Source organism: Neodiprion virginianus, chromosome 5, assembly GCF_021901495.1.
Source record: "Neodiprion virginianus isolate iyNeoVirg1 chromosome 5, iyNeoVirg1.1, whole genome shotgun sequence".
NCBI classification, from domain to species: domain Eukaryota; kingdom Metazoa; phylum Arthropoda; class Insecta; order Hymenoptera; family Diprionidae; genus Neodiprion; species Neodiprion virginianus.
Window position 1 is genome coordinate 19,039,540 of NC_060881.1, and position 121,896 is coordinate 19,161,435.

The window sequence follows — 121,896 nt, forward strand, 5'->3', positions numbered from 1 at the left end:
AAAAACTCAAAGAGACAGAAAACTTCGTGCAAGTGATTCGACTTTAGTGTAGTTACGCTGAGTTAATACCGAATGAAATGTACGTTGAAAAACAACTGTAATAATCAGATGTGACCAGATAAGCGTACTGTATTATCATATACGTGTATATTTTCTACCACCAGATGGCATCCTTCGATATTCTGGATCAGAATGAGCAGCCCACAAGTCATATTCGAGGAAAAAAAAGAATAAATCATACGTCTGTCCCATTTCTTGATATTTTTGCAGAGCATTTTTGTTAGAGTGTCGCGAGCTTTTCCTAAACTGCAAACTGTAAGGCTAGGTATGTACAAGGGAACAAGTCGAGGCATAAAACAGTGTTATGAGAATGCCGAGCGGTGGCTGCGCAGGGTGTTTGTGCCGCAGGCGTAAGCTGAGGCGTGGGGGAGGCCGGCCGTGAGGTTATCGTTATTTTACTGCATATTGAGGCTGTAACTCGCGTTACGATGCCCTTTTAGTGTGTATACAGAATATACGCACAGAGTTCGCGAGCTCAACGCGCGATAGCTGCGAAGGGAGCCGTAACGAGCCGAAGCGCCATAGAAAAAGAGAGAAGTAAGAAGGGGGATCAGGAAGAAGAAGAAGAGGAGCCGCGCCGCGCGCCCCTCGCGGCCCCTTCGCGAACTAGACACCGGAGATATTTTAACCCGGGAACTGCCGAGCGTCCACAACCGTGCAGTTTAATTACCCACCGGTAATACCGGTAATACTCAACTTTAGCCGTAGCATCTCCCGCCCGAACGAAGCTACCTGCCTTGCTGATTTTCAACCTTCTCAGTTATATAACCTACAAAGATATTACCGTGTACCTCCGCGTATCGTACTTATGTGCGAAAGAGTTGAATACTCGGAAGCAGCGAGAATGTTTAGACATTAGTTTGCGTGGCACGTACTGCATTCTTACTGTCTTATCATTATTTTTGTGGAAAAGATTGTCTAGAGGTAGGAAAATTTACTCCTGCTTCGATATTGTTATTTATATATTCACACAAACTCAGGTACTTCCATGATTTATTTATTTTATGATCATGCGGTGATAAAATGTTTGAAAATTAGTTTTCCAATTTTGGTGAATCGGAAACAATACAAACAATATTTCTACCTTTTCTTCGCAACCTTTATACTCAATGAACAAGTATCACTTATTTCATTTATTCAATTATCGGCAATTATTAATAAATATGTGAATATTGAAAAGTTACTATTTTTTCAGAAAAATTATTCAAAGCGACTATATACTATCGGCTGTGAAATATCACACACGACAAGTCTTTATAGCGTAAAAATGGCGAGTATTGGTGAAAAAACTATAACGTTTACGATTTTTTTAAATTCAAAATTACAAGCTTTTGTCGTAAACTATATTTCGGAATCTAATTTTAAGTAATACTAAAGCCGTTACAGTTTCTATAGGAAACCTCTCAGTGTACTTGGTTATGATAAAAGTTTGCAGCCAAAATACACTTAATCCTTGATTTTTGACATTTCATTAAATTCCGATCAAAGAATTATCATGATCACACGGTCTAAGAACATGGAAGGAAATATGATTCGTGCAAGTGAATTCCAGAAAAAATTTTATCCGTTTCCTAATGCTCTTTACGTGCGCTCACTCATACCCATTATATAAATTGCGCACAAGTAGTCAGTTATTTCATTTCATGTATGACGCATTATACATTTTGCTACGATGTACTTACTACGTGCAAGTAAAAGAATATCTCAATATCTACATTTTTTCAACTACACGAAAGGAGCAAATTTGTTCCGACTATCAACTGTATGAAAAAAATCTAATTATTTCAAAACGCAGACTGAAATCGACGGATTAAAATCCAAAATTCGGAGCAAAGTTTGGATATTTGCAATTCGTGAGAGCCAAGTTATTTTTTCGAATTTTGATCATTTAGTTCTCGTTAGAAAAAAATAAAATAAATATGGTTGTTACTTTGAGGTGAGGCATGAAAATGTTTCATCAAAGCAAGATTCTTTTTTAAAGAAAATGAAAAAAATTCCGCACAACGTAGCATATTATTTTCACATTTTCTTGAGGTACGGATAGACAAAAGTTTGAAGTCATTTTAAGGTTATCGTTAGTTTTTTTCAGGTCTTTCTAGTTTAGTTTGGTAGAGTTTTTCCGATTTGAATTGCGAGATCTATCGATACAAACAACATTGAAAGGCGGAGCCATAGAGTGAGAATTCATTCACTGTCAGTTTCACCGGTTGTTTGAAATACTGGCGTTTTCATCGTTTATACATTAGTAGAATTCCATGGGCCGTGCGATTATCGTCGCGGCATATTCTGCGGTCCAATAAGAGAGCCGAGAGCCAAGGAACTTCACGCAGTTTTTCTTAATACGTACATGCACACAACTCGCCGTGAGAGGAAATAAATCGATGAATAAGAGTTTGAATGAATGAATAAATAAATGAATGGAATGGGAACGAACTCGTGAACTGGCGAGCATTAGCTGTACGCTTTCGTCTTGAAATGGTCGAGGTTGTGCAGCAGTAAACGTTCTCCGCTTTCATTCATCCGGAACCCCCTCATTTATTTCTCTTATTTCATAAGCGACCGCTAAACTGAGGGTAAAAGAACCCCAGAAGTACCGGAAGTTGCGTAAAATTATATTCGCACGCAATTTCATAGATCGGAAAACAAAAGAAAAATTTGCGGTAGCGAATCGGATTTAAAATGAAACGTTCGAAAGCATCAGATATTGCAAACATACATGTTCTAGCCAACGTGAAAAACAGATCACTTTTAAGTGTATCGAACTTTAGTCTCTTACTCATGGTAGTTCATCGATCATTACGTGGAAATGAAAAAAATTATATTAATTTTTAAAGGATTAAGATAACCTTGAACGTCCGCAAAAAATATTGCACATCTTTTTTTCTGTTATTTTCCTTGATAAATCAGTTGCCCGCACGCATGTAGCAAATAAGAGAAAGAAAGAGGAAGAAAGAGATGGACAGAGGTCGTAATGAAATCGATTCTATATATTAAGTACCACACATCCAATTTCAGGATTTAACATCGTTGAATTTTCAGTATCGATAAAACGTTGAGCAAAAACAGTTTTTAACAACATATATGTACATATATATATTTCTTTATTCTAGGGATACTGAAATTCTTCGGGTCGGGTCGGGTCGGGTAAAATGGATTACTTTCGGGTCGGGTATGCGAAAATTTTGGATTATCCAAAACTTTCGAGTTCCTCGAAAAACTCGAGTTCGCCAAAAATTGCAGAGTTTTTGAAATTTTGGTCACGGCTGTCTTCGCTTCTCCAAAAATGCCGGGATTTCTGAAGAGGACAGAGATTTTCGAAAATTTCCGGACCTACGTTATTTCCGAAATCTCGAACCATCTGAAGGACAACCTTCCTAATCTTCTAGAATTATGAGTTGTGGAGATTCTATTCTCAATAAAATAAAATCAGACTAGAGACTGACCGAAAAATATACTCTCAAATTCTTTTGCATCTGCTTCATTAGCAAATCATCGTGAAATAATTTTATTATTGACAAGTAGGGCTCCGCGGGTACTGAAATTCTCTGGGTCGGGTCGGGTGAAATGGATTACTTGCGGGTCAGGAACCCGAAAATTTCGGGTAAGTACTCGAAAATTTCGGGATTGCCAAAAACCCAACCCTAATATTTTCAATTGCCGTTATTACTTCCTCGAAATTTATATGATTCACTCGCATTACGACGCAATTGCTACGTTATAGTCAACTACTTATTTTGTTTGTTCATCGTCTGTTTCGATCAATTGAGAAATTTCTTTTTACAATTATAGTGGAAAATCGATTCATTCTTCAGGTTCATCGGTGAAATTGAATACGTTAACTATTACTGCGGTGCAGATCTGGCCGGGGACCAGAACAAGGGCAAACGGAGGAATTTCCGGTAGTAGCTTATAGGTATAGGTAGAAGCTCCGGATTTACATTCGCACACGTATAAGAATACGTTAGGCATGAAATAGCCGTAGCGAATGTCAGAGGACGGTGGTTTACTTTGGAGTCTTGCCAAATTTCATGTCGAAATACACTTATTTCACGGTAAGAATCGACCGCGTTCCATTCCGTTGTCGCATTTCCGAATTTTTTTTTTTTTTTTCTCTTCGTGTAATTAAATTCGATTGTAAATTCGGAGTGACTAAATAAGAATGATAATTATAGTTCGCATCGTCTGTAAAATAACCGAATGAGGATGGTCAGAATGATTTTCACTATCTTTTCTTCATTGTTCAGAGATTAGTTACAGCTGCAGATTATTTTCCATATCTTATCTAATTGAGAATTATTTTCATACCCTGAATATCTTTGATATTTTTGATAATACTGCTCAAGTTGTTGAAAGTTTCGAATATTGCCCCGACAGAAATGTGGAATAGTTGGTTTTACTATGAGTATCAACTATTTTTGCATCAGTGCTGCTGGCGAACAACTAATTTCTGTTCCTATAACAGACTAAATAAAACATTGATTTCGTATGGTTCATTCAAGTGTAATGATCAACCATATAAAAAAAATGATCATCGTCATATTTATCGAATAAATGCCATATTTCGTATGCGCTTGCGTATAAGGAGATAAAGAAATGAAAAACGAACAAATATTTATCCCATGCATCATCACTCCGAATTTTTTCCTTTACCTCTGTAAAAAAATTTGCTATGCGAATATTCCTGGGATTCATTACTAAAATATTAATGCTGAGTAATAGTCTCAAGAATATGTATAATTTGTTATCGGAATACCAGTACGAGTAAATTGTTGTTTGGTGAGTAGTTGATGACCATCGGGATGCAAATAGTAAAGTATTACGTCGTCGCCTATATGAACTCATCATCGGCAGAAAACCAATGCAAAACATTTTTATTGCTTAGTTTTATTGACATTTCCTTCTTCAAATTGATTAAAATTTATACTACTGTGTCTATATGCTCAACGGAAGCAGCCACTCTAAATCCGTCTGACCCAAAGCAAATACCCCACGACTGGGTCTTGGCTTGTTCTGAAAGGGTGCTGGAATTGTCTTGCCAGATAAAGTCGCAGAAAGATTGTAGCTATATTATTACATGTAGAATTCAATAGTGACTTTCCACGTGCAGTAATTAAGTTGATAATACCTCTCCTAGGATTGATTGTAATAATGATAAAATTTACTGGTGCTCCGATAGTGCGAATGAATAGAGCTTAGTCTTACTATCGTAGCCCAATATTTGGGTCTTGCGCTGTTCTGATATAATAGAAATGTGAACTAGCAAGGCATAGTTCATACGACTATTCGTATAAATTAGTCTGACTATTCGTGTAGTTGATTTTACAATTTTTACGCACGGGGAGGTTGACTATTTGCTATGGTAAATATTGCGTATTCTGCATATAAGCAGTGGAAATTACTATAAAATAGTTGATTCAACAACGTTGAATAGTTGTCACCAAATCGCACTGACATCTTCAGTTAAAATACAAGTATTGCGCGATAGATATTTTTCTCAACGTATAATTACAGTGCATGTCAATAGTGTTCTTTACAACTATCAAAGTCACTAAACTTGCCTGTTGTAATGTAAGCACTACTATTGAAGTTTAATAATGAATTCGTTGTTTTTCTCATTTCACCGATTCTTCAACAAGTTAGATAAGGTTAGTCTAGATTCCGATAGTTTACTATTAGTTCTCATAGAATACCAACGAATTCTGTTAAGGCAAATCCTTACTATCTTTTGGTGGATTATTTTAAGCTGATAGGTTGTACCACTACAAAAACAAAAAACTAAAGACAGGATAAAGTGACATTTGGGAACAATTGGAAAGTATTGTAAAACTAATCAAACTTCTATCGTTCCAATGAGTTCCAAATACAATGTTTCCGCCTTTTAATTACTCTTTTTCTGCAAGGGTCGTACAAGCATTTTGGGACCTGGCTATGATTTACGTACAAATACCAATCCGTTATCATACATACGTCGTATGATATCCATACATGCATACATATAATGCGTATAACACATGACAGATATGTCGCCCTCACCGCTGTCCGACATCCCTGCAGGCTTTCATCTGCTCACTTGTACAAGTCCCAGGCAGTAACAATTTTTCACCATCATGCATCCACCTCCGTTCAATTCTGCGTATAACCAACGTAAATGTTTCCTGGAAAAGTGATATATATATATATATATATATATATATATATTGGAACATAGACGTGACCTGTTACACGGATGAACACGCATACATGAGCAGGATCTATAGATACACACTGATACAAACGGTGGATCGGAGACAGAGAAGCTTATATATACGTCATGTACGTCCTGCGCAGAGATACCAGGAACCCTGAGGCTGCCTGGAAGCTAAACTTTACCTCTGAATACCCTTTTCCTCCCTGCTCATCTCCCCGCGTCCTTTATCCCTCTGTGCACCGCTCTTTGCCAACTCTTCCCTTCCCTCCGGTAAACCCCCCCCCCTCCCCTCCCTCCAGGCACCCCGCGCGTTTCTCTCATCTAATTGCGAGAGGCTGGCTACGTTATGTGTGCAGGAGTGGAGTGGAGTCAGAGGAGTGATCAATACGGAACCCCCTTCTTCCTTTCCCCCTCCCTACCTCTCACAACATTTCCCCTCGAGAAATGAATGTATATATGTGGTCACATATAGTAGTTATGTTACGTACATCTGTAGATTCTGAAGCTTAAGGTGTAACTAATTCGTTTATCCATTCTTTTTATGTACATCGCGAATGACGATGGGTTTATTCGATTAGGCATCGACCGTATTGAGATGGTGAATATTTTCTTATACTTATTCATTGATCACTCATCGTTTTCAGTAGCTTGCCAACTGATGTTTATTGACGGTTACGATCATTGTGATTCACGTTTAACGTTTAACTGTAGGTATGATGAGAAGATATTTAATTAGTGGAACAAGTTTTTCTATCACTAGTCGGTAATTGTTCTGTTCCTTACTCATAACAGTGGATAGGCGAATCTAGTTACACCGGATGTATTTTTCATGGTGATCGGTGATGAATTTAAGCTTTAAGATTTCAATTGACATCGCTGTACGTTTAGTAACTATGCATAATTAGTAAGGTAGAATCGACAAGTTTCAACTAAATAGGATTTATCGAAGAATAGGACTAGAAAATTCATATTTGAGGGTATTATTTACCTTGCGGATTTGTAATCATTCAATACTGCGCTCTTAGTAATTATCAACTATACAAAAAAAAAAAAAAAAATAGGGTTGAAGGGAGAAAACGATTTTAAAATCATTTCAGCATCGTTTTTGCCGATTTAATCGTATTTCTGTCAACTAAACATTATACAATCTCGGAAAATGATGCACAAATATTGATCGCACTCAGTTAATACTCATTTTATGTGAAATTCGTAACTATAGTAATTAATATGTGCATATTAGTAGTAGCTATTTATATAGCAAATAGTATTGTTGCCTCTAAATTACAGTTAAATAGTATCAGTATATAGATTTTTTTAACTATGGTTGATTTCGATTATTATTTTAGAAAAATCCCCATAGGTGAAACTTTATGTTCGGGGATTACTTACGTATTTTTACGTATTCATTATAATTGCTAGAAAAAAATTCATAATTCAATAATGTTTATCAATATGATCTTGAAGTTAATATTCCGTGACGATATGACAGATTTGTGTAAGATGTCTGTTTAATTTATTCGTTTATTAGTATTTTGGAGACGGAAAAATTTTCAAATCTTGAATTGACGCATGCAAAAAAAAATTCTACCAAATAACCAAGCCTGCTGAAAAAATCAAAATTATTTTTTGAAAAATTAACATCGAAGATACGACAATTCTCGTGTTTCTCAAAACTTACACGTAATTACGCTGGACAGTTTTGTGTTTATCATTTCCTTAGGAACTCTGTAATACATTTCTGACTAATTCCTAGTTTCGTTAGCAGTCGTTAAGCGTCGTATTCTTCTCGGAAATGAAAATACGTCGTTCTGGGATATGGGTCGAGTCAGACAACTAGCCGTCAGTGATTCTGAGCTCTCTAGGCTGATAATGAGATCAGCTTTATACCTGGTTCTATATTCATCGAAGATTGTTCATAATACATCGAAACGATTTCAAGCAATGGACAAAAGTCGTATTCACGAACGCAAACTTTCACCGTATTGTAAAGAGGCCTCCAAGAAGTCAACTAGAAATTTATCGACCCGAAATCAATTCCTAGAAATTCCAGCGATATTTTCTCTGAAGAGATATCGGTGCAATTATCAGAAAACAATAGAACCACCATAAGTATGCACTCGAGAATATACCATTTCTTGTTAAAAATCCACTTTCCTAAACTTACTAACTAACTAATTTATCGGCAAGTCAATTAAATAGACTGGAGACAATTTCGTTATATTTGTCTCAAATTCGTATGTTACTTTGGAAATCTGTATTTCCAATAATAAAATTAAAAGATTTTGAGAAACAATATTTTTGAAGAAAAACGTTTTTTTGAAATATTAACTGCCAAATAAGGACGACATCTCCAGACGAAATAAAGAAAAGTTCTGAACTTTTGTAGTGACATTATAGAAATGAATTGATTGAATAACACCGTTCTAATTTACTACTTATTATTCGTCGCGAAAATTTTGTTCGTTGTTTTCAAATTTAATTTCCGAAACATACTATTTGTCAGTATTCTGCGAACTGGATAGCTAAATCTTTACTCGCGGGGAAAAATATTTCAATCTGCATCACGGACAGTGCATAAAATCATGACTGACAATGAGAAAAGACATCACTTTTTGCAGTATGGGAATTAATTCACGTCGTGAAAATTATAATATAAATATATTTATGCGTCTATTGACAGGCCCGATATTATTCTTAGACGTCTATTCCACCGTGCAACAAAATTGTATGTGAGTGAGTGCGTGTATGATATACGCGTACAAACCTAACGGAACGGAACAGGTTTTGTGGAACATTCATAGGCATGCGTTAATCTAATGGGCAACAATTGAACGACAGTAAGTAGGTAGGTGTATGCTTATGGGGATGAGAGGATATAAATCAATCACAATATTTCGACTTGTCCAATCAATTCGTCTATACCTACCTGCGGCATACCCTACGTATATATGTATATTATACATGTATAAATTTCAATCCATCTACAGGGTGTCTCGTTTTAAACAAGCTGGTAAAATATATCGAAAACTGTAAAAAAACGTGGAGAACGAAGAAATGATTTTTCCTACAAGTTAAATGGTTTTAATACCAGGAAAATATAACGCTTTTGATTTTACCGTTTGTAGTGCTATTTTTGGGGTATTCGAAATGTCGGTATCGTTTAATAGGTTCACCAATTTTTCAATTTCCACAGTGTATAAATAACGTCAAGAGGAATCGAACGATTCCAAGTTTGCCGATTTCGGACAAACGATTCGCGAGATATTTCGCTCTGAAGTTCGGGATTAGCGCTAGGCTCGCTTCGCTTGCTCAAGTAGCGCGGTTAATCGCGCACGAAGCGTGCTTTCAAATCGAATATCCTCCGAACGGACGGACCAAAATCGACGATCTTGGTGTCGTTGAATTCGTCTCGAGGCTGGCTACAAGAAGAATATAGAGATGTCAAATTTCCGCTATTGTAACTTGTAGAAAAAAAAAAAAAAATATCGAAATCAAACAAGGTCATTCCTCCCCTTCCATAACCATAAAATTTATCCTACAAATCTCTTCGCCGCCGTAATATTCCGGTATGATTTTTCAAAGGTTGTCCATTTTGTACCGAACCTCTGCGCAGACTCGCGCCATGACACATACCGAATATTATACGTGCGTATAAACATCTGTAGGGTAATACGCATACCTGTATATATGGCGACATTCCTAGCCGTCATATGTCACTGATGAAGCCTGCGAGTCCGCATACATAATGTATTGCCTGTTCAAAGTTCTCTGTCAACGCACGTTGCACGTGGCATCCGGATACTTGCTGCTAATGCCAGGCACCTTAGTTTCGTCGGACGTTGATCGCCGCTTTTGCACTACATAGCAACAAATCATAATCGATATTTATAGTTCGATCGGTGACCCGCGATATTATTTGAATGCGATTCTTGCTCGACAGGCTTTTTCGCTCACCACTTTGTTCCGGTGTCTCAAAATTTTCGCTCTGCATCCACCTCGAAACGTGATCCATAAGAATGATATTCCGAAAAAAAAACAAATTGAGATGACAAACCAAAGTGAAGAGAATCAAAAATAAGTCTCCATGATGTTGAGTCAATATTAATTACAGGTATACACTCCGTTGTTGCAGGTTATGTTAAGAATGTACATATAATGTGTATAAATGACTCCTCAGTGTCTACCTTGTGACTACTACACGATGAATGTGTAGTTAATATTCTGAAACGGTGATTGCATAATTGAGGGAAATTAAATCGTCGTCAGTGAAATACTTGGAAATAATTTACGTAACGGTCGTAGGTAAGAATATTTTTCTTTAACATAATTATAGTATAATAATTAGTATAATAATTATTGACCACAGGGTTGCAACGGATATACGGTGTACGGTAATCCTCGTTTCTCGACGCGTTAAAAGTGCATTTTCTAAGCCTAGAACGGCACAGTCTCGCTTTCAGTATTTGCTTTTCAACTTCTCCGTGGATGTATTGTACACGTGTTTGCGTCCAGGCTTTGACAACACATTACGAAACCAATTCAATCCACCTGACTTAGTCCTTGGCTCTTCCTATTTGCATTATGTATGCACGTATGTATGTGTATATACAGTAGAATATTACTCACGATTCAGAAAAACACCGAGCGCTATGCATACCTAACTATAGTCTACACATACATATATGTAGATTCTCTTTCGTGGAACAATGTTCCACTATACGCTTAACAGAACTCGAGAACAACAAACACGAAGGAAAATAATCACAGTGACGTCGAGTGGAAAAATCACGTACGTCTCAAATTCTTAATTATTTATTTGAAAACATTTGAGAGGGAAAAAATTTGCGACAAAAGTGTAGAACTGCGAAAAAAAAATGAATAATTTTGCAAATTCTTAGAGTTCTTTGCCACAAATTTCTTTGCTTTTATAAGGTATTTTAAATCATTTCAATACTTCCGCAATACGGCTGTGGCGAAGCAAAATGGCGTCGAACAAAGAAATCAGCTGATTTCTTTACGTAAGTTACACAAATATCAAAGCGCATGTAACCCTTCTAGCTTGTTATGCTTTCATTTTATAGCACAAAGTTCAACTTAAGTGAGAAGTGGTTGAAAAAAATTACTCTTGACACAAAGAATATCTAGTTATGAATAATTTTTTACAGAAATAGTTATTAAGAAAAAATCACTCAACGGTACCAAAAATCAACTGAACTCTGACTTACTTTAATCACACAAATAATTTAATCATTTTTCTAGTTTCGCATCATCAGATTTGTTCAGTATTCGAATAAATAAAGAAACGTAAGAATAGAACATCGGGGCAACAGGAATATGGAAAATTGAGAAACTGGGTGCTTAAAGTAAACCGGACGAGCCGAGGAGGCAAAAAATGTTGGTATTTCGAACAGGCCAATTTAATCAACGGTGCTAATTTTGTTTCGGCATGGTCGTGTGTGTATATCTCTATTTGTATGGGTCATTTAGTTTAGTTCAGTCTGCCAGTGATCCTCATGCTCTTCGACTTTGTTGAAGCTTTTTTTTTTTTTATTTGACCTTACTATCAAATTTTGATTTTAAAGAATTTTGTCAGATCTTCGTTACGAAGATCTCGTAATATAAATTGTGGTTTTTCCGAAAGTAGTGAGTGGAAATTGTACAATGTATTCCGTTTCCCGAAAATTCAACTTTTTATTCTTAAATAAAAATTATTTGTTCTCTCGTCAGTTGAAGAATTTTTGAAAATTCGCAATACCTTTATCAAGAAAAATAAATATTTGTCAATTTTCAAGCAGAAACTCCGACTTGCAGATTCGGTAGCGGATCACTGTCTAATTGACTATGAAATTCAATTCAAACAAAAGCACTGTTTAAAAAAAAAAAAAATTTCTTCGTTCTCTAATAAGGTTCTCTAATAAGGATTAAAAGTGGATAAAGATTTTCTTCTATCGGCATTGAAGTATAAGAGTTTATTTAAAAAATGGCAGGATGTAAGGATCAGGATGTGGCTGTAAAACGAACTCAGTACCGCAAACTCAATTGAACAGATACATGAATTCTCGCTAAACTAATACACCATATTTGCACGTCTAGCCGCGAATTATTTTTAATTCCATAGTTCCGGGTATACCGCGTGATCATTCGCTGCAGTCACCCGTTCTTTACTACTGACGGAAATCGCGATGATGAAATCATTTGTGACATCAGTCACTTGAGTCATTCTGGGTTCCCTGGTTCCAGGTTAAGTCTTTTACTCTTCGTAATTCGTTCATTCACTCATTCCTTCGGTCAATCAGCCAGTCACATAATCACTATTTTCAACTTCGTTATCGCCATTATTTGGTTTCACCCTCGTTTCTTGCTTTTTGAGGATAAGAGAAGCGATGCAATTCGAATCTATGAGACCTAGAATTTGTAGTTATCAAGTTAAGACGCAATCCTAGGCTGTAAATTCTTTCCGAAATCAGGAAACTGTCTCCCGAATATTTTTCCTTTCATTCAACTGTTTCACGTTCTTTAAATAGCCAGGTCCTCATAATTGCTATCACACCTAATGATTATTTCCACGTTTCATATAATGCATCAATTTGACGTTCGGTATAGTTTCGATTTTCTGTAGGAGCTCGAAATTCCTCTGACAATTTGGAAAGAGTTTACAAGAAATCCAAATTTCTGAATCTACTAATAACATTCGATGTTACACGTGTGTTTTTTTTTTGCATTCGCTCAGTGAAATTCTGTTCCGCGTATTTCTATATTGAGATTAGTAACACCAATTTTAATGCTCAGCGATCGGATATCTGTCAGTTAATTAAACAAATCTAGGTTGCCAGATTCGTGTATATTTATAGCAATATGCCAATACTTCGTGCTGTCTATAAAATAGAAGTGACTGCGATTTCAAGTATCTATGAATAAGCTATCGTGGTTTGGAATCATCAATACAATCTCTATATCCTTAAAAGTGAATCTGAACCGTTGAAAATTCACTCGAAAACAAAGGGAAAGAGAGTACAAAACGTTTGCTGGTATAGATTCGTTTTCATCTCGCGGTTGCGAAACACGGTTGCAAATTCATGGGACCATTCCGAAAAAGGGTGAACCCAATTTTTCGCGCTTTTTTCTATCTTCACAAGCCGTCTGGAAATTCATTTGACTAACTTTTCGCCATCATCGCTTAATACCGCGATGTAGTTCATCAAAATCATTTGATGATGCTAAAAACCCGTAATTGTTCGAAAGGATCGAAAGGAAAGAGGCTGCAGTGCAAATCTTTGTCCGTGGTCATGTGGAGCATTACAGCAGGTTCCTTCAGAGTCAGGCCTTTTAAGTCCTGGAACACAAAACGGCGAAACAGCATGTCGCCATGCGTGCAGGCATACACACGGTGTCTATTTCCAACTCCATTTTTTAACAAACGAAAGAAATATTCCGCAAGCTAAGACAGTTGGAAAGGCATCTAGATGGTCTTCGAAAAGAACGAAACGCGAGGGCCAGGTGTATTTAATCATAAATAACGTCACTTTTGGTTAATTGAATTCATGAGGATAGTTTTGAAACAGATTTCCCCCACTTTCGTGGGTTTTTAAAAATCGTAATTGGTAGACCAAATCTAACTGAACATTTTGTAACCATCATCTACAATGGTAGCGAAGCTTATTGAGATCATCACTGTATCGTTTGAAAAATATACATGATGTTTTAATTACTAACAATACCCAGAACGATCTCGAAAACGAAGTATTCTAAAATTATAGAACGCTCTCTACATGAAAAATGTGGTGGTCCTACATTCAAATGTAGGATCATCACAGAATAATTCAGCCGGTGTTTTTCACAATTTAAACCTTAGTTTGTAAATATGATGAAGCAGGAACTATGGAAACATAATTTGAACATTGACAACAATCATACTTTTATGGGCAGGATTGAAGAGCTCGTTGATTGTTTGCTGCGGGGTCAAATTAACATTTGGGTATATGTTTACCGGGTATCAGATGTGAAATATGGGATTTGAATCAATTCTTTCACTCATTTAAAAAGCTACTTCATTTTACTCACGAGAATCTTAACTTATAGATTTTATGCACCTGAAAGAATTTCATTCGCAAGCTAGGTTAAGTTGCGGGAAAGTCAGAGTGGTTTTACTGAAACGGAACACCCTGTAAGCAGAAACACACCCACACAGGAATGGAACGGGAATGGCGGACTGGAAGTGGACATCGCGTCGCATCCTCGGTCGACAGGTTACACGGCGTTGGAATATCAATCAATCTGCCATCAATCCAGCGATCCAGTGTCGCCCGGCGTATAAACGGCGTTGCAGCTCAATGCTCGTCTCGTCGTCCGTTCTGAGGATCGAAACTATAACGAGCCGATCTTGAATGGAAGCTAAAGTCCAACGTATTTCACGTTTTGCTCGTGCGTTTTGTTTTAACTTTTTTTCATCCATCATCTGCCGAGTAGTCGGGTATCCTACAAAATACCGGGAATCAAAAGAACGAAACAAATTCTTTACCACGGGCAAATTACGTCCAGATAGAGAGCTTCTTGGATTTTTAGGAACTTGTGCTTTTACAACATATTACTCACGGCATCATCTCATCGTTTCTGATCAGAAACTTTCAGAAGCGAATTTCGTTGTTATGTAATATTGAATATTCAAAAATGAGAATGTGTTTACTACAGATGAAAATATTTGGCGTGAAATAAGGTGCGACGATGTTACAGCCTTTGGTATATAAATTGATAAAAAAGATCGTTGCCGCGAATTTCGAGAGGCGCACTTAACCTTCAGCGCAAAATAAACATGGTGACCGTTCACACACGCTTGGATTATAATTTTGGCTCTAGAATCGTTACCGTCTCTCGTTAGCGAAGAAGTATCATTTCGGGCGAATCTGTATAACAACAAAAACAACTGAAGTATGATTTCACCTTCGGAGTCCTAAAGACTGAGAATTCCGTCCGTCAAATGCACCCGTTGCAAATAGCTAGGTGTTTACAACATATGGGTGGTAAAAAACATCGAATCGCCTGAGGCACGCTTTTGAAGGAATATTAAATCGTCCGAAGAGACGTTAAATCATTCATCCCCCCTTTGAGGACAAACCGGCACGACCGTTTAAATCAAGAGTTAGGAAAATAGAAGAAAACCAGGCAAGAAATATCAAACAGTGTTGTTTGAGCCAATGACGGTGACCACGAATGAAACAACATGCCCACTATCGAACGGAAATAATTATGAGCCATTTCAAACATAATCAATCTTTTCTGACCAAGTGAAATTTCTGATATTTTGGCTATAAGTAAAGCCTGCATCGTTGACCTGAAGAAGTTGCGGATAAAGCGATTCTGCATGCAATCGTGGAACACAAATATCCAAAAAATGTATTCTCGTTACCGGATTACCACTTGTAGGAATATACCATACTTTATGACTTTATTCTCCCATAGCAAAAACAAAACTTTTGGGCATCCCTTTTTCATTTGCACCATCCGCAACATTTTAACGTCAGCGATGCGAGAGCGCTAACAATAGTTAAAATAAGGGTTTTACTTTCCCTCAAAAATTGGAATCAATATCGAATTTTTTATAAAATGATCGTGCTGTTGTCAGAAGATACACTCTACTCAACTAGGGTTGAAGAAATATCGTACAGATTTTCAATCTATTTATATATTCGCGAGACGGGTGTTAAGGTTATGTTTTCCAAACTACTCGATTGTGAACTCATGTGACAATTTATCGATCTTAGCTGACCAACGTATACTTCCTAACATCCGAGCGATTATATCACCAAAGCATTCCAACGGAACCGACATCTTACGAAAAAATGGGCTCGAATCTCGTGGAAACTTTTGAATCGTCCACGTGACTCCGCACTAAAAACACCTTAGTCACTCCCAACATAACCTATACTCGAATCGCGATTCTCGAGTATCTACTGTATTCCGCATGTTTCACGGCGCATAGTGCAGTGGCGGGAAAAGCGAACGACGGTAGTGGGGGGAGGAGAGGGAAGAGGAAATCGCTGCGATCCTTAACTGGTCCGGTGCAGCAGCTTGCGACTCATTGTTCAGATAAGGCCGGGCGACGGCATCGAGTCCTGCAGGCAGCACAGCTCGGCAGCGGCTCTCTCCTAACGAGTAAAAAGCATGAATGGGACGCCAGAGCGGCGCCGCGCATTTATCCGCGTCCTTGTCTCGCGCTGTCATTATTCTCGGCCCCCGGCCCCCTGGAGGCGGCGTCCTTGTCGCCGCGGTTCTCGCGTCTCGCCGCTCGGAACTCCGGGCGAAATCGACGCCGCGGCGTCGCCGATCCTCCACCCCGCTGCAGGGACTTCGTGCCGTCACAAACCTGTTGAGCCGAGAGCCCAGCTCGCCGCACCGGTTTTGGACGAAAACTCTCATATTCTCATACCGAGACAGCTCGGGGAATGTCTGACGCGCCATCGCCGTCCAAGAGCATATTCCGACTCGTTGACTCGCGGAACGGACTTGCGTCTAACTATCGTTTAGGGTGTACTGAGCACTGGGTAACGTGATCGATTTGTAAGAGTATTCAAATACGGGAATCCATGCCATTTTTACGGTAAAGAGTCGGTTCGATTTGAATGTTGCTACGATGTAATCGTGAAGATATTAGAAAGGGCTCTACTTGGTTAGGACCGATAAATTGTCATACGTATTAATAATCGAATAATTTGTAGAATACAACTTCGAAGCTCGTCTCGTAGCGAAATAAATTGATTTAATATTTCCCGGATATCTATCCAGCCATGGCTGAGGATAGTACGATTACTTCATAAAAAAATTCTGAATTGGTATGATGGTTTGAGAAAAAATTGTACCCGATCTCGTAATACTCTTAAATCGGCCGTATGACCTCTTCTCGAAACAGATTCAACTGTTCCGTCTTCCAGAGGTTCTTATTCTCTTTTACCGGAAAATCTATGCTCAACGGGGGTTCCTCTAATATGCAAAAATTCATTTTCACTTGTACGGTCATATTTAAGTTGGTTTCAGTTGTTTCTTAATTAGGTGTTGGTATTTTGATGTTGATCCAAGTGAATTTTAATTTTTGCCTGATAGTTTTCAGTTACTCATAATGTCGATTCATCTGATCAACTGCATGTACTCCAATTGCAAACTTTCGGTGCTTCTCATTAAATTTTTGGATTCGAACCTATGTTCACTCAACGTTTATGGAAGAAAGTGAAAGTGAAAAATTTCAACAAACTAACATATCATTCAGTATCTGCAGACTGCAGAATTGAAAGCAATCGACAGGGATTCACTGTAAAAACACTTTAAATGGGTTGAAATTTTCTCAAGAACCTCTCAAAATCTTTGCAATATCCAAAAACCACACTAAAATTAAATAGAATATAAAGAACCCCAAGACAGTCTATTCTGAACTTTCTGAAATTATTCGATTTCCTTCATAAAAAAACGTAAAATATTGAAAATTGTTATATGACATATCATTGAAGCGAAGAAAAAAACTCCTGGAAAATCATCAAAGTATATTGCGAAGACTCCTGAAGTCAATAAAATCGCATCCAATATACATATATAATGGGGTAACATAGAAAGCAAACGGTAAAAAGTGTCTTTTACACCAAAACAGAAAATTCCTCTAAATTATTGCGAAAATATCTGTACTCCTTTAAACTCTTAGGTCATATCGTGAACCTCAGTTTGTTTGAAATTCGTGATCGTTGAGGTTGAATGTTTCAAGTTTTCGGCGGGAAAGGTCAGAGAAAGGACAATCAATATTTTGGGAAATGACGTTTAGGCTGGGCCTAGCCAGCTATCTTCAGGCTGTTTATTAACAAAACATAAAAAACAAAATAAAATAGAAGGTTTGGCAACTACTTGGGTTGATAGTGCCAGTACAATATTAATTCAAACTGTTGTAAGGTTATATTTCAAGTTAACCAACGTCTCGTGTGTAATTGACATTTGATGCGAAGAAATACTTTTATACATATAAAAATTCTAACGAATCGACTATAGTGCTACAACTGTGTTATAATAAAAAAAAACATTTTGAATCAGAACATCGATATTATCAGCAGAAATGTCCTATCGACATAATCGTAGCCATGGAGAGGGAGGGAAGAAAATGTAAAAAACCGTCGCAACGATAAATTCATTCTATTAATACGTTATTTTGGAAAATTGCTTTTAACGATATCGATTCGGAGAGAAATCACTTCTAATTTCTACCTAATTCATTCAAACTTTCTCAATCAAAGAAATACCTGCAATTCAAATTAATGACAAAGTTTTTCGAGGTTATATGAGTACTCCGCTCACACAGTAATAACGTTAGAATTTAGATTCGTAATCAATAATTTTGGTTAAAGGTGGATCGGTCCTGAACAGACGATGACGTCAATAAGGTTCTGGCTAAAAGCAGGAAAGAGAGCAGATGGAGGAGACCGAGGAGTCAGAAACAGGATACCGTAAATGGCGCCATGACGATTCGACATCGATAAAAGGTAAAAACACGCTCAGCAGATGATCACGGCTTAATAACGCGATTTGATCTCCTTTTTCGCTCAATAATCTTCACTTGAGTAGGTGTTTACGCAACGAAGTAGTATTACTGGAATTTGGAATACTTAAACTCGAAATACGCCATCTTGTCGCAGTAAATATACAAGATGAACTGGCTCGTATTTAATTATAAAAGTAGATTTCTACGCCATATTTTACCCTACATTAGCTTAATTTTATAAAATGAAAATCCAACTGCTTTGCCGGATATTTTGTATGGCTCGATATTCGTTGAATTGACGGAAAAGGATCAGCTGATTACCCATCTCGACGCCATATTGCCCTAATCACGGCCACATTAAGGATCCTAAGTGGATCGTTACACGGCAAGCAGGCTTCAATCTGAAAATAAATGCGGACAGAAATACAAATTTCAAGTAAAACCATATTGTCATTAAGTGAATATTGAAAATTTCGCTATTTCAATTAATGTTGCAAAAAAAAAACAAGGACCAGAATGTGCAGAACAGAACCTTCTAGTACCTAAATTCGAGAGAGAAAGAAACCTGCGGTGCTGTTTTCGAGCAGCTGCTCGATTGACTTACGATTAGTTAAGCTTCAGGTTCAGGTATAGTACACCAAATTACGTTCCACAATATATGGCTACACGGTGAAGAGCAGCATAGAATCCGGTCCGTAATTAAAAATCATTGGCTCAGGAAGTCGGCCTCGACTTCTAAAGAAATCCAGCGTCCCTTACCTGCAGCATATGTCCGAAAAAGTGTATTCTGTTTCATTTTTGCACCCAGACTTTAAACGGTCCATCAGTTTTTTCTCTTTGGGTTTTTTTTTTTATGTTTGTAGTTTGTGAAATTAAACGCAGCTATCGCAGCATTGTGTTCTTACTATTCTACTTTATTTATTTTACGATTAGAGGAAATTTTTGTTTCATTTTTATACCACCGGAAACGTTTATCTTACCGGAAAATTAAAATTACACGCCATACAGCAAAATGTAACACCGAATAGTTTCATTAACATCTATCTGTAAAAAACCAAAAGCTATTCCGTACTTGAACTAGGTGTAAGTAGTAATAATTTCTTTGCGGTGATATGCTCATCTTTTCTAATGCCTATTAACATAATAACAATATGGTTTCGATTACTGATTGTAAACCGGTTATAGCCAACCTTTTTCCGATTACCCGTACACAGCTATAAGTTCAATTTACATAACTCCATATCATGTTTGAAGTATACATTGCATATAGATACTTGTAATTAAATTTATTCGTTCTAATTCCGTGTGCTGTACAGTATATACGAATACAGATAGTACCGGGGAAAAGAAATCATAAGAGAGATACGATAAATTAGCAGCTTGGTCTATAACAATGTGTATAATACGTTTCCACAGATAAAATTTGTATTCTGCCTTTTCAAAAAAGTTTTCAAACCAGTGAAATTTCCTGGATTAGTATATGGTGCAAAAAGTGAGGACAAGAGGAGAAAAAGTGCGAAATGTAGTCTCTCGCAGAAAAATATTAAACGAAAAAAAAAAATACGTAACATTATGGTAAACATAATAATCGAAATGAGATAAAATACGAGATTTACCAAACGAAACGAAACAAATATTGTTCAGATCCCTAATATGGGTGTGTATAGGACAATATAGCGGCAAAAGTGGGTATCAGCTGATCGTTTTAGATTAATTTCGTAAATATCCACGCACGGAACAGATCATGCAAGGTATCAGACTCTCATTTTGTAACATCAAGGCAGCTGAAAGTGAAATAGGCGGTAAAAAATCACTGTTAAAATGAAATACGAGGCAGTTAGGGTTACGAATTTGTTGCCACCAGATGGGGTTTTCTGAATTTGAGGATTCCAACACATTCAACCGAATGAAAATCAGAAATCGGAAAAACCTACACGAAGCACACACGCCACCTAACAAAAACTATAAATCTAACTTTACGATGTCAATAAATTCGTGAAGATGGTAGAGAAATGGGTATCGATGATGTATGGAAAGAAAAGGTAGCGCTGAGGATACCAGACAAGCAGCCGAGTTCCTCGAGTCGGAAGATACAAAACAAAGAACAGCGGAAGTCGAGGGGTACTTCGACATTGCATTATCAAAACGGCGCGAAGCAGGAGTAATGCGAGACCTGCATCCGTCTTAGCTTTCCTTCTTCCCGATCGTCCGCATCATTTCTAGGTAAAAGCGTCTGACGATGAGATGCGGTACATCGAATCTTGCCTGTGCAGGTGTGTTATATCTGTAAGTTACGTGAATCTCGCGTAAGCGTTTTTAAGTAGGTTCATCACCCGTGAAATACGTTTGCTTTTGTAATTCAGTCGGTTCAAAAGCACGTATTCAATACATGCATACCATAAGATGAATTTCAAAACAAGTTCTGGACATTATTAGACGAAAAAACAAATTCAAACAACGATGCGATGAAAAAAAAAAGCAGAAATCCCAAGTAGGTATATGTAACGAGTACCGCAAGATCACGGCGAAGAATTTTGAAAAAAAAAAAAATTGGTAACACTTACGTTGAAGTTATACAACTTGCAAAATGCCACGTGTATTGTTATTGCGGATAAGCTTCTTCGACCAAAATTCACGATAATCTAACATCAACTTGTTCCGATGTAAGAGCGTTCAGGTTTCTTTTTTTTTCGTGAATTTCGATATTGTCTCCAGGTAAGGCGTGCCACATCACCCATGAAAACTAGAGAATAAAATAAAAAAAAAAAAGAAAAAAGAAAATAGGCATAAAACACTAGCTGTACAGCTTGCGGCGGCAGACGGAACCCCGCCGCTGACGCCAATGCTGGTGGGTGACGCACGCGGTACAGCCGAGAGAGCGAGAGAGACGAAGGAACGGCGGGCGGAGGGATAGATCCCCGTTTGATTGCGAGACGGAGACGGAGAGTGCGCACAGAATCGTTTCGTCGTGTGTCTCCGACGCACACCGAGGCAGCCACCCAAACCCGATACGATCCGCACCGTTGCGCGTTTGTGTGCGTGAAACGCGTCACCGTCGGGTCCCCGGCCTCCGTAGCCCGTAGATACGGTCCCTCGGTCCTCCCGGCTGCCGCGCATCCGCTTCTAGGAAATCCCTCGGCAGCTTCACCCCCCACTCCTGACGCTCTGCTCAGCGACCCGAGGACGCCGGGAATCCGTCGAGCGGTTGTGAAGGAGGGGGGGAGGGATCCTCCGACGGTCGTGGAAACAGAAATAAACAGAGAGAGGCGGTCGGTTTGAGCGAGACGGATGCACCGGAGAATTTCCCAATCTTCCGTACTCGTGCTTCCTACTAGTTGCATGATATTTGCTGATATATATTTCATATCGATATGTATCACGCTCTTTAATATCGATACGTATCGCGTTCTTTAATATCGATATTATCAATACATTGCTGCTTAAATATCGAAATAAAAAATATCGATAAATATGTTACATGGAAAAAGAACTGTAAATCAATTTTACTTTGAGTTATTTATTTAGATTTACTTTAATGTTAAAATTAGGCGCAGTTTATTCGCGCGCCATACTGTCTTCTTTCTTCGCTTCTTGATGCATTATACCCTGTAAGTTTTTAGTTTCTTTTGTCGACGCCTATAAATATTCACTATTCAGCATATGGATGGGCCATGTCGATTTAATGTTGCAAAGATCGATCTGAAGGGTATAAAAAAACCGATCTTTACTGTCAATTATGCGCGAGTCCATTTTAACAAGGTTAGGCAATTTTCGGTTCTGCGGTTCCGATTATGTTTATCTACCCATATTATCGACAATCAGTTTTGATGCTGATGCTGAAATTTTTGCGAATTATAATACAGTATTGTAAAGATATCGTTTTTGACACATATTGATTGTGGTACTTGTGTACAATTACAAAGAATCCGTATTTCAATATAAAATTATTAAAATATAACCAAAACAGATTCTATTTATAATAAATTTCCAAGGCCTGGCAAATAATCTAATATTTTGGACAAAATTCTGTCATATTTGCTACAAAAAAAACATTGATGTACAACATAATTGTTTTATAACGAAAACTTCTTCATTCATTCTATTTATCCCGAAGAAAGAAAATAAAACATGGTACAGGATTCATTTATTTATATTTACATAAAATTTTGAAATTCATTAATAATTTTGAATTCCAACGATTTCTCAAATCAATTCTTTTCGAAAAATCGAACATCCCTGTAATGATTATTGTGCAGAAGAACGGCATGCGGCTTGTTGCTTCTCTGCTCTGCAATGTGCGTGGGATTGACGCCGCTTCGTCGGCCATTGGTAATAACCACACATTGCGTAGATGGGTAGGTATTTGTACTATTATATTCGAACGTGTGTGTACCGAGAAGATGAAGACGCTACGCAATGGTCCTTGAATTATTGTCTCGAACCTAGGCCTTTAGTTTGCGATGCTTGTATATCTGTAACGATACTCGGGATCAAAAGGTTATTTTACCTTTGTGTGCGGGTATTTACGTACTGTATGCACACGATGTTCTAGCTGCTTTTTTATTTTACTATATTTCGCCGTGTGCAGCACGCATTGCGACTCAAAGCTATCCAAATACGTTCCGCGACGAAATAAACGTTTGCTGCAATTTGGTGTACCTTCATCTCTTATGTTGCACCTGATCCATGTGAAGTTCCAAGTCCCAAATTTTTTTGTACAGCGAAATTGGCGCTCTTTCCGATGGTAATCAGGGAATTGAAATCACAAATTCCCATTATTCAGCAATGGTAATAAAAAGACGCCAAAAAGACGGTTCCAAATGAGAGACTAAAGAATTTTTCGGGGAGAAAAAAATTCAGATCAAGACAAAATCAACTTTTGCAAACATCGAAGTAAAAATTCCTTTGCTATTTATATCTATCGGTTATATAAAACATTCGGACTTTCTCGATTTTACTTATTATACACATAACACTGCAGTTCATCGAAAAATATCTTTATTTCTGTGGGAATTTAAGCTGCATTGCGTGCCTGTTTTTTTCTCTGTTTCTTTATAGAGAAATTTCTTACGAAATTTTTAGGCTTTTCCGAATGGAGGTAAATTTCAACCATCCAGATGTCGAAATTTAAGCATAACGATTGTTTGCAGAAGAAAATGATAATTCAAATAACAATCACTGCGAAGAAAAAATTTTTTGTGAATTAAATTGATCGTCACCCCGAGCAGCCATCTTTAAAAAATTTCAAATCACCGAGTCCTGAAATTTCCACTTGTCATGTTATGCGAAACAGATCGTCGGTACCTTATAATGCAGTAATCATATAACACAATACCTACGTTGGAAGTAACATAATACATTGCAAGATACATGTGTACATGACGTGCGGGCATGGGGCATGTTTGTGCGTATTTAATACGCTTGCTGCAGAGTTGAGATTAGTGAGTATATTGCACGTTATCTCTATCTGTGGCGCCGCGACGCCTACGAATCCGAGATAAACGGGATCGGCGTTGGCAAGATTGATAAAACGGTGAACGGTCGAATTATTATATATAGCAACGATTCATCGCACGTATCGCACATTTATTTTTTGGCAGTGCGAAGTTCACAGATGAAAAAGCTGTTTCGACTGGATTATCAATGAGGCTTGCTCGAAGCTTCTTCGGAACGCCGTAAAAATGATTTTCACAATTTTGAATGTCTAGATAATCATTTTTTACTTTGTATCTCATCGGAAATGAGATGATTATTTTAGTTACTTTACCAAGAATCTTAGATAGCCTGGTTTTATCGTCCACGTGAAGATGAAATGATAAGGTAAGGACTCTTTACTATAGCATACTTTATTGTTGAGCAGAGAATCTTTCATCTTATCTTTATAATCGACACATAACACTGAATAAAGTAAACATAAAAGTCGCAGTTGATTCGTTCAGACGAGGGTAATGAAGTATACAAACTTAACTGCGGCATTATGACCAATGTAAAGTCAAATGTGGGGCTGTTCTATCTGAGATAATCGTGCCTAAATGATACAGATAACACAGGGTGACATCATACAGATAACAGATGATGATTGATGTTGAGTGTTCGTAATATTGAAGGAAAAATTGCTGTGAGTCGTTTTTCCAGGGTGGACAACAGCGAAGTTATTTCAGTTTTACCGCTTTCAACCTGAAAACAAAATCTTTTTTTTCTGCGCGACTCACGGAGAAGCCTGCGTCGAGAGGAATCCATGGCAACGAACCCAGCTCGTCCGTACTAATCTTGAATCAATCGATCGAGCGAGACATACGGTGGAATCGGAATTAAAATATTCCCTTGTAAATCAAGGTAAAGAATGTTCAAGTCGTTTCCTCCGTAATTTTCAACGCGATACCCAACAATTTTCTTGATTTTCTTCTGTGCAGCATGGCGAGATCCAAACGGTACTATTATAAGTGCGCGACTTCCATGCGTGAACTATAATCATAATAATCCCCGCGTAGCGGTGGTGCGAAATTAAGTATGTATAACGCAATTAACGAGGGCCGAGGTCAGCGTGATAACTTTTCTTTGTGTGATACATTTTGACTCCATAGCGTCATGAATCCACGAACCTATCTGTAGTCGCTTTCACATGTATATGACTAACAAACCACGAGATTTGTTCGCTTATCGAAATAATATTTGCACGTATATCTAAGAAGAAACAGTTAATTACTTTCTTTATTCTCTTTTACGCTGCTATCGAAACTTAACGTCCCATCTTTGCAACGAGCAATAATTGGTAACTACTCTATAGTAAAACTATCGAAACGTGAACAAGATCGTTCAATGTTTCGCAACAGTTCGATGACAAAAAGATGAAGCCCGTCATGTGACCTACCGAGTAAAATGAAAACAAAAGAAAATCCATCGGTTGAAATACATAGTAAAGTCAGTTTCGTGGTGATCAAAGAGACCCATGTGGCATCCGGAGAGCTGGGTTCGCAAAGCAATAGGCGACGATGATGAGGAGGCGGAGTGTAGTTTCGAATAGCGATTCTCACGAGTAATAATATCGGAGCCCAACAGGTACCCCGCACCATGATATACCGGCTGCGAGGGAAAGGGAGGGAGGTATATTCGTAGCCTACTGCGTGCGTGGCGTGCTGCAGACGCGACGGCGCGCCTCAGCGGCGTTCGGTAAATCTCGAGCTTGGCTGTGTGGATGCGGGAGGCATGTAGCCACACGCCCGTGAATAGAATCGAGGCATGCCTGCACGCACACGCTCACGCGCACGGCGCGCCGTTGGCCGTTGGCGCGGTGCACGCGTGGCGACTGACTGGTGCCAAAGCGGCCGAGAAGCCGCACGGAGATCTCGCTCGCGGGACAGACTGGGACGGGAAAAGGCCTCGGTATGGCACTCGGCTGTTGATCGCCGGCCAGCACGAGGAGACCCGAGGAGCCTCAGGCGGCAGCAGGACTTCGGGCAAGGCTAGTGGGAGTTCCTGGGTAGCCGAGAGCGGTGTTGTTCGCCCGACCCGACGGGACATTCCACGAAACCCCCCACCGCACGCGACGAGCCCCCCTTGTCGCTCCATGCCACCGTACTCCACGCTCTTCGACAAACTTGTCGGGAACCCCGCGCAGCACGCTGGAGCTGCACTCCCAGCGCACGCGCGCTCTGCCTGTGTTGCGTACACACATCCGTCGATTCGGCTCTCTGTGTTCGGGCATCGCTGCGCTAGGTTAGGTTGTACGCAGGCCTCGCACGCTCGCTCACTTGCCCGCTTACTACAGGGAGTTTGACCGTCTCGCAGGGACGAACTAAACTTCACAACGCACTACGGGTTTTTGTTCCAATATATTTTCATTCTTTTTTTTTTTATTTTTTACTTTCCATGTTTTGTAGAATTCTTCTTCAGTCTTCTTGCTTCTTCGTTGTTACGCAATTAAGATGGCGAGTGATAACAATCCCTTTGCACACTATATATTTCATCTGTTTTCCCTGATCAGTATACGTATCGTTCGACGTCGTTAGCGTTGATTATACCTATGCGTGTATCTGTGTTTTGATATGCTTGATGTTACCGATGTTGGGTAAAAAACAAAATGTTAATTGAAATTTTCGTTATTGCCGTAAACTGGTAAGGTGTACAATCGAGTGTATAATAACAATGAAACATGTTCAACAGCAGTTTATTTCAACAATAAAATTGAAGAAACTTTGGGTAAAACTGAAGTTGAATGGTAAATCTCTAGGTCAGAGGGATATATAAATACTCGTATTTAATTGGAGAACCTTCCACATACTGGACTGTAAAAACGAAAAAGTAGAAAAAGAAAGAAATTTCAACGAACATTCCTCGGTTGGATTACCGCTTTGTTCCAATTTTAAATATGCACTAACACTCAATACCGACTCACGTTTAATTCCTCCAACCCACGTGACCTTGAGGCTTAAAATTGTGAACTAGAAATTCAAACGGAAGTCTAAAATTGGTGCGAGGACCACGTTTCCGATCTTTGGAATACAGTTTTTTTTTTGGTCAAGTAAACCGATAGTGCCTATATTATAGCTTACACCTACATTTAGTTCTATTATACACGTTGATGAGAGTTTGTCGCAAGCTTTCCCACAACAAAGAAGAAAGAAGATGCAAAATAAGAATAAGTAGGCATAAATATTTGTCGAATATTCTCACCGTAAGTTACCTGACTGTTGTCTTCCGTTGCAAAATTCCTACTGCGAATGAATAAAACATAAATACGATAAAGACGTCACTAATATTGTGAAAAGGTTGTTCTTTTCACCTCTTCAAGTTTCGTTCAAAGAGAAAAAAGATCGGGAAGAAGAAATTAAGACAACGGGTCCGATTTGTTATTTTATTTTTCTTTGTCTTTTACTTACACATATCATGAATATAGAAAACAAATAATAAAAATCGGATATTACCTACACAGGTATTACATCCTAATCCCAGCCAGCGGCAAGAGAATCTCTCGATCACAAGACGGGCCGAAGTGCGAAAGGTGCCCGGGCGCATTTGCGCCCGTACATATTACGCCCCTGCGGAGTCAACGCGGTGGTTACGAGGCGGCATCGGAGCCGCAGGGCAAGCTGGTAGTGTTCGGTACGGCGAGTCAGTGAGTCGAGCCTACACAGCGGCCGGAGTTCTCTGTTATCTCGGCCCCCGCCCGCGCGCTTCGGCATCCACCAACGGGCGTAGCTCGATACACGGAATCGCCTCGTGGTTCTCGGAACGAAACAGACTGTCGCCAGCCAACCCAGACGGCGCATACTCGAGTCAGAGATCACCAGCGGCCGTGTCGTAGTAGCCTCGCAGACCCCGCTAAGCCGCCGGAGCTGGAGGGGTGGAGGAACCGAGGAGAGTCTAAGCGCCAAGAGAACGTCGTCGTCGTCGCCGCTGCGTCAGGATACCCGCGGAGGGACGGGGGCTGCGAGGTCGAATCCGTAGCCAGCGAGCCGATGATCAGTTGCGTAATACCTACAGTCAGTAGGGGAAGAATAATAATACACAAGGCGAGGAGCAGGAGAGGGAGAACCGCGTGGCGACGTCGAGCGAGCACGAGAGGATCGACTGCGTGTTATGAACCTGTGACAAACCCATAATAGGGAGACGATTTAACTGCGACGACCTGACACGTTACGCGCCGAGTATTTCCTCCATGTATGACGTACGGAAAAGGAGACCGTGGCACACGGTGCAGCGCCTTTAACCCGGTCCCCCCTCTGCCGCTTTCCACGTTCCCATCAGCCGCCGTCTGCAGGCGTCTCGTTTACTCCGTCGCCCCACCACCAACCACGCACACTACGTAGAGACTACACAATCGGCAACAGCAGCGGCCCGTAGGAACTCCTGGAGGCGTCGTAGTTTCTAATTCCCGTTTCGCCAGTGAAATACATCTATACCTTGTGAAATTCATGTTTGATTACACCGAGGCTTTACCGCGCGTGCAAAAATCGCCGACGAACGTCTGTGCATCTCGTTAATTCTATCGTCGAGGGTGAACGCGATTCATCTTTTTCAGATCAACACAATCAGGAGAGGGTGCGACAGAGAGAGGGTGAGAGAGAGGCCTCAGGTTGAGGGAACGGCGGCCTTTCCCCCTCCCGTTGCTGGCTTAGTTCGTATCCTCCCGCCCCCCTTCTAACCCGAGGCACCGACCGGCGTACGAACGTAAACAGTGCGTGAATCGGGGAACCGTGATGTGCTGCCTGCCGTCCGGGTGACGTCAGAGTCGGGAGTTCCGAACTTCCCGAAAGTACAAACAGAGAGAGAAGAGAGACCCTCCGACTGCCCCGCCACCGCACCGCACCGCGCCGCACCGCCCGCACCTCGCTTCTGAGCGACCAGTAACCAGTGACACGTATGATCGTGACGGAGAGTAACCGTAGGAACTTAACCTCTGCGCCACGGTCTTGCGACGGGCTGGCATTCGCTAATAACAAGTGAACTAAACACCCTTTTCTCTCGTTTTTTAAACACCATAACTCAATAATAATAACGATAATAAAACATCAAACAAGATGCTGTAACACAGGTAGAAACGAGATATAATTTTACGTTTGATTTTATCCGGTTTCTTCTTATTGTTAGTTTAATACTTTATTCAAACGAATTACACTGTTTTTGTTTGTTCTAAATTCGTATACAATTTCAACACTCGGCCAAATGGTTGTGTGTTTTAATCACAAGTGATGACAGATGTCTTTCGACGATGTTGTGTAAAAAGTTGTGTTGTTGTTCACATGTTCTCGTTGTCAACGTAGTTGAGTAATCAATTTTGATAACAAGAAATAAAAAAATTTTTAAAATGAAGTTTGTGAAAAATAATTTAATACGTTGCAAGTAAACAAAAAAAAAAAAGAAGAAAGATCACAATAATAATACTGTCAAACACGTACAGGCAAAAGTTGAACAGAACAGAATTTTCATGCGCGCGTGTGTGTTTTGTAATACGTGTGTGCCTATGTGTGCCTCGGTGGCGGCGTTTGAATAAGTGGTGTGCAATTAGGCGGGCGCAAATGACGTCAATCAGTCGGTAGGCATTACTCTATACCTATACCTATATAATATTACTATTACTATTCTCACTAACACTATCTATGTACACACACACACACACACACACATACGTACTTACGTCTATTACCTATCTAATATCCATCCATCTATCTATCCATCCGCGATTGGCAATATCGTACACAAGAAGACGAGGAAGAATTCACACCGTATTGCGTACACCAGTGTGCGTGTGGTTTGCTGATCTGGTGGGGGTGTAGAGGAAGAGAACTACAGTGCCACATGCGCAACAAAATTCGTGTGCATGCAGGCAGCTGGGGTTGTATCGCCTCGTTGTGCGGTGGGCAATGACTAATACGCACAGCGGTGTTTCACGACGCCACCATCGCCATCAGCAGCAGGAGCAGCATGGTAGCAGCATGCCTCTTATGCGTTGTTGCGTTGTCGTCCGTGGGGAGGAGATAATATCGTGATCCGTCGTTGTGTCGCACCTCTGGCGGTGTTGCTGCGGTCTCGACGTCACCACGAACAGCAGCATCAGCAGCAGGCAGCAGCAGCAGCAGGCATTACTTCGGACTCGTCCGGGATTTGCATAGCAAACAGATTGACGACGGACGACGTTGGCAAGTGGATAACAAGAGAAGTTGGTCGGTCGTTTAGTCCGCCGGTTACTCCTGCGAGTGACTCGTCGAAGGGGCGTGAGGGAGGGAGGGAGGGAGGGACACTCATCTGACCATGCTCTTCTGTCCTCAAATCGCAGCGCACCTACCTATTCTCTCCTCTACTCTGCGTGCCAACCGAGTCTGAAGAGTCAGTCCGGTGGCGACGAGAAAGAGGAAGAGAAGAAGAGAGGAGAGGAGAAGAGGCGGTCGAAGTGGTGGCGAGGGGAAGGAGGAGAAGGCGGAGAAGTGTGTGAGTGTTTTTGTGTGAGCGGCGGCGGGTCGGCTCCGTCAACTCCTCCAAGCCGAACAACGTCGTCGTTTCACAGTAGTCGAGTACGACGACGGCCGCGCGCGCGGTATGCTCGGCTCTTTCGAATTTAAGGAAATCCACTATAAAGGAACGTGACGTTCTTTTTGCTCCTTTGATATTTATCGGAAATAGAGACGTAGAAGAGGGGTGGGAAACAGGGAGGGAAGGAACAAGAACAACTCCGCGTCAAGTGCACCACCGTTTCTTGTCTCTCCTTCCTACTGATGATGTTAAAATTATTATGTATCTTCGACGAGATAGGTGAGGAGAATCTCGTCACCCCAAACCTTGATGTTGTGATTAATGATGTGGTGCACCGATCGTTATTATCATCCCTCAACTTTACCATGAAATAAGTTATTGTTATGTGAAGGAAAACAACGAGTTGTACAAGTAGTTTGATTGATATAATAACAAGTTTTTGTAAATTGATGTTGTATCTATAAATCTATAGTGAATAACGCGTGAATGCGAAAGTGTTTCAAACGTATAATTTATACAACAACAACAACAACAACAACAACAACAAGAATAATAATAATAATAATGATGATAACACCAGTGTTTAAACATTTGTCATATTATAGCGAATACATGTTTTTCTGTGATCGTAATATTAACAAGTTATAGTATTCATAAGTTTTCTACAACAGTTTTTAACGAAAGGTGAGAAGAATCGAAGTGGAAGAAAGCTAGAGAGTGTAACACAAGTTTAAAAAAAACAGAAAGGAGCGTGAAAAAAGAAAACATCGGAATATCGAGTTCAGTGACGACACGACTATAGCTTTTCTTCACGGACGTCCGTGAAAGGATAATATTAATACACGGTACAAGAAGAATAAGGAGAACACGTTGCAGGAGAAGATAGGAAAACGAAGGAAAAGAGAGAGTAACGAAAAGAAAAAAAAAAGCGTTGTGCACGCGCGCGTGTCTGTGTGTGTACGTGTGTGTGTGCAATGAATTATTGCGATTCGTATTCTTACGGAGGCTGCGAGATGAGCCAGGACCGAGCTATGCCGATGGAGTAACAAGTGAGCGGCGGCGAGGCGGCGTTGCCATGACGACAGGTGAACTAATACTCCCTTTTCACTCTGCCCCGTTGGCGGACGAAACGGCTCTCTTTATCTCCCTCTCTTTCTCTTTCCCGGAGTGTGTAAGCCGTTGTAGGTGCGTGTGTATGTGTGTGTGTAAGAAATGCGCGTGTGGGCTGCTGGCTTGGCTCATTGCTTGCCTCTTGCCTCCCACTCTACGTATTTTCTTCTCTCTCTCCCTCTCCCCCTCCTCTATCTTTCTATCTATCTCTCTTTCGACTACGTCGCTATCGGTAGTGATACACCGTTGTTTAGCACGCTTTAAACCGCGCGAGCCGGACGAAGCAGTGACTCCTCCGCCTTCTCGCTCCTCGAAGCCCGCACCTTTCCCGCCGCCTCCACCAACAGCGAGTAATATTCCGAGTACTCGACGCAAATTTCACACTAGTAGCTCCGTTAAATGCGCAAGCAGCGAGGAGAGGCTCCGTTGCTGAATCAGACGACGGAGTACCTCAAGCTCATTCCTCGCCATCCTGTCCCCTCCCCTTCGCTATAAATAAGTCATAAGTAAATTCCAAGCATTGATTGAGGCGTCGGACATGGTGGGAGTAGCGTCGTGTTTGCATGTCTCGTTCAGCCTTCTCAGCGACAGACCCACACGACGGATTTTATCGTTACTGTAATGTTTAAAATTCGAACGCTCCACCATTGGTCTGCAACAAAGTCTCGCGTCAACGTGATAACGATTCCATACGAAAATCTCGCTTACACCAATGATGGCAAACACGAGGCCATTGTCTTTTATTATGGAACCCTGGAAGTCTGACTCGTGTCCCTTTCTCTCTCTATCTTTCACACACTCTCTTCTCTCGGTCGGCTGACATCTGGTTGGCAAAGCCGGGTCTGCTTGTGACGGTTGGCTGGCTGGCGGTCCGAACGACCTCGTAGCATCGTCTATAGACGTTTTAGTGGGATCCAAAATTACTTTTACGGTCCCTCCACTTCTTCTACTACTTCTTCTCATCATCGAGGAGGGATTCCCGTTGTGATTTCATCACAGTGCTTTAACCCGATCATCTCTAATCGCTGATCATATATACCGCATGTTCACGTGTGTACATGTGTGCATTCATACATGCTTATGGAAAGAACGTATTACCGATGTTCAGAATGTGTAACCGCGCAGGGATATACATTATTACGTATGTATGAATACCAGAGCGACTCTGTACACTTGTTTGCCCAAATCTGCAGCAACAGAAATCATTGCTGGTTCGGGAAAAGGGAGGCAACAAAAAATCGTTGTCGCCACATGACTGATAAGTTGAGATATGTAATACGGATATTATACTATATATTATATACCAGTATAATTTTTGATCGGTTTACCGTAAGGCACCAATAATCGACGGCTCTTCTAATTAGTGTTTAAAAACAGTTCTTCGAAAAATGTCAATTTCTCATCAGGTATACTGCCTTGTTTATTCTTTTTTCATTTCAATCATTTTATCACGTCCGCCGACGATGATTAACAGCCAATGGTAATAACGCTGTGACGAGGTAATTCAATTAACGCTGCACATTATCAGTTACTTCTTGGAACGATATAGCAGGTTTCGAAAAATTGACCTTCTAGAAGATCAATAGGCCATTCACAAAATGTCTTTCAAAACAAATTTCCGGTTCAAAATATGACTGAAAGGCGTATTACCTGAAAGTAGTTTTTAGAAGAAAGGGTTTTAGAACACCCTGGGTATTATACGCATTTTTTTCAAAATCAGACTCGAAGACGTTTTCATGTACAGAACATTTCGTTCCTCGTAAAAAACAACTCCGAAACTTTTTATACACTGAATCTTACCTTTTCGATAATAAGGGTTAGACGTATTGACTATCAAAAGTACCCAATAAGCGAGTGACCTACGAAACATACATTGTTGTAGCTTTTTGTGTACACAAGGTATGCGTAAAAGACGAAATTGAGACGTTAAATCTGCAGACAAAAAATGAGTCTGCAATACGCATTACAAGTGAAATGGATCCTAAATCTACATTGGAGACGAAATGTGGATAAGTTACGTAATAAATACACAAATAAGCATCTAATGCGCCTAATGGCCTTCTTTCCGAATACGTCAATAGTATTGAAGTTGAGAGACGTCAGTTGTATCGATGAATTCACAAAATGGAACTGGACTTTAAAGTGCTTCTGCGAGAGACGTCACAGAATATTCCTCGGTCGCAAATTCAAACACAAAATGCATTACAACACGTAAGAGATCTAAGAAACGACGACTCGAATACAAATTCAATAAATATTCGAAAGTCTTCGAGTCCGCGGAGGCGGAATAATGGGTTCACGAATAATAACACAGGGTTTTCATTACACATCCTTAAAAAAATTGAATAAACCTTGAGGGTTTGATCAAACAAAAGGAATCCGAAATTATCGCTGGAGACACGTAACTCCTTGAATGCATCCGAAATGCGATATTAAGTCATTACGAAATTTGTCGTACAGACTAAATGCGTCTCATGGACATTCCGAATGCGATATGCATTCAGAAAACGTATAAAATGTGGTGAGCGTGTTGAGTATTTCTGAATTAACAAAGGTATTCGAAATACGTCCTATAAAGATCTTGAAAGCAAGATGAAGTACTGTCGAAATCTGGAATTCAAAAGACGTCTTCCAACCATCATGGAATGTATCCTATCAGCTAAAGAATCCAACAAACATCTTGCATAATGAAAAATGTATCCAAAAAACGTATTCATAAAATTTGACACGCGTCTGAAATAAAGTCTGAAACAGTATTGACAGCTTTACTTGTTCCGTGAGACGTTTGCCAAACGCTTCCTGTGGTTAATCAGACGGCTATTTCTAAATCAGATCGATCGATGACATTGAAATATGTTTTAGTTCTTGGCAAAAGAGCGAGGAGAGACTTCAACTCATCAATCACCCGAATTCCACCAAATTGCGACATGGTAGTACGTACAAATTTTTTAACTTTGCGTTCTTACAGAGGTACAAACTGTAGTTTCGTATAGAATACAAGTTTTTTTCGATGAGACTTGTCAATTTTACGACACAAGATATCCATCCAAAGTTCGAGATGCCGTAAACGATTAAAAGTTACGATTTGACGTTTTGTAGCTCACCGCATAAAATTATCCTGTCAATTGCAAACCGTTTTTCTGGATCGATGAACAGTGGGATTAAAGTTCCAACTTTGGCGAGACGGGGTCATACGCACGTGTTGGCATTAAACATTGGTGGAATGTCTCTTCACCTGTAACGACAATCCTGATAAATTTATACATTCGAATAATTTTTTGAACATGGTTCAACGGCACTGCGTTACAATAAAATTCTGAGAATACCTGATGACAACGCAAATTGGTGGTCACTTGCACTTGCTACCTGCGTCGACGTCACTTCCGCGAACATTTAAGCTGGGTTTTAAAAGAATTGTGTACTGTTGGATTTGCAACCTTGCTGAAAAATGCTCAAAGTATTTTTCCCTTCCTTTTGATTTTCTTATCCGCAATTCAGTACATCGACTAATTACATCCAGTCTTGGTACAACTTCGTAGTAAAGTATTTCGGTGAACTGCGCGTCGAACAGTGCTGTAGTATAACAATCGTATCTTTACAAATGGTGCGTGTTTGGTGCTTCAATACATTCAGGATAGAAAATCGCGTTCGTTGCGGCTAGAATGTACGAATAAATTAGCGATGCATGGCGTCAATGAACGGGCGATAAATGTACCGGAAAAAATACCCGTCTATGTGATTCTTGTCAAAGAAAATTGGTGAAGCGGAATCCAATAACTGAAAATAAAAGCAAAGGAGGACCTGGTCCAGGTTCGTTGAAAATTCAAGTAACACTTACGATTATTTAACGACTTCCACGAAGTAAAACTAACGCGCTATTATATCTGAACTGCGCACTATTAAATATTGGAATAGGAATACATTAATTTATATAGGATAATATTCCAGAGCTGTGTGTCACGTGAAACGAAAATCTAGTCTTATTTAGGGGTTGTTTCGATGGTTAAAAAGGGTGAAACAACTGCAACGGAAATTCAACAAGTGCTTCTGAACGTAACCTTGATACGAATATTTCTTCCCTTGTGAAGAAACTTTACCGCTATATTTTTAATCCGAACTGTTCTCAATCCCATTCAAAGCAGCAATATCCATCGGTTTGGACGAATTTCATTAGAACACATGCGTTTTAAGCTAATGGGTTTACATATAACGAGAGGTAGCTGACCGATCTTTTATTATCTGACCCGACAAGAAAACTACACAAAACAACGAATGCGCGATAAAGAATAGCAATGACAAGATAAAATCATTCGCATTGTCTTTTATTGTTCATAGCTTGATTTTTGTACAACCCACCGAATTTAGCGATCAGCAAAACTGTTAACAAGTGATTGCGTAGGAAGTATATACAGGTTCTGGTCACCTTAGTACCAGTTGTGGCCATTGTTTGATCTAATTGTAGCCATATTCCTAACGTATAATTTGAGGTTATGGCCATGATTGTAAATAACGTAAACGTATAAGTAAACATTGATTATCCAATAGTAAAGTATACCAAGTATTTAAAAGCTTCTCTACAAAGCTTGCCCAATGTCGAATTTCAGTTGTGACTTGATTAATAAAAGAGGTTGCAAATCAAATCGATGAACACAGAATTTTTTTATATCTGGCTACAATTGGTACAGTGACAACAAATGGCGCATCTACTGAATGTTGATCAGGGTTCGTCCAACTGCATCTGGTTCTCTCAGCCTCCTGCGGTCGGTGAGTTGCTTCGGCATGAAGTGAGTCTCAGAGTCGGGGACCGCCGCCGAGTGTTCGTGACTCATTCGTCATAGTCCGGGATTCTCTAACAGCGGATATAATACGTGTGTCTGTACACAATGTGCACAAACACCGAGTTGTGCTGCACATCTGTGCCGACTGTGCAACGCACTTACAACTTGCAATGCGATCCGTTGTTCTCCTCCTTCTCCTTCACCCCGTCATACGAGAACAGAGCATCCAGTCAATTCACTTCGCGATGTTTATTGTACTCGTATATCACATTCGTACGCTCTTTTCATGGTACAGCTGAATGGACACAGAAATCATCAAATAGGGTTGGACGTAGGTGTAACGTTAAAACTACCACACGTGAATAATTTACAAATTGCGATTTATTATGCATTGTAGGTCGGGTCAGAATGTGGAACGCGCTAATTGATCCCTCATTCCATTTCGTTTTTGCGTCGCTTCTCCGAATCCGAATAATGTTCAATTCTTTTCCTTGTTCTCCTTTTTTTTTCTCGCAGAATATTATGACATTTTGTAATCTGGATTTATCTAAAGTTCTTTTTCTTTTGTTATCAAATTAATACCTTTTGTGCAATTGTTAGCACGCTTAGCTTTTTGAGTCCAAATTTTTGATCAAATTCTTCTGATTATAACTCGATTAGGTGATTTTTCCCATAAATATCTTAAACTGATAATTCTTCACTGTCTTCTTCACTTCAACTAATTTTCCACTGTCGACAATTTTTCCATGTGTGTATAACTACTATGAGTTCCTGTTAGAAGAACAAATTGAAGTAAACGAGAAAAGGAGAAACTATATAATAAGATGAAAAATTGAACCAGAACGATATTGAACAATGACCATAAAAATGATAGAACGATTACGATGTAAAATGCTACATCGACATTGGAAAAAAAGAGTAACAAACATACTCAATGATGAAACAAACAGAATGACTACCATAATAACGAAGTCACCGCGTGCACTTTTTACGATAAAAATAAATTCTACGATAAACGAAGAGAAAATTGTACGGGAAAAATGAGCAAACAGTTCAAACACTACGATACACCGGTCAAGGCTCACACGTGCCATTACGATTAAATGATTACAATTATCATCGTTCGATGAAATCCCATACATTTTCATACAAATAACAAACATGCAAGAAGACAGCAGCGATAATTGATCAGTGTGACAGATGATGCGTTCTAATATAACGACCCTCGTAATTGCGTGCGTGATTCATATCATACGCACATAATCTGCATACACACAGTGAGCAGGATGAAAAAAGATAAATAGAAACATCAGACATCCTTATATCACGATTTCAGACCATTTGAAAAAACGAGGGTAAATGCATATCCGTTCGGTCTTTCTTTCGGGTTGATAATGGGCATGTGTGTCGAAGCTTTACGCAGTATGTAAGCTTATAACGATCCCCCCTTCCCCGTGAGCTTACCACCGCCAGAACGGCGCGGCAGATTCAACGAATGCACTGAGAAATGGAGACGCTATGTTATGGATTATGGATCTTTTATAGGGATATAACTTACGTATTTTCTGCAGTATTTACGTACTTTGATACATATTACGACGAATACAGATTCTTCCATTTCGGAGATTACAATTACAATATTATGGGATACTTGGGGAGTGTCTGAAAACTGGAAACATGAGGGTTAATATTATTGCAGAAATAGTCGTAACGGTAACTGGGCACAAAGGGTTTTCTGTTGATGAATTTATATTTTAAGAAGTAACGAATCGTTGTTACTAACTTCGAAATCAAAAATACAGGAAGGGACTGACAAATATCACGATTTGTATCCTTCAAAGAATCGTTCCTTTCTTCACAATTTTCGAGCTTCGTACTGGACTTTGTTATATCTCACGGACCTTGTATCGAGAACTGTTGAAATCAAGTATTTCAGATCCCAATCTGCCGGTATGTGCACGTAAAGACATTTCGAAAGCTTGGAAAAACTTCAAGTCAATTCATAACTTGAAGTGAAAAATTTAAATGATACTTCGTGATTTCATCAAATGAATTCAAATGACTTCACTGTAAGACCTTCAGTAAATGTAAATGATTTCGACGATCCGGCATGACGAGCAGAACAGGCTGCAAACCCGAGAGAGAAGAATGATAATGGTAATAGGGGTACAAGGATGATAAAAATATTGAATTCAATATAAAGATTCCCTGTGTGTCTAATAAAATGACTTGCGGAGGTGGTGGAGGACAAGGAGGGAGAGAACAGATGCCTTAATGGACGGCGTATGTGATGCCTGATGACGCACAATTATAAATATAATAGGATTATTACACCCGCATCAATAACGATGGCCGCCTTCGTAATCTTTGTAACTTTCGCTATTGCAATATTATATATATATATATAGACTGACGTTGTTGTAAGGTTCAGGAAAAGTGGGTGGATCGGAGGAGGGCGTCAGAAAGGAAAAAGAAATAATGAAGAAGAGAAAAAAGGTATAATGTCAGAAGAAGAAGAGGGAGTTGCTTTGTTATGCTCACACCGTATGATGACAGCAGGGAAATTTATTATCGTGTCTTCTATAGTATCCGTATACCTACACCTACACTTCGTGAAGTTGGCGCCGTTTCATTTTCCCTACCTTGGCGAGTGACGACTTTTTTTTTTTTTTGCTTGTCTGCAGAATGCAATACCTAATAGTTTCACGTACTACGGTCTTTTGGTTGCAAATTTAAAAACAACATGATTGAAAAAATTAAGCGTGAAATTCAGGGTTCTCCTTTTGAAAATTTGAGCATAGAAAAAAACAATGAATTGAAAAATGCTAAACTGAAACAGGCATTAGATTTGTTCTTAAGCTAATCGATGGTTTTTGTGAACCTGCATTTATCTCGTATCAAAAAAATAATGACAGTAAAATTACTATTTGCTCTAAACTGGAGTTTGATTTTTGAAAAACATGTTAAAAGAAACTTGCTGAGGTCATCGATCAAGTTGAGCATTATCATACTAATTTGACTCGTTTTCTGAAAATGATATCGAAAAGATATTGGTTGACTTTTTCTAAAACATACAAAACGTCAATTTCAAGACCTCCAAACAGCTTTAGGTACTTAAAATAATGGCTGCTGATCATGACCTTCTCAATCATCTACAAAATGAAAACAAAAACGTGCGTATCTGCTGTAGTTATACAATTTTTATTTTTCACAGTGACTATTTACAAAAGAAGACACCTGCAATGCTATATATCATATAACACGAGCGTAAATACCCAATGAGTATTATATAATAGTTAATATATATGGGTCGGTTGATATGCATATCTCTAGGTATAAACGTGCAGATAGTATGGGATGAAGTATTTGCGTGTTGTCAACTGAGTCTTTGCTGTTGAAGAGCACCGTATAATAATTTATGTTCACTGTTGCTCGCCTCCACCTCTACTTCCACCTCCACTTCCTCCTACTCATGCTAATGTAGTTAGTATATATTCTGTGTCGATAAGGCGACGGCGATACAACTGTAATGTCCCCTGCCCTTCCTCGTCAACTTCAACACGCGAACGAGTTTATACATACCTACTGAGTTGCTTACCGTGAATTACAAGAGTGCACAAGTTGTTTGCATAACACGTCATATTGTGCATGTTCGGTTTCAAGGAAATTACCCTCTCAGCATTCATGACGAAACACATGAAACGACTGAAATTCAAAAATATCTCTTTTAGCGTGGATTAGTAATAAATCCATTTCATTACCTATGATATTCGTTTGAACAATTCAATTCCTTGAAATTCTTCACCGATATTTTGTATACTCTGAGATCGGTAATAACAGCAACAGGAGAATAAATACTTCAAATTTGCTTGGATTTGAACTTTGTAAACTGTAATGGTACTTAAGAGTGGAATGTTGGAGTAACCGTGGTAGAAACGATTGGAAAACACAGGAAAAAGCTCGACTACTTGTATTGGAGAGCACGTAAATCGCTCGTCACCAAGCAGTGTAAACTTACAGAAGAATCTGAATTCTCGCGTCTCGGATCAAGAGATTATATCTAACAATGAGACTTTCTACGAATGTCGGAGACGCCGAGACCCTGATGTGGGTTTTCAACAGTGAGCCCCAACTATGACATAAATGTCAACTAGCCGTGAGACAAAAGATGATCAGATACGAATAGCGAAAAGTTGAGAAAAAGGGGGATAGTAACAACAATCAACATCGCCATACAGTGCGCGTGTTGATTCAGAATATAAATAATCGAATGGATCTTCCGTGTGTCGGGTGATTAAAAACAGAGAAAACTATTGCTGTTAGGCTTATATGTCTCTATTTTATCACAACGAAGAGTGCTGCAGAACACGAGACAGAGTAGAGAGGGAAAATGGATCGGATCAGGTATAATCCTGTCCGTTGTAAAAGAATTCAAGTTATTCAAAGTCGGAATAAATTAGTCTACCTCACTTTTCTCAATGGCTGGATCGTAAACAGCCCCGGTATATCTCTCTCATTTCTCACTTCGTGGCTGCCCGTGCCTCCTTCTCCTTTTTTTTCTTCTTCTTCTTCGTCATCTTCTTCCTCTTCTTCTTCTTCTTCTTCTTCTTCTCGCCGCCCCCCTCCGTTCTCCTCCTAGGCGTGCGCAGGTCGAGAAAACCGCGCGCCTCGCGATGAAAACTGCGACGAAGCGACGACGTTGGGCTGCTAGGCGCTAGGCTCGCTCATGTCCTGGGCCCCTGGCGACTGTCGCCAGTCGCGGCGCCGCCAAAACGCTACTACCCGCTATTTTTAGTACTAGCTATTTATAAGAATTGGCAAAATTGCCCAACGAGACCGCGCACGCTGGTGAATCCTGCCTGGCTGTCTCCCCGCCTCCACCTTGTGGCCGAAGGCCTTTCGGATTCAAAATCCCACGTCGTTACGCGTTGAATAACTTCTCCAAAGACGAGCAGCAGGTACCATATAATAGACAAATTACTTCGTTGTATACTCAACATTTTATGTATACGCACACAGATGCAACCGGTTATCGTGAAACATTCGTAAGCGAACAAAATTTCTAGCGTGAAATATGTCACACTTCATCTTTTAACGTTTTAACATTCTGTTTGACAGTCGGTAAAATGGGTCGCGTAATTATCCGTATTTTTCGCCCTAGATCGTTCAGCGCTGGAAAAATCTTCGGAAGTTTTAAACTGTGTAAATCACAATGCTCGTTTCAAATTCTAGTCAATCAACGCTTACTTTTAGTCAAGTGAGTAAGATTCTGTGGTTTTTCTTAAAAAACAAGTCGGTGAAAGAATCGTTGATTATCGGTAACGATTATCAAGCGTTATGATTTTTGAATACCTACTCATATTACCCAGAAAATCTTGAAACTGTTTCGGCACCGCTGAACGGACTTGAATGGGGGCCATCGGTAGCTTCGTTTTCGTGCTTACCGAGAGTAGTGTGCGTCGGTAGAGCAGATTTCTCTTCCGACAAAACTCATGCAATATTAACCTGTATATTAAGGTAATCGTGAAATTTTATTCGAAGGCTATCATTATTTTAGGAAGCGAATTTGTTATCGTTCGATATTTAAAAATAAACACCCACCGTTCACGTTTATAACTGTAATAAAATGCATGTTTACCAATCTCTGCAAAACGTATGTTATTCGATTTTATGCACGTATTTTATACCCTGTGATGACACACAGATTACCATTCACATGGATTACCACCTTTGGATTTTGTTTCTCGTAGTTGCAGTCAGAGTTACAATTTTCATCCACATCCATTAAGTGGATATCAGGAATATATAACAATGGATGTAACCAAAGCTCTATACAACGAATATGTACATTAATTTCCATTTTCCTTAAAACTATCATATAACTATTGTAATTTCTCAGAATACGATTGACATCCAGACATTAGTGTGCAGCCTACTTCCTGTGCGATAAATCACTTCTAGCATCATGAACCGTCAACTATTCTATCTTGCTTCCTCATAGTGAGCACAGAGGTTAAATAATCTCCGATGTGTCTTAATTCTCTAAACCGCATGCGTATCTATATTATATATGATCTGTCGCACATGCAAAATGAACACTACCGTAAGTATTCTTCGTAGATAGTAGCAGCTTATTACCTGATAACTTGAAACCATTCCAAAGTCACGATACTCTGTCCCCTTATCTAACATAGTAGTCCATACTACGTTACACCTAGAGGGTTCTGTTAGTTATTTCGAGGTCACCTCTGTCATGCATATACTCAACTCTTATTTGAATTACTTCTTTTCTAGCTGTATACTATGTTTTCATGACTGAAAACGAAACTAAATCAACATTGTGGGCTGACGAATTATTGTCATTTTACCCGACCGTAACCGTTAGAAGCTGTAAGACGTAGCAAAACTTCACTATCTCTTGTTGTATTCCTTTCCTGCAGTGAGCCTTCCTCTCCTCAATGGTACGCAATGATTTTCTTTTCTGTGTATGGATGATGAATACTTTTACGTAAGAAGATAAGAATGATCATAATGTCTGTGTCTGCTCGTTAACATTTGTCAGAAGTATACGGAATCGTGATTTATTGAAAAAGAATAGTATGTTCTAACAGTGATTCTAATGGAGCTGTTTCTTCCATGTTTTGTTGTTACAGAGACTCATACTGTGGCAATGACAGACTCGCAGTTGAATAACAACAACAACAATAATAATAACAACAACAACAACGATGGCGAACCTAAATACTTGCACAAGAAATTCAAGAAGATGGCGACGACAGAGGCGACGCCGGTGGAATCCAAGCGAGAAACAACCTCGGATAGCCGGATCCCTGGTAATCGTAGGGAGAAAGATGGTGGTGAGGATTCAGCGAAGGAACCAGCAGCGAAGACTGAGGCCGCCCCCGAGCCCGAGGGGGAAGCCAACGAAGGCAGGAAGAGTGGATACGTATGCCCGTACTGCAAATTGTCCTGTGCCAAACCCAGCGTACTACAGAAACACATTAGGGCTCATACTAATGAGAGACCCTATCCATGCGTTCCCTGCGGGTTCGCGTTCAAGACCAGATCGAACCTCTATAAACACTGCAGATCTCGAGCCCATGCTCTTAAAATGGAAGGAGGAGACTCTAGCAAGGTTAGTGTGGTCTAACTCAAATACATACTCATATATACTGTTATACCAGGTATCTTCGTTGAGAGTTATCGCTAAACCTTGATAAATCGAAATGACCTTAAAAGACTTCATCTGTCTTAAGGCGAATCAAAGTTACTTTCATTCCAAGTGTACAATTCCTAGTTAAAAAATTTTGGAATATGATCTTTCGCTTTTAATCAGGTACGTGCAATTTGTCAGAAGTTCTCTAAATAAGCTGACAGTTATGGGAAAAATGAAATTCCGGTAACGTTCTTACAATTAAGTTGAAGTCATTTCAAACTTCTCAACTCACTAGATGGTATATGCGGTCATTTTTCATCTGCGGCGATACGAAGTCATTAAAAACCGTGAAACCTTATAAAGATACAGAGTCGATTTAATAACGTGTCGGTGAATCCATGTCAAGTCTTGTCGATTAACTCCCCTGAAGTCAGTTGAAACTATTCAATATATTCGTTACGAATTCTATACAGTAACGTCAAGTGATGTGAAAGCCGTTCACAAAATTTCCTGTCCGTTGATGAAGATGATCCAACTAGCAAAAAACTTATGTTGGCTAGTTTCGATTATTGAATGAGTCAATGTTAAAATTGTATGATTTTTTTGCACAAGCAAACCTGCATTTCACGAGAATTGACCTTTTTAAAATCCGCGTGTGGAAAAGTTTTCAGGTTGTATGTTTCAGTAATTTTTAATGAGGTAGTCATTCACTTTATCGTTTAAACTTATGTGAAATTACTTATGGTCGTTCGATGTTACTTCAAATCACGCAAACGTTTAAATTGCGTCGCGTTAACTATTTTCAAACCCGGTGAATTCCTTCGAAGTTTCCAAGTGTTTGTGACTTAGTCATTCTCTGTCGCAGAGTTCAGAATTCTTTGAAATGGGGGAAAAAACATGCTGTCGTTTAGTGTTCAGTAAATTTAATTCCACAAACAGGAGAAATATTTCCCAACATACTATAGCTTCAACCACAACTATAATTGTCACTACGCTGTTGAGTAAAATAAGGTTTCGACTCTGTATTTCTATACCGACGATACCTTTTTGATCTATTGTATGAATATTTACGTCTCTTCATTACTGTATACAGAGACAGGGCAATCCAAAATATTGGTACTGATCGTTGTAAACTTTGTCTAAAGGAAAGTCGATATTGTCGGCATTACGATATGACCTTTGTACTTATATTGTAGGGCAATTTTGTTTTCTAGTGTTTTTTATGCACAGTGAAAGCGGATATTATACACAGAAACCATTACAGTTGGCCACACTATACAAAGACTCAATTTCGAAGTGTTAATTCAACTATATCGTTGTAGTATGTGTAGTAATTACACAATGCGCTATAATTGCGTGTATTATACCACGTTGACGGCGAAGTTTGATACGATTACACCCACTTCTCTCGTTGAACGGAAACTATTATAAGAAACCACAGGAAAGTCGTTGAAACACGTCCCACAGTTTCTGGAATTCAACGAGTAAACGGCGTCCAGTTGAAACTGTATGTTAAAATCCGAATGAAGCTGTTGTCTCTCTGCGCAAAATGCAAGCAAACATCCGGAAGCTAAATTCTTACTAGTGACGTGTGACTTGCGAATTTCCTTTTTCTGTAATGAGATAGGCATCGCTTGAATCTGTGACGCTGGTTTGCTAAACACTTATCCTTAACGGTCACCCATCAACTACATGCGCTCGATTGGAGTGTATACCGATACTGGTATCAATCGCGCCTCAGCAAACGCTGGCAGAGTGTGCCATCAGCAATAGTCTCGATCTCCCGAATCCGCTGTACCATGATTAAGGCTATCCGTAGGTACGACTACTGATGTCAGATTACAGCCATAGCCGTATCACGATAGTTAAAAATGGCCCTAAGGCTCGAAAAAGGAGAAAAACAGTCTGTATGATGGTTCAATTTGGCCACACTCATTGCTAGTAAATTTCCTAGATTTTTAAAAGTAACTGATCCCAACAGTAAGCATCTATTATGCTTTCCATTTTAACGAAAATTATGTTCTGTGTACATTAATACGTAAATCTCCAGCTTCCAATCTCTCCCGCGAAAAGATTTCTAATTGCGATTAGGTTTCAGGGAACAAAAATATCAGACAAGTAGTATCGACGTCTACTGATATCCAAATGATAGTGTAGTATCCATCGATATAAACACTAATTGAGCACAGGTGTTTGGCGAGTGTCAGTCAAGATATAAAATCCTATATTGAGCCTGCAAAGCCAGAGCGTCACTGATACCCACAACCATTCTGGGAATATACTTTATCTTTGCTATTACAAAATGGATTATACCAACAGAATTACTAATATAACAACTCGTACCAACATTGACTCATTCTCGCTAATGGGGTAGCGATAATACACCTACAGATTAGAACCTGAAGAATGAATTATACGAGAAATTCCGTTTTCGATATAAACTTCGCAACATTCAGCGAACACGTATGTATTCTCTGATTTCCAGTCTATCACCGTTTAAAACTAGAGTAATGAATTTTCAAATAGAGTATTTCGGCAAAAGAACTATAGTAGGGTAGACGATTTTGATCTAAATATCAAATTCTTTTGATCAAACAATCTTTTCACAGGTTTCAGAAGATTCTGACATAAGCTTGTCGGATAGCGCGAGTAACGGAACAGGAACACCACCTCCGCCACCGTCGTCGACGCCAAGTTCAGTGTTGAGCGTGAAGACAGTGAAAACGGGTAAAATTTACAAGCCAAAATTTCACACGGCCTTAAACAGTGTGAGCCACGATGTAGAAGCGTCATCGGTTTCGTCGAACTCCTCGACGAATTCGTCGACGAACTCGAAGCCGAACGCTGAACAGCTGCAGGAGCACATAGACAAAATAATAACAGCCAATCAGGCAATCGTGGAGGCGGTAGACCCACTACTTCACAAGCTGATGCAAAGGCAGCAGAGTTTGGTGGAACCAAAGTACACTGAGCAACCGTTAAATCTCTCATCGGCGGAAGAAAACTTGACGAGGAAGCGGTGCTACAGCGAAAGTTTCGCCCACGAGAAGGATGGTAAGCAGCCGCAGAATCATCACCACCAGCAGCAGCAGCAGCAGCAAGAAGCATCGATAATAAAGGAGCTTCTCTTGAAGTCTAAGGCGCATCAGAACTGCGATGGTGTGGATGGTGAAAACTTTGTCTGCCCGTCGTGTAAAATTTCTTATACTAGCGCCGACAACCTTGACGCCCACAGGCGGTACTACTGCAAAGGATCGCCTAGCCCGAGGCGACCCGAATTTCAGCTTGACCTCGACAGAAAAGACCCGGAGTTCGAGATGAAACCCGACTACTACAACACCCTCCAGCCACTCCCGTCGCCGGGTCCACTTCTTGGTAACACGAGATTAGTCGACCCCTACGTACCGCCAACGAAACAGAGATCTGAATCCGCGCCAACGACACTGAGGTCGCTGGAGGAACTGTCCAAGTATCCGAGACCAAACTCGCTCCAGATGTTCGGTGGCGAAGTGAGGATACTCAACGACACCGGAGAGACGAAAACGATGAGGATAGAACCCCGTCAAACGAATTCACCTGGTGAACAGCACTCGGTTAACGGCAAGTGCGCAACTTCGGAGACTTCCTCGATAGTGGTTAGGTCTGGACTTCACTCCGGCGGAACCATGGTTCACAAACCGCCCGGCACTCCAGCCAGCACAACGAACGGTTCCATATCCCTGCCAAATACACCGAAGATATTGGCACCTATCATACCCAACATATCAACTCCTAACATAGCGCCGACGATATCCTGTTATAGTTACTTAGAGCAGAACCTCAACCCCCTAACGAACATCACGGCCTACAATCCGCTAACCTTGCCGCAGGCTGGTATAGCTAGCATTTTGCACGGCGGTAAGATCATACCTTACGTACCTGGCATGCCTGGTCCTCACACTTTGTCCGGAACACCTTCGGTCGACATATCCGCCAACGTACCCAGTGCTGAGGCCGAGTACAAGGTGATTCCCGGTATCCCCGGACTCCACGTCGTTACTCAACCCCTGGATCTCGCCAGTCCCGTCAAAATTCATACACCCAACATTCCGGGTATACCTGGACCGCATTCCAACATGCAAATGCCGTCACCCGCTCAGCCGTTGGACCTCGCCAGTCCAGCCAAGGAGCTTAAACTCTGCTTCAAGGCTCCGAGTAGTGATAATTTGCGGTCCGGTTTGATGAGCCCAAAAGTTCCTAATCTCAAGATTGAATCTACCCCGGATAAATTCAGGTCCAGAGTGCCCAGCGGCGATACGCATAGATCGGAGCATGATCGTTACAACTTGAAATCTGGGATCAAGTACAGTAAGAGTAGTACTGAGAGCCCGAGGGAGAGGAAGGAATTTTCGTTTGAAAAAAGTCCGTGCAAGACGGAAAAGACTTTCACATATCCAAACGACGCTGATAGTATGCAGAAGCTTAGATACTCGCCGAAAAATCTTACCGAAAGTAGAAAGAGGCCAAGTAGCTGGGCCAGTGCGGAATTTGAACAGGGCCGATCGTCCTCCGCCGAGTCTGTGAGACAGAGTCCCGTGGTTTTCAAATACGAAACGGTGCCCCATGAAAACGGCCGTACGAAATTAGCGGCGTTACAGTTGCCGGGAAATGTTCAACAGGATGTTAAGACAAGGACGTTGCAAATGGAAAATTGTGGAGCGATGAACGGAATAAAGTCAAAACACGAGTTTCAAAATGCTCCGGTTATAACTGTTAATCTAGATTCTTCCAATACAGAAGTGCCAAGTAAACCTTCACATGGTGATTTATTAGCTATTAGTCGTGAAAGTAAACCAGCGGACAGTCTGCACTCACCAAGTATCAGCAACGAAGAGGCAACCGGAGTTGAAGAGAGTAACACCAACAATAAATTTCTGAGGCCGACTTCGCTGCCTCTTAAGCCTGGTACCTTTACCCCAAAACGACACCACGGTATAACGCCAACGGCGAACACGTTGCCTCTGATAAGCCCGGAAACACCGAGGCCGAGGAAATCGTACGGTCAACTGTATTTGAACGGACATGCGTACACCTACCTCGGGCTGAAATGTTCGACTCGGGTATTTTACTGCACATTAAACAGGCCTCAGCCGATGTACGTTACTCAACAACACAGCCTGTCTATGTACTCGAACTGGAAAATATGCAAGGAGGCACCACTCGACCTCGACTTGGCCCATTACGACTCGAGACGCCGGCCCATGAGCTACACCACGGCCTCGAAGAAACACGACGATATTTTAACGCATTCCTCGCAAAGACCTACAACCCCTGCAAGCTCGGACAACAACTCCGAAAATGATACTCAGGAAAAAGCTAAACGGGTCAAGATATTCGACGGCGGTTTCGAGAGCAACGAAGATTACATATACGTCAGAGGAAGAGGTGAGCACAGTAGGCATATTCTTTCATTCATAGGCGGTAGTCTTTCGTTATCAGTCTAACGATTTGATGAAATTTTATGAAAAAACATTTCATTTCCTAATCGGGATGCTGTGTGCTTCTTATCTGTAAGTAGACATATAATGCGTCCTAATGGTAATTTTTATTTATTTTCTTTTTATTTTCCATTGTCCTGTAAATTGATTATTCATTTTACTCCGTCAAAGTAAACAAAGATATAGCCAATTTTCGGAGCTAGTTTAAAATTGTCGAAAAATGTTATTAACGTATCATTGACGAAGGTTTTAGCGATCGTTAGGTCCGAGCGCCGATTATGCAAACGTTCCGTGTTTCTGTTCTAAATTCTCTAACTCCTATAATTTTGTCTTAAATATGATTCAAGGCCGAGGAAGGTACGTCTGTGAAGAATGTGGCATCAGATGCAAGAAACCATCGATGCTGAAGAAACATATCAGAACGCATACCGATGTCAGACCATATACCTGCAAGCACTGCACTTTTAGGTAAATGAAACATGTCATCATATGGTAGTTGATCGTCATAGTTGATTGTTGACCATAGTTTAAAGTGAGTTGTAGACTTATGAAAAAAAATTGTGCAAATTCATGAAATTCTGGGTTCAAGAAGTTCACTCGAGTAGTCAACCCCTTGTATGCCACACGGTGCAAAAGTTCATCGAAGTCCTTACCAAAATCTAACAATAAATTGGACTGTTCGGTTTTTCAGTTTTAAAACAAAGGGAAACCTGACGAAGCACATGAAGTCAAAAGCGCACTACAAAAAATGCGTTGAACTCGGTGTAGTTCCAGTTCCGACGTTGGTGTGCGATGAGAACATCGACAAGGAGGCGGTTGCCAGATTGGCGGCGGGCGGAGGAAACGGTGAAGAATCCTCGGAAGAGGAGGACGAGACTGACGGCGAGGAGAGCGAGGAATCCGGAAGCGAAGAACACGACGCTGTTCAGGGATTGCTGAGCTTGTCTCAACCCAGCACGCACCGACTGCCGGGGCTGCTTCCGTCAGGCAGGCCAACGACATATCCGTACACCCTGACCTTTTCCCAGAGTACAATTTGCACGGCGGTCGTAACAACGACGAACAGTTCAGCGCCGCTGAGCAGCCAAGCCGCGGCTGTGATACAGAGTGATTTGTCCCACCGTTATTACTTCCCTTCGAGTCGTGCGGTACTCGAGAAATCAAGGACCAGTGTGATAATACAGTCTTCCAAAAAGTCCGGGAACGATACGGCGGAGGTAAATGATGATTCGTCGGTTCACGCTACCGATTCACAGATCAATTTTCACCAGCCCATGGACCTCACGACCAAACAAACACTCGGCCCGATAAGTTCTCCAATTCCCCAACGAGTCAAGCCTACCGATATCCTGACCCCGGTCTCCGAGCAGCTTTTGATGCAGACGATTGTCCAGACCATGGAAAGACTTCCGGTGCAGGGTAAGGAGTGGAAATCCGAGGCCAAAGGACACATGCTGCAGGCGTATCTTACCGAAAGACACGTGATGGACAGTAAAATGAAACTGCAGTATCGAGTGTGCTGCTCAAAGCTCGAGAACAACTGCACAGAGAAGGATAATATACAATACTTGAAGCAGCAGGACACAATCAGATCGAAGAATTTAGATCTAAACGGGGTGTCCACCGTGACTTACACGAACCCCAGCAAGATGCAGCATACCATACTAGAGTCGAGAATTAAAAGTATTTACAAGCAGACGCAGCAAGACTGTATGAAAATTCCTTACAATGAAGATGTCTACCAAAACAACGCTTACCTTGAGACGCGGTCTTTTGACGCGGTCGATTCATCCTATAAGGACACGGAGAACGCGGGTCGGATGGTGGGCGAAACTGACGGTTTTGACCACCGAGTCGGAAGAGGCGGAAGCCCCATTCCGACCATTTACAAAGGCAGCTTGCCGGGGCGAAGTACACCAACTTTGGACCGTCAGTCACCTCGAAATTTGAACGTGGAGATGACGAACCGAAACGCGTCATCTATCCACGGACAGGTGAAGAGCGAGATAGACAGGAGCTCGATGTTCAACGCAATGAAAATGATGAGCGAGGTGGAGAGGCCGAGGGACAGCTTCACTCCTAGCCAGGATCCAAAGCCCCTGAGTCGAGAAACCAGGGTTCAATGCAACCAGAGTCCAAGATCTCATCATCAGGAATTACGGCCGCCGAGTCGAGAGATTCGCGTCACTTCTTCGCCTAGTCAAGAGTTTAAGCTGCCGAATCAAGAGCTTAGGCTACCTAGTCAAGAGTACAAGCCGGCTAATCACGAACCAAGGAGTTCGAACAGCCAAGAAATATCCGTGTCGTCTAATACGAATTCGGAAGTCAGCCAACCAAGCAGAGAAATAAGGCTGTCTCAGGCACAAGACCAACAGTCCAGGCCAAATTTCGAGGTGAAATCTTCATCGGGGCACGATATTTCCAGGGCTAATTCGCAGGAGGTGCAAAACAAGTCGCAAATAGCTGTTGATCCGAGGAATTCTGAGCGTGCGGAGATTAAGCAGAACGTCGACATGACCAAGCAGAACATGGCCGAAGGCATTAAGCACTCCGTGGCCCGAAAAATGGTCGTTGGTGGGCCCGGATTTAGATCTCCGTCACCACCAGGTGGAAGTGGGAAACCTCACGCTGAATTTTTGCAGCCGTCAAGTGGACCTGCCCCAAATTACGTGAGGTGAGTTCGTCATTTGATTGAGCAGCATAGTTTTTTATTGTCTTAGTTTCATTTCTTCCGTTACTGCTCAGACCATGTCGGTGCTTGCTCGCAACCAATTTTAGAACTGAGTCTATGAAATTAGTTACAGCGTGACTGAAGATGGTAGAAGCGTGTGTGGAATCTGCAACAAAGTGTTCAGCAAACCGAGTCAGCTCAGGCTACATATCAATATTCACTATTTTGAGCGGCCCTTCAGGTGCGAGAGTTGCGCTGTATCGTTCAGGACCAAAGGCCACCTCACAAAGCACGAGCGCTCGGTTGCTCATCACAACAAAGTGAGTACCATCTCTGTTTTCATTCACAGTGGAGGATACTTCAAGAGGAGTCACAAGTTGATTAAGATCCTGTTGTCAAATTAGTTGTAAAAAAAATTTAATCTGTAATTTTATGCACTCAGGTAAGCATGACGTCCACTTTTGGCGCTGCTACAACGAGCAATCCTCGACCGTTCAAGTGTACGGACTGCAAGATTGCTTTCAGGATACATGGACACCTCGCTAAGCATTTGCGAAGTAAAATGCACATCATGAAGTTAGAGTGCCTGGGAAAATTGCCGTTCGGTACTTACGCGGAAATGGAAAGATCCGGCATTAATCTAAACGACATCGATACTAGTGACTGTGATAATAGTTTAACTAGTCTACAGGTAAATGATATGAGATTATACGATATTGAGATATTAAACAATCGTCAAGAACGGTAAAGACTCCGTCATTGGTTCGTAGAATTTACTGTCCACTCGAAGTTATGGAAAATTGCTCGAAGTCATTTGAACTTACTTGACGTCATACACGGTCTTTTGAAAACTGGCTTTCAAGTCTCATGAATTTTCTTTTCATCGCGAAAAGTCGTTTGATCTTACTGGAGATCATGTACAGGCTTCCAATTTTCTTTAACATCATGTGATGCCATTTGAACTTAATTGAAGTTGTCTACATTCACTTAGTCTATTGAAGATTACGAAGCTTGTTACTCTTCTAAATTTTATTTCCATTACATGAAGATATTTAAAGTCATTTGCAGTTATGAGCAAGTTAAGATTTGAAGTCCTGCTAATCTTTTTAAGTTCATAGTGTTTTGAAATAATTCGAATCCTTTGAAGTCATCTCTGGTAATTTGAAGTCACGTGATCCTACTTGAATCGATGTGAATAAATCTTTTTCGTTTTTTTATAAATATGCACTAAATTTCGGCGCTTTCAATTGATTTCAGAGCTTAGCGCAGAAACTCTATGAAAAGGATCCGAGTAAGATGGGTCAGTGGGATGCCGATTTGATTCCAAACCAAGGCGCAAGTGGGGGAGACACTTCATCCGACGAGGGCGAGCCGATCCCAATGCATTCAATGCACCAGTATCCGTCTCCAATAGGAATGTCGGAGAGCGAAGTATCGCGGGGATATCACATGCCGATACTAGTTAGTGAGGAGTTGAAGCCTGTGGGTGAAATTCGTCACGCAAATCCACAGTTCAATCAGCAGCGGCAAACTGACTTCGGAATCATCGAGAGGCAGCATCGACCATCACGAATTCCAGCTCCAGCTCCCAGCGACGACTCAAGGACTGAAGAATCTGGGCAAATGTATAAGTGCAACATTTGCTCGGTGTCAATACGCTCCGTCGCTGAATTGCAGATTCACTGCTTTAGCGAGCACAATATCGAGCCTGAATCATCTGCAAGTGGCGATCGGAATGGCAGCGAGGGCAGGGATGTCAGTGATAATCGTAACAAAAGAGGATTAACCGAAGATGGACCGATCGGTGCTATCAGGGACGATCATAAGAGACAGAAGGTTGTTGATGATACTTAGTGCCAAAATTATTATCCAATCGTGCTACTACACGTGTAAGTTATTATTGTTTTTATTCCTAATGAAGAAAAAATATCTTACAAGTTTCAAGGAACAGTTATTGAATGATGAGAGAGAAAGAGATAATATGAGAAAAAAGAATTCTATTACAGAATCTAATTAATTACTGTTGTTCTCAAACGCGTGATTTCTGCACTCAAATAAAATACGAAAGACTTCAAATACACATGCCACACATCATCGAATTTGTCGTACTTATCAAAATGGTGAAGAAATGATCGTTAAAAAGGCAAGAAGTCTTTCTATAAATCTTCTTACAATGGAAAACCTACTGTGTTCTAAAATTCACACAAAATTTCCTCGTGTTCGTAAATCTACACATAATTTCGCCGTGTTCTTGAATACGAGTTTATTGTTAGAGTATCACGAATGGAGAAACCATGAAGAGAAATCGCGAGAAAAACGTAGAGTACGTTTCTAGAAAAGCTATAAAAAAGTTTTTCTTCTTTTTTCGCAATATTTTGCAAACGACGGACTTTTTTTGGTTTGTACAAGTGAGGAATCGAAAAGAAAAAAAGGTAGCGAAGAATACAGTATTTTTATGATATCCTTGGAGGTATACACACTTTTCGTGTGAATATAGAAAGTGTTCTTCCTCTTCGAGCACAACTTGTAAGAATGTAAGTGTGTTTACATTTTGGAATCTTACGCTTCTGATGCGAAGCTCGTAAGACAGTCAATGACCGTCAAATATTGAAATGCGGATATGCATCATCAATATTAATATTAATCACGAGGCATTTTTCATTGTTGAAACGTATTATTTTTGAAAAACTGGTAAATTCGAAAAATTAACGACGGAGCCAGGAATCGAACCTGGTATCTAGCGATGCTTTACCGGAGCCTTACTCCACTAGACCACCTAGCCGCCCTCTATTTACCAGTTTTTCAAAATTATACGTTTCATACACACTTTTCGTCCTCGGGGTTGTATTGGAACACAAAGAGAGAGAAAAAAATCAAGTAATTAGACCCAATAACTGTACAAACAAAATTTGTATGTCAGAGAAAATTTCACCGAATTTATGAAAGGATGAGTAAATTCACGACGGACAAAATAACTTGGAAAAAAAGTAAACTTAGTCAAAACTTGTGCGTGTATTCGCGAAACGTACAAAATATACGTGTAGATACATATATCCATGCATACTATCATCACATGTAAGAAAATTCGTGAATGATTTTAATCCTATATCTTTTTAAATGTTTTTGGAAAAAAGAAGAAAACGGAAAAAACAAAAACAATACATACACACATGTAACATATTTTGAGTCTATATTCTTTTAGTATAAATACAACATAATGTCGAGTAAGAAGAACATATACATATAAATATATATTGCAAGTATACATATAGGTTTGCTATACATGCGATAGAAGTAAATCAAGTTGTTACCCAGTAACGAAAATATAATATTTATATTACGTAATAAATACAACAACACAAGAAACTGTATAAATTGATAGTTTTTAAGGTGCAATGGACTGGAATGTGATCCTGTATTTAAAGTGCAAATGTTGTGTGCAACCTTAGAGTATTCTACTACTACTACTACTATTATTATTGTTGTTGTTATTATTATTATTATTATTATTATTGAATGATTCACTAATCGATGATTATTATTGCCTCCACGTTATACATACCTATATTAATGGCTGTACAGAATTTATTTTTACAATATTATAAATATTATGTATGAAAGATTTGAGGTAAGTTATAGTAACAGTTATATATATCTGCAGACACGTCATATAAAAATATCAATCATTGTGTTAAAAATAATATTGTTAATGTACGAAGAAAGAGCTAGAAATTTGTTTGTAAGTATATATATATTTACGTACGTACGTACAATGCATTCAAATACAGAATCACTTATTATAGTGTTATGTGCTGGTAGATTTATAACAAAACGATAAAAAAGAAACACCAGATTAAAACAACCAATCGCTTATGAATGTTGGGCTCAGTTATTCAATATCTATTCATTGTATTATACATATATTGTCTGGATTAAACAGGGCGTTGTGAAAAAAAGAAACTGCAAATGAAAAAACGAAAGAACAGTATGATAGCTTGGAAAAAACAGACTTCAATATCGCAGGAAACCAAGTATTGTAAACTTTATTTTCATTTTTGCAACTTATTCTGATAACTTTTGGCATTGATCAATGATGGGAGAAAAAACATTTCCAGTGGCGTGGCTTGTAGAGATCGCAGAGAGCAAAATGAACTTTTGGAACTCAAAATAATAATAATAACAATAGCAACATCTGCGAATTTCTCTCTGCGGGAAAAAGTGTGATAAAAAATTAAATAAATAAATGAATAACTGATCGCCAATCATATTCATGAATAATTTATAAATACAACAATAGTGTTATGTAAAAGAAGTTTCATAAACGACATATTGCAGGGCGTTTTTCACCGTAAAGAACTACCGACTTTCCGAGAAAGAATTGTTCTCAAAATCGCAAGTCAGCCACTACTTACTAATATTTCTTAAATACAGCATAATCATACAATTTATATACAAATACATTTACCTATAAACAGATGTAATAACATGATATAATCGGTAATCGTCGACACAACTTGTACCTAATACAGAGACGTGCAGTGATTATTCAAAGAAGATTTGTTATAAAAATTAAGACAGATTATTATTACGATAATACTATATCGGATAGATTATATCGAACTGTCGAAGCACAAGTCTATTCATCACACATACATTTTAATATCATTATTAATACTATCATCAAGCGTACAACGAGATGGAACGAATGCCTGACTTGCAGTTACTAGACGACATTTTATCATATTATTTTATTTTTGAATTCATTTTTTTCTCATTCCCTACGCTGCCAAACTAACAATCAAGTCCGCAGTCTTCAGAAGTGAACCAGGAAATATCCTACATGAGTTGAATTTTTGCTGATTGCACTTGGAAAAATATTTAACACACGGCAGCTGGTAGTTTGATTTTTTCAACAAATTAATCTAACAATATTCGCAAAATAAGGCTCACTCTTAGAGTTGAAGTAACTTATTATAATACGAGCTTCCATAACTTTTATGCCGTTATTGCATTCGTACAAATATTGTTAAGCCCATTATTGATTCTTCTATTGATTCTTCCAGTGCAGAAACGGATTGGATTCTATCTTAATCTGTCCGTTGATTGGCGCATCTGTTGTAATGCTTTCCAATTTTCTCAAAGAGATACAATGAAATTTGACATGATAGAATCATTGAAAAACAAATGTATCGATTCACAATCATGAACTTACTTTCACAATCAAACTAAAACTCAGTTTGAGATGTTTATTGGTACAGTTTGATACAATATCTGCTAATTTTTTTTTTCATTTCGATTTAGTATTCATCTTAAGTACACGCTTTTTTCAATTTACACGCAACCCACATACTTAGTGATTCTATAGCGACTTCTAGACAATTTTTCACGCACTTTATCATCGTCGTCATTACCGCACTGAATACACAAGGAAAGATAAGATAGTTTAATAGTAATAGTAGTTGGGTAGGCCTTTTTTTCTTTATTTTTATGGAACTATATATTATTTTAAATTTTATACATCGCGCGCACGCGGGAGAAACGGGGCTTGCGAATTGTTGGCGTGATAAATAAATATTATATATGATATATATCAATAGTATTTTATATGTTAATACCGTAGACAGGTTGTATAATTGAATATTGATAACGATTACTACTTTAATTATTATATCGAAGTATAAAATTTTATGTATACTTTATTCAAAGTGAACGAATGGACTAAACAATTTATGCCATATTACAGGTTAATCTGTCCTGTGTACCTATGTATAAAACACATAGTAGTGATATATTTGAAGCTAACGAATGATCGATCCCGTTATTGTATAATATACAGTTTAGATATTTCGAAGATACTAATATTATATATCGCCTGAAGAAATAGGGAAAGAAAGAAAATCATCGAATCATTTTAAGGGATTTTATTATCTAGATACACATATATATTTGCATTCATTAAGAATGTAGAGGAGAAAGCGAAAAAGGAATCTAAATAATAATTTTGGAAACTATTTGTAATTATAATAATGATTATAATAATAATTATAATTCGACAACAACAATGTTTACACCAAAATAAGTCTACATCATACCATTGGAACCAAATGATGGCTTTTGCCTGTTGATATCAGATCGAGGGACCGGAGTGTAGGATTTTATAAACATTATACATACATACATAGGTATTAGCTATATGTATAAAATAATACGTAGTTAAAATAGGTAGAATCCAACTTTTATCAATTATTAAAATTATACATGTATTCGCATAGGCTCCCGATTGTTCACAAGCTCCGTTGCTCTTCCACCTTTACCTTCTTCTCTGTACCTAACCTCTTCCGTAATTCAGCGTAAATTAAACTAAAAATCTGTTAACGAACTCTTATATACTTTATTGATGCAAAAGAGGAAAAAAAAGATGAAAAAAAAAGTGTAATTTATTTATTGTAAATGAAGAAAGTATATTGCCTAAAAAAATGAAAATAATGAAATTAAAAGAAATAAAAAGAAAAAAAGACAAACGAGTTTTAAATTCATTTACAACCAAAGTAAAAAACGTATTCAATTCTGTTGCTTAGAAGTAAGGAAATTTGATGTATTAAATAAGCTAAAATATATTTCTTTGACATATATGTCATTTATTTCACATACAAGAAAAAATGGTCAAATATTAATTCATCGCAGTGTAATTACATGTAATAAATTGAGGCACGATGATCATCTTCATAGAATTCCATTATTGTTAAGAATTTGTACAGGGTTTTGTGGCTGGTCACAACACATCTATCGAGCATCGAAGACGACGACTGTTGATTATTATTGTGTTAAGGAATGTAAAGGAGATGTGTTTTCCAAATTTTTGTAGTGAGTTTACTTTTGATTTTATAAAGTCAGTGGTGAAATCATCAGCTGGCAAGATATCGAACAATGATGTTGTAGTATGGGCATTTATTAATCGTAACAATAATTTGAAAACATGTGAAAAGTCCCTGAACTCGTCAGTGAAAAGATAGCGTTGAATTTCAGCGGAAAGCAACCTAGTGTTATAGGTTGTTGCGTTAAAACATTGACGTGGATGAAGTTTAAAACCAAGAAAGTCAAAAAACTCTGCTGCTATCAGTGCTGGTCTTAAATTTCAATCGAAGTGATGCCAAATTGGACTCATAGTAAACTATTTATTTTTGATCTGACAGAAGAAGGCCAAAGTTCAATAAGTTGATTAAACAATTGGTGAGGCAGACAACAATAGAAAAGGATACGTCGCTTGGTGCGTTTCTTGTACATTATCCTGTACCCACATTCTCGGCAACGTATCGGATCTCTAGGACGGATCTCGTTGTCGTGGTGACATTCTGAAAACGCGATGTAAAGCAATAATGAAAAGAAGAATAAGCCAGAGAAGATACAACAGAGCAAACTGATAAATAACCAAACAGACAAGATGCTTGATCGTTGTGTGATGTTTAATCATGTGTCAAGTAAGTTTAAGGTTGCGATTGTATTGATTACTTGTGAAGTTGAAACAAGATGCTACAATAACTTTTGTTCTTAAAAAAAAAACTCTTATTCAGACCCACGTGTAGCCGTATCGGTAAACAAAGCTATGCATAACATAACCTCGATGATCCAAGTTTGAGGCAAAGTATCGCTCACCTCCGCAGATGTAAACCATAGCTTGCTTAGGCGCAGATTCCGCTTTACTGCTGGTGTCCATGTCACGAGGTAATCAAGATAATTAAGCCAATATTTATGCGTTTCTTACGGATCTTTCTGCTCGTCTCCGAAAATCGTTGTCTTTAGAACGCTTAAAAGTGTTAAAGTAACCTTACTTAACCTAATGTAATGTCGATATTATACCTGGTTAGTTCCCCGACAATCCACGATGCACAAGAAGCGCTAAAATCGGCGCGCACAATTGCATTGCATGGTGTAAGACAGCGGCGAAGACACATCCGACACTTACCGATCGAGTGGTTGTTGCAATAAACATGTTTTTGGGTAATAATACCCACATTAGCATGGAAGTATGAATTAATTGAATGAGGGTAGTTGAGAACTGTTTTCATGCAATATCCTCGATATTTTTATAGATCCGGTAATTTGCCTATCCTAGATATCAATCTAACCGACAGCAGGTTAGAGTAAGCTTTTCAAGCACTTATCCTCAAAGTTTGGCGATGCAGTTTGATTAATTGGTCAAGTCGCATCCTTCGCAAAGGTTTTCCGGTGATTTGGTATTCTCGACATCATGTTGAAGATATAATTCAGCTTGACAATTGAAATACTTAGTATCGATCAGTAACAAAAAATCCGAAATATGTATAGATGATACTCCATTTTTGTATCATTTTCCGTCAGGTATAACGAACCTTAATGAATTCGTAATGAAAATCTCTGGAGAACGATTGACCGCGAAGACAGACATGTCGAATTTGCAGGGTTGGCAACCGTGCGATACGTTCCCGCCTTTCCCGCCTAGTATACCGCGGCTTTCGCTGGCGGGCGTCCCTGCCGTCCCGCCTCCTTGTCAGGATCTCGCGCGGTTTAGAGAAAGAGAAAGAGTAGTGATCGAATCGCGGAGCAGCGAGGAAGTGTGCCATCATCACAGCGTGCGTGTTGGCGGGACACGGTGTTGTTCTCAGCCTGCGATAGCGATAATATAAGCGTAGGCGTGTAAACGAGAGGAGAAGAAGAAGACGCGTTACACCAGAAAAGGAAAAAGAATCCAATAACAGAAAACAAATCTCGCCGCCAATGGGATTCGGTTCGGCTGAACCGGCGGGAGAGCAGCTGCACCGCCAGACGGCGTCCTCGCACCCGATTGGCTGAGATCCGGCGGCCGGCCCTCGGTAGGGCAACGGATAAACAGTTTTGAAAGGACTCAACTAGTCGAGTATCTCCACAGTCTCCGAGCAGGACCGGCTGCCCACGGAGCAGCAGCCAGTAACAGCAGCAGCACGCAGCGTGTCGAGCGGTCGGCGTGCGCGTTACGTTTAGTTCCCGGTGTTTTGTTGTGTCGCGCGGTCCTGTGACTGTTATCGTTTCTATCTATTCTTCAAAGAATTGGTTAAGTCGGTACGTTCGCGCAGTGAAAATAGAGGATATTATTCGCGCTCCTTTGGTCATTTACTCGTGATCGTGCATCCGATCAAGTGGTTTTTGTGTGTCTCATGTTGTGTGGTGATGCAGGTTTTCGTTACATCCGATGAACGTGAATGAATAAGGTGCGTGTCAAAAGTTTCTCGCTCAAATACATATCCATTCAAGTCAAAATATTGTAAAACCCACGTGTGTTTGTTGTTACGATTTATCTCCGCGTACCGTGACTCTTGTGTTTGTGTCTTTTCTTCGTGTAGTTTCATTGCCGTGACCGATCAGTGCCGTTTATTTACTCGATTGTGTCTCGTGGAGAGAATAAGACTATTGGATACAGAAGCTGCGGCTGGCAGATCGTCGATTGAAGAGGGGCGACCCGGCGTGTTTGTTTACCGTACGTTATCCTTGTCCTTGAGGTTACCAAACAACCTCGGCTCTCATTCGGCCCGATGCATCGCCGGGAAGAAGAGAACGGGAAGTGCACTCCGCTCGGGTCGTCGAATCGGAGGGTAATGAAAGTGGCCGAAAACTAACCTCGGACTCGCTGTCGTCACCGAAGACGCGGTGTTTCAAAAACAAGAAAATTCTTCTACGTCTCTCGATTACGGAGCCCTTAAATCCCGATTGACGGAATTTGAAGATCAGGTCCGAGATCTCGTTCAGGAAGAAGTACGGGAAGAATCCTATTTTTCTGAGCAGTTCGCAAGCTCATGTGCTTGAGAATCGAAATAAAATCTGATAGATAACGCCCTAAACCCTGTCTCTCTGATTCCGTCCCATGACAGATTCAAGTACGCGTCGAAAACTGAAGCCTATACCTTTACCTTCGAAACCGAAATAGACACCAGAAGAATAACTAATACTCGAGATTTCGCTGTTTCTCTTTCCCGCGCGAATCCAAGAACCCCCAACAAATACTCTATCTCTATTCCCTTTCCCGCGCAAGTTCGAAAAACGAAAGACAAACCAAGATGGAGAAAACTGACTCTAAGCCGAGTTCGGATCTCGGCGATACGCCGCATCTGTCCTCGCGCAAGAAGCAGCATCGTTCCTCGATGCTATCGTCAAGTCGAACGAGCATGCGATCGTCCTACGACAACGCGGACAGCGGGTACATAACCCTGAGCTCTCCTCAATCGGCGAGCTTCGGCACGCCGGCGATGACCTCGGCGACCAGGACGACCGGCGGAAATCAGCTGCGATCGAACCCTCGCCGTCGGTACTTGCAGACCCGGAGCTCGGATCCGTGGCCGTCGGATCGCTCGTCGCGTTTCCGGTCCAAGCTAAACTCAACGGAATTGAGTCTGGAGAGCGGTTCGTCGTCGGTACAAAAAGCGCGGGAAATTCAAATTCAAAATAGTCGAACGGCGGCGGGCGGCTTAAGCCTGACCTCTGAGCTCGAGGACCTTCTGCGGCGGCAGCATCGCGGCAAAAACGGAAAAGACGAAAGACTCCTGACCTCCGTTCCGACAACCCCAGCCTCCACGCTGCAGCTTCTCTCCCCACCCCCCTCGCCTGCTGTCCCTTCGCTGTCGTTCATGGCCTCGGAGCCTGCGGACGATGAGGTGGATGTCGAGATGAGCCTAGTCACTGTGCCCCAAAGCACGCCGCACCACAAACCGACGACGGGGGAGGCTGTTGGTTCGCCGACGACGAGCAGGGAGACCCTTACGTTCACATCGTCGGTCGAGAACCACAAGAAAATGAGCAGGCTCATGATCACCGACCCATCGCTCGCCGAGATCAGGCCCAAGAGGCTAGACTTCAGCCAGAGACCAAAGTTCGTCGGGCCAAGGAGGTCTAGAGCAATTCCGTGCTATACCGGCAGGAGCAGTGTAGATTTTATGAGCGTCTTGGGTGAGGAAAGTGACCACTGGAGGGTCGTCTCGAAGATACTCGCCTTTCTTGACGCCAAGGATCTGTGCGCTGTTAGCATGGTTTCCAAGAGCTGGCGTAGGATATGTGAGCGAGATTCTAGAGCCAGAATGCGCAGGTATCACTACGTCATTCTGAGGCAGAATATCAAAGAAAATCTCAAACTCATTCAGGCCAAGGCTAAGGCCGAGAGCGACGTTCTTGCCAGTCCAAAGAGCCGCTACGCGAGAAAAGGACTTCTCGTCGAGGTCCAGAATCTTCTTCAGGTTCCTAACAGTCATCAGACTCCGTCCAGCCCTCCTGTTTCACCGAGCAAAGTCAAGTTTCACTCGTTCCTAAAAGTGAGTTTTTTACTATACCTATTATTTTTTGTATACTTGTGTCATTGATTGTACTTCGGTAAAATCAGCACAGCTGATTAACTGCTGTTCAAACTTTTTCCTCTCTCAAAATCATTTAGCATACCCGATAACACTTGAATTTGAATCACATAGTGGTTTCAAATTATATTTGCTTTACTTGTTTTGTTTTCATAGGTGCTTGTATAAACAAAACTTGATTGTTTTTGAAAAATGAGGAACTCACTAGTTCTATTACACTTATGCTTCAAAAGTGCAATATCAACAACTGATCAAGTCAGAATGAGATCAGAAGTTTTGAATTAATATCATTGCATTCTATGCAACGATAATATTAAAGCTTGTTTCGACATGGATTGGCCATCAGCTATATTACCAATCAATTTTATATCTGTTTGAAGTGTATTCTTTGTTAACAATTTTTTTCTATAAATTCCTAAGAAACTGAAGTTAGTAACGTTAACATAGCAAAACACATATGGGAAAAATCACTGTTTAGCATTTTTATAGTGGCTGAAGTAGTCAAGTTTTCCAAATATGTATACACTTTTCCTTATTATAATTTACTGCATCTCAAACATTCCTGAATTTGCTGAACAACAGTTTTATCCAAAACGTGAATCATTACAATATCGTTACCAACTTCAGCTTCATCGACTACTCCTCTTCACAACGTTCTAGCGAAGCAAAGCGTGAAGGATTTTTTAAATATTTCTCATTGGTATTCTCATTAGCACTTTTTAAATTCTGAGTTAATACCTTTTATGAATTAATAATATACAAGTTATTTCTTCAGCCAATTGTCTACTTCGTGTCAAAAATTGTATAAGAATACAAGAAGCAATTCACACTGTGCCTGCAGTATTGCAGTCTCCTTGAAAATTGTGAACGGAAACTGTTTATTAAGGAATTAGAAGAAGTAAATGAAATCTGAAATTCTGCTATTGCGATAGTCGATTATAATTGATTTTACTACTTTCTTCTTTCAACCGTTTTATTTCATTCGCGTTGACTAAAATGGAGCGAATCTTATCATTCCTATAGTAAGTGAAATTTGATTAGAAGATCGTAGGTTTCAAATAGAAATGAGAGAGTAAACACGACCGCGATTGGTGGTTGAAGAAAAAAAATAACAACAAACAAATATAGTAGTGTAAGCGCAAATTTCATCGCCTGAAACGTGTTTTAAAAGTAATACATATATCGAATGCTTTTAATATACCGTAAAACTATAAAAAGGCAATTCTTTTCTGTTTCCCGTTTTCTCTTCCTCATACAGTTATTATAGTAGCGTGCTTGAATATCTGTAGATATACACACAATAATCTTCCGTTGATTTACATGTATTTCGATTTATCTGATTTTACCGCGAGACGTGTCTTTTTTTTTTTCTCTATTTCCCAAAATTTGTTTTGCATTTTTTCTATTCCTTCGCTTTTTGTTTTCGCGTTTTTATTCCCAAGTTTCGCGAATCGCGTGCGCGCGAGTATTAGATTTCACATAATTGGATAATGATTAGCTGTTCGGCTGGCTCGTGAACGAAAGCGGAAAGTATATTACAGCAGCCATACCTTACGCAGATGCTAATCGTCGTAGCAGAGAGCTAGTGTACAGGTATTGTACCTGCACAAGTTTTTGTTGTTAAATCGAGCATCCCAATCCAGAAGAATAAGGAAAAAGAGGAAACAAAGACGAAGAAAAAGAACGAAATCAGAATACGCATAAAAATTCCTTCCGAGGCTACCTCCACTCTTTCTTATTCGTCTTCTCTTTCTTCTTCGTCCCGGTATCCGTATTAGTGTAGAATTAAGAAAGCCGTGTATGCATCAGGGAGCAAGTCAAGTTAAAAACCACCAATTCACTAAACTAGTTAGATACATGTGTGCCTATTAGGGTGCGTATCTTGATGATGAAGAACGACGAATAGATCGAGCAGACCAGATACTATCATCGGGTCTTGTATTTAAATTGTAACACGATACTCACTGTATTTTTCAACTAAACGTATGTAGATATATTCACGTCGTGGGTGTATTTATTATATATACTTTAATCTATCATAATCGAAAGACTACGTATTTAATTAAATCAAAATCCAGCTACTAATAAATATTGTGAAATTGGGTACTGCCAAGTTTTCTGCATCATGGTAAGCAGAAATAATACCTATATATTCATTTAATGGGCACACACACATACAGTTTTGCAAATTGTATACAATTATGTACCCTGTAGAGTAATTATTAAATTAGGGTTTAGCAGAAAAAGTAACCGAAAACAGATGTTCGTTGTTGTTTCTTTCTATTTGTCCAACTTTTTTTTTTTGTTATCTTGTTTCATTCTGATCGAGTGTTGATTTACCCCCCCCCCCCCCCCCCCCCCCCGATTCAAGTTTTCTTGCTTTCCAAATTCTGAATATAACCTTTTCTTGAAGCTCATTAATTGTAGACGTAGAGTCAAATCAGAATCACACTATACCAAATTTTCATCAGTTTTGTGCGATCGGGAAAATTACGAATATTATTCACTCGCTTTGTTGCTCTTGGAATATATTTTTTTTATCCTCGTTTTCTGCTGTACCGATGATCCCCGGGGATTTCATATCCAATCAAATAACGTTACACTCATCAATTCTCCAGCCCGTTATTGTTATGCTTATTATTAATATACACGTCGACGTATAGAGGTCAGATTTCCGCTAAGCCTTCATTTTATGATATATTTTATATATATATATATATATATATTGCCAGCTTTTATGGAATACGGGGAAAATACCAATTTACCTGCCATTCTGATTTCGGGCTATATTATGAGGCGGCATGATCTCTCTCTCTCTCTCTCTCTCTCTCTCTCTCTCTCTCTCTCTCTCTCTCTCTCTCTCTCTCTCGCGACTCCTGCTGCTGCGAACACTCGATACCTAAGCGATTCCTAGGAACGCGCAAAATTTAATTGCCTTGTCAGAAACACGACCATCACGAGCGCTTCAGAAATTGGGCAATGAACAGAAAAAAAGAGAAATTTGCCGCCGCTGATTCAAAAATTACGGGTTGTCTTCTTCTTACCTGTACCCATGTAACCTACAACTTATATGTTGTACTATTTTTACAGACGAATTATCGCGATCCACTCGGTAAGGTTTTTTCAATCGTGTAAAAACGTTTTTTCAAAATCTCGTGAAAAAACCATTTTTTGAATTGTCTGCTCATGATCGAGATTGAATTTTTCGCAACGTGGACACTTTCTGTGTATTATTAAGTTTGAAGTATTTTTCTTATAAAACTTTTATCCGATATATTACTGCTTCGAACATAAATCAACGAACCACCACAGCAATTCGAAACTGAAATATGTGCAGGTCAAGTCGTTTGGATTCAAAATAATGCTGTTTTTGTGTTTATCAACTGTCGCATTTTTTTTCCCCCGTTCTTTTTTTCTCGTAATATTTTCAGAAATTCAACCGTTGCGCACAACAATCATATTTACGTTTATTTGACAAGTAAAAAGTTATAAAAGTTTTTCAAATATTCCTGATATTTATTTTCATAATAATTAAATAGAATAGGACTTTTTAAGAATTATTTAAAACTGTCGGAAGTATACGTGTGTATAACAGTTCGATAATTTATTACAACCGATCGTTGGAACGACAATCTCAACGCCTCACTCACGAGTACGTCTAATCGTCTCGTCACATTAAATACAGCGACGACTGCAAAAGAGGAAAGAAAACAAGAAACGAGATAATGTCGGTTAGCATCGTTGCGGGAAGATCGTTTTACTTGTGGCTAAGCTGGGGGCTGCCGGACGCGAAGTAATTAACCACCTGACGTCACCCGCTGTCTCATCGCCTCGTTGATCATCTCGACACCGCTGCTGCGCGACGCGGTGGGCGTCGATCGTTTCGTTCAAGAAAGATGAACCGCGACGCGACTTCTCGATGGGTGGGGGTAAAAAAAAAAAAAAAAAATAGACGGGTCACTCGATATCGAATTTTCAATTTTATCAGAATTTTTAACCGTATTACATTACAAGCAAGTCTAAATATATGTAGAAGTATAGAAAATAAAAATATGGAATCGTTGGTCAGTAATATTGCAGACGATATTTTTATTGAAATTCACACAGTTCGTAATACTGAATTTTTACTTCTTCTTCATTTTATGGATAACGCGAACGAAAAATTTCGGAATGTTTTGGTAAAAATCGCAATGTTTGTGTTTCCATAATTGACTGTGCAAATATAGACAGACATTTTTTTCTTCGTTCCATTATGCTTGAAAAAAAACTTTTAATAAAGGGACGAACTATGCGTAATAAAACAATTTTTTTTTTTTCAATTTTTCTGACTGCGGTGATGATGTTGAAATGACAATATTATAAACAGCTGTGTAGTAACCGTTTTTATAGCCTTTTTTTCTCGTCTTTTTGTTTCCAAGTCAGTTTCGTGTGTTTTCTCTTTTACTTTAGTTGTTCATACAATTCGCGCCACTTATACTCATTATACTCGGTTCAAAGAGAGAATCGTCACCGGAAGTTGCGAAAATTGTGGTATACATATTGAATCGTCTGATCGACATCTGCAGGCATTTAATTACACGGGAAGTTGACTACACGATGTGTGTTTATGGCTGTATAATAAAGAAGTATGAAAGTTTAACGTGCCAAATCCAAAAACGTCTGTGATGGTAATTTCCGGGTTTTGTTTTGGTTCGAGTATGAATGTAGAAATTTTCAAAACTTCCTTTTCAATCGGGTGATTGTTCAGTAACGGGGCATGAAAAAAAAAATTCATTACACACACGTAACAAGAAGAATTTCAAACTAAATCTTGGACGATAATATAAAATTATCATATCGATATTGAGTCATAGCATAAAAAAGAAAATTTTTCACCGCAGTCTTCGTTGTTAGTTTATTCTTTATTTGTATCCTGAAACGTTTTGGTCGATTTTGAAAAATATTTTTTTCAATACAGTATGAATTGAAAAAATGAAAATACATCAGAAATGAAAAAACGTCGATGAAGAAATCGCTCCGCAATTTGATCCCCTTGAAATTATACGTGCCGAATCGCGTTCTAAGCGTCGGTAACTGTGTCGGTCAGATAAGTAATTAAGTGGAACCGCGTATGGGTTACATTGTACGGCATGTGACACTACACGTGGGATACAACCGCACACTGTTCAGAGGTTTCGTTTTCAAGCCTCCCACATCGGTTTACAGCGTATCAAGAATAATTCGCTCGCGGAGTTCTCTTGCCGCAGATTCCGACTCTTGGGGCATTTACCCACGTTACTTTATCGTCTTTGCGATAATTGTTACGCGGAAACAGGAGATTCGAGCGACAAACCTCTCGTGTAGGTACTTGATAATGGAAAATTAAACATTGCGAGGAAAGTTTATGCGAAACATTAACACGGCCAGTGTTACATAGCAAAAATTGCGCAGGGAATTTTATTGGTTCGAAGAATGCTTCGAAATATTAAAGAATAATGTTATCCCCAATTCAAAAGTCTAAGAATTCTTTGCACTGTGAAGGAATGGTGAAAATTTGTCGCTGGTTGAAAGCAAGAAAGAAAACAAAATCTGTACAATATGTATATTCGAGTCTCGTAGATGAGCAGAATTTAACTGCTTGTAGAAAAATTCAGCTTGTATTACCAGGATTTTGTTGGCCTGCAGTGAAGAGAATGAAAGAAAAAATTGAAATCAGAAAAGTAAAGTATTCGTTTTCTTCCGCATTCTTGCATCTGCAACTTCGAAATATTAATTTATAATCCGTTGATTTGTTGATACGTGTATACTGACCAGTTACGTACGCATGCGTACGTTTATAAATGTAAAAAACGTAACAATGAAAGAAAAAATCCTACCCCGAAAATCGGCGTCAGAATGCGGTTGGGCAACTTTTATGGATCCCAACGCAAGAACCTGCACGGAGGTTACAGACTATACTTACTCACAGCGCATCAAAGCAGCGCTGGACCTGACACTGATACCGCTGCTGATGCTGCACCACCACTCTTGAGCTACAGGTGCAGAGCGTTCATTGCTTCCTTCGTTTAGCGCGAGGTTGCATGCAGACACCAAATAACCCGACACATCAGCTGCATCGTCTGACGTACCTGCAACCTCTGAGAGCCTCTGAAGAAGCGCAATAATATTCCGGTCGTGGTAAAAGATCTGTCCAACAGTCGATAATTTTTCCCACGGCAAAGCTAACGAGTGAGAAGTGCGAGTAAACTTACAAGCACAATCGAAACGTGAATAATTACAGACTAACGATAAGATGAAGCCTTTCCGAGACGGTAGAGACTGGAAATTTTATTGCACCGTGAATGAGCTAAGCAATTGACAATTTGGACCAGAGAAAAGGACGAAGTATGAGCAATTTATCGTCACCCATGATGACATTTAGTGTGTGAAAAGTTAGAAGGGAATTGGCACACTGTCAGCAGAAAATGTGATCAAGTTTGCCAGTTTCGACTAATGTAGAACAATGTTTGTGATCGATTTGGAGAGTTGGGTTTGAATCAAGTGTTCGATTAACAAGCTATAGTCTGTAGAATTTTGCACTGAAGTTTTTCGCCGCTAATTGCGCAAAGTCTGTGATAGATCGTGAGTGAAGGTTTTAATGTACATACATTTGGTTTAGATGATGCATGGACTTATACGCATGTATGAGTATGACTTAGTACGAAGCGTTATTAGTTTACCGTGGAAGGATAAGAGGGAAGGTGAGAGATTAAAGAGAGTGGGGCAGACCACGAACTTGACACCTGGATACCCAACACCATTATATTCCCGTTTGACGCGCCAGTTTTGCTTGGTTCGAGGAACAATTTAGATAAGATAATAAGCGGTCGCTTGTGTACTTTTTCTTCCCTTTGCCACCTAGCATTGTACATACATACATACCTGATGGTTGGTTATAAATAAACCTGGCGAGCAATCAAATCCACTAACACCGCTGGTCTCAGCAATTACCCTAATTGAAGGCAGAGCACAGCGCTGCAAGTGCAGGTTCCATTATGTATTCGTTTCAAAACACGATAAGCGTCTGTGTCAATTAGTAATTAGCTATTATGTGCACAGGTGCGTGTGAAGTGTAGATGCCCGAAGAATTGAATTTGTGTGACATGTGACGTTGGATTGAAACAACATCTTAATTTAGTTAATCACTCGAATGTCACTATTGAAGTTGATATTGAGACATCCATGGATCATGATGCGGTATAATAAAGTTCCCGCTGATACTGAAGTTCGGTTATTTGAGAGCAAGAACTGTTTCGAACTGTTTCCAAACGAAATAACGTTGATGAGTTGAATTTGTTCCCAGTAATGCGGACAGCTCTAAACAACTTTGAATATAATCTGAGCTTAATAAGCTGCAAGATTAATCATTCGATAAGGACTTGCGTGCGATACGTTTGCATGGCACTGATCTAATGGTCTCTTAGTGTGCTGCAAGTGGAAGCAAGGTGAAGAAGAAGCCGTGAACAGGTCACAGAGATAAGAATCTATGATATGCTTGGAAACGAATGAATGAAAAGACTTCCAGAAAAAGGAACAAGGTGGAATCGGCGGGTCGACTCTGCCTCATACCTGCATAGCGATTGAAGAAGGAAGGAAGGAAGGAAGGACAGACAGGCGGCAGGTGTGCGATCATCATTTCTTCCCTGCCCCTTGAGGCGCGACCTCCTTAAGTGGCCTACAGGCCGAAGAGGCGAAGGTGGGGGAGGAGGAGGAGAAGGAGGATGAGGATGAAGAGAAGGCGAATGAGAAACGGTCCGCGACTTCCTCCTCGACAGTGACTAACCGTAATAAATGGGAAAGGGGATCTTCCGGTGCATGTTGTGTGTGTCTACGCCGTCAGCGGCGACGAGGAGGAAGTCATGACAACCAGTATGCATTCTTTTCCTCTTTCTTCTTCCTGGTCCGGCACCAGTTTTTACCGTGTTTAGTGCCGATCATATCAAAGGAGAAAAAAACGACAGAAACGGTCTAAATTTCACTCTCTCTCTCTCTCTCCCTCGGCACCCTTTTTTACTTTTTTCGAAAGACTAATGAGCAACGGTCACCGGCAGGTGCAGAGCTGCTTTCAGAGTTCCTGGTCACTTTCCGTCACCGCTGTTTGTTGCTCGTTGATGATCACGGAACCGTGGCTTTCACTTCAGCAACTGTCACAGGAAGTGGCGAAACCGACAGCCAACCCCTGTTACACTCATTTTTGTGCCCGGTAACGAACTGCCCGCCTGAACTCGGGGTAAAAATTTTCTACATTTTAATCGAAACGTTACGATTAAATGACTCTTTTTGACTGATGTGAATAACAGGCCTAAATTAACTGAATAATTTTTTGACATTTTTTTAATCTAGTACCATGCTCGTGTTAATGTATCTTTGAATCGAGAAACGATTTGGTTCCACTTCAGCCGAAAGTCAATGACCAAACACTTTTGTCGGATCCGACGAATGGTTGGATGCCTATGTTGAAAGAAGTTGGTTAATTCATGTAACCAGACTTTGGACGAGGTTGAAGTTAGTGGCGTTATTGTAACCGTGCACGTTTACAAGTATCGTTATTTTGCAATTTTGGAGTTATCTGGAATTGAGTTTACCGCAACAAAACAAAATTAACTTACATTCTGGAAATTCAACTGCTTCAAAGTTATTCTGAAATTTGATAATCGTGACCCCCCCAATGTTTTGTGAAGTTAACATTGCTATCTTCAAACTTGTGATTTTGGTTGATTGGAACAAAAACAATGCCACAGTGTATAAAGCATAAAAAATCGCGTCCATATTTTGTTAATCAAAATGCAGGATAAACAAATATCCGGTGATTCGTATTATTGTAATTTCCGTTGAACGTGCACAGCGTCTTAATTGATGAATCGTTTTACCTTTCTCTCTTCATTCTTTCTCCGTTCCTCCCGAATGGCTGACGTATTTTTTCGTGTCAGTCGTCCAACGGCTAGGGTAAGATATTTACATACGACGTTCCCGCATTTAGGATAGAGCAAGTACCTAGGCGGCGTCTGGAAGGAGGAAGAGGAAAAGGAGGATGAGGTAGAAGAGAGCATCATTGTGTGAATACTGAAGAAACGAGTTGAGCGAGAGAAGAGCGAGATCTCTGACAAAGCTTACAAGGATTAAAAAGAACGAGAGAATAAAGGAAAGCAAAGAAACCTCTGCACATCCTTTTTCCTAGAAAAAATTATACATCGTTCATTCGTCTGCCAGCGTTGTCTCTTTTTCTTTCTCCTCCTTATATGCGCGATATATACGAAAGACAGTCAAACCGATGTTAACAACGAATGTTTGACAACGTGTTTGAATTTTTAAAACTCTCTCTTTCTCCCTTCTTCTCATCAACTCTGCCTCTGTCCGTCTCTTTTCCTCGTTATCTCTGTTCCATCACGAACCGTCAGTGCACACACACTCTGTATTCAACGCGTTTGTTTCTATCCCCATTTACGATGTATACGCACAGTTATGCTTAGGTATATGTAAAAGATCTACGTTTACGTTCACATCATAATCGTTGAAAAATAATTGAGAATTTGGGTGAGAAAAAAAAACCATGACCAGCTTAAACTTTTAATTGTCATACTTATTTCTTCTAAATCCCAATCGAACATGTCCATAAATTTTTACTATCTTAAACAATGGACAAACATTTGATATTTTGGAAATTTTATTCAACGATGTACGATTGTTTCGTCATAAACTAAGCGAAATATTATTGGTACAAGTATTATGTATTATTATGATTCGTAAATTATTTACATCGGTATGATAAGAATAAAGGTTTGGCGTCTATAGAACATAATTTTTGGAATACGTTGTTTGTTTTAACGTTAAACCGTACATCGAGTTATTTGGAATATTACAGCTCGTAACGCTAGTGCAGCAAAGGCTGAGTGAAAAAACTAGATGAAGAACAAACTGTAAAGGAAGTTTGAGATAATTGAGAGTAGTTTAAAACTGTAATAAAAATGTAACAAATGAATGAAAGTTGGGTTAGATTTGGAGTAATTTCACGCCGGAATATAAAGCATCGATCTAAAAAAAAAGTTACGACGATTTCCCGGTTGATTTACGAGAGCATTGCTATCGATGTGCGCTCGGTGATAAGAAATCTGAAGGAAAAAAAAGTACTAAAATAAAATACGTTTGTGTAGAAATTTATCTTGATGCGCGCAGGACCGGCAGCGTCTATCTGTCTGTCTGGCTGTCTCTGTTCCTGACTGACGGTCAGTTGCTATGCCACCATCGTCAGTTATCCCTGATTTGTTCCCCGTGCATACGAGCTGCCGTTTGTACATAACCGCCACACAGAGCCACGTACGTACATATTTTCGACGGTAAAAATGTGCGTGTAGATTAGGGGCTGCTCCGCGCGGCTCAGCTGCTATCACAATCTACTTGCCACACCGGAAGTCATCCTTTTTTCCCCCCTATCTTCCTCCTTTGGTATATATGCGTTACTCGGTTATCAATCCATCCAGCGTCTCGACACTCCGTCGTCTTCGGCTTAGCGGCTTAGCGCCCTTTTTAATAGAGTGCTTCAGACTGCCAGATCGTCGGATCGATCATGAGATCGTGTCTATGCGCGAAGACTACGCGCAGCGACACCTAGCGGCTCGATCGTGCCAATTCCGATATACGTACAGAGTTGATTGAAAGGTTTCGATTTTTGCGATTAATTGGATGTAATTTACAATTAATTTTCTAATAAATTTCTAATAAATTTTTTGCCTTCTCAATTGTGCGACAATGGGATATATTTTTTTCCCGGTTTCCGTGTTTTTCATTCCGAAACTAGACAGAAAACTCATCTGAATTTCAATTTACGTTAAATAAGTCGGCTTTTGAACACCGATAACAATCAACCAAAGTAGATATTTTTGCATGTTAATAAATAGCGGCACCCATGCGTACTTTCGAACTTGAAAACCCGCACCAAATATCAAAGAATTTTATGATTTTAAGAGGGGCTGAGTATTGTTTGTATTTTTTAAATTACCCCGGCTCAGTCCTTTCTAAAATCATAAAATTCTTTCGAGTCTGCAGATCTTCTTCAAATGTTTTACCAACCCATCGTAAAATGAACTTTTGCTCATCCCCATCTTGAGTCCGTAATTTAGCGAAAATTTCTCAACTGAACCTAAGAGCCTGAAGCGGACAACGGGCAATTAGACCCCTCTTCAAAGAACTACGAAGCTGACCTAACCTAAAAAAATTGAACTTGTGAGGCGGGCAAAGTAACTCGGGTGCGTCCCAAAATTACTTTTCGCAATTGAGATTGATCGGCAATGAAACTAAAGATGAATGGCTAAACAATATGGCGCAGAAAACTGAAGTGTCGGTAAATGGTCATTTTAGATAAATCATACGGGTATGAAGATACAGAAAACTTTATGCAAATTACGAGTTTTCATTTTCGATGCGCAGATTTGATGTAGCGTGATAAATAAAAAAAGAGGTTTCTTGAAATTAAATACGGCGGTTCATTTCCTGCCGCCAGATGTCAGAGCGTCACATTATTTTCTTTCGTAATTTTGTGGGAATATAAGATATTTTCAAGCTTGTTAGCAATTTGGCATAGTAGAAAGGATCGCTAAAAATACCGTTGGCTAATTTCGGAATGCCGAAAATATGACTACAGAGTCAAACAGGCGCTTTGGGCGCCACCCGTTGAAAGTTAGGTTAGGTTGGTACGCAACGCGTAACGCTGACTGCGATGGGCGTCGTCTTGTTCGGTGGGTCGCCGTATATCAGACGGCAACTTTGAGACTTAGTTACAACGTGACGTTAATATGCCTACTAAAATTATCACTACTTAGTTGTGGCCCACGCATCGTCCGGCTATTCGGCGATCGCGGATATTCTTACGTATTATAATTCAGTTTCGTTGGGTACTAGTTAGGTATAATTCAAGGAAGGGAAATTGATACACACTGCAAAAGTAATAGTAATAAAACTGGCCATAGAAGCGGCTCGTACTATCGAGCTAGAAGCATTAACACCAATAATAGCGCATAATAACAGACAAACTTAACGTCGTTAAATGTCGAAGAAATTTTTATTTATTCAGGTTTTTTTTCCGCAACGTTTCTACGAATCTTGCGGCACGCAGGATTCCAGATTTCTAACACGGCCTCGAAAACAGGACGACGCTTACATTTCTCTACTTCTGTCCCAATAGGCCTACCGGTTAGCCATAAACTATGTATCTATATAACGCTTATGTAAAATATAAATTATTCCAACCATTCATCGTACTAACAATCTTCTTCCTGCGGAGTTTAAATTCGCATATATGTTAATCTAACTAAAAATCGAAGAAAATCGCGATTTAAAAATTTTTTAAATAGATATCGGCGATTGCGGATATAAAATGATTATAATTCATTGACATTGTCACTCAAATTCGATACATGTGTGTTTAAGAAATGGATGACAAGTTAGATGACAAAATCACAAACAATTAAAACAAACTAACATACAGAATAGTTATGCAATGCAATAACCGAAAAAAATTGAGAAGAACAAAAGAAACCGGAGTAGTTTACTGATCGTTAAGTGGTGCTGACGTTGAACAGTAAAATGTTGAATGTATACTTGTTCATAGAAGTTTCTCGAAATAATGCGAGTACAAAATTTTTAAAGAAAAGTGAAATCTGCAGATCAAATACCAGAACAATATGAAGATACGCAGGTTTTGTGTTGCTGTATTAACTGTATATTATCTCTGCTCGTTGCTGCCATAACCTCGAAATTCATCGACATTCGCGGTCGTAATTATACCCACTTTTACTGTCCGTACCATGTTACTGTTTGCTGATACCATGCAATAGGTAAAACGAATAGTAACATTCTGTTCGTGATTCCATATTCATTTCATAAATACGTTCGAAATCAGTTCAAGAGACGATTGAAACGAGACACCGGCTGCAGAGCCACCAAGCGGTTAAAACTTCGAGTAAACCTTGTCATTGAAAGAAGTTTTGAGAAAATGATTGAAAACGATGACAATGATGATGATGATAATTTTCGAAACGAGATAAAAAAAACATCCGAGACACGCAACTGATAATCGGAGGCCATGCGTTGCATCGCAAAAAGTACATAACAGCCGAATCGTACGTTCAATTCTGAACAAAAACTCATTAATACATTATAATATTTCGCAAAAATATGTCTGTGTTTTTTTTTGTTTCTCAGGATTGCAATGTAGAATACGGCCCTTACGCTCTTTTTGCATCGCGATACGTAGCCTCGGATAATAACTGAAATAGAAGACATATAACCCGGCTGATAAGGACTGACTATAACATCCCCCGAAGGGTACATGATAACTCATTACTAAAAAAGTGTGCGCACTTCGCGCACCGAGGTCCTAAAAAGGACCTGGAGGGCGATTCTTGGTGAACGACGCCGAGAAAATAAGGAACAAGCGGCAACCTGCGCCTGTAAAAGAAGGGGCCGTCAGCCCCCCCCCCCCCCCCCCCCCCCCCGGCAGGCAGGCTGCCAGGATACATGTGAATAACGCGTCGTGGCGTGCCGAGGGAACGAACTTACCTTCTTACCTCTCGGTGGTTTGTCCCTAACTCTGCTGCTCCGCAGGTTGGGCATCAGGCCCTCTTTCAGCCCCCCCCCCCCCCCCCCCCCCCCCCCCAACCTCCTCGCTGCCCCTCCATTTTTTTTTCTCCGTCTGCAACGGGCAGCGCGAGAGAGAGAGAGAGAGAGAGAGAATGAGGAGGGGGGGGGCTGAAACGCTTCGGGGATGAAAGAATGCCTATAGAACAGCTGCCTCCCCCCGTTTTTCCAGTCTTAGAGGTTTGCTTAAGAATCCCTTAGCCGAGATAGTAACCCGAGACTGGAACTCGGTCCTTCCCTTCTTCACATGCATCGCTTCATCGTCGTCGTCGTCATCATCATCATCCCGCATCTTTTACCCCGCGTTTATATACTCGCTCCTTACGTACGTGTGTATAATGTTATACATATGTATGCAGTGTGTGCGGAGGATAGAGAGAAAGAGAATGAATGAATGAAGTAAGTTTTATTATGCCCTGGAGAAAAAGCTCCGTGGGCAATGCGTACATGAAAAAAGATTAAATATAATGTAATGTAATAAAATATAATGTAATAAAACTTAACCTAAGAGCTTAAAACTAAGAAAACTAAGAAAACTAAGATAAAGCATACAGAGTACAGGGTCAAGACGCGGAGAAACCGCGAGCACATGTAAACACAAGAGGGAGAGAGAGAGAGAGATATCAGATTAACGGAGTATCGAAGAGAGGGAGACCAAAGGGAAAAAGGAAAGATAAAGGGGTGGAGGTGATGCCTACGTATACTAATGAAACGACTGGGAACCGAAGTTCAGCGGTCCAGCAACTTTTCTCTAATATTGAGCACGGAAAACACGCAACAGTAGAACCTCGATATCTTTTCGCCGACTGGGCTGTGCTGATTTTTTCTTTTTCGTTCATTTGTTTTGTTTTGTCTTTACCGTTATCGGAAAAGTGGTTTCAACAACAATTCGAGTTATTAGATGAAATCATTTTTTTTTTTATCAGTTTTTTTTTCAAATTTTACAAATGACTATAGTCTAATAGCAAAAACGATAATTAATTTAGTATTTTTACGTTAAAACTCATATTAATGTGACAATTTTCTCCTAGTACATTACGGAGTGACAATACCGACGGCTAAATTGCTTATTCATGTTTGACGGATTTTTGAAACTCCGTTTTACGCTGCTTGTGTATATGATTTGCTTCGTTTCGTGTTCGGATGAAGGTTCTACTGTATCTTTCGTGCAGCATAAAGCAGCAGATAAAGAAAGAGGAGTGCTATGCTGTGTAGGAATCGTTGCAGCTGCTGCTGCTTCCATGCTGCTGTTGCGTTCATCGACGACGATACACGGTGCGTGTGTTTTTTCATGAAAGTTTTTCGTCCATCGTTGTTTACTTTTTATTCGTAAACCTCGTGCAATATCAACCTGTCCCCCACGCTGAGCTGCGTATCATTTGTCGCGCTAATCCCGTCTCATTGCGCTCGCATAATTTCAAATTTGAAACAACGAAATTCGTAACTTGAAAAATATTTACTTGCGAATATTCTTGCTTTTCCTCGTGATAATATTGGGAAACAAGTCGGTGAGCAAATTGTCATGAAAATTTTTCAGATCTGATAAAAATCATCGCCTTGATTCATTGGATCATCGATTATAATAGGTTTTTAACAATATTATTTAATTGCCAGAAAAATTCAGGTTTGCAAAAATAAAAAAGAAAAAAGGAGCTTGTCTATATTATCAAATATACTTACACGTGAAGGGGTGAAAAAAGTTTTCATGACAAAAATTTTGATTCAAAGTTACGAGAAGTTTATCGTATCCTTATACATACAGGTATAAAAGTTTTTCTGTAAGGAAACTTGCTGAGCAGTGTTTTGTAACACATGTGTATGTTTATACAAGTTTTTTTTTTTCTTGTCACGCGACGATACATGATCCTATACAATTTTTAAGTTCGGTTGTATATTCGTTTTATTGAATCCCGATACAATTGTCAATAATCTTTGAACATCCCGGTAGCTGCAAAATAAACAATTTATGTATCCACATAATCTGATGTATTAGTAAATCTTGTTCAAAAGATTGCTAAATTGATGAATAATATAAAATGGGTCATTGTAACGAAGCTGAAGTTAGTAACGTTTCCGCAACGAAACATCGGGGAAAAATTCATTGTCGTTCAATTTTACAATAACTTTCAATGAGTTGGCTTCTCAAATTATGAACGTGTTTTGTTTATTGTGGTTTACTAAATATCAGACAATCCTGAAGGTGTAAAGTAACGATTTTTCCTAAACACGCACCGTTACCATAATATTACTAACTCCAGCCTCATTTATTGTTATCCAACCATACGGCGATTTGCTGCTGATATACAGTGAGGGACAAAAGTTTCGTATATATAGTGTACGAATAATCTTGTTCTTGCCTTCATATTAGCTACGCAACATAAGATAACCAATCCGATTCTATATGTTTCTTTACGTTATTGTCCAGGCATAAAATAAAACAGAAGACGTTTGAATGAATTAATTAATTAGAAAAATTATTCCTTATTTTACTTCAAATTTATCTACCGTACGAATATACTTTTTTGCCGCCTACTGTATGCGTTAATACATACATACGTGTGTATATATAGGTATATATATATATAATATACCTACTATGAAACCACGTGAAGATACACATCATTTAAATACAGCATGAGAAAAAAAAACGTGGGCGGAAAGACTGGTTTTTAAATTTCAATCATCAGCTCGCCAGTTCGTTCTCTGCAGTAAATTCCTTTTGATTTTTTTTTTTTTTTTTTGTTTGTTTTTCAGCACCCATCAGTCGAGAAAAATGGCGGCTTATAGGCAGGTCACAAATATCGATACAATACGCATTGTACACGATTTACACTATTGACGTTGCACATATTACGCCGCGCGATAGAATAGAATAAAAAAAAAATATATATATAAAGGAGAAAGGGCAAAAATATGAATAAATTATCGTAACTGAAGATTTGTAGAACAAAAAAGTAGCACCTTCGTCTCCTCGACGTTCGATCTCATAACAATTTGATACGTATTGAATACATTTACGTACTTATACACGTACGATGATGTGTACATAATCTTTTAAACGGTATGTATATAATCATCAATCAATTATATGCCACGTTATACACACGTTTGTACACGCAAATTCAGCGAGGAAGATTCGTCTTCACTTTTTTTTTTCTTTCTTTTTTCTTCTGCCGAATTGAAATGCAAGATTTTTTCATCTCTCTCTTTCTCTTTTCTACTTTTCGCCAAGCTTCAAGGCTACTCGTGTAAAGGCAATCATGACCTTCCTTATGAGCGGTGCTTGAACACGTAGTCATCGAGTATGTTTACCAACAGTCATTATCATTATTACACCCATCGTATATCTACTATATGTTTATATTACATAATACTCAGCACGTTTCTTCGCTTTTGTATGAATATTATGTGTACAAATTTGATTTGTCACTCGTACAATCCTAAAAGTGTTTTTATGCATGTGCAACAACAAGATGTAATTATTATTTTAAAACTCTGTAATGTAATATACATGAGATTTATCCACACTCAAAATTTAACCACTCGAAAAATTACGACATTTTTTACTTGGAATAATATGAAAAAAGTTTAATGATTTAACTTATGTTTCACCGGATCCTCATATTGTTAGTAAAATAAATTTTCAGAAGATTTTATTGCATTTAAATTCGATTTCGTTGACCTGATTTTCATAATCTTTGAAATGTTATACTCTTTCCGAGACCACGTGACGATTGCTAAAATCTCTTATTTTTTACATCGATGACACGTATATCTGCTTGTCGAAGTCGAGGAATTTCGAGTCAACGATATACGTGAGAATATATTATAGGTATACATGATGAACTGTATACAGTTTATGAAATGAATCAAAAATTGAAATAATGTATAAATTTTCGCTCCCGCCTTTGCGGCTGATCACTTGTGAGTATTAAGCGGATAATACGACTTGACGCATGAACATGTTTATTTCATGGCGAGGAATAAAAGAAGTTGTACATTAACTCTTACTAATCCAACACTTGGACCAACAGTTCTCACAGTTTTTCAAGTTGAAAATCGTTTTTGTCGGCATCCTCGTAAATTGAAGCTCAATCATCAGTATTGCATTATGTGTTTCACAAAATATCTTGTTATAGAGTTGCGAAACACGGATTGGCATTTTTTATTGGATCATTGACGAATCGATGTTTTCGAATGGCCTGTTTTTAGAAGGGTTGCATAATCGATACCCTTCGTATTAACGGGGTTTTCGAGTACGTAATCCATCGCTCGTAAATTTCAATGAATTCGAGACTACACCAATCAAAAGTATTGAGCATCGGATCAATTGGTATTTTCACCTAAACTGTCTTTCTAATAGCCGAAATAACCGGCACTTCATTAATGAACCTGCTTTTCGATTTGAGACCGTCTAAAATCATACTTTTTTTTTTTTTTACTCTCTCCAAAGAAAATGAAAACACTTATAGAAATTAGAGTTAGAGGGCTGTCTTATTTATAGTCAACTTGCTCTAAGAGTTTTCACTTTATTTAAAAAGAAACTCTTAAAAATAGGTATGTTGTTCAAGCTGTGCTACAAAATTCTCGACATTCCGTTAGAATTTTTCCCAACTTTTAAATTCACCGATGATATATAATATGTATTTCACTGAACAGGTTTATCAAAAAAAAAAAAAAAACTATCAATTTTATGCCAATTCTTTTTCATCGAGTGCCTTTTGGCGTTCAACACCACGGAAGTCTGTATTAAGCATCCCTTGAAAAATTTACGAACGCCATGAATGATAATATCAAAAAACTGACGAGCATCTATCGAATCGGCAGAATGAATTACGTAGCCAAGAATCACGATGTACCTACGAGATATAGGCATGCATGGCATACTTCAGCGGCCGTAGGTTGTTGGAGAGGATAGAGAGAGGAGAGAGAGAGATAGGAAGAAAGAGAGACGCGGAGAGAGAGAAAGAGGTGAACTAGTGAACAGCTGACACTGATAGACCAGCTGATTGCTGTTTTAACCGATGTTAGCCAAGGCCGCCGCGAACGCGGTTGGCGTTCGAATATTGAAACGAGTTTATATTTTTATCGTTTGCTGTTCCCTCGCCGAGATTGCTTGCCGCCTGTTGCATGCGCGGGAATTGAGAATTTGGGCGGGAAAATCGTTGAACCATCAATGTTCTTGGTACTTGTTTTTACAATCTTCGGAATCGTTTATTATATACACTGCAAAAATTTGTAGATGATTCTTCAGATGCTATTATTCAATTTTCGTAAAACCATTGTCTCTTTTTTAATCACACATGTTTGATCTCAAAACTGGTATTAAATCGTTTATACGCATTGTTTCTAACATTATCTTTGAACGAAAATGTTTTAAAATAATATTTTTACTACATTTTAAAATAATATTTTTACTACATTTTTCGAGTGAATGTTAAAATGTAGGTACAGAATAATGCTGTTGGGAAATGTGAAGAATTTTGAATTTTGATTCTGCGATCAATCCTCGATTGATCGAAATTCGAAAGTGCGTACATCGATTTCCTGCTTTATTTACACTTGGAAAACGACACTCTTGCGAGACTCGTTACCTGGTATTATGTACATAACATAAACCAGATAGCAATCTACGTATTTTGAAACCACCTCGTTCTAGGCATCCATCACCTGCTTTACCGTGAATAATTGAGCTCCGGCGACCTCACCTGCTCTCGGTAATCGGACAGCCCAGAACCAGAACCAGAACCAGAACCAGAACCAGAACCAGGTTTATACCGAGTAGGTTGCAGTGCTTAACCTAACCTAACCCTGACCTATAACTATAATCCGCGAAAACTGGTATTCTACCTTCTAATTTTCGACGACATTTATATTCTCCCAGTCAGGACGGCGGTTAACACAAAAGCTATAAAAACTAGGCTGTGGCGTTACAGATTATTTTTCGTTGTTTTTTGTTTTTTTTTCCCTGTAGCTGTTATTATTTTTAGGGCTAAGAGAGCTGGTAATTACCGAATAGTTTCGCCAACTTTTACAAACTCGAAAATGCTGCGAACGTACATTTTTCGGCTTCAAATCCTTGAATATTATAATAAAGGCTGTGTTACTATGAATAACATTAAAGTAAAAACAAAAATTTATAGAAGATTTACAGAAGAAGAAGGGAGAATAAAAATATATTATAAATATCAGTATAAATTTTTTGATATTGTCTTACAAATTATTGTGAATAAATTTAGACTAAATTTTCAACTTGCATGTAGAAATTCTACTTCTTATGTATTTTTACGCATTACTTGTGTACATGCTGAAAATTATCCGACTGTAACTGACGATGAAATATCTTAAAATACCTTCGATTCTTTTCCTAAATTAATATTTAGGTATTTTTAATACGAGTATTTTTTTTATTCGACTGAATACTACGTTTAAATTACTTTTTGCCTTTGTTTTCTTATATGAAACATAAAAAACTACAATTCGATGTCGTCATTATCATCATTGGTGTCGTAATTTAATTTAGTTTGAGATTGTCAGCACACTGCTTGTGATTCAGAAGATTCTGAGGAAGCCAAAATAATATAAAAATGTTGTACCGTAAGATCGTTGTTATTTTCCGTTATTACGACTCGACGAATATTATATTACACATGTAGACTCAACCGAGGCTCTCGCTTCAAATAAGTTTTAAGCACATAGTGTACTGAATACGTTGAAATTTTTACGCGTTACGCTTTTGCGTTCGGTAATTTTTGAATATTATTTCACAATAAAAATTCTCACGGTTTATTGAACGGACCAAGGAAATTGTGTTATTGATTTTTAGAATTCACATTTTAGAGCGTTAAAAAAAAGATACAGTTCGACATCCTTTTTTTTTTCTTCAATACAGAATTGAATCCATTTTACAAAATTTGTCCGACGTTTTTTTCACAAAGTCATTATTTCACATATTTTTGAAATCATACATAGAATATTTTCTTGTAGATGTTCTTCAAGCCGCGAACTTTAGCGCGAACGGATAAATAAATCATTTATGTATGAAATTCGTGTGTTCGACGGTTCGTCGTCACGTGGATAAGAGATGGTAAGGGAGTAGAGAGAGAAGTTGCGTTATTTTCGCACGCAATCATCCTCGGTTTATTTTATCGACCATCATCTCGTTTCCGGAAGCTTACCGGTTTCTTATACATACATATATGTATATAATGTTTGTCGGCTCGCATAGCAACGCTGTTAAATCGCCAGCTCAGACCCGCGCGACCACATGATGATGATCTGCATATGATGCCGAGACTTTCTACACGTCACTGTTCGTGTGTGTGCGAATATAAACCTGCGGCCTGCAAAAAGAGAGACAAAGAGAAAAAACGAGAAAAAAATAGGATGTCGAAACGCACGGACAACGACTTTCCAGAATAAGTAAAACAAAGCAGAGAAGAGTAAAAAAATTTCATACTTGTCGGATTATGATCTGTAATTAGTGAAATCAAAAAAGATTTATTGTTAATCTAGAATTTGTAATTTTGTTTACACTTCACTGAATACTGCTGCGGGAAAAGTATCGGGAAATAATTTAAGACAGAAAAACGCGAATTTGCTGGATCTGTGCGTGTTGTTTTTATTTCCTTTCTACATGTGGCATATGGATATAATTTTTTACAGAACATTTTTATTCCAATTCGACAATATTTGTAAATCGAAACGTATTTTGATAGTTTTTTTTTTCTTATTTCTCATGAGATTTGAAAAAAATCGAAATTGAAGTAATCGGAGAACTCGGTATGCCTCTTACATACGAAAACAAAAAACCTCTCACCCAGAAATGTCAATTTTTGTAAATAACTCGAGATTAGCATTATCGATTTTGATCAAAATTTGACCAGATCTAAAACAGGAAGATCCGCGTCATTTTGCGCCCTCAATCATAAAAATCCGTTGATTCTATCTAGAGACATTGTCGGACACAAAATTGACGGCATACTCAACAAACATAAGAGAAGAGAAGTTATCCGGTCAGGTGTCACTTGAATCTACTCATAAAAATAAAGAAGCAGAGAAACAAAAACGAAACCATTCCACGGTCGAACGACGATTCGTCATCCTAGTTACACAAACGCTCGCTTAGTATTAGAGATACTTACTTATAACTTACAATTAGTACGTTGGACCAACGGACTCTGTGTACAGTTGCATACATTCATTGCGATGTTTACTTTCGTTGACAGACCACTCTGGCCAACCACTCGTGACGGCGCGCGCATCGCACCGCGATTCCTACTCAGTGTACCGCTCTCTTCATCGCGTCGTTGGCCAAGAGAAGCGCCTCGCAAGCTTTCGCTGTGTTTACATCACGTGACGACGCGTGCAAAACAACCGCGCAGCGTTCGGCGTTAGATGACGCTGTTTGTTGTTCGCGTCTCAATTGTTTTATTTGAATTCTTCTGTTTCTTATTTTACACTACTCTCTTCAACTTCAAATTTATTCGCCAGTTTTTTTTCTCCTCTCTCTTTACTCACCGGTCACGAGTCTCCGGCGCGCGAAACGAAGCCGCCTGCAACGGCAATAAACTCCGTAACGATGTGAAATTGTGCTTACTTATGTAGGCGAAAAAAAAACGACTGGTTCCCGTTCTTTGCACCGCCGCGATAATACAATGCTTGCTATTTGTTTTTTTTTTTCAAATATTCAAACATTCAAATTTCGGACTCCTTTTTAGAAACACGTATCCACTAAGGAATGAAGAAACGAAAGTTTCAAATCGAGTTATGGTAGAGTGAAAAATCGGTATTTTTTTCGCGTAATCTTTTTCTACGCTGTTTTTCGTCTTGCGGAATATTTTCTGGTATTACATCTTGAAAGAAGAGAAATTACATTGCAATATTTCATCAAGGTCGATATTTCCGACAGCGGAAAAACTTTTTGATATCCAAAAATCGTTGAAAGAAAATACTTGATCTGGTTTTGAGCCTCATCTAAAATACACTCGAATTTCTTTCGGATCAAGTATTTTACCAAGTACACATATCTCTTTTGTTTTGAAATTACAGTAACCAGTCATACTCTGGCTAACATTCAAACATTGATAATGCGAGTATTATACATAACCGTCATCGACGCCCGCCGCGCTTCATTCATATTCCGCGATTGAACATGAGATTTTGGAATTCATAGAAGAACAAGACGTATTCAAATATATATTATCGCAATGTCCGTTGTTTTCAACGTATAATGATCTAACTGGAGAGAAATAGTTGAAAGTCTTATTGTGACCACTAGCAAGGAAGTTATATATTTTTTCACCCTCGACATTTTTTCTGCAGGGTCCAAATTTTCTAAAATAATAATATTCAAATATTATAGCAGCCATGTAAACAAATGAACGTTTCGAATAATATTTGGTCTTGAAACGTTCTCCGATTTGCCCGAAAACTTGTCAAATTTCTCAAGAATTGTTTTTCCACATCTCTGAAATTGATGAACGTATTAAAAAAAAAAAATTTCCGCAAATTTGCTATCACAGGCAAACACATAGGATAGGGTTAAAATGCTGTTGCATACATTTCATCCATGTATGACAATATTTTTATTGTAATACTTAACTTTATTGTAATACCAAACTGACGCAAATTGTACAGATCGAATTGCCAAAATATTATACATGTATCATATCTATCTATCATCAGCATCGCGAAAGGTTAACGAACGTCGCTGAATTTCCCCCTAAAAGCATTAAAATACATACATAACCCAACATATTATATTACGCATTATCCTGGGCACGGTGCAGTCGCACTATGCGACTCTATTCTCTCTGCTCAAATCGCCTCGAAGCCGTTGCGTTGGTCGCCGTTCGAAGCTATGATGAAAGGGTTGGGGGGTGTGGCGGGGTGTAGAGGGAAGAGGGAAGAGGCGGCGGGGGTATGTAAGAGACCGTAAAGAGGTACCCGAATGTGTGATGATGGCCAGCGGCAGCGTCTTTCTCTCCCCTACCTCTCTCGGTAATCCCGCGTCGCGGTTTTCGCCGTTAGCGAGGCTGGCGAGCTAGCGTCACTCCTGTGAGAAGGACGTGGAGGAGACTAGCGGGGGAGGGGACGACGCACGACGCGGTGCTCTGTTGCTATGCGCAGCACACCATCCGGCCTCTCAAGAGGTCGTTCGCGATCCTTGTTACACACGAGAAGACTGCGCCGTGCGTGTTGGGTTTATGCGCGTGTGCGCGTGCGCCATGTGATTATTATTCGCGAGCCGAAAGCGCATGGGCCGAACTTTTGATACACGAAAAACACAACGAGTTTCTTCTTCTTCGTCGTCGTTGCCGCTATAGAGGATCAACTTTTTCATTCTTCTTTCCTCCCTTCCTTCTCTCTTCCCTGATTTTTATGATTGTGCTACATCGTTCTCTCGACCTGGATAACACTGCGTGAGGATCCTCCTTTATCCCCCCTGGTCTTCTCTTCGATTGTCCACTCCCCCTCCCCCGTCCCTTCCACTTTTCCCGCTCGCAGTTTGTCTAGACGCAACCGTGATAAATTCCATTTACTTAGGGCGACGGGGCCCCAAGAGAAGCAGCGGCAACGGCAGCTTCACTAACGTCGACGACGACGACGACGACGGCACAGACCCACATGTACGCACACATGTACACATGCGCGTAAACCTTACACACTTTTTCCCGCCGTTCTCTGTCCGCTTAGCAACAAGAGGCGATTCTGTGTCTATTTTTTTTTTTATATCCAACCTCTATTATATCTTTGAAATTCACTCTTTATCTGTTTAAATGTATCATCAGTTTTTTTAAATCGATATTCTCTATCATTTGTTATTTTTTTGCTTCAGGTTCTCGTCCGAATGTATCTTATGCGATCTTCTTTCTGTTTACGTCGCGTTATTTTATTTTTCTTTTTCGTCTCATTCTGGTTTTAAAGAGTTCCTCCGAACTATACGCATCACCGTTATTTTTTATCGTTGTCGTAGTTATTTCAAGGTGTATGGTTTCTATTTTTCTGTATTATTTTTTTTTCCGCTCATATTCCGAATGAAAAAAAACAACAGTAAACGAAAAATCAAAAAACAAATCCGTTACTTGTCCATATTACATGAACGTTAAATTAGATTCCCGACTGATTTGTACAAATAAGAAGAAAAAAAGATGGAATCAAGAGAGACGGAAAAAAAGAAATGTTACCGATTAAAAATTCCTGACGAAAACCAAGGTAATGGAATATCGTCGTGTTGGCTCCATTTCAATAATATAAACACGTGCGCGCGAAAGGGCGCGCTCGCATGTATTTCCTTTTTTCAATTCGCTCCCCACCGCTGAATACGCCTAACCTTGCCGCCAATTTCGTACCTCTGTACTATAGTTATTATTCTACCAGTACGCTGAATATTTTACGTGTTTCATTTAGTCAGTAGTTTCTGTTTGTCTTTTGTTTAAATTTTTTTTTTTTTTTCATTCTCGTGTTCAATAGTAGAATATTGTCGGAAAAAGGAAATATTTCGAATCTCTGGTCTGCAACTGTAATTATCATAATGCTTTACATGTTTCAAGAATGTGGCTAATTAATATAAGTTCTTTTCCGCCGTCCCGAATACCTATCTGTAACGTGTTATCACAATCACGGTAAAGGGAGAAAACAGTGTCAGAAATAAAGGTTTGAACAAGAGGAATAAGAATCTTGTATTATAATGTTGTTCAAATCGTGGCAATTTACGATATTGACCGAAATTATTGAAATTTTTAGTTTTTTAATATTCGGAGTTGAAATTTCACCTGTTACGTTTTCCCACTTAACGGATTTCGAAATCGGAAATTAGAAAAACTGAGTGATTGGTAAGAATTCGAAATTTTGATTTATCCTAACTGACGTGATCCCAACGTCACTAATCGTACCGCAGATGTCTTTATTTTCGTAATTTTTGCTATGGTTTTCGCATTCTGTTTATATCCAAAACAAATTTCCCGCTATTGCAAGGATGAAAAGAAGACCCGTAATAAATCTAGTAGCACAAAATGCGAAAATGTGATTGTAATTTTTTTTTCTTCCCATCGTCGGGGCTCACTGCTCACTGAAATTCCGTGGCGAAGGCGACGCGCACGCTGAGCCGAGCGCGGGAAAAAGATGGCGGGAACCTCGGTGGCGTGGCTGCTGCATGGCCTCGGTTGCAGCGCTGCGCGCGCACATCTCTCTCTCAAACCAAACCGTTCAGCGGCTCACGCCCGCGCAGCACTCAATCGCTGTTCGAATTTCGAACGCAGCGACGCACCACGCGGCGCCTTCTAACAATAAGTATCATGCACACGAATCTGCGCGTTTCTTACGCTCCTAGCAACCGGCTAGTCTCAGCTTCTTGTTCAGTACGTCCGCGTCTTTTTTCCTCCCTCGCTAAGAGCCTCTCGCTAGTATTTTTGCAAGTCCGAGAAACACTGCATTTAGAAGTAATATACTTGCGAGTTTTTGTCTATTATAACGATTTAAATATATAATACGTACACTGAGAGAAAACAGACTTCATTGACCGCTAATCTTTGATTATACGAATTGATTCACTTTTATTCCCTTTGTATTAATTCTACAAAGCAAGGAACAACTTTTCAAAACACGTGAGATTTTTCCAAGTTTTTCTAGATTTCATCCAATTACTTCACATAATGAGATCTGTCTTTCAACATCATTTATTCTCCTACCATGGTATTATGAAATAATTTCAGGAAATCAGTATAAGACTCGCTTCAGTATTGATGTAATTATTTACTATACATAACTATGTTTATTTAACAAGCAGTTACTTTGAGTCCAGTTAAAGTTTTTTTTTTTTATAATGTAGTACTTGGTAAATTACCTTCTGAAATCTAAAGATTGTTACCAGGTTACATGCGATGTGATGATACACAAAAATATGTATATATAAATTGTCATATGTGCGTCATACAACTGTGTGAAATTTTTTTTTTTATGATCATTAACACACCGTCGTTATTATTATCATCATCATCCTTGGTGTTGTTTCTGTTATTGGTGCTATTTCTGTCTCTTGTTAGTTTTTTACGATTTTTTTTATTTCTATCATTCCTTTCGAAGCTCGCGAAATTAACGAGGACACGCCTCCTTTCGTATAGAATGATTGATAGTAATAATTATCCCGTTGCATGCCGGTTAATTATTATCCCCGGTGTATATAACAGTATAATGTATTATGTACATCGCATATCTATATAAAGATATATACCTAACGCACTGGTCGGCAGATAGAGAGAGCGGAAAAAAATATAACACAAAACAAACAAAAATGAAATGAAACAAATCCAATGTGTAGAATAAGTTATGATAGAAAAAGGGAGAGCCGGAGCAAAAGAAAAATATATACGTGGATAAAATTGAAAGAAAAGAACTAGACGGCGAGGCCGGAAAGAAAAAGAGTGCGAAATCGAGTGAGAAAAAAAGAGGAAACAAGCATATTGGTGAAGCTCCAAAAATTTCCATGCAACGATGCTGTGGGAACAAAAAATTTCACCCTACTGCTGCTACTGCACTGTGGTTGAAACAGAACACCTCTGTGATCTTGCTGTCTCCTTTCTCTTTCATCTTGGGTCGCGATATATACGTGCGAAAAATGTTCCCACGTCAGTTTTGGAAAAAGGACAAGACATTGGAATGTACGAAAATTTGGTTCCTCGAAATTTTGTATACTATATGCAAACGTTGGTCGCATACAAAACGTGCGCAAAAACCTTAGATTCGATTGTGGGAATTCCATTATTTATTTTTTTTGCATTAATACCTAGTGTAATAATCTATGACAGAAAAGTTGATTAAAATTTTTTACGAGGATAAAAGAATAAAAACGACTCATAACAATCATCGCCATCTAACGAGTTACGGTTGAAATACTTGGTGTTGAAAAAAATATGGGAATAAGTTTAATTAATGAATATCATATGAAAAGTAATGCCGTGTTTCTCGATATTTTCGTTAATCATTGCCTTTCTTGGGCACCGTTACAAGAAACTTTGTACGAATAACTGTGCGGTTTCAACGGAAATGTCATATTCCCGAAATTCGTGGTTCTTGCACATTTTTGGTTACCGCTTGGTTACCGCCGTTCCGCTGGAAGAGAATTAAGGACTGACAACTGTGACCGGGGGGATCGTCCTAATCTTGGAAAAGGTTGGGTTTGGCATACAGAGAATAAAGATAACCTTCATAAACCGACCGTCGTCTTCACTCGTTCATTATATGGTCACCACCGAAACCCCGTGGATAGGATTAAAATCCTCTCCTTTTTGTCGGAGACAATAATTCGTCGTGAAATCGTAGGACTGAGACCGGTAGGATGTACCTGTATAGTGCACTTTATATATTATAAAACCGTTGACGATCCACTTCGTTTGATCAGGTAAATTCTTGTACGTAAGTAACCACCGTTGAAACTCATGCTGCAGTTTCGGCTTTGGAATACGGAATTTGTTCTATGAAAAACAGTTTCAAATTCTAGAAAATATTTTCCGTACATTGCGCAGATTTACTCGTGGACAGTTAGTTAAAAATGTATGAGATTTGCTTCGATAACACAGAACGTTCAATGAAATGAAGTGTGGAAAAAAAATTACCTCTAAAATTACAAGAGCGGATATATTTGGTTTGATCTATGCACATTGAATTGATCGAATAGAATGAAGTTTAATCTTTCTATCAATTGAAATTTTTCAGTCTATGTATTTGCAATTGTGAGTTTAAAATGAAAACGTCAGAGTTACACCTAAGAATAGGTTAGAATTTGTAGTAAAACCGTGAAGTAATTTCCCTGCGACATGTTTTGGCAGTACGGAACGATTGCAGTAAAGCGTAAAAGAGGATGGACAGGCAGGTGTAGATAGGAATATTAAAGCGCATTAAAACTTTCGACGGAAGGTACGAAAAAGGAGATACCAGGGTAATACCTTATACTTGTCCGGAGGCCCCAGGTATAAAGTGGGAGGTAGATTTCCTCAATATCCTAGAAGCCTGTAACAATACAGTTTGAGCCTTGGGGTTTAGGGCCTGCAACAGGGAATCCTCACAAAGGGATAATAACGGAATTGTAAAGTAGAGTGAGAAAAAGGACTTGCCAGGTACCTGTTCGGTCTTATCGTAATTGCTTGACGGCGTTAGTTTAATTATTTATTAGATACCCTTGTCCTGAACCTGTGAACGGAAAGCCTTGGGCTCAGGGTGTTCGGGCAGTGCAGTGAAAGTACTGTCGGGGAAGGATGATTTATGATTTTGCAAATGGTGGAATGTAACCGAGACGATGAGTGCAATTTTCACGGATATTTGTATGGCAACTTCTTGAAACACCGGAAACACTGGAAAATCCAAAGTTATTCGTGAAAGTTTGATACGAGAGTCAGGAAATTTGATGATCACTTCACTGTCAGGATGATTACAAATCTTTAATATCAGGGGAAAGCAGGAAGTTCTCGGCTAATTTCCGAGGTGCTGGAGAATAAAGTTAAAATTCAGGCTATAGAATTCAATAAAAATTATTTTAAAATCTAGTTTTAACACTTCGACTAAGAAATGGTTCAACTGATCACTAAGTTCCTTGATAAAATTTAGTGAACCTCCACGTAGAGAATGAATTAAAGCTGCAGGAAAAAAGAGACACATCAGGTTTTTCGGTAAAATATACTTCGTAAAATGCGGCGTTTTCTCCAAATACAGTAAAAACTACTGTGCGCAGACTAAAACCTGTTACATTTGCAGTAAAAAAAAAACAGTTGACATGGGTATTTTTTACGAAAAACCTTTATGTGTCCCTTTCTTCCTGCGTTTTTGAGTAGAATCTATTTTTTTATTTTCTCGGTGTTGATGGAATGTCATCAGGAAGTTCGAACTTCGGTTCTATGAACTACGGTGTTACCGTTTTTCAATCAAAACAGTCTCCAGTGTTCTTTCATGTTTGAATTCAGTATAATTCAAAACGAATCGTTACATTTCGTGAAGTTGACGTGACTCGTAGTCTAGCTCTAGCAGCACTTGGCAGCATTCTTTCCTTCTAGTACAGGCAATAGGGGACCCGTTACTCTTCTCCATAATGCACTAAATTACAGGAGTTATTTTTTTCATAAATAGGTTCAGTATGACGTACTGAATGTAAATTCATAAAATCCTTACAAATTTTAAGGGCGAAGTGCCGTCATTTTGAGAAAAACCGTTTCGCACGGTTACGGAGATATAGGCCGAAACGGTTTTTCTCAAAATGGCGGCACTTTCGCCCTTAAAATTTGTAAGGATTTTATGAATTTACATTCAGTACGTCATACTGAACCTATTTATGAAAAAAAATAACTGCTGTAATTTAGCGCAGGAAAAAATTCCCTATTGCCTGTACTATTCATCCTGCGAAGAGTCGCTTCATCGTGTTGGGCTTGAGTACACATGGAGCAGACATTCCTAGATTTACCCTGAGCGTCTCTCCGTCAGAGGATCTGCTCTCGAAGGGTCCCTGGGTTATCTCTAAATATCGTAAATCTATGCCAGGGCCTGTGAACTTGTCGTATAATTAAGTCTTTTCCTCACACTAATACACTAACACTTGGTGATATGCGTGCTCAGTAAGCTCAAACTATTTTTCTGACAAGGAAGGTCACCTTACTGCACCCCCACAACCTGGGTCAAAAAAATTATATTTTGTAGTTCACACCAAAGTATAAACCCTCACAAAAAATTAGCGGCCCACTCGCATATTTAAGGGGTGAAATTAATTCTCAAAAATTGGTGGTTTTTTCGTTTTTCGCTGATATCTTCGAAACAAAAATAGATACGGCAAAAGTTTAAATAGCAAAGTTGTTCATTTGTTTACTACAAATCTTCACCGCATATGGTGTATAGAATAACTTTCTCAATCGAATGAGACTGATTGTGAAACTTCCATTCTAAGGTTATAAGGTTTACAAGTGGCATATTTTGGTAAAGGATGCTTTTACAGTATTCATATTTAAGCTTTAACGAAATGACGATGTATATTTTCGATTTAGCGTATTTCGTTTACCGGGTTTAAATCGCGACGAAGAGATTCTGTAACGAATTTCAGTTTCTTGGGCTTTTGCCTCTCTTTCTCTCTCATTGTCAGAGTTCTTCGAAATGCGATGCTCGAATTATTTCGATTCACAGTAAAAGCAAGAAGAAAAAATTTGAAACCGTCTAAAATTTATTTTGCAGCGACAGATTGTTACCATGCAACTACAACCGGTCCCTGGTATAATTACAACTGTGCCTATTGTCGACCTGTTCGCCGCGTCTTTTTCTCCCGACTCCTGTTTTTCTTTTTCAGATTAATATCTGGATGCAAATTATCAACCAGTTTTGCAGCGCGATCAACATACGACCTTGTTGTGATTTTCCGGCACTCGTACCCTACAATTTCGTTACTATTGTGAAAATATTATTTACAACTTATATTTTCAATCAAATTTATTTCTCCCTTTTTGCGTATTTTGTCTTTAAGATATTAGATTCAACTAGTAGAACAAAAACTACACAGAATCTATAGATAATCCAGTCAGTACAATTTATCCGTATATGGTGCTGTTATACGTTCAGCTTCCGAACTATAACTTAGTAATTTATATTGTATAGAAATGGACTTAAAGACATTTTTGGGGGATTTTCGGGTTTCTGATCGAAGCAGATATCTTTTTTAACAACTTGGTATAAGAATAAGGATAGAGAAGAAACTTGCAATTGTGTATAATTATATATGGCTAACCTAACCTAACTCAACCTACAACCAAGAGTGATTCATAGAAATGACTGACAGGATTTTTGGCCCTGGGTTGCATGATGCGGTCGAATACGTATCTGTGTGTATAACGTATCGAACGTACCTAATGTGTATGATTGGCGATGTATATGACATGTATATTGTTGAAATTATAAAGCTACCGCGGCGAAATATCGCGTGCACAAGATTGGAAACGGGTGAGAAGCAAAAAAAAAAAAACGGTTTCCTTCTTACGTTTTGTTCTGTTCGTTCACATTGTTTTTTTTTCCTGCTTTGCTTTTCTGCCGAAAGCGTTTATATAATGGTAGGATATGTCTGTCTCGTAATTTTACGTCCGACGTTATAGCGATGCAGTTTAGAATTTAGGAAACGCAACGATTGCAAAATAAAGAAATAGACAAAGAAATTGAAACAAAAGTAAGATGGACTTGAACAGATTTAGTCGTAACTAATTCGCAACGTGTGCATGGTTTCTGTAACATAACTTCACCCTAACCCGCATTTCACATAATTAACAAAAAACTAATACCCTCTGTGCATAAAGTTACACAAGTACACCACACCTCTGTAGGTAAACATGACGCAGTCGTCTCTCTGTGAGGCAGAACATAAAAGTGATCAATGCATTGCTACAGCTGTTAGCCGCCAGCAGGCGGCGGGAAGCAGGATGATGGCTATCATACCGAACCATACAGTGGGGTACAGTCCTGATCAAGGACTTTCGAACGGTTCGCAGTCGTCTCCCCCGCTGCCGCCAGTCGGACCAGGTCGCGTTGTTTTGACTGGATCGGACTTGAACCCATCTAACACCGGGATCAATTTACACGATTCCGATCGCGTCGTCGACCGCGTACCGAAATTCGCCTCCCCCCTTAGACTTTCAGTTCTTCCTTTTCTCCTTTTTCTCTTTGTCGGTACCCCGATCCTTTCTCACTGGATGCCGTCATACCGTAGAGTAACGCATACTTGGGTATCGACAGACAAATGTGTCTTTTTTGCCTGCCGCGATAAGTCGCTGCGATAGATCCATCCTAACCTATGATATCGTGACGTGAAGTAACGTAGCCTAACAAATCATATCGCATCATAACCTAACGTAATCGTGTCATGACCTACGTTAACATATCATATCGTAACCTAACCTAACCTCGAAGTTTCACGTCTTGAAAACCTGACGAAAATTTTGATGCGAATATTGCATAGCTCGCGTCATCGCGAGGAACGTAAAAATCGTCCCGATGTAATTCGTATCTCATCTATCTCTTCTCCCGTGTGTAGATGATACTCTCCCGCTTTATCTCGCTCTCTCTCCCTCTCTCTCTCTCTCCTTCTCTCTCTCTTTTTTTCGCCCGCTCTTTCTACAAGCTATGTGAACTCTGCGTAGCTGTATTCGTTGGGATTTACTATATACGTGTTGAATGTTGATGCGTTTGTACGATTACAATATACAAAGTGGACGATGTAAAAATAGCTATACGTAGAAATAAAAAGAGATTCGATCCAGTCGGCTTTTTTTTCAATTTAACGGTATCTAAACTCATTTTGACAGAGCTAGTCACTTGCGAATGATGCTGCATTTTGTTGGGGGAAAAAAAAAACTCAAATGGATTGTCTGATTTGAGCGATTAGCTGCGTCAGTAAATACTGTGTCATGTTTTCAGTTGAGAAATTAATCCTCGCTGATCAATATGGCCGCCACTTATGATTGGGCAGTAAATCGAAATGGCACACGAGACTTTGGGTGCAGCATTGAATACAATTTACTTTCTATGCAGAATTGAAAATGAGTTTACACAGGTTGTATATATTTAGGTATCTAAAGAGTTACGTGTTCCTCTTTTTACAAGTTAATATCTAATTGTAAGTACATTATATAGTTTGTAATCCAAGTATACGTACACTGAATAGATACGTGTAATAATTAGGAGAGAATCGGAGGTGTTGATACGTCGCATCGGTATAACACGTATCATAATGTACATACGTAAACTTGTCATGATAAATATTCCGGGAGCGAGCGAGAGGATTACCACTAACCGTCCCCTTCCATCCAACCTTTTCGCATCCATTATTCAAACCTGCAACCTGTGAAACCGTGAAAATATCTCTTGTTGGTCATTCAGCAAACGACGCGATGCACAAAATAGTTGCGGCCTGGGTAGCAACAGGTGATTGGTACAATTCAGGCGCCCCTTGCCGTTATAACATATAATGCGTTGTATATCAGCGCGTGTCGTCAAGTTTGGATATCAGATAAAAATGATCGTTCTCTCTTTGGCTAGTTTTTTTCCTCTTCTTAATTATTTTCTGATTTTTTGCTCTCATCATCCAAGGAAAAATCGCTGCGGAAGAGATGGTGAAATAAAATAACACGAGGAACAGAACAGAACCGATATTTAGAGGCGTCGTTTTTTGCTATCAAATCCCTGCTGCAATGCTACGTTAACCATTTTTTGTTATAGTTTTTTATTTTTTTTTTTGTTCATCGTAGTTTTTTTTTTTAACCTTTAATCAACACCGATGAGCAGTGAATAAAAGAAACACAAATTATTGGTTTGATAAATCAAATTTTTATTCCGTCATTGTTTACAGGTATATTTGTATTTTAAGATGCTATATTTTTGTTTCGTTTTCTGAAAACCAATATCGAGTTTCAGAAAAAGTGAAACACGTGAAATAAATTCGAACTAGAATAACTATTAAATAAATAGTATGAAAAACAGTATATTCAATTGTTACATGATAAATTATCATTGATGAATTTAGCTATGATTGAGAAAAAAAATTAACCTACTGCCGTACAAAATTTCTCTGACGCATTAAAGTTTATCCAAAGAATTGATTCACAAATAAAATGAGCGGTCATTCGTAATAAGAAAAATCAAATGATAGAATAACATTTAGGTAACAACATTGAGACTTATTTAGTATAAATTTATGGTTTTAAATTTTTCTACTGTAAGAAAACACGGCGTTTAGATTAAATGCGTGCGGATTAGCCTAGCTATAGAGAAGAGAAAACGAGAAGAACGAACATTGTCACGTTGGCAAAGCTGTTTGGCACAGAGTAATCGGTATGTAGAAAGCACGCGCGATTTTCCCGCCCGATAACTTGTACCGAAATTTAGGTAGGTTGCCGGTAAAGGGACCTCCTGTACGGTTACTTTTGTTCCTTATTATTAGACGCGTTGACCATCAGTAGCGCGACACGGCGTTGAAAAAACAACACATACACGAGTTGACGCGGCAACAGTTCGCTTGCGCAAGAAAAAGCGGGCGTCTAGAGATATTAACTGACTCTAAAATAATAATTGCATGGCAACAAGAGAGCAGCAGCAGCAGCAGCAGCATTCGCAGCAGCGGTACAACAGTGACTCCTCTCATAGGAGGCCCAAGTAGTGATATAATACACCTATACCGACGCACAAGCGTTGGTATCGCTTATTATTATTTTCGGGTGTACACAGACGGGTCAGCGCAGCGCCTCTGGCCCAGATCCAAACGGCCGGGCCGTTCTTTCCTTCCTAGGCCTCAGCTGTGCCGCTGTCACGATTTCGGTATAATAATACACACGTATCCGCGTCTCTGCAAATTTATTTACGTGTGCGGTCGCAGGTATAATAAATACATGTATGGGCAATTCCGCCAATTATTATCGGTCGCGAACGATCGGGCATCTGAATCTCGATTCTCCTACAATTTTGACACGTTCTTGCGTCTACCAAATTAGAAGAATCGTTTCACCGTTTATCAGAAAAATTTTTTTTTTTTCTTCGTGGAACTTTTGCCCTCCGAGTTGTGTTACTTTCTGTCGCGGTGAAAGAAATTAACTCGTGAAATCCCCCCCCCCCCCCCCCCCCCCCTCCTCTTTACGTCAAAATGACCGATATTTTCGATTATAATCCGTTCCTGGACAAATCTTCGGCGTCAATCGAAGAAACACTTTTTTGGCTGTAATACGAATTTTTCAAGATTTCACAACCGACAAAAAAAGTATAACGGAAAAAAAGTGAAGTTATTTTGATAATCCTATCGAGAAATCTGAGTGTTCTGATGAATGATGTAACGATGCGATATCGAAATTGCTGCGAAATCAACAATATGTGCCGCACCTTATCGTTTACCCGTAACTTGCGGAATTGCCTATATATATATATATACATATATATATATATATATATATATATATATGTCTCCAGTTTTAAATATCGTCTACAAATCACCCGCCAAAAAATTCTTCATTACACTCGAAACTCGTTGCCCCAGGATTTCAGGTTAGGTTAGGTTAGGTTAGGTTAGCCAGAGATTGCCTTCTTCCCAGCAGCTTCGATCCGTGTGTATATGCGTAGCGGTGTTCGGATATTTGTGATACAAATATGCAAGCGTGTATGTGTTTCTATATATCTATATAACTATGTACCGAATTTTGGTTGGTAGCAATAAAGGCCGCCCGGCAACAAGGATCGGACGTGAGTCGACGCAACGCGACGCAATTCGCCGCCGTGACGCTTTATCGCAATATCGTGTACATTATTGCATATACGTAATAGGTATATTTATTCATCAGGATGATTTATAATCCGTGATACGATTTCATCGCAAGATATTATGAATTATACAGGCAAAGTTGTTCATAGAGCTCTGTGTAATAGATATAATAGTAATTAAAATTGCAATGTTGGTACGGAACGTGCTGCAGTTTAGTTTTAGTAAGTTGGCAGACACGCGCCATACACTTTTTATTTTAGGATTCTGTATCGCCGTTTTTTTCTTTTCTTTTTTCGTTTCGGTTAACTGTAGCTAACTTATAATGAACAAATTGTTAACCGATAAATCGTTATTCGATTTATTTTTAATAGAATTCCTTATCTTGTGGTATTTTGCTGTATTGAAATCGTAACTATAACAGGAAAAATGACAGTTATATAATTATATATATTTGTTTTCGAGTCTCGAGAAATTTAGAAGGACAGAGTTTTTCAATTCAGCTATAATCATGTGTAAAATGATGTTGATAAAAAGAACGGGGAAACCTGCCGAAAACCCAGAAATATACTTCTGTCGATTTTCCGCATGCAACACGAAATTAGTTTTTTTTTTTCTCAGATCGCAAGTCGCGTACCTAGTTCATGCCATATTACGAAATACGTTGCATAATATGATGAAATGATTGATACTGTTTAAATTACGAAAAGCTTTTATTATTTCATTATCGTAATGAATAAAATCGGAATCTTTGCGAGTTATTAAATAAATTGTACATGGTATTTGGCGAAGTTTATCTAGGCGTTATTTTTCTCCGCGTAGCCATAAATCGGACATTGAAGTCCTAAAATTGCAAATAACCAGGAGCTTTGTGATACTTTCCCACGATCTTTCGGTTCGATGCAAAAGCGAGGCGGTTTGATGAAAATCGAGCAAAGTAAGTCGGCGGAAAAGAAGAACAAAAGTAAGAACACATCCGAAACAAAGAAACAAAGGACAACCTGCAGCCTGTTGCAAACGGCATGGCGAACTGCGTGGCTTTTTGTCACCCACTTCCCATAACAGCGTTCGTCCTGTTCGTCGTATGGCGAAAGCTCAATGCATTGTACCAATTACGCGGGCTGCTGCTGCAGTGCGGTTGAAGCGATATAATTGCACTCCGAGCAGTAAAACTTTGCTGCGGAATGGGTCATAAGACGGGATTGATATTCACTCGGCGAAATTAATTGAATCAATGACATGAGACGGAGATGGAGACTGATTAATTTGAGGAAAGGAAATAATCTCACGGATGCAAGAGCTCTGCAGAATTCTGGGAATTATACGGGGGTAAATTCAGTATTGTCAAATTAGTCGTATTTGATCTCGCTCTAGATACAATACACAAATGTAATTTGTATTTTATTTAAATTAAATTGCAAATTGTATTTATAATTTGTGTTCTATTCATCTCTTTATAAATAAAACTACAATTGTGATTTGAATTTTGTTGTAATTGAATAATCGCAATTTTGTCCATCAGTGATTCATTTGAAAAATTAAGGCATGCGGCCAAAAACTACAAAAAATGGTAAACAATCCCTGAGAATTTAAAAAATCATGAAATTAAGAAGTTTTATCGTGAAATCCGAAAGTAAAAATTAGAAAAATATCTCCAGTTTTAAAAAGTGAGAGTTTATCTTTATGACCTGGTATTAAAAAAAAAAAATTCGCGCAAACGGATTGTAATAAACTTGAAATATATAGTATACACAGATTGAATAAATACGACTATTTCCTACATTTTTGTATATAAATTGGTAGTCGTTTTTAATTATGTCAGTTAATTTATCGGTCCTGAATCATTTTTGTTCACCAGTCTCATTATGATGATCAATATATTACTCTTGTTTTATTCTGTTTTTGGAGCGTATACCGAGAACATTTTTCGTATCTAGTCGCTCTTTATGATATTTTAGACGGAGTTTTGAAATAGTGTAAGAAAGATGAAAACACGCATAGATATCTGAGAAACAGAGGCGAAAATCTGTATTATAAGGTCCTTTGCGCACGGCGGCGGAAATTCGCTGCTGCGATGATCAGCGGAGTTGAAAAACGCTGGTCGGCAGGCAGCCGACCAACCAGCCGAATAGATCCTCGGGACGGTCGAAATTAAAAATCGTAACTTGACACCGATTTAAAAGTTTCGGATATCGAATTACGGGAATACTCAACTATACACGTCGCCGTTCTTTCCTTACCTTCATTCGATGTGATGGGTGAAAGGCTGGCTGTGTGTGCATACCTATGAATAATATAATAGAGATGCCTAAACAAATTGCCGACATTTTTCAATCCAGCACAACTTTAATATATCTGTATCATACACAAGTATTATATAGACATTCGCGAATTAATTACGTACGTGGCTCTCAATTCCAAGCCACCGGTTGTCACTTATTCACAATCAGAAAAAAAATTCACACACACACACACACACACACACATACACAGTTTTGCTTGCTGACTATTCATGCAATCTATGATTTACGATAATCTCCATCTTGCTTAAAGTTTAGTGTATCGATGCTGTAGATTTAGTTTTTGAATAATTGGGTTCAACAAATTTCAGAGTGGAATTTGCTTAACATCAAACAAAAAAAAAAAAAAAATACAAGTACACGGTATTTTAGAATCGACACTTCTGACGGTATTTTTACTTATTTGCCAAGATTGTTCAGTTACCGGAACCGAGTTTTCTAGCGCATTGATAAGCGGGGGAAAAAGTATACAAGCAACCGCGAATTTCCTTTACTATCGGTCTTTCAATTGATAAATACTCTAATGATAAAAGTAGGTACACGCACGTGTGTGTATGATATATAAGTACTTAAGATTGCGGAAGTTTACTGTGATAAAACAGAAAACGCGGTGGCGAAGAAACTGCGACAGTTCGGTTACAACGTATTTCTTATTGTATATTATAATGCTATTTCAAGTTAATCTATCATCAAGTTGTACGGATGTTTACATTCCTCGCAAACCAATTGAGAATTATTCGTTCGGACAAGTTTAACTGGGTTCTGTGTTGTTATAATCGCATGTGACGAAGTGATTCTATACAGTTTTGCGAAGTGTTAGATTTTCTTGTTTTACATAGCTATCTCAATAACCAATTCTATCTAGGTATCAATTACAGTCGAATGAATAACCGAACCTTATTCACAAGTATATTACACAACAAATTAAAAATAACTGTATGCACTAGTTCAACCGATTGTCACTATATCAGACATAAGATCAAGTAAATTTTACGACATGATCTTGGTATGGAAAAATCGAAATTTGACCAAATTGTTTAGTAATTTCTGATAGTATTTTGTTCCCGCCAACAGTTTTTTTTCTCTTTTTTTAAGCAATGCAGGTTGATTTGCTTTGGTATATAATAACTATTATCCAGGAACGCAGACGAAACCGTTCAGAGAGAATTTTTGCACAGGGTCTAACATGCTAATATTAATAATAGTAACAATACCCATACCTATAACCTTGAATTCCATTTGTAATTGCATATACATACAATTGTTCTGCACCCTGCGCGACGTGACGGGAGAGTCAAAGAACTCGCGTCAAATGTGCTGCCGCATGTCCTGGGAGTAAATTTCCTCTGTACCGGTTTACCGTATACATTCTAGTGAATTGACTTCCAGAAATTCCGGTCGCATAAAAATACAAGCGCAAAATTTTTTTCTGCATACGAAATACAGTTATACAATCAATGTGAACGACTATATATCACTTGTATCTATAGTTGAATGTAAAACTATTGTACATATTATCTCGTAATTGTTTCTGCAACCATACAATTTTCGATTAAACAGTAATATTATTATTTTTGCTTAGTGATACAACTATGTCTTTGTTCAGTTGAGCAAATTACTGTATGATTATAGTTGCTTGCGTACGATCTTTTAAATTAGAATTTTGTAGTAAATTAGCTCTCATCGTGATTATATAAAATGCAAATGTCTCGTGCTTAGCCTCTTAAGAAATTATTTTTGTTTAGCGTACTCAACTACATGTTGTTTTATTGGAGTGCATTTTTATACTGATACCAGTATTTACAGACATTATCGGAGTAACGTGAACGGTAATTAATTGGTTTCTCATAATTTTAACTTAAATAAATTTTCGCGGGTCATTATCATTTCTATTATATGTAATTGTAATTTTTCATCAAACGAAAATAGTCCTGATTATACAATTAATTGGTGCAACAGATAATGTTTTTTTTTAACACGCATGGCGAATGGATTATATAATACGCTTTTAATGTGAGCGGTAAATTAATAAAGTTAGGTTCGATTAAATTGATGTGAGAATAATATCCGTTAAGCTGTTATTCAATAGAAACGTGGATTCGGCCATGTGGTGTACATATATCTAGTAACGAGTTTCAATCACGCGCTACTTGTATGATGTTAGATCCAACTATTCGTATTTTTAGAATTACCATTTGTGGAATATATATTATGCTTCTATGGTTTCGTTTTTTTCCTGTTTCTTTTAACTCTATTTTCGTCGTCCAATATTTCATTCATGCTGTTGCGTATAGCAGCTACTTATTCTTAGTTTAAAACACGGAATCTTCTCCCACGGTCATTACGATTTATAGTTACAGCCATAGTATTTCCATGTGCATTTATGGAATTGTGTTTATGTGCCAATTCCACGATACATTGATGAGAATTATACGGAAAAAAAATTAATATTACGTATTCTGCGGGTATATACAGTTTGAGTACTACTTAACTACCTCCACAAATGTATAAAGAATGTGCTGTTTATCGATGTATGTATATACCGAGTTTGATGACCATATGGCGACGAGTTTTTTTTTTTAAGCCTAACGACACTTTCGTTTTTATACTATTCAGCTACGTGTTCCGTTCGCGCTGCTGTCATTCACCTTTAATTTTATCTATACACAAACGTGATAATACAAAGTCAGTAATTTGTCCGAATCATATGTCGGCCAGGCCGCCATATTGAATTTGAGGAAGATACTCAGACTTCGATTAAAAGAATACTTACCCGACTTTTTTCGAAATTAAAGGCTGAAAATCATTCTATCAATCGGTAGGCAGGTAACGTAACGCAAAAAATAGAAGTATCTTTTCAAACAAACTTGGTAACACGGTCTGAAAATGCGAGGTGAAAGCGTAATGGCTGCGAATTTTTAAACAGCTGTTTGTGTACCTCACTTTTCACTTTTGAACGCTGAAATCTATATATCTTTTGTCTCACTTGCTTGTTATCCTTAGTAACGTATAATAGGCTAAAAATTGATAAAAAATCGTAAGCAACAGATTAACAGACGTCTTTTTTTTGTCATGCTTTCAGGCTGCCCGTACCCTGGAACCCTCGAAGCATCTGGTTCGTTGTCCAGGTTGTTCGTTCGCGTGTCCGGTAAATGGTGAAAAGAATACAGCGTCTTGTACGCGACAGGGTTGTTCGATGGAATTCTGTATATTGTGCTCGTCGCAACACAAAGGCCCATGTAAAACAGCCTTGCTCGCGACGCCAACGAAGAGGAACAAGAGGCTGATAGCAGGATCGAGACAGAGCAAAAGGAATCTCCGGAGATTATGAAATTCAGCGAAATGAAAATATTATATGATAATTGAAACGTCGTCGTCTTAACCTCGTGTTATGATTTTCTACTAGTTATACCTGCATTATTCGCATTCGTATATGTGTTGATTTTGTTCTTTCTCCAACGACGTGCGAGGTGATGAGATTATAAATAGCACGTTGAATATTTCTGTTTAATTTTCATCGATCTAAAGCAGGATCGTGAATCTTTTTTGTTACGTTACAGGCAACAGGCAGCTTTTTCGCAGGAATTCTATTTACTGTGAAAAGCAAACCAGTTAAAAATACTGAACAAGAAGATATATTACATTTCCGTTCCTCGTAACGACCGATTGATCTGCCTTCATGAATTGTCCAAATATTATTTGGGATGAAAGAAAAAACTACTATTATAAAAATGTCAAAAAGATTAGGACAAATAATTGCATGCAAAATTGTGTGAAGAAACGAAAACGCATTCGAAATTTTTCTAATGAAACTAGAAGCAAAAGAGATTATCAAATACAATTTTCAAAAATGTGACGAACGAAAAATGCCTTTTGTAACCACCCACTACATGGCATGCGGTATAAATTTTATTTATTGATTTATGCATTTTTTTTCTGTGTGTGTTGAATCAACATGGGCGAGTAGTTGTTAAACGAAAATTATTTTCGATATTTTAATATTCCAATTTGAGATTTTTCATCCTTTTTTTAATGTACGAAGTTAAAAAAAACATACGAAAGTTGAACGCATTCACTGACACACCATCCACGGTGGATTAAAATAATTCTGTAAACGATCTTCGTACTTTCATTGTTGCAAAAAAAAAAAACAAAAAAAAAAAAGCAATTGAAGATCAATAAACAAATCATGCGCAAATGCACCAATTTGCGATTCGATAAAAAAAAAAGATGTATTTCCAACTGTCACTATTTTATTGTTTTTTAAGGCAGAATTTGATAATTTCTTTTACCTAAATTAGATCGCGCACACGATTGAACGAAGTGTGTAAAAAATTAAAGTAAGAAAAAAAAAAAACACGCAAAAGGTAGAAGAACGCGAAAAACATTTTTATTGATTTATTTCAACCTTTCTATTGACTCACGTAAATTTCGAATCTCATCGATTAATTGATAAATTGATTGCTCGATAAAATGTAAATTTTGTGCCATTAATATCGCGCCATAATAATTGCCATAATAAAGTTTAACAGACGGGTTTATATACACCATATACATATTTATGCACATTACCTACGTAACTATTTGAACTATATATATATGTGCGCAATATTCCGATTTCAAATTCTCACGTCAAGTATACCTTGTTTTAAAATGTCAAGTTACAAACTATTTTACAGTAATATTTTATAATATTATATACATATATACGCGGTCTGAATATGTTCGTTCAAAAATGAATTTTCATTTTTCATTTATTTGAAATTCATTTTTTCCGTCTCCGTATATTATTAAGTAATATTATAATATTGCGTTATTCGTATCCACTATTGTATGTTGTATGCTAATACAATATACTTTGGGGATCTAGCAAGAAGACTGCCTGTACAATATTCACATATGGACGCGTATTATTAAAGACAGTTATTTAACTTTATTCTAGAATACATTATATTTTATCTTAATATACTGGACTCATAACCGTGCAGCAACTGAATAATAATATACCTTACGGTGTCGATTATGAATGTACGTGAATTTTAGGATAAAATATAAGCCAGTCTTGCAGCTTTCCGACATTTTCATGGCAGAAAAATTCTCTATAAATTCATGGACGGATTGTAAACTATTATGACACTACTCAGGGTAAAGAAGATTTACAATGGTAACATTTTCATTAAATTATAACATCATTCATCAAATGATTGTTCCAAAATCGTAAGTCGAAGATTTGGAATTAAAATTTTCGTACAGCAACTCATTGTCGTTTGCCCCAATAGCGCTACTTTGTGCGTGTGTGTTTGTTTGTTTGTTTGTTGTGTGTGTGTGTGTGTGTGTGTGTATGGCGAATGGGTGTAATACAGTCTTTTCGTTCTTTCAATTTTATCGTATACGTATAAATTTCAAACTTCAAGTTTTTAACTCGTCGCGCTCTCTATACATTTAAGCATAGCTTCAAATATTTATTAAAAGTGCCTGTGTGTAATTACAAAATTGTCCCTAATAACATGATCAAATTATTGCTATTATTATTATTATTACTATTATGGTATTGCAATGTGAGGTAGACATAATAAATATACGTGTGTGAATCAAAAATTTTTAACGAAAAACCGAAAAAATAGAAGGATTTTAAGATCATTTTTGATGGATAGAAAAAATTAGAAAAAAATATTAAAATCTAAAGAAAAGTAATCGAAAGAGACGGAAATGACATTTCTGTGATATGTGCATGTGTATCTATCTGGTGTGCGTATATAGTAGTGGGACGTTTTTTCATTTTATTTTTTATTTGATGAAAAGAAAATGAGAAATTTTGTAGGCACAGTAATCTCGTTCAAAGACTACTTAATCAAAAGGAAAGTATTTTATCTAAAGTATGTGTGGGTGTGTATATAGTACATCATAGTTAATATTAATAGTAACAGTAATAATGATAATATAGTATATTAGTATGATAATAAAACGTATATGTTTACAGATAAGTTTAGGCAAACCTTTGATTATAGACGTGTTCATCCGGAATAGCGATGACTAGGAATGAAAATTAATGATAGTTTCTTGATGGTATTAATTAAATAAATAATTTACATCGGGTGTATGTACTCTTAGAAATCGTTTCGGTGAAATGGCGTTTTCCTCGAATTAGCGTCGCACGTTTTTATGTCAGTTTAAAAATGAGTATAGAAGTTTTGAATTCACCCAGTAAGTAAAGAATGAACGAAAGCAGACCGTGGGAAAGTGTGGAAAATTTCGATTTTTTATGTCTTGTGTTATTTTTTTTTTTAACTATCGCAAGTCGCATCGTTCCATTTGCTTTGAAGCGAAAATCGTATTACTTAATTCTTAAATTTGGTTTTATGTGCATGCGTTTGTACGTGAAAATGAAAATCTTCTGTATATGTTTTTTTAAATAACTGTTACGTAATAATGATATTAGTCAGGTCTGCTTAAATTTTGCGTGGCCTGGATCAGTGCGGATAAAATTTTTACTGAGCCATTGAAATAATAAGTGCCTATACATACGTCTAGTTACGGTTAGTTAAAGCTAAGAACAATTAATCTATTTGCGGTTAAATGAAAGAGCTTCTTATGATCCACAGATTTCTGACATTACCTATTCATACTCATCGAATCTCTAACGCGGCTTATCGTCGGTAATTTATTGGTTATTTAACTACCGGTTCATTCGTCGATACGAAAAATGCTTGTTCTTTTATATTTTGACTTGCATAGCTCCGTAATTGATAAAAATTATACTAAGTTTAACTCTCGCTGACAGCGATCTTATAATCGTTTGGAAATCAAAAGTCTAGACATTTTCCTTATTCGGCCAATGACGAAAACGCCGTGGAAACTCTTGTTTCGCCATATTTTACCACTTGTTAATAGAACGAACCGCTCAAAGTCGCGAAGTGGATGCTGTCAACTTTGATAGGCAGCCATTAAGATTCTCGGCGTAACATAACCTTATTTCAAATTCAAAGATTGTCCTTCTGTTTCTTATTTCCTGTTCATCCTCGGTATCGTTTCATTGTTATTATTATTACTATATTTTCCAATTTCACAGAACTTGAAATTCATCTGAAAATCTGACTACCTGGTTTCAACACTGTTGTATCTAAATTCTCTAAAATCTCTAAATTCAACCGCGACTTTGACTAGCAGATCGACGAGAATTCTGTAATACATATTCAGAATAATACGATGCCGTTGTAACTTTTCTACTTTCGCATTCAACAGTCTTAGATAAAAAAATTTATTTCGTATAGATTTTCTTCTGTGTGGAATCATTGTACCGGTTCTATGATGAATACTCAGGATAATAATAATCATTAATGATAATGATGATAACAATAAAACTGATAGTAATAATAATAGTAATAATAATAGTAATAATAATAATAGTCTGGTAGGAGCTCTGTTTTGTTTTATTTATTTATTACTAATTTTTTGTTATTCTTTCTTCTTGTTTTAATGTTTCTAGAGTAAGCTGTAATTGTTAAATTCTTAGTATTGAAAGAAAGGTGATACCAAATAAAAGGCATTTTATAACGAAGAGATATATGAAAGTTTGAAAAATGATAAAATTATCGAAGTGTTCTCAAGATAAATGAATAAATTAATAAATTCATCGTAGGAGTATTTGGTTTTGTACAATCGTAATGCCTATAATTAATGTGCCTATAAAAGAGTAGTCCTGAAGGATGATATGTAATAAAGGTGGTGCTCTAAGCTATTGAAGTATAAAATAAAATAAGAATAAAAAAAAGTAGAATGCTCAACACTTTGTATTACGTATTAAGAGGAAGGAATGATAATATATGTATGCTATTCAAATCTTTGGATGCTATACGCGAAGTCCCAGTTATTCGTTTTTAAGTATTTCCATGTTCCGGGTATTATCCCGTGTATAAGTTATGTCCTAATCCTAATCAAACTTTGTTGTGTAAGCCTTTTTCGGGTTCGTTCCTGTATTTTGTCAAATATTTCGAATATGAAAACTTTTACAGAAGACTATTTTATATGTTGCAATTTTATTCATCCACCTATTCCCCCTTTTCAATATATATATACTATATATACAAGAGTACAATAATACATTCAAACTCCAACGTGCATTGTAAAACAGTTTTCTTGGAATTACTGACAATGAGACTATCAGACCTCTCGATGGAACTACACTTCAGAAGCTCCATATTTTGGGCCACAGCAACATGTCTAGAAGTTTCAGTAGAATCTGTGATCCGGAGGTCTGATACATTACTTGCGAATAAATTATTAAGCATCGTAATTTTGCTAATTTTAGAAAATAATGTTATTATAATAAAACTTGGGCAATCCCTGAGTAATTACTAAAAATTTTCTGTAGACGAAAATATTCAAAACTGTCAAAGTGATTCCTCAAGTTGGTTTGCTCAAAAATTATTCTGACACGATGTGAAATCATCTCTGGTGAAATCTAGCCGATACAAGTGCGCAGAACTTTTCGTGATTATTATAAAGTAGTTATGCTTACCAAGAGATGGCGCCACGTTTCAAATGCATAAGTTAAATTCGACTGACGCTGGTAGGATTTTCCTACCGTCTGAGCTGAGCAATGTTGCAAACACAAAAGACCACGCGTTCGTTATTTAAAATCCTGTAGTCAGTATTTAAAGTCTAGCTAAAGAAATAATTAATAACATAAGCTGATGTAATCGATACAAAAAGTCGAACCGAATTCCAAAAACAAATTCAATCAAAGCCATTGGCCGCTAAGACTGGCCAAGAAAAAATAAATACAAGATGAAAACTGATTTAATTTTATACTCCAGAGTCGTTGTCTGAAGACTCACAGTCCTGGGTAATTTTTCGTAACAATTCGGCTGGTCTGGGCGGGTTTAGGGGTATTAGCAGTTTCACGTATTATCAACCAAGGAACTGACCACGCCGGTAAAAGAAGTTCTTCATAACCAACAAGTATCGCGTGCAAAATATTGACAGTGGTCCAAAAGCCCGAATTCCTGGTCAAAACTAATAACTCAAATATTTCTCAGTGAAAATTGCTAGTATTACTGTGCCTATAGTTTTTTGGCTGGCTGATTTTGAAAATGAATGCAAAAATGCGAAATTCAAAATGGCGGACCCGAAATGGCGGATATTTTTTACAAAAAATGGTACGAATTTTTAGAAATTCATACTCCGAATGTTTTTTGGGTCGCTGATTCCGAAAAAAAAACAAAAATGCAAAATTAAAAATGGCGGACGTTAAATGGCGGATGTTTTTCGTGAAAAATGATACAAATTCGCTGAAATTCATACTAGTAATGTTTTTGGGGTCGCCGATTCCGAAAACGAATGCAAAAATGCGAAATTTAAAATGGTGGACCCAAAATGGCGGGAATATTTTGTGAAAAATGGTACAATTTTGTTAAAACTGATATTTTGTAAATTAATTTCTTTAATTCATACAGATTTTTTCTTATCAAACAAAGTAACATAATTTTTAAAGACACATATTAATCGCTATCTGAATTTTCATCATCGACGTCGTTTTGATGAATGACGTTGTCTGCGTCGCCTTCTTCAAAACTAAATTTTTCATAACTTAGAAGCGCGATCGCTTCAGGAAACAAGCTTTTTCCCACTTTGGGAGGTGCCTTTCGGAAACTCGAAATAAACGGGTCTGAAGAAGCTAGAAGTTGGAGAAATATATCTTCCATATTTTTTTCTCTCGAGCATTTTCGTGAGTAATGTTCGCGGTAATTCCGTACGTCTTTATTTCGCGACTCCTGAGCTTCTTCAGAGAGCAGTCCTATTGGCAAAATGGCTAATTCGACAATCCGTGGGCCATGCATAAGTACCATATGTACGGTTGGGGACATACAATACCATGGGTATAATTCAACGAATCGATCAGCAGTCTCGTTGCAATATTTTCCAAACGAATCTACTCTGACGTTAAACCCGCATGAAATAACTTGCAAAATTACGTGAAATCTTTTCATTAACTCAGCATCGACCCCAAGAATGCGAGCAGACGTTTCAGTGTTTTCAAAAAAACGCCGAGCCGTATCGCCGTCATTTGAGTTGCCCATGCCTTGCTTTGGTCGATCTATGAGGAGGTGCAGTTCGTCTTTGAATGCTTTCTGGATGGAACTTTTACGTTCTTTCAAAGCATTTTTAGCTTCTTCGCCACGAGACTGCCATTTTTCGGTTTTTAGTTTATATCCAATATGCAGTAAACATTCGAAAAATCGTATCCAACAATGCAAAGTTGACAATCCGTGTATCAATTTCGAATCATCGACTCTTATTTTTCGCATAGCCTGCAGATCGTTAAAATTTTTCGACGTTGCATTGCAAATGTAACATCTCATTGAGGACTTCGTACCAGTTACAGTATTGCAAACCTTTCCATCAATCATGGTAAAAGTTAATTTGCAACTCACTTTACAATCTTTGCCGTCAATTGCCGTCTGCAAAGGTTTAAGTGTTGCAATTTGATCGTCAATGACGCGCTTTTCCTCCATTATCGATCTTTCCGTTTCGGGTTTGAATTGAAGCCTAATCGGTCGACAATACCATGGAGAAGAAGGCCTAGGGTTTTTCCAAATGACAATTTCTGTATTTTCATCTCCGTCGTGGCCAATAAGTTGTAAGGGAACGAAGGAAGTTAGGAGGACACTCGAATCGGAGCTACCTTCGTCCGAAAATTTTTGTTCGTATTCCTTTTGTCCAGAACTTCCATCGAACCCCCACTTAACAACGAGTATCAAATTTTGCAGTACACTGCCGCTCATTAAATCCAAAACATCGTTTTCAAGTTCCAAAATTCGTTTGCTTGTGTGGTGGAGAAGAGATTGCAATTTAACTTCGGCGCAGTTTTCAGAAATAGAAATATCTGGTGGATAACAAAGTTTTTTGACCTCCAAAACGGAATTGTAACTTGGAAAAACTGTACTATTGCATAATTGTGTGGTATGCCTGATATTCATGTACTGCGACTTAGTTAATTTTGAATCAAGAACGAGGGCTAAAGCAGTGTTTGGGGACATTTTTGTTTCCGTTTTAGAGACCTTTTGCATGGCAGATATGTACTTTACTGCTTGCGTGGGAGATTTGGCGGTTACATCGTCGTTTCTAGCTGTTGAGACAGCTCCAGATTCGCGAAGACTCATTTGGGCAGCATAGGAGAGCTCGTCCGCGCTATAACTCTCACGCAATTTCTGCGTTTTCCTCCGTTTGGAACGGTCGCGGTCGCTCGATTCGGAAAAAGAAATTTGGGGACGCCCACCACTGTGTCTTGATTTTGTGGAATCCTCACTATCATTTGCAGTTGCTTCTTGATCCAGAAAGATGACCTAGTTTTGTGAATAATTAAATTAGTTACTTCATATACTGTCACACTTAGGTACATTACTTTCTATACAATCAATATTTACCGTAACGCTTATCGACTGATCCAACCAGCTTCTGTTATTTTTCAGAAAACGATCCTTAATGCGGCAAGCATTTCGCCATTTCATTTTGAAATTGCAAATGACTTTTTTCAACGCCTGTCGCGAACGATCTTCGATGCGAAACAAATGTGGTGCTTTATTGAACAGTTTAACGCCTAAATTTTCGATAAGGGTATCGAGATTTTTGTCCCATTCCTCATGCACGGCATCAAACAGTTGCTGTCGTGTCCACTGCGCAACCTCCGTCTTAGATCCTATCGTTGAAAATGCAAATACTTTACTTACTTTTGATAATTTATAAATTAGAATTATTCACTTTCATGATAATATTCAGTAGTGCGAGTTTAATGAAATTCAAATTGGACACCATGTATATTACATCAGATACATTTCTAACGGTCTCCAGGTATATGTGAACAAAAGAAAAGGTCTGCATCGCCCCGCTACACTAATCCCACGAGGCGGGCCTCGAGGCTCCGACCGAGTCGACAAAACACTGCTTCAAAAAATGCGTATTTTTGACCAATGGAGCAAAAAAGAGTACGTGATGCCAACGGTTACACATTCTCTATACTTTTTCACACTAGGAATCGTTGACACCTCCGTAGGATCTCCGGGGATCATAAATAATTCTCTACAGATAGTAATGCAATTCAATGAAATAGGTTATTTTGCAGCACTCGTATTGCATCGTTAATATCGTCACCATAAATTCCGTAACTTGGTTCATTCACAAAATTTACGTAGTTCACTTACCTTTAGGAATAACATCCATTTTGGTTCACTCGATTATGATGAAAATTGAAAAAACTACAGGCTTTTTTTTCGCGCGCTCGAAGGCGTGCACACACCACAGTCCCGCGCGGGTCTCGACAATGGTCACTTTCGAGGGTTTACCACAGGCCATGGAATGAATATGAACATCTGCCCTTTTGGATTTCAAAGCTCTAATGCTATCTATTTGAAAAATATATGAAACTTTACTTCGGATGATAACTTTCGGTTTTGGGGGTTTTGGCCGAGAATTCGGGCTTTCGGACCACTGTGCGTCGTCACTGTGAAATTGAAAAATAGAAAAAATAAGAAATACGTACGCGGAAATTATTCAACGGAAAAATAAATGTGAATCAAATACACGAACGTGTATAGTTTATATTATTTATCGGAATATATCAAATCTTTTATAGGCGACAGTAGCATCTCTAAGACGTTCAATTAATTTTTTTAAAGTTTTTACAAAGTCAAATTTGAGATGAAAATATTTTGGGAAAATTTTAACTACTCCATTTTTAGTTCTAATCGTTTCAAGAAGGCGCCCTTTAAGTTCCGCAACTCAACTCGGCAAACGGTCGGTACGTAAAGATTACAAGAACAAATGTTACTATCACGTGTACCCAGATGCATAATGCAGTGTCAGATATTATTATCACTGTGAAATGATCAACGACTGAAGAAAATTCATTTGAGGAAATTCATTTCAGCTAGATTCAGCAATGTTAGTCAAGTATAAAGTCTTTCGTTTTTCGGCTGTACCTTTTGATTCGTTGCTCGCAGCGCATTCGGACTGCGCCCAATCGATTCTTCTTGCAAAATTATGTTGACGTGGTGCGTCAAAGAATCTATTCAACTATTGCAAAATCAGCCAAATTCCGATAGGAAAAATCCAAAGGGTTAGCCTTGCTTTTTCTTTCACGTTTGAGCAAAAAACTTTTTGCCTTTAAAACGATTAAAATGACCCTTTCCAAGACAATTGAACCCTGAGCTTAACAAAAAAAGGTATTTCACAGATCGTAGCACAACAGCTCACAAAATACGTATAATATGGGGTAAAATCAATTCGTTCATTGATTTACATCAAATAGTAACAGTATACAATATTAGACACATCGTTTCCTGCAGAGAGCCGTTGCAGCTGTACGCAGGCCGAAGTTTAAACTCAACTTACAAACTACAACAGTAACTATCTCATATAACATTTTATATATTCTTCCTGAAGTTATGTATATTGCACGTCAACCTTCAACTGTATATTGCAACCTCCTGGGCTGAGATGTTCTCCTGATATCAGGAGCAATTTTACCCGAAAATTTCTCCGATTGGCTAAGTTCTAAATAGAAGTAGCATTTGAGCAAGCGTTCCGTATGCCCTCTCAAGCAAGTCCTAAAAATGTGCCTCTCACGACGAATTTCAAATATATATATATTCAAAGGCACACGAAAACAACAATTTCGAATACAGGGAATGAGAGAAATTAATGACACTGTAGTCAGGGCGGATAGGTGGTCTAGTGGAGTAAATCTCCCGTAAAGCATCTCTAGATACCAGGTTCGATTCCTGGCTCCGTCGTTAATTTTTCAACTCACCTGAAAATTTCGAATTTGTACTCTGATCTAGTAAGCAGAGAAAGGACGGCCAGAAAAAGAATTAGTATCAGAGGGAAAAAATAGGTTAAATTGATAGCAATGAGTATCATTTTTAACCGTCAAGAAAACACTGTTGAGTGTAAAATTGTTATTCCAAGAAAGTCGACCCTGAGGTTTGCTGAACGATGGAGTCGATACTTCCAGAGTGATTGAAACTGAGAAAATAAACGGAGTTGAACTTGATGAAGAATGAGTTAGAAATTGATATTCTTGGAATATAAAATATATGAACCGAGGTGCGAGTTTCTGATGTTTCTCAGATTTTTCGTGAAGTTCTGCAAGCAGAAACATGTTTGCGAAGTGTCGATGGTAATAGCCAACGACTCCAAGCTTTCGAAAATTTTCAACCAATTAACTTTTTTTTTGCCATCTATGTCCAGTTCCAAAGCCACGTGCCTATACTTTTTGGGCTGACACGCTTTTCACTTAACAATAATAAAAACCTATCATGCGGACTTGTAGCACTAAATATTCCGAAAAAATATTTTTATATCACAAGGATGATTATGGTTTGCGACAAAGTATTTTATATGGCCAATTATAATACGTGTAAATAAATTCTCAGGTTATCTTCTTGCTATAGTACTTTCGATTACCGTTTTCGGTACGCTTTTTGTTGTAGGTGGCTACAAACCACGTGTCCCTTTCTGAACAGCCTCTTCAACTTTTACAACTGCACCTTCAGGCACGTAACAATATAGCTAATTCTCACCTCTTGAATTTAAACAAATGTGCAACAGTGCAAGGTATAACTATACTCGCCTTAATATTTTTTCATGCGGAATAGCAGATTATAATTATGAGTATCTTTTGATAACGGTAGTACGTTCAGCCGACAGGATAAAAATTGACTTTACGGATAATGTTGCGTTGGAAATAGAATCTAATAATCTGAATGGTACCGGATGATTTCCCTTGGAAATCAGTTGTTGACAAATAGCCGTTGATTTTTCAATAATGTTATTTATATAATTCTGAATATTAAAAAATGTGCCCTGTGAAAACCAGATTTTACCCGTCCTATTTAACACTTTGAGAAACTATGAATTGATAATAATTAATATTTAGCATATCAACTATTGAGAAGGAAAATATGGTTTGATAAGGACGTCACTATTATGAGGGTAAAATATTGTTTTTAGCTATTTTTCGACACCTTCCCAAAATTTGTATTACTAAAAGACAATCTTAACAGCTTATCAAAATACAAAATAAATCCACAAGACTTTAATACTTCATTCCAGTTAATTTGTAACAAACCCCATGATAGATTCATTTTCGTTATTCATTTTCATATGCATGTATTCACGATCTTGCGCAATTTTTCTTAATAAAACCCAGTTACCGCTTCGAAATTCTTGAACAACTCTTAAAATAGGCCTTCACATATCTTCAACGTGCTTCTAGCAAGGAAAAAAATGTTTCACTTTTCAGTTATTTACAAACTTGAGACGTTCAATTTTTTCAATTCGTAATCTCAAAAATGCTCAACAAAATAAAATGAAGTAGTTTAAATTTTTTCAAAATATTTGCAGCTCAAAGTTGTTTACTAAAAAACTTTGAAAAAATAAATTGAGAAACTTAGAGATGCGACTGTCGCCTATAAGAGATTTGATATTTCGAGGTAAATATAAACGATACAGATTCATGTACTTGAGTTTCAATTCAATTCATGATACATCTTTTCATATCATGCATCACACATCATAGATCATACACATAATATTATAGTTCAAAATCATAGTTTGGATGATCGGATTTTCAGAAAGTGATGTCACCCAAAATTTTTTTTCTGTTGACGTCATCGATCTACAGTAATCAGCTAGCCGAATTCCTCAGTCTGGAAACAACCGCGCAGTAGAGCGGACGGATGAAAATCGCGCTCCGCAGATTTCGGGTACCGGGTTCTTTACCTTCTGGATCCTGCGCTCCGAGTCCGCTTCCTGGTGCACCTCGAGTTCCGGGACTGGCGCTCCGTAATTTCTACGCGCCAGATCCGCTACCTGGTGAAACGCGACTTTCCGGACAAGCGCTCCGTAGTTTCTATGCTCCAGGTCCGCTACCTGTTGAAACGCGACTTTCCGGACAAGCGCTCCGTAGTTTCTACGCTCCAGGTCCGCTACCTGGTGAAACGCGACTTTCCGGACAAGCGCTCCGTAGTTTCTATGCTCCAGGTCCGCTACCTGGTGAAACGCGACTTTTCGGACAAGCGCTCCGTAGTTTCTATGCTCCAGGTCCGCTACCTGGTGAAACGCGACTTTCCGGACAAGCGCTCCGTAGTTTCTATGCTCCAGGTCCGCTACCTGGTGAAACGCGACTTTCCGGACAAGCGCTCCGTAGTTTCTATGCTCCAGGTCCGCTACCTGGTGAAACGCGACTTTCCGGACAAGCGCTCCGTAGTTTCTACGCTCCAGGTCCGCTATCTCGTGAAACTCGACCTCTAGGACAAGCGCTCCGTAGTTTCAGCACTTCAGGTCCGCTACCTTGTGAAACTCGACCTTTAGGACAAACACTCCGTAGTTTCAGCACTTCAGGTCCGCTACCTTGCGAAACTCGACCTCTAGGACAAGCACTCCGTAGTTTCAGCGCTCCAGGTCCGCTACCTGGTGAAACTTGACTTCTAGGACAAGCGCTCTGTAGTTTCGGCGCTCCAGGTCCGCTAGCTGGTGAATCGCGACTCTCGGAGGACGAGGAAGACGAGGAGAACGAGGTGGACGAGGATAACGAGGATTTCTGCACGGTGAGTATTTCATTTTTATAATGTTTAATGACAATTGTGATTATATTCTATCTAGAATTTTTTGAACTTGTCATGTTTATAATGAATTGTTTCAATCCACTTTTCGCGCAAGCCTACATTCAGTAGCTATCAATGCGCTAATGAGATTTCTGTATGATTTTTTATAATTTTCTCAAATTCTTCCTGGTAAATTGTGTCAATAAAAAAATGATATTGATCCTCACACAATATTTTTGATGTGTGCTAATTTTTACTGTAGATATTTATCAACATTCGAGGTATACTCGTAACCCAAGGTGGTTAGTGGTGGTCGTTGAAGGTGGTTAGGGATGGTTGAGGGTGATCGAGATGGATGAGGAGAAGGAGGACGAAGTAGACGAGGAGAACGAGGATTTGTGCACGATGAGTAAAACATTTTTCTAATATTTAATGGCAATTGTAATTATATTTTATCTAAAATTCTTTACAGTTGTCATGTTTACAATAAATTATTCCAATTTATTTTTCGCGCAGACCCAAATTCAGAAGCTATCAATGCGCTAATAAAATTTCTTGAACTTTTTATAATTTTCTCATAATCTTCTTGGTAAAATGTGTCGAAGGAAAAATAATATTAATCCTTGGACAACATTTTTGATGTGTCCTAATACTGAAAATATTTATTAGTATTCGAGGTATAACCCGTGGTGGTTATCGGCGGTCGGAGGTGGTGAGGGGTGGTTGGGGGAAATCAAGGTGGACGAGGAGCAGGGCAAGGAGGAGGAGGACGAGGAAGACGAGGATTTGTGCACGCAGAGTTTAATATTTTTATAATATTTAATCGCGATTGTAATTATATTTATTCCAAAATCCTTTAAACTTGTCATGTTTACAATGAATTATTTCAATTCATTTTTCGCGCAAGCAGAAATTCAGTCGCTATAAACGTGCTAATGAAATTCATTATATTATTAATTAATTAATCGATTATATTAATCCTTACAGAATATTTTTGATGTGTCCTTATACTGTAACTATTTATTACTATTCAAGGTGTAACCGGAGGTGGGTATCGATGGTTGTTGGAGGTGGTTGAAGGTGGCCGAGGAGGAGGACGAGGAAGATGAGGAGAACAAGGTGGACGAGGAGGACGAGGATTTGTGCTCGGTGAGTGAAAATTTTTTATGATATTTAATGCCGATTGTAATTATATTCATTCCAAAATTCTTTAAACTTGTCATGTTTACAATGAATTATTTCAATTCATTTTTCGCGCAAGCAGAAATTCAGTACCTATAAACGTGTTAACGAAATTCATTATATTATTAAATAATTAATTGATTATATTAATCCTTACACAATATTTTTGATGTGTTCTAATACTGGAAATATTTATTAGTATTCGAGGTATAACACGAGGTGGTTAGCGTCGTTCAAGGTGGTTGGCGATGGTTGAGGGTGGTCGGAGGTGGTTAGGGGTGGTTGCGTGTGATCGAGGTGGACGAGGAAGGCGAGGAGTATAAGGTGGACGAGGAGGACAAGGATGTCTATACGGTGCGTATAACATTTTTATAATATTTAATGGCAATTCTAATTATATTTTATCTAAAATATTTCAAACTTGTCATGTTTACAATAAATTATTTCAATCCATTTTTCGCGCAAGCCTGAATTCAGTAGCTTTCAATGCGCTAGTGAAATTTCTATAATTTTCTCATAATCTTCTTGCTAAAATGTGTCACTTACAAAATTATGTAAATCCTTACACAATATTTTTGATGTGTTCTAATCCTGAAAATATTAATTAGTATTCGAGATATAATCCGAGGTGGTTAGCAGTGGTCGTTGGAGGTGGTTGGTGGTGGTTGAAGGTGATCGAGGTGGACGAGGAAGAGGACTCAGAAAAGGAGGACGAGGATGACGAGGATTTGTGCACTGTGAGTATAAAATTTATATAATATTTAATAGAGTAGGAGTAGTAGGATCAGGAGGAGGATCGGAAGTAGGAGTGGGAGTAGGATTAGGAGTAGGAACAGAAGTAGAAGTGGAAGTAGGATCAGAAGTCGGACTGGTAGTAGGATCGGGAGTAGGATCAGGAGTAGGATTAGGAGTAGGATCAGGGATGGGTGTAGAAATAGGAGTAGAAGTAGAAGTAGTGGGAGTAGTAGGAGTAGGATCAGGAGTAGGATCAGGGGAAGGATCACGAGTAGGATAAGGAGTAGGATCAGAAGTAGGAGTGGTACTAGGATCAGGAGTAGGAACACGAGTAGGATCAGGATCAGGACCAGGGATGGCTGTAGAAATAGGAATAGAAGCAGAAGTAGTGGAAATCGTCGGAGTTGGAGTAGGAGAAGGAGTAGGAGTAGAATTAGGAGTAGGATCAGGAATAGGAGTAGGATCAAGAGCAGAAGTAGGAGTAGAATCAGGAGTAGGAGTAGGAGTAGAAGTAGTAGTGTCACGAGCGCCGCATATTTACACCAACTATCATAAATCATGTCAGTTATTAATATCTTTAGAGACAAGGAAGCATAGCTTAAATATATTAGTTAATCTATATAAAATATTCATTACAAAACAGTTCGTGGCATAACCGAGCGCAACGGCGTAGTTGACGGACAGCAACGTCAGCGTCTCCGCGGCCGCCAGATCCCGGGTGTAATCAACACCGGGATGAGGCGGTCGCGAGATCACGCGCTTCGAGGATGACCGTCGCGAGGCGAGCCACGCTCCAAGGGGTGTCGGACGAGCGAGCGAAGTCAGTCCCCGTTAGAGACAGCTAAGAACGACATCTACGGAACCCGGGCTCCTTCAGAGCTGCTGTGTGAAGAGTATCAGACTTAGAATCACCGACGATTAGAGCGAGAACACCTCTAATTCTACAAGCGGTATTCCAAAGCATCTCGCGTCGCGGCGTCAGTCTTTGAAGCTAGTAATAAGTGTTGAACCTCGAGCCACGAACTCCTTAGAGAAGTGTAGTGATAAGCGTATGTGAGTGTTACTATTGAGTATAATCGTGTGAGAGCGTGAGCCATTCAGATTGTAACCACCGAAAAGTGAGTAGTTGAATGAGTGGAAACAACTAGATTAAGAACATATTGTAAGCTTCCTTGTCTCGAATTTTCTCTTGCTTTTCCTTCATTTTAAGGTTTATCATAAAGGTTTCTAAAACCATAAATATCAAATCCTCCAATCCTATTCCCGGGAACGCCCTGTAGAGGACGATCACCTCCCGACCCACCAAAAAAATATAAACCTCTACGAACACCTAGAGGGTTAAGTCGTCGCATGCGAGACCGCTCCGCACGTGACAGTAGAAGGGGACTACCCTACCCTACCCTACTCAACACCTACCCTACCCCCTACCCTACTATACCCTACCCCCTACCCAACCCTCCCCTGCCGCTATCATACCCTACCCTACCATATCCTTCCCGCCCCTACCCGCCACCTATACTTCTACTCCTACTCCTACTCCTACTCCTGATCCTACTTCTACTACGATCTTACTCCAACTCCTGATCCTACTCCTATTCCTACTCTCACTCTTGAACCTACTCCTGATCCTACTTCTATTCCTACTCCTACTCCTGATCCCACTTCTATTCCTACTCCTGATTCTGAATATCAATGTTATGGAATATATAGACTGCGTGTCGAATTGAATCCCATATCGAAACGAACAATTCATTTATTGTCATATTATAGCCAATTATAGTAGATAATCTAGTATGTTTCCTAGAGAATTATAAAATCTATAGTATGCATCACGTATTCATCATGAATGAATCATATATATCAATGTCGTACATGGACCACGTATACATTTATACTTTTTGG

The 121,896-nt window shown here is 38.8% G+C and overlaps 4 protein-coding genes and 1 long non-coding RNA gene across 8 annotated transcripts in view; 2 read left to right on the top strand and 3 right to left on the bottom strand.

Annotated features, from left to right (window-relative positions):
- The window catches only part of LOC124304467 (uncharacterized), a 15,127-nt gene extending 4,239 nt beyond the window's left edge, over window positions 1-10,888 (bottom strand). The window contains exons 1-3 of one of the 2 annotated variants that reach the window (XR_006908197.1): window positions 10,202-10,888; window positions 9,927-10,104; window positions 6,028-6,215 (exon numbers count right to left, since the gene is read on the bottom strand). This is a non-coding gene — a long non-coding RNA (uncharacterized LOC124304467). Of the gene's footprint in view, window positions 1-6,027; window positions 6,216-9,926 lie in introns of both variants that reach the window. The other variant, XR_006908196.1, reaches the window with a different exon arrangement.
- A 7,740-nt stretch (window positions 10,889-18,628) lies between these two features.
- On the top strand, window positions 18,629-54,398 carry LOC124306413 (uncharacterized). 3 transcript variants are annotated; one of them, XM_046767100.1, is made up of 8 exons: window positions 18,629-18,756; window positions 43,267-43,748; window positions 46,379-49,193; window positions 49,594-49,714; window positions 49,938-51,920; window positions 52,045-52,237; window positions 52,360-52,608; window positions 53,175-54,398. In XM_046767100.1, exons 1-8 carry the CDS (start codon window positions 18,687-18,689, stop codon window positions 53,769-53,771), a joined length of 6,510 nt encoding a protein of 2,169 aa, XP_046623056.1. In that variant the 5' UTR covers window positions 18,629-18,686; the 3' UTR covers window positions 53,772-54,398. The 3 variants fall into 3 exon arrangements, with proteins under 3 accessions (XP_046623056.1, XP_046623057.1, XP_046623058.1); XM_046767101.1 differs by having other exon boundaries at window positions 18,642-18,756; window positions 52,051-52,237; XM_046767102.1 differs by lacking the exon at window positions 18,629-18,756 and adding an exon at window positions 30,556-31,810.
- A 4,136-nt stretch (window positions 54,399-58,534) lies between these two features.
- Window positions 58,535-59,776, bottom strand: LOC124306414 (DNA-directed RNA polymerases I, II, and III subunit RPABC4). The gene is made up of 3 exons (XM_046767103.1): window positions 59,571-59,776; window positions 59,177-59,269; window positions 58,535-58,723 (listed from the first exon to the last, which is right to left on the bottom strand). The coding sequence occupies exons 1-3, from the start codon at window positions 59,629-59,631 to the stop codon at window positions 58,701-58,703; spliced, it is 177 nt and encodes a 58-aa protein (XP_046623059.1). The 5' UTR covers window positions 59,632-59,776; the 3' UTR covers window positions 58,535-58,700.
- Window positions 59,777-60,399: 623 nt separating this feature from the next.
- LOC124304945 (F-box only protein 43-like) lies at window positions 60,400-109,487 on the top strand. Its single transcript, XM_046763757.1, has 2 exons — window positions 60,400-63,229; window positions 104,556-109,487. Exons 1-2 carry the CDS (start codon window positions 61,985-61,987, stop codon window positions 104,802-104,804), a joined length of 1,494 nt encoding a protein of 497 aa, XP_046619713.1. The 5' UTR covers window positions 60,400-61,984; the 3' UTR covers window positions 104,805-109,487.
- A 10,522-nt stretch (window positions 109,488-120,009) lies between these two features.
- Window positions 120,010-120,958, bottom strand: LOC124305590 (putative uncharacterized protein DDB_G0290521). Its single transcript, XM_046765169.1, has 2 exons — window positions 120,853-120,958; window positions 120,010-120,353 (listed from the first exon to the last, which is right to left on the bottom strand). The coding sequence occupies exons 1-2, from the start codon at window positions 120,956-120,958 to the stop codon at window positions 120,010-120,012; spliced, it is 450 nt and encodes a 149-aa protein (XP_046621125.1).
- Window positions 120,959-121,896: the final 938 nt, after the last annotated feature.

Excerpts from the sequence above, each read along its gene's own strand:
- LOC124306413 (XM_046767100.1), top strand. The coding sequence starts at position 18,687 with ATGGAGGAGACCGAGGAGTCAGAAACAGGATACCGTAAATGGCGCCAT. Across the intron at positions 49,194-49,593 it reads CATATACGTCAGAGGAAGAG|GCCGAGGAAGGTACGTCTGT; the intron begins GTGAGCACAGTA and ends ATATGATTCAAG. Across the intron at positions 52,609-53,174 it reads ATAGTTTAACTAGTCTACAG|AGCTTAGCGCAGAAACTCTA; the intron begins GTAAATGATATG and ends AATTGATTTCAG.
- LOC124306414 (XM_046767103.1), bottom strand. The coding sequence starts at position 59,631 with ATGGACACCAGCAGTAAAGCGGAATCTGCGCCTAAGCAAGCTATGGTT. Across the intron at positions 59,270-59,570 it reads TATGGTTTACATCTGCGGAG|AATGTCACCACGACAACGAG; the intron begins GTGAGCGATACT and ends TCGCGTTTTCAG. Across the intron at positions 58,724-59,176 it reads CAAGAAACGCACCAAGCGAC|TCGTCGTCTTCGATGCTCGA; the intron begins GTATCCTTTTCT and ends AATAATCAACAG.
- LOC124304945 (XM_046763757.1), top strand. The coding sequence starts at position 61,985 with ATGGAGAAAACTGACTCTAAGCCGAGTTCGGATCTCGGCGATACGCCG. Across the intron at positions 63,230-104,555 it reads AGTTTCACTCGTTCCTAAAA|GCTGCCCGTACCCTGGAACC; the intron begins GTGAGTTTTTTA and ends TCATGCTTTCAG.
- LOC124305590 (XM_046765169.1), bottom strand. The coding sequence starts at position 120,958 with ATGCTTTGGAATACCGCTTGTAGAATTAGAGGTGTTCTCGCTCTAATC. Across the intron at positions 120,354-120,852 it reads TCTGAAGGAGCCCGGGTTCC|CCATCCCTGGTCCTGATCCT; the intron begins GTAGATGTCGTT and ends CTATTTCTACAG.